The sequence below is a fragment of the Photinus pyralis genome, unplaced genomic scaffold (assembly GCF_008802855.1).
Source record: "Photinus pyralis isolate 1611_PpyrPB1 unplaced genomic scaffold, Ppyr1.3 Ppyr1.4_LG1, whole genome shotgun sequence".
Classification (NCBI taxonomy): Eukaryota; Metazoa; Arthropoda; class Insecta; order Coleoptera; family Lampyridae; genus Photinus; species Photinus pyralis.
The window spans coordinates 58,595,148-58,703,482 of record NW_022170249.1 but is presented as its reverse complement, the minus strand read 5'-3'; the positions used below and the strand labels follow the sequence as shown (position 1 = coordinate 58,703,482).

The window sequence follows — 108,335 nt, the reverse complement described above, 5'->3', positions numbered from 1 at the left end:
AGCATACCTACGCGTACAAGAAAAAGTGTCCCTCCTTACATTCAATTGTACTACTTTAGTCCGGCAGATTTCAGTAAGAATGGCGCATTAGATGAAGAAAGCATGAAACTCACAGGTATTGATCAGGGTATAGTCCTGATGATTTTAATATCGGGAGGCCTACAAAAAGTTATCAAAAAACAAAATGGCGGCCATTCAAAGATTAGGCCTTACTTAATATGGGGAGTGCCTTATTCTGCAGGAACTATGAGTTTTTATGGAAACATGCTTCTGATCTTTTTTATAGCTCTTAAAAATACCTTTACAGCGATATATTACACGACTACTTCCTACTTCCGGTTACCGGAAATGACGTAAAAATCCGAGGTTTTCGTATTCATGCAGTTGCGTACTTTGGTTATAATTCAATAACCCCTGGTTTTAAGAAAACCACGCTTCTAGCCTTTCTTATAGCTCTTAAAAATTATTGTACAAAATCCTAGTTTTTAGTATTTTAACTCCGCTAAACGCGAAAGAAACGGATACGGCCCAAAACGTGTCAGCTCCGTTACGTGTGTAACGTTCATTGCCACATATATTTTTTCTTTTGTTTACAGATAAAGGGAGTAGGGGAAGGTGTTGTACCTTGGGACGCATGTACCTTGGGACAAAATGCCTACTAGAGCCATCTATGGTCACATTGATGTTAATGTTGTAGTATGTTATAGAGGAACACTGTTGTGTTTAAGGAATTCTATATTTTCAGTAACATTTGTCATAGAACGTGCACAGGGCGACAGGTTACGTTTTGCAAATCACTAATTTAGTTTTTGTGTATTGGTTAACCGCGCGTTACGTGTTGAAGACATAGAATTTTGAAATTTTCTGGATTCCAGCGTGTACTTCATTCAATTCCATTTGTAGTGTCACATACAGACAAAGGTAAATTTATTAGACATAAATAATTGTCATGCAATTTAGATTTCAATGTCAAACGTGTACTTTGGGACACATATGTGCGTGTACCTTGGGACAGTCCCAAGGTACCTACATGCATTCTATTTATTTTTAGTACATGCATTTTATTCATTTTTAATTTTTGATTTCTGGTTGCTTAGTCGCATTTTCTTCTATCAGATTATTATGCCGCGCAGTAGAACCGGTAAAGCAAGGGACCCCATCAACATAGCAAATCTTCAAGCAGCAGTAAGTGACGTTTTGACTCAAAATACCAGTCTAAGGGATGCTGCGCGACTACATGGTGTAAGTAAGTCCACACTAGCAAAAATTTGTCAAGAACGAAGAAGTTTATGATCTCCCTTGTTCAGACGTTGTTAAAAAATTGCCCACACCAAAAACAGTTGGGGGGTCTGAACGCCGTATGGAGCAATTTTTGTTTCCCGTGGATTTTTCATGTTATCATATCAATTAATTATCTACTATTAATAAATAAATGAATACTAGATCTGTTACTAGCGTGAAAAAACCCGTCCCAAGGTACAATTATTTCAGTCCCAAGGTACACGATGTTATTGTACCATGGGACAGAGAGCATGTGTTACTTTAGTCCATAATATGAATGTGAAAATAAGTAACAACAAATCTTCAAATTGTTATTTAGGGTAGCTAAAAATATGTTACTTTTATTGATATTTAAAAACAGAACAAATTTTTAAAATTGCCGCTGTAACAAAATAAATTAAAAAAATTGTCCCATGGTACAACACCTTCCCCTACAGTTAATTTAAGTCGGATAAAGAAAAGTAAGAATAAGTATGGAGAAGAATAGGACAAGACAAGAATAAGGATAAGAAAATAATAGAAAAGAAGGGAGAGAAGGATAGAAGGAATATGGATTGTAACGCACTTATCGCGTCAGTTATGGACTGGGAAAAATGTGCCCTTTGTCAATGTGTTTCATCCGAAAAACTAATTGACCCGGGAAAGAGCAAAGGTCTGACTCCCGAAGACTCCTACAAGATCCTGTACGGGAAGAAAGCGTCCGGTAGGAAGGAAGGGTTTCTTCACACGATAGAGAAGGTAGCACATCGACCATTTAGGACCATTCCCGAAATCGAAACGCGGAAATGAATATCTTTTCAGGGTGGTGGATGGGCTTATGAAGGCAGTGACATTGTGGCGACCAGGTAGTCCGCTACTAATGATCCTGGTTTCTAGGACGACGAAATAATAGGGGATAAAAATCGATGAGAATGAAAGTAGTTGTCAATGTGATTAAAATAAAAGTTTATTAGCAGTTTTAAATCGTTATTTATCGTTGGGAGTTAAATATAAAGAACACACAACGCAACATCTACGGTCACCCGCCATGTGATCATTGCACTACTGGAGGTGTTCAATTCGTACGGGGTTCCCCTCGAATCATTAGCGATCAAGGTTCCAGGTTCACGTCTAAGGGCTTTAAGCAATTCTGTGAAGACCATGGCATCCGAAGCCATCCTTAACGCTGTGTCCACACCTAGGGCCAATGGGCAGAACGAACCCTTCAACCGGACGATTTTAAGCGCACTATTGACATCCACGCTAGAAGAAGACACATGTGACTTGAATGTTCAACACATCCACTATGCCATTAACAGTATGGTCAACAAGACCCCATTTGAGCTGCTGCATGGCTATCGGCCTAGGCCGCGAGAGTCCCTAGAATTAGCGGATGCGCTTAATCTCGTTCCGGAAGTAATTGAGGACCTCGTCTCAATGAGAGAACACGCCGCCGAGAGGATCAAGGACGTGCAGCAGACTCAAAAGAGGCAGTTTGATAAGAAGAGGAAAGCTCCTCATGTGTACCACAAGTGTGATATGGTACTGGTCGAGAAGCATGAAGCATCTACTGGTACGAGTAGAAAGTTGCTTCCAAGGTACAGTGGACCAATGGTAGTGAAGGAGGTACTACCAAACGACCGGTACGTAATCATGGATATGGAGGGTTCCCCTAGAACTCAAAAACGTTCGACGTATGAGCGAGTGGTGGCCGTCGATAAACTGAAACGATGGGTTCCACCCGGCGCTTTGTCAGATGCAACTGATAGTGATAGCGGCAGCGATGGAGTGCCGTGCGATTCCAGTGGTTCGGAAGACGATCACCACTTCGAGGGCGAAGTGAGCGACAGGATGGCCGAGTGTAATACGTAGTTTTTTTTTCTTGTGTTTTACAAAATGTAATTTGATCAATAGAGCCCTTGTTCGCCTTAGTGCCACACGTGTTTCATTTCCCACACTTGCATGTCCAATAATTTACCTAGAAACCAATAAAACTGCCAACCGAAAGCGGACTTAAGAGGGTAAGTTAATCATGCGCATCGGACCGACAATTGAGGGTGGCGATACTTATTAGTACTTCGAATACGAATTCCAAGGGGGAGATTTGGTCAGTATTGTTTCGTGCTTCGACCATAATCGTATTCAAGAGTTCTAAGTGTTGTGACGTGCACTTGTTAATTGGATTAATTCGAATTACCAAAGTGAGTGAGTACCTCTGCTTGTATGAATGTAATTCGTTGTACATATGATTTACGTATGAGATTACGAGTTATTAGTAGATAATTAATTACCGAAGGTACCTTCTTGAGTAGGAGTATGTTGATAATTAGTAAATTAGACTTAGGGGTGTCGAATGCAATGCCCGCAGAATGTGCATTTGTGCGTGCAGTTAATTACTGCTTGTCCTTAATTGGGATAGACTAGTTTGCCTGACCACGTTGGAAGGTCTCTGATGGTCTCATTGGAGGTATGTCGGGCATGGGTCCAGGTCCACATGCCTGTATCAATTTGGCCCGGCGTTGAGTAAAGCTTTCCTTCACTTATCGGGAGCTACGTCCGGTTCGACCAGCGTTGGAAAGGTTCCTTAGCGCATGGGGATACGTGGTAGCTAGGTATGGTCGCGGTCTCGGTCTTTGGACCGGGCCGGTCCTCGGTCCGGTCCCTAGATTCAACTTATCGGTCCGGTTTTAGGTCCGGTCCCTAACATTTTCGAGCCGGTCCGGTCCTTCAACCGCGGAGCGGACCGACAAAAACGGTCTTTTCGGTCCAGACCGTAATGAAACATTTCCTTTAATAGCTTATCATCGAGCACAATTGGGCAATGTAGGTACACTATATAAAAATTAATTGATGTAAATTTTTTTAAAAGGTATATTATGTCATATTAATATTTATACTTATCACGTCGTCTCATCTAGGGCGCAAAATTTTAAATGAGGAACCTTCCTTTCCTTTACCAACCGTTTTTTGCATGTTTATGAATCATTGATAAAATCAAGGAAAGAATCGACAAGAGATAAAAGTCCCGGAATATTTTTTCGAGATTTTTTTATGGAGTTTTAGGTAATTTTACTGTTATATATTTACCTCCTATGCAAACGCATACTAGGTATATGGATTTTGGTTGTCTTTTTTCAGAGCGTAAGGTCCATTTGGCAACTTTTCATGTGTTTGATGTCTTTACATCACTGCTTAAATAAATAAACACGAATTTCCAATAAAGAAATTATTTTTACACGTATTTTTAAAGGTGTCACTTGACGTTTGCTACCACCCCAACCAGAGGATTACCTCTTCTCTGCGGAACATGCCTTCTTAGAATTCTAGTGCCTGGCGGACGGCGGTATTTATAATGTTATGCTTACCCTTAAAACAGAAAAGGAAATATCTTTAGAGATTAGCCAAGAATCGTTTTACCACTTCCTTTGTTGATTTTGGGAATATGCTAAACGTAAAGGTAGGTACGGCAATCGCCAATACGTTGTTATTGTATTGTATTGTATTATTGCGTTACTTCACCTATGCTCGATCGGTCGGTTAAACTGCTTGGTAAGGGATGTTGCGTATTAATATGCAGGGACACCACCTGCCTGTTGCCATTGATATTACATAATATGTCTATAATCGATGTGATTGATTTACTGATTTAGTATGAAACCTTAATCATCCCGCTTCCTGATTTGTGCAATGTCGGCAAGGGTCGAAAAGTATTGAAATTTGAGAAAGGGATTAGGTAAAGCTCGAGGTAAAGTTATTTAAGTTAAAGATTATAGGTACTGTAACCCGCACTGGTCGTCCAAACGTCATAACTAAAACATAAGTTGACACTTTAGGAAGGGATTTATTCCATCGTAACGCAAATGAATTAGTGCTGACTAACGTCTCTTATTTGTTAATTGGAAATAGTCGTGAAAACAGTCCAGTACCTAACTTACAAAAGTGCGAATGGTGCTAATGCTAACGTTACATAATAATTTATTAATCAAAACAGTGACGCGAATAGTCTACAGTTACAGTTACAGTCTTTATTCCAAATTACAACCTTTGAGCTGAGCGTTCTTACTTTTAAAAATGGATTTTGACAGTGACGATAGTGTGAAAAACCCAAATTATGAATGCAGTGACGATAGCCGTGGCAGCGAGGGAAGTGGAGTTGTTCTTGATAAAGACAAAGTTCCAGAAGAAGGCGTGCAAGTGTCGAAGAAAAGCAAATTCAATAAATTTTCAAAATTATTTCAAAAAATGCGAAACTTGCGACATGTGTGTTGTGCAAGGCAAAAAAAATCAAAGCGGAATATAAAATCACAGGAGGCGGAACCAGTACAATTTCAAGGCATCTGAAATCAAAGCACAAGAAGGAGTATACTATGCTATTTCCGGATACACAGCTGATTTCCCATGAAGGGCAGTCATCGGGAGCGGGAAGCAGTAGAACTTGTCAAACAACGTTATTAACCGAGATGTTTCAGTTTAAGGTAAGAAGTAGGTTTGTTTCATCTTACCCGCTTTTAAACTTCATAAGAAGTCCTTATTTAATCTTATTGTCGCTAAACCATTCAATAATATTTACCATGCGCTAGGTAGGTTGCCCAAGTACACAACGACTGACCCATCCTCATGAGGGTTGTGACACTTACTTAGGGTGTTTTTTAAGAAGATGGAACTTTACACTTTGATAAATACTATAAGCAAGAATAAACTTGTAACAAATATAGGAAACTAGCTCCTGGGTAACTGAAAATTTAATCAGTTCTTCATTGAATGATGATTCGAAACCGCTCGTAAGTTATCGTGTACACGGACGGACGGCCAGAAAATCTAAAATCATGAACTCGCTAGAACCTCGTTAATAAATACAGAAGTTGACATTGCACACTCTGCGCATGCGCACATTAATCATAAAAATTTTTCTTGGTTCAGCTACCAGACTATAGGTTACCAAATTTAAAAAAAATCTAAATCTATTGAGAATTGTGAAAGTAGCTAAAGCCTCGCACGGACGGCCGACAGTCATACCCAGCTTCATTAGGAATTACGCTAAAAAATCGTGTGTTATTGGAAAGCCGATGGCGTTATTTAGAAATTATTAAGGTATATGACTACTTAAAAAACACACTTTACTATTGGACCAAAGCTGATAAATATGCGAATCAATTACATGGCGTTTCACAGAAGTCTTTGATCAGTCAACGCCTTGACCAAATTTTTTATGTAACCCTCTTCCAATAAAGGTTTAGTTTAGTAATTACTAACTATAACTACTACAATGTCACTAATGCAATGCCCTCTTCTGAAAGAGTCGTATCGTATGTTTCAGACTCCATTCCAACAGAAAATGACAAGCAATTCAATCGTTGACTGGGTCTCAGCAAAATATCTTCCGTTTACATTTTTTGACGACGATGCAACTAAACATTTTTTCAAGCTTTGTAATCCTTCCCTGAAGTTGCCTGGTAGAAAAACTCAATTGCAGAATAATGTTATGCAATTATTACAAAAAAATAAATCCAAAATTTCATTTACTATAGACGGGTGGACTGCTATAAATGGGAAATCCTATTATGGGATTACTGCGCACTTTATTGATGACAATTGGGATCTCAAATCAATGGTAATCGATTTTGTTCCTTCGAATGGGAATCTTACCGGAAAGGACATAGCCAAAATATTTTCCGAAACAGTTCGAACTTATAAAATCGACCATAAGATACAAGGAATAACTGTAGACAACGCCGCTGCTAATACTGCATTCATGCGAGAATTAGAGGATATATTGCCAGGATTCGACAGTGAAAACCAACATTTTAGGTGTATGGCTCACGTTCTAAATCTAGCTGTTGAAGATTTACTTAAGACATTAAATCTTGACAAACATGAATACCAAGAATTATATGAAGACGAAGATGACTCGGGGGAGGAAGTTTCAGTGAGTGATGAAGAGGAAGAGATAATTAACAATACCGAAGAGAACTCAGAGGAACATAACTGTGTTGCAAAAGTGAGGGAAATAGCTAAGAGAGTGAGAAGATCGGAACAACTACGAAATAGGTTCAAAAGTGCATGTGAAACAGCAGGCGCACCAACTGGCAGGTGTCTCATTCTGGACGTTCCAACTCGTTGGAATTCCACCCAAGAAATGTTAGCTGTCGCATTGAAGTTAAAAGAGGGAGTCAACTGCTTATGTGCTAGCGATAAAGATTTGAAACACTTAAGATTGAGTGAAGATGAATGGTGTCTGTTGGAAAATGTAGAGAAATTTTTACGAATGGTCAGAAAAGTGTCAGACAAACTAGGTGGTGACAAGTATGCCACGCTGCCATCTGTAGTGGTTAGCGTAAACATGTTATTAGACAAAATGGAAACAACAATGAACATGTTAGACGAAGAAAGAGAAACTAATAGAACAGACACAAAAGACCGATTTTTGCTAGCTCTTCGAAGTGCCAGAGACAAAATTATTAAACATTATCAACTTACAAACTGGTTATACTGTGCGGTATTAATTTTAGATCCAAGGCATAAATTAGAAGCATTCGACCTTACAAGTTGGGGTAGAGATCTGAAGAACAAGTCTTTTTCTGTATTTAAAGAATTATTTAATAAATATCAAAGTGCAAGAGCAGCTGAAGAGTCTATGTTACCTACACAACTATCGGCATCGGAAAGCGATGATGAAGACGACTTCGACCTTAACTTTCTATATACATCCAAAAGAATGAAAATGGACAATGAATCCGAGTTACAAAATTACTTAGCTCTCCCAAGATGTGATGGTCATATTGATATCTTAGCCTGGTGGAAAATTAATGAAAGTAGATATCCTGTACTTAGTGCCATGGCTCGGGATTTATTTAGCGTAACAGCAACCAGTGTGCCCGCCGAGAGACTATTCTCAAAAGCTGGTCTCGTAATACGGAAGCAAAGAAGCAGGTTAAGTCATGAATCAGCTAAGAGTCTTTTGTGCCTTCAGTCCTGGCTACAAGCAAACATTTAGTGATGGCATTTTTTGTTGTTGCTTTATTTATATTGTGAAAAGTTTTTTTTATACTTATCTTTACTTAAAATAAAACTACACGAACGTGGCTAAGTATAAATTATTTATTAGTGAAGTTTTATAAGCTTCGCATTAATCCTTTCGTTTTCGTAGCAAAGCAAAAAAACATTTTAAATTTTTAAATTTCTTACTAGACTTTATTTTTTAGCTTTTTTTGAAAATTAAAAGAAGAATGATTAACTCGTTCATAGTGTCATCCGTTTCACATATTGATAGTTCTTCTGTACCGGTCCGGTCCCCACTGATTTTTTGCGGTCGGAGCTTCGGTCCGATCTGGATCATTTCAGATTACGGTCCGGTTCAGAAGACCGGACCGGACCGATTCCATCCCTAGTGGTAGCGCCAGGTTGCTAGTCTTTATTGTGCCTGAGATGGCGTCTGGACACGTGTAAAAGGCCAACCATATTTATCTCACTTGGAGTTACGTTACGGTCGTAAGAGCTCTGGGCCAATTTAAGGGCGCGTAGGGCCGTCTGGTCGGTGGCTGTGCTCGGCACCTAAGGAATGGTTCGGCCCAGCACATTGGAGGAAACGCTCACCATCTGGATCCGTCCTGCCCATCGCGCTGCGATTCCGCAGAAATTACTTCTCACATAATGGCCTCAGTTTTGGTAATGTCCCCTCGAATTAGTTCCAATATTAAATGTCTGCATATCCATCAGGAAGTAATTTTGGTAATCTTCAAAGTGATGATTCCTCAATTTGTGATGTATCTACACCTGGCGTATTCCGAACAGTTTATGAACTTAAAGGGTAAAAAAGGTACTCATGCAATGCTCGCCAGCATGGATGTTATGCAAATCATCAGATAGCTACATGCTTCATATCCTTAGGTGTGCTGCACAGTTATACTTCTGGGAAAATTCATTGCAACCATTTATTGAATCTTTGAATTTAACAAAGTACGGATACTACAAAGGTACAAACAACAAATTTAGGCCATTGCTAATGACACTACCTGCCACACCAGTTTCATAAGTTCAGTCCTGCAAATGCAAAAACTGCTCCAAAAAACATGTAACTGTTTATCAAATAATTCTCATTTTTTCATAATCCTCATTTTTATTTTAAGGTGACCAGAGCTAGGAAAGGAAGGGGTAATATTCCACACAACAGAGGCGATTTTGTAATTCCAATGGAACTCAGAAGTACGTTAACTGAACCACCCGAAGACTTTTTGTGTTTCGACAGTGGCGAAGATGATGACAATAGAATAATTATTTTTTCTTCTCGCACGGACCAAATTCGACTTAGTAGTTGCAGCGTTTGGTTAACAGATGGAACATTTAAAGTTTCCCCCAAAATATTTTATCAAGTTTGGGTTATTCATGGGTTGTACCGGAACAGAGTATTGCCGTTCGTTTACTGTTTACTTCCATCTAAAACAGAACAACATTATACGTTAGCTCTTAATATGTTTCTAAGTAAAATGGATGAAAATGTTGCTGAAGCAGCTTTACGCAGACCAACGCATTGCATCATTGATTTTGAAAAAGCGGAAGAAAATGCATTTCGTGATTGCATTCCTGGAATTCATATACATGGATGTTTGTTCCATTTTGCTCAAAGTATATGGAGAAATATTCAAAGGCTTGGAATGCAAGTCCGCTATGCTAATGATGCCGAATATAATAGTATCCTTAGACAATTTACTGCATTATCTTTTTGTCAACCGGAGGACGTGTTAGCTCGATTTGAAAACTTGGCTCGCGTATTTTTGGGAACATTTGGTAATACGGATACCCACCAAGACTTCTTGGAATATTTTGAGAATACGTGGGTGGGAAGAGCGCATAGAAATCCACGGTTTCAAATAGATATGTGGAATTGTATGAATGTGACCGAAATTTCATTGATCTTTGTATTTTGCTTAAGGTGTATGAACTGTCTTTAAGCCATACCGGACCCTCCCACCAAATGTTGTTATTCAAGATTTCTTCTGGGCTTAATCCTCGCGATATTATATCAGCGGGGTTGTCCTCTGACCTGACGTGGTACACTGAGAGAAAAGAAGGCATTTATTATTAACATAGTAACATTTCGACCCAAAAAGCCTGTAGCATTTGACTCTAAATAATAACAATTGAATAATTGTAATAAGACAATATATATAATAATAACCCAATGACAAAAAATTATATAATTGACTCAAATACTGCTTACGGTAATAAGTGCATGGTGCCATTTTTTAAAAACAACCTACAATCAACTTATATGTATATTTCACAACGCTATACTGCAAGGCGTAATGTCTTGGAGCTATTCCATTGCGTTCTTGTTTGTACTTGGAACATTTACACCTAATACACCACGAATTAGATGTAAATTTAAATTACTGGAGGCCATATCTTAATATATTAAGGATCAATATGTTTTTCTTCGTACAAACAAATGATGCCTTTATTTCAAATGCGCTTTTCAAATGTAATAGATATACCTATCTTTGATAAATTTTAAAGCATGTTTATTAATTATGAGATCTGTTAGTGCTATTCAAGTATACTGAATGTGCACAGAAAGCAAACGTCTTCCTGGTAAGAACAATTAGGTTTTGTTAAATATAGTGACATAGTTGTCACTTTGCCTTTGCCATTCCAATTCATTATACGTGCTTTACAACTTGTGCAGCTTGGTCGACGTGTTTTGGAATCATCAATTGAAACACTATTAAACGCGTGGCGTTATGGTACCTATATAGGTATATTCCCACATTTCAGGGTAAGTATCTAAACCTAAATCATATAGGTATAATTTATACGCTCCTAAACGAAACTTACTTTCACATATCCTTGAGCAATGTGTAGGTATAGCAGCCATGTTGATCTTGGTATAGGTACTGTTTATAAGATCTCTGCAATACTTACTTACTTTCAAATAATATCAAACAAATCAATAAACGTTTTATTACGATGTTACAGTACTGGACATTTCTTACATTTTATATTTTTTACTTAATAGTATGGTCTACTATATAATAATCGATTCAATTGATGTTATGCTGATAGGCAAATTATTATCATAGATATAGGATATACCTACCTAGCTAGGTATTTTGTATTATAAGAATAGGTATTGTTTCTGTTCTGTTTAGTATTTTGTAATTAAGATATAAAATAAATTGATATTTTACAAGGGATATAATTTATTTTAATCGTCGTACACGCTACCCAACAAGATCAAGATATGCATTAGATGAAAGCACAGTTCACTTGATTTTAAAAACAACTGTGTTTAAATTGAAGTAAGATAAGAAGTCATTCGGTAGTAAGTATTTCATAATGCATAATGTGTAAGGACTGAACATTTCATGTAAAACAATATATCATATGTGATAGATCATGTTTGTAGTGTTAAATATAAGTTACACTTAACATAAGATATCGAAGAGTTCCAAATACTTCAAACATATTACCAGTAAAAAATCTACATTTAGTTGTAATCGAAGTATATTTATTATTAACCCATTAGAGTTACATATAGAAGAAGTAACCTTTCACTTAGGTACTAAACATTTCTTTATATCTCAAATGCGTTACAACTACAACTTCAACGTTTGCCCATAAATAAGGTGCATTAATTGTTACCTATTGCAGAGTTTCATACAAAAAAGATATTTCACTATTAATGGTGGGTTTATGCAACGTTATTTAACTTAACTTTAATTTAATTTACTAGTTGAACCTACAATTTCATGTGACTCTGTTTATGCACGTATTTAACTTAACTTAACAACTTAATTTAATTTAAGAGTTCGTCAACTTTTATCTCTTAAGATAAATTTTTAGGTGAAAATCGTAGTGCGCATACGCGTACTGATTCGTAAATGCGATTCATACCGGGAATTTAAATAATGTTCCCGCGCCGCTAAATTTAAATACTGGCGTTTACCGCGTTTTTATTTTGTTTAGTATATTTTGCGTGACCTTCAAAGCAGAGGGTAGGTATTATATATTTGCAGACACCATAAAATGTGCACTTGTTATTTTTCCAACATTTGGCTAATAGACATGGAGGACGCCACTTTAATTGAACTTGTAGAACAATTTGAAGTGTTGTACAACAGGCGGCATAAAGACTTTAAAAATAAGCTGGTGAGGGAGAATGCCTGGAAATCCATCGCGGCGATATTTAATGATACACGTAAGTACAATCATTGAACCTTTTCCATTTATTTAATTTATTGTATTTAACAGCCGAGAATGTCGAAAACAGATGGAATAGTTTGCGTAACCGATATGCAGCAGAATTGCGGAAGACAAAAACAATTCCATCTGGTTCGGGGGCTCAAACAGTGTGGATACACATGTCTGCAATGAATTTCATAAACGCACACATAGTGCCACGAAGGAGCACTGTTTCCAATGTGAAAGCGACATGCTCTGGAACCATTTCCGGTACGGAAACAGGCCCATCGTGTTCCAGAGCATCAAATGTCTGGGACACGATGAGTGTATTAACGGAAAAGCCAGAGGACGAGGGGGCCGAATCAGGTGTGTCAGAGTCGTCGGTGTATTCGACACAGGATGATCCACCGGCTGATGAACTGGCTACCCAGGTTACCGAACCTGTAGCTGTTTCACATAAACGCAAAGCTGGCCAGCTACGACAAAGGGTGTCAAAAAAAGTACACAGTGATGTGGATGATATCCTCGTAGAGACCATACAAAAAGCAAATGTCATATTAGATACTCAAAAAAGTGAAGAGGAGTTATTTTGTGAAAGCCTTACAAAATCTTTACAACAAATTCAATGTCCACGAAAGAAAATGAGAGCAAAAATACTTATAAGAATTTACAATGTTAAGATATTTAGTTAAGTTTTTAATTGTTACTTTTTTTGTATTTTTTCTGTCTACCTTTTTATAAATAAAAACATAATATTCAACAAAAATTTTAATGAGCTTATTCTAGTGAATAATAATAAGATACGCCTTGAAACTGAAAGTTTGGAGATTAATTGGTAAAGAATGATGAGAAGAAATGAAACAAATAAATAGTTTGAAATGGCGGAGTAGAAAATTTGTAGTGAATACATTCTGTAGTTAAATTTCTAGTTTAGATATTTTTGGCATTGAGTATCATAGGAATACATATATATATATATATATAGGAAACACGTTCAAGTGGCACCAATAATGAGCATATATAGACGTTGTGGCACCCATATATGCGTAGTGGCACCAATTTAAGGTGCCACAACGTTTTCGACTATATTTACGTTCAGGCACCCTATGGGACTCTAAAAACGAAGTATGGCGAGGGTGCCACTTTGACCATATACCTATAGAATCGCGATTTTGGTTACACGCGTATGTCTTAAGGCGGCGCTGCTGTCGGAAATATTTACAAATTGTCTAACTGGCACCATTTACGTTGTGGCACCGTGAAATTTTAGCATGCATTGAAGGCAAGGTCAACCGCTTCTCACCGATTATAGCTCCCCTTTTATGACCCCAGTTGTCTACCTACGTACTTCTATTTTGTCGACGAGTTGCTAGGAATTATATTTTTCGTTTAAAGGACATCGCTTATCGTCTTTGTTAACAAACGCAATTTTCCCTAAAATGAATCGATTACAAGCTTTCGCATTGCAATGCGCACTTCATATAAAAGGTTATTTTGCTAATATTCCTAAGGTTACTTTATAATTACAAAGAGTCGAACACTACTGAACTTTTTAGCGGCGTTTGTAAGGAAGATCGATCTAACATTGACCGTTAGAAAAAATTTGTTAGGTAACCTTTGAGTATACGTGTTTGCATATTTACCCTTTTAAATTTATAGAACATGATCAACTCCCTACTGCAGTTAGATTTTGCGCGTCATTTTAATTACGCTGATCGTTAATTGGATTTGTTTATAAGGTGACATTATTGCATGCTTTCAAACGACTCCTAAAATTAAAAGTAAGTTTGGCCACATTGTACACTGTAAGATTATTTTTTTATTCGTAATTTTGGTATTTGAAACCCAATTTATGAATTACACGTGTAAGGATTAAGGATGTTGATTGATAGCAAAGTCAAAATCGATTATGTTGATTTCTATTACTGATATGAATTTGATGATGTACATTTATTTTGGAAATTGTATAGCATAACGGCCAATTCTCGCCACAATTTAAAAAATAGCAGTCAAGGAAGTTTTAATTAGTTAATGGTGGTAGATCTATACAATAATATAAGTTGGACCATGGTAGTCGATTAATCCACATCATTATACTGGTACAAATTACCGAAACATTAACTTCCAGACTACAGTATATTATTAGAAACCTAACTGGTTTTAATAAATCGCCAAAAACTTATCACCAGGCACTTCGAAAACTGTTAGATGGTTATCGAGACCACATTATCAGGAACCAAGAGACATGCTTGTGCAAATAGATACAACCTGTTCAGTTTTGCAATTCTGCATAATTCAATTTTCATAGTTTACCATTTTTTGAAAATTTGGGCCATGGTAATCGATTAATCCCAAACATAAAGCTGGCACAAATTGCCTAAACGTTTCTTTCTAGACTACAGAATATTATTAGAAATCTACTGGTTCTAATAAATCGCCAAATACTTATCACGACGCTCCTCGTGAAACTGCTGGACCGTTATCGGGGACCACAGTATCAGAATCTGAAAGACTTGCTTATTCTAAATGGACACAACCTTTTGAGTTATACAACTCTTCATAATTCAATTTTCATAATTACCCATTTTTTGAAAAGTTGGGCCATGGTAGTCGTTTAATCCAAAAAATTAAGCTGGTATAAATTACCTAAACATTCATTTCCAGACTACAGAATATCATTAGAAACCTATTGATTTTAATAAATCCCCAAAAACTGATTACCAGGCACCACGTGAAACTGGTTATCGACGACTACAGTATCAGAATCCAAAAGACTTGCTTGTTCTAAATAGATGCAACCTGTTGAGGTATACAAATCTGTATAATTCAATTTTCATAATTTACCATTTTTTGAAAAGCTGGGCCATGGTAGTCGTTTAATCCAAAACTGTAAACTGGTACAAATTACGTAAACAATCATTTCCAGATTACAGAATATCATTAGAAACTCACTTGCTTCGTTAAATCACCAAACACTTTGCACTGGGCACTTCGTGGAGCTGGTGCATAGCTATCGGTGACCACATTACAAGGAACCAGAAGGCTTGCTTATTCTAAATAGATACAACCTGTTAAGTTATACAAATCTGTATAATTCAATTTTCATAGTTTACCTTTTTTTTTAAGTTGGGCCATGGTAGTCGATTAATCCAAAACATTAAGCTGGTACAAACTACCCAAACATTCATTACCAGGCTACAGAATATCAATAGAAAGCTACTGATTCTAATGAATCGCCAGAAGCTTATTACTAGACCCCTCGTGAAACTGCTGAATGGTCATCGGCGACCACAGTACAAGGAACCAAAAGACTTGCTTATTCTAAATAGATGCAACCTATTGAGTTATACAACTCTGTATAATTCAATTTTCATAGTTTACCATTTTTTTAAAGTTGGGCCATGGTAGTCGTTTAATCCAAAACATTAAACTGGTACGAATTACGTAAACAATCATTTCCAGACTACCGAATATCATTGGTTACAATAAATCGCCAAAAACTTACCACCACCCTTCTCGTGAAACTGGTGGCTGGTTATCGGTGACCACATTATCGAAAACCAAAAGACTTGCAGTAAGTGTATAGGTTCAGGAACGCCAAAGAAGTTTTCCTCAGGAATTAGTATATTATATACCACGGGACGAAAGTGCTTATTTTAATCCTGAAGTTGACGGCAGCAAGCAACACTCCCAAAAATAGCCCCGTTGGAAATGAAATAGGCCCTTTTTGCGTGTTTTTAGATTTTCTACAGCACCTGAAGCATTTGGGGTGATAGGTACGTTTTAAAAGAGACGTGTACGTAGTAGAAACCGTAATTCAACGTAGTAGGTATTTAAGAAGTTTGAAAATTTTGCACAAAGGTGTAAATGTGCGAAGCTATCAACTGATTAATTAAAACGTGCGGACGACGAAAGGCATTTTTCATACGTGGGTTAATTTCTTGCCCCTGCCTATTGCGGTAACGCTTTTTTGCTGCGTTTTTAACAAAATTTACCAAGACTAAGTTAGTTATTGTGCATTAGGTCAATACATTTTTCAGTTTCTGCGACAAAACTAATGAATAAAGGAAGATTTTTCTCTACTAACTTAAATAAAGGGGGAGTATGACAAAAAGATCACAAAATCTAGTTCCTGTGCATTAAGTCAATATGTTTTGACGATATTTTTTATGTACGTCTCCATTTGTCGATAAACGTTTATGAGTAGAGTAAAATATAACATCGAAGTTGAATAACGTTTATTATAATTTGACGATTCCTCTACGAAATTTGGACAAAGTTGGACATCATCCCGAAGTGATTAAGAAAAAATCATTTCTTTCCTCACTAATACGGGGCCTACAAAGGAGACATAAACGGCTTTTACACTACTTCCCATAGTTGAGATCTCGTCCCTCACACGACGGACGTAATAATCCATTTTTCAAAAATGCGGTAAAAATTTAAAAACTTACGCTCTCTGAACACCAACAACAGTAGATATCCATCTTCTTCAAAGTTCAAAACTATTTCATATAGGTACAAGTACAACACATTACGTGGTCAAACAGCAGATTAAAAAAAAATTTAAAAAACACTACTATACTCATTAACCAAAAAACAAAATCCGTATTCCCGCCAAAGTATAAGAAAAGAGCACCAAACGTTTCAAGAAACAAACAAATAAACGTTCAGTTGAGAGGGCATTAGAACACTAATCAGTGTTTAATACCTTTCATTAATTCGGAGGGAACATATTTCAAATTATACAAAAGAATGCCAATTATCAAACATTTAAATCTCATTAAATTAGTCTGCTTTGTAACATAATAGATAGGGTAGATTTTTGTTTGTATTGAAATAATCCAACGGATGTCATTACCTTTCTATATAATATCTTTTTTGGATATCAAAGGATTTCTTAATTTACCTTTAATTGCTCAACATTATCTTAATTACATATTCATATTTTAGATAATATTGGCAGGCATTCATCTATCATTTTATTTGGAGGAATTTGTTGCCAGAAATAAAATTAAAGAAAATGAATTTTAAGATTTTTTGAGCGTTTAATTACAAAAGATAGCTTAATAACTTTTTACAATTTTTTTAAATTTGAGCCCACTGTACGGATTATCTTCGGAGTCGAATCTTTCGAGATTGAATATTCCAGGGTTGGAGACGAGTTTTTTTGGCGTAGGATTTCGATAAGGTTTAAGAGCGAAAAACAATGGTAGAAAAAACGGAGATAACAATAATTGCGTTGCAATCTATTTTTGCTTTCCAAAATTTGATGTTCAGTAAAGATTCAACAAGAGCTTTTTAAAAGGCATTTTTTTCTCGAATTTTATTAAGTCAATACGTTTTTCCACATTACCCATTTTGCTTTATTTAGCGGGGTCGTATAACACATAATCCAAAAAAAATGGATTTAACTTACTAAAACACAGTGAGTTCAGTCATTTTTCAGATCTTTTCGTGCTTGGTGTTTCTTATATGTGATTAGAGAAGGAATTAGATGATTTTAAATCAAAAATGCCGTCTCTATAGTTTGAACCAATATGGACAACCAAGGTAACTTTCTTCAAAAAGGAACTTTTTGTAAATTTTATTTATAAATATCGAACAACCTTTTAGGTTACATATAATAATCAGCAAATATCTTTTAGAGTTCTTATGATTGCTTTTAACCATAGAGATCATCCGTGTACTGGAAGATGGATAAGCAAGGTTGTTTGCTGACGATCTCTTTAAACTTGTTTATCAGATGTGATTGGAGGATGAATTAGATGATTTAAATCAAAAAGGCCGTCTCGATAGTTTGAACCTATATTGACAACCAAGGCCACTTCCTTCAAAAAAGCAACTTTTCGCAAATTTTATTATGAATTATCAAACAACCTGTTAGGTAACATATGATCCTCAGCAAACAATTTTAGAGTTCTTATGATTGATTTTATCCAAAGAGATAACATCCATGTACTGGAAGACGGATAAGCAAAGCTGTTTGCTTACGATCTCTTTGAACTTGTTGCTTATCAGATGTGATTCAAGGAGAGATGATTTCAATCAAAATGCCGTCTCAATAGTTTGAACCAATATGGACAACCAAGGCAACTTTCTTCAAACAGGAACTTTTTGCAAATTTTACTCTAAAACAATTCTCCTAAACGTAGTTCAAAACCGCAGAACTGGGTCCGGACGGACGGACGAAAGAAGAGATAACAGTTGCCCTTTTTAATATTTAAAAAATAAGGGATACCATTAATCATTGATGTGCAACTAGCTTTTTTCCAGAATATATGGGGTTTGTTAAATGGGAAAAATATTTTCAATGTGATAGTGTGCTTAACGCAATTTATAATTTGCCATCAGAATGGCGGAGGTAATTTTTCCTACGATGCGATGGTCAATTTTATTTTTTTAGTTATTCAAATACAGAATTATTTTCTAGTTAATACAAAAGTACTATGGCTACTAAAGTTATTTAGTTTTCAAAAGAGTGTTTTGGAAACGGATCACGGGCGTGAATTACCTACTTATAATATAACATATAAACCAATATGTGGAAAACCGGCTTGGAATGATTATTATTAATTAAGCTGTAAAAATGAATCTAATTAAATGATAATTAGTTAAATTTAGAACATATCACGCTTTATTTTATTTGAATAAATTATCCTGGTAAAAGAAAATCTTAGTAGGTGGTAATGACAATAATAAAAAGCAATCTTTATTGAAAAATTCCAAATTGCAAAATGACCATCGTGAGAAAAAGAAATTATATACCATTCTGCGGTGAAACTGAAGGTTACGTTAAAAATATCGTATTCAAGTTCCTATTAAAAGATATTTTAATAATTTTATCAAATTAATGCAGCGGCCCCAATAAATTGAACTAGGTAATGTATCTAAAATAAAGTAAATACACGGTTATTCATCGGGTGGGTATTTCTCGAAAACAGAAGCATGTATTTTAATCTCAAACTGAAAGTATGCTTAGTAAACTAAATAACGTCCAAAAGTGTTTTTAATATGTGGGTAAGTACAGGTAGGGGTCCCCTATTGTTAGAACCGCATTCCACTAAACAAAGGGTCTGCGCGGTCGGAAATCGACTGTACAGTTGACCTTCATATATAGGTGGTGCCACATCGCATATATGATTCTGCTCATATATAGGTGTCTGAACGTAGCTTTATCTCATTCAAAAGCCGGGTGCCGGTACGTCGATTTGTATTTGGGTGCGTCAACGTCGATTTACCAATATATATATATATATATATATATATATATATATATATATATATAGTGAATATAAAACCTACGTAATTATAACTATCCCATAAAATTAACTACATATAAAAAATTTTGGTTTATGGTAGCGAATCACGTAATATGTGATTCCATTGCCATGGAACTGCACCAGCATCAGAAACAAAATACTGTGCCAACAAATTCCTATTTTGTTGCACATTGACTGATGCAACATTAGCTCCAATACGGCCCACAGATTGCAGTTGGAATGGATCTTGGCGCCATATTCCTGGTGTAACATCACCATCTTTCTCCTGGTCTGCTAATCCAGTTGGGCAATATCGTTGCTTGTGCACCGGCAAGTCAGATTCTTCTGCTTGTAGATAATTGTGCAGTACCACAACTGCTTGCACAATTTTTGTACAAGTAGATATATCACCCACTATAGGCTTTCTAAGGATCCACCACCTTTGAACCAAAATTCCAAAGGTATTTTCGATTGTCCTTCTAGCTCTCGAAAGCCTATAATTAAAAATATTTTTTTCTTCTCCTAGTCTTTGCCCAGGATATGGACGCATTATACGTTTATGCAACGGGAAGGCTTGATCAGCCACCAGAAAATATGGCAGGACAATGTTCGAGTTCGGTAACACCTTTGCCTGTGGCAATCGATCTTCGAATTCATTGCTTAAAAAGGCCCTACCGAAGTTAGATTGTCTGAAAATGTAGCTGTCATGCAATGATCCTGGAGCCGCAATATCCACATATATAAATTTATAATACGAATCACAAGCCACCATCAATACCAAACTGAAAAAAAAGTTTAGTCATCAACATCTTAATATATGTATATTGAGTATATTTACCTAAAGCTTTTCTTATAAGAAAAATATTCCGAGCCAGAGTGATAAGGTGCTTGGATGGAAACATGCTTTCCATCCAAAGCACCTAAGCAATTCGGCATATTCCAACGCCTATAAAATCCTTTACTGACTTCAACCATTCTTTCAATAGTAGGCTCAGGAATGTATATGTCCTTCAGCACATCCCATAAAACAGTACAGATCTCCCTGATAATTACATGTGCTGTGGCCTTTCCTATGTAATAATTGCGTGAAATTTCTTTCATTGAGCACCCCTCTGCTAAATAGCTACAGACACAAAAGATGTGTGGTAAATTGCAGCTGCTTCTTTATCGAGATACTTACTGTAAAGTAAGGCATAAACGAAATGATGGGCACAATGCATTCTTCCTACTTGGATGCTTACGGACCTTAGGTTCTACTAGCATTAAGAGATGGTCAAACATAGCAGGGGTCATCCTCGTATAGGAAAAGAATTCTTTTTCGTCATTGGTTTTGATATACTTCACCATCGTCTCATACTGTCCGTGCAATTTCCGCAGTTTGTTAAACGGTCTAACACCATACCGACGAATTCTTGTTCGGTATCTCCTTTTGCGGGCAATTGCAACCAACATTAAACTTAAAACAACTATCATACGCAACCGTGACATATTTGGTTGTTGCACAAGTTACAAGTATGAACAAAACTTATTCTGTGCAAAAAGCGTGACATATTTGGTTGTTGCACAAGTTACAAGTATGAACAAAACTTATTCTGTGCAAAAAGCAAGGTTATGTTTTATTTATTTACTAAATTAAGTGTACCAACTCCTCGTTGATACCAACGTTCATACAACAAAGTTATAATTAAGTAACTTAAAATAGCTGCATAAACCGTCGTCAGATAAAATAAGTTAAATTAAATTAAAGTTAAGTTAACTAACGTTGCATAAACCCACCATAAGAAATTGTTTTAGTTTCATTAATAATTCGGATGTATAACGCTAAGAAATTGTTTGTACCTTAAGAAACATTACTTAGAATCGCCTGTGAGTTCGGCAGAATACGAAGTTACCTTAGGATAAATGTAACCGTAAACGGGTACTTACAAGTAATTCTTTCTCTCAGTGTACCAGTGATTCGCATCACTTAATTGTTGAATTTCGTTTGTTCGGTTTGCAACAAATATTTGTAAATTCGCGGGCTGCGATTGTATCCACGACAAAACAATCGTAGAATCGCACCAATAACAGATTCGTTTAAAAGTCGCGTTAAAGGAGTTAATTACCTTATGCATAAGATTTGCCAATAAAACTGCACCGCATAATTCGAGTCTCGGTATGGTGATCGTTTTCAGGGGGGCCACTCTGGATTTGGCACATAACAAATTGTATTTTACGTTTCCCTCATCGTCTTTTCTGCGGATGTACACGCAGCAGGCCTAAACACTCTGACGCGTCGCAGAAACCGTGTAGTTCTAATTCTACATAATTTTGAATAGAGACCTGCCTAGGTAATCGTATACGTTCTATAAAATTTAAACTGCATAAGACCCGTTTTCATTCGCTGTATATGTGTAAAGGTAGCGATTCGTCCCAATTTAATTTTTCTTGCCACAATCGCTGTAATATTATTTTTATTTTAATAGTAATCGGACCGATTAGACCTAGCGGATCAAAAATTTGTGCGGCAACTGACAATATTGTGCGTTTTGTTACTAGAATCTAGTGCCGTGTGTGTTAACTAGAAAGGGCGTATCTGCAATTTTAGCATAAATCGACTTCGACGTATGTACATGTTGGCAAACCAGTACCCTACTGTTTTGTTAAGACCGAAAGTCGTAATCTCCCACTGTATGATCGTACTGAGCTTAAAAAGAAAGGGCGTATCTACAAAATCGATTAGTGTGTTAATAAGAATAGACGTATCTCTTTGTATTAAGCTATTTGGACGTATCTACATAGTTTGTTAAACTAGACGGGCGTAACTGTATTGCTCTCGAACAGATACGCCTGTCTTTCTTAACATGCGCAGCTTTGCTATTTGAGGTTAAGTCATTCTAATTTTCGTGTAGCATTTAATTTGCGTTTCTAGTAAATGTGAGTGTTTTAAAATGAACCGGTGCCAGAAACTAGTATATTTAGCCCTTAATAAGCAACAAAGAAATAAAATAGATGAACTGAAGGTGACCAAATCAGAGCAGATTAAGCGTAATATTGAAGACCCCGATTTTACACCCAATTCTGATGACGAAAGCAGTATCAGTGGAAGTGATTCCGAAAAATTAGCTTCAGCGTCAACTAATAATGATACGGTTTGCTTGAAATCCAGCACTTCCCGTACTGATGCTAAGATCAATATCCTCAGCAACGTACAACTAGTTGGACCAGATCTAGTGGAACCTAGCACCAGCGAGCTGATTCCAAATTCTAATAGCGATGAACTTGTTGTGGGTCAAGTTATTGAAAAACTTTTGACCGATGTTGAAAAACTCGTAGACCTTTCACTTTGGACTAAAGATGGGAGACCCAGAAAACGCAGAAGATTTTCGAAATCTGTAGAAGAAAGAAAACGCTTGAATAAGAATCGAATTGCCGATGCGCATAAAATAATTAATAGTTGTGGAAATGATTGCGTTAAAAAATGCCAAAAAACATTTTCTTATTCTCATCGCACCTTAATTAATAATGAATTTTGGAATATGAACCACAACGAACAAAAAACTTTCATATTCCATAATGTTTCGCGATCACCTACCAAAAGAACAACAGTACATTCAGCAACTTCATCTCGACGCTTAAATACATTGCAGTATGCCTTCAAAAATGAAAGTGGTCGTAGGGTGGCAGTGTGTAAAACATTCTTTCTTACAACCCTTGGTTTAAAAAAATCTAACGATAAAATGGTGAGAACAGTGTTCGGCAACTTTAATGAAACTGTCATTACTCCTAAACGTGATGGCCGTGGCAAGAATCCAAAAAAGAAGTTTGATAGAGACGTAATCATTAAACATATTGAATCTTTTAACCCAACAATCGCGCATTATCGCCGTGAGCATGCTCCATTGCGTAAGTACTTGCCCAGTGACATAACAATTAAATCTATGTATGATGATTTTATTGAAAAACATCCATCTATAACTTTTTCTTATTATCTTTATCGAGAAGTCGTGGATAGTCTGAACATATCGTTCACTAAACTTGGACACGAAGAATGTTTCACGTGTGAAGTATTTATGCATCATTCAAAAGCGAGTGGACACAAAAAAGAAGATATTTCTGTAACTTGCAAAGACTGTGAAGCGTGGAACACTCACCATACGAACTATACAGCGGCAAGAATGCAATACCAAAAAGACTGCAAAGAAAACGATGTCGTCGTTACAGTTGACTTACAAAAGGTAGAGCTGTAAATTATTGCTTTTTGTGATTTTATTAAATCTTTCCCATTTCCAGGTTATCATGTTGCCGCGATGTGACACTTTTAAAGAAGTGATTTTTGTACCCCGACTTGTGGCGTACAACGAAAGTTTTATCTCAGCTGGACCGAAATCGAAACACTTTGCTGCAGTATGGCATGAAGCTATTCAAGGAAGAAATAAAGAAGACATAGTTAGCTCATTTTACAAATACTTTTTGCACATGCGAGACGCAAAACATGTAATACTATGGCTTGATAACTGCACCGCACAGAACAAGAATTGGTGTCTGTATAGTTTCTTTATATACATTGTTAACTGCGCCGAAGTTGCTGTACAAAAGTTGGAAGTCAAGTACTTCGAATCAGGCCATACTTTTATGGCAGCCGATTCGTTTCACCACGCAGTCGAGAACTCTTTGAGAAAAGCAGGAAAAGTCTACGATTTTAATGATTACGTCACAGCTGTTAAAAATGCATGTAAAGGAGTTTATGTTGAGGAAATGGATGAAAATTCATTTTTTCTGTGGGAGGATCACACATCTCAATACAAACTCAATAAGATAACACCACGACCATATTTAAACGAAATGTCTCATGTAGTTTTTCGAAGAGGCGATCGAACACTCTCATATTCACGTTTTTTTGAAGGAGAGTTCATAAATTTGAATTTTTTGAACCACAAATCCTTTAAAACAGGAATTTCTTTACCTCTACTAAAAGGAGAACCAAGAGGCATATCAAAAATAAGAAAGCAGACTATAATATCTAAACTTGGAGCAATATTTCCTAAAACGAGGTTGGTGTTTTGGGAAAATTTGCCAATCGAAAAAGAACATTCTTCCAAGAACCAAGATGTTGACACTGATTAAGCTTATTTTGTTAAAATGTTATTCTTATGTACTTAATATGCAAATTAATAACACCTGAATAAATTTTTTGAAACTCTTGGAAACAATTTATTTGGCGTAACTACAGAATTTGCTATAACATCTTTAAAGAGAATAGGCGTAAGTATCAAAAGCCATATTCAGGAATGATATATCTGGTACAACATTATAGGAACTGACAGTAGAATATATATGTGTATGATTGACATCATCAACTCCTGCGCAGTTTGAAATACTGCGATGGCATGGAGCCAAATCTTAATACCTCGTTTTCTCACTTTAGTGAAAAACGCAGATACGCCCCTTCTAATTAACAGGGCAGAGATCTTTACCAAAATGAGATAGTGAGTACCCGATCGTATCCGTTTCCGCATTCCACATTAATCCTAAGGTTTTCGTTGCTTTACTGTCTGAAATATAATAATTTCGCGCTTAAATTCAGTTTCGCTGAAAATTGATTTATGGTTGGACGCCCATTGTCTCAATTGAAAACCTGCACCCTCCATGATACACACATAAAAATCATTCATTATCACGTTACTAGCTTCGGGTAAAATGGGTAAGTTCTCTAGACCTAAGTAGTTGTTTTAAGCACCGCATCGCTAAAAAGGACGCTGGGGCGGTACCATAAGTGATCGTATTTAACTGGTAATGTTTTAGTGGTTTTGATGGGTCATCTCGCCAGACAATGCGTTGTAGATCCCGTTGATCGTCCACTACATTGATTTGACGGTACATTTTTTCGATATCTGCGGTAAAAATAACGTTGTGCTTTCGAAATCGAGTAATTATTGAAAAGAGGTCGTCTTGTATGTGCGGTCCTACGCATAATTTGTCGTTTAATGAGTAGCCTGACGTAGATTTGGAGGAAGCGTCGAATAATTTTGTGGTCGCGCTTGATTCCTTAAACACCCCATGGTGAGGTAGATAAACTATAGAACCGTTGTTCTCTTTAATTGGAGGTACTTCGGTCATGTGGTCCAGAGTTTCGTATTCTTTAATAAATTCTTTATAGGACTGCTTAAACTTGTCATCGTGTGCAAATCGCCTTTCCAATGATATAAATCTGCGCGCAGCGTTGTCTAATGAGTTTTTAAAAGTGAAGGATTCATCTCGCATGGGCAAGCGTACTTCGAAACGTCCCGTTGGGTTCCGTCTAAAATGTGCAATAAAATGATTCTCACAAAACAATTCGTTTTTAGTAAGATCGCGTTGATTTTAGCATCCCTCGATCTCCCAGAACCATTCTAATTGTTCCTGTACGCGTTGATCGATTGAATGCAATACGGTAGTTTCCGATTGCGCTTGAGCTACTGAACCCGCAAAAATCCACCCTAACCGCGTTTTCTGAAAGATTACATTATCGTGATTGCTGATTTTTATTTGGCCTATACATAAAAGATTCCAAAATATCCCAGCACCTAATAACGCATCGACCTTAGTCGATATATTAAATTCCGAGTCGGCAAGATCCACAATATTGGGAATTTTCATGTTACAAATGTCAATATTATTGGCCGCGACATTGCCAGTTATATCCCTTAATACTAAGAATGATAGTTCCTGATTATAGCTGTTATGCGTCGAGCCTATTTTCGTGGTAATTTGCGTTGTGAGTTTGGTTGACGAATTGCTGGTTCCCGCTACTCTTGGAATTTGTGTTTTGATTTGATTAATTAATTAAAAATTGGTGTTTGATTTCTGGGAATTTCCTCTGATTAATTTGATTCGCGGCTCGATTAATTTAATTCGCGTTCCAATTAATTTAATTCGCGGCCTTAAACTGCTCTCATTATGACATTTGACGCTTTTTTGACAATTTTGTGTGAAACGTCCCGCTGAATCTTTCGTACCATACTTCACGCTGTTTACACTAACCTAGCTTTTAACCTTGGAGTTTCTTTGTGTTTATACCGGTCCATGCGTTTAAAATTTTTATTAACCCTATTATAATCGTTTGTGTATCATTAAAATTAGTGTTTATTGTGTATATTAAGTAGTTTGTAGTATATTTAGTGCATAGTGAAAGTTAAAATGAACAAGGGGCAAAATACTAGATTACGTTTCAGACGAATTGGTTTTTTTTAAGAGAATTCATTAACGTAAATCCCACCGTTAATCCTGGTGGATGGGAAATAATACAGCAGCACGTGGCCATAACTACCGGAAAAAACTTTTTAATCAAAACTTTAAAAAAACATTTATTATTACTATTGGAGATATTTCTGAGGAACATAGAAGTAAACGAAGTTCGGTAAGTAGTATACTTTGTTACTTACTGAAAGCTAATGAAAAGTAGCTGTTAATAGTTAATAAGGATTACACGAGTTATTATTAAACAATTTTATTTATGCTTAGATCTGGAATTGAAGAACCACCATGTGAAAGAAATGCGTTGCTACATGAAATCAACAGTATCTGCGAAGAAAATAATTATAATTTAAGAGAAACCGGAAAGCGAACTCCATCGAAGGGAGCACAGTTAACGGAGTTAGCCAAAAAAATAAGAGATGAATGTGCAGCATCATTTAGTGCAGAAAACCAAGTTTTTCAATGTGGAGAGGATGTACTCGCTTCCAACGATCAACTGCCTTTCGTGGATCATAATTATGGTAATGATGTGTGATGGAATGTTGTATAGTCCCCGATCATTTATTGATTTATGAAATGGCTTTTAAAAATATTGAACACCTTTTTAAATATGTTTGTTACCTAAAGCCAGGTATTCATTGACATGCTTAATTGTAACACTGTTGGTTAACATAACTAAAATTCATTGATGTGGATTCATATGGAATTCCGCCCAAGATAGTACCTAGAGCGATCTGATACTTTTCGGTTTTTACCTGAAATACAAAGATATTTGCAGTTGGTGTTTGATGAGAACGTGGGTACCTATACGTTTATACTGAAAAGTGTTACATTAACCGTTGCGGTTACAGTGCGACTTACCATTTAATACCCGGCTTTAACTAACACTTAGAGCCGGTTTTACAATTACACTTTTACTCAGAATAAGATATTCTTGGAATAACTGTCATAGCAACATGTGTTCCATTGGTTGACACAATGGTAACCAACGCAACCGTCGACATTTATTCGAGGTATAGCTTATTCTCGGTATATACCTGCATTGTAGAATCGGCCCTTAATCTTAATGGTAATTATTGGGCGACAAAAAAAGAGCTAAGATCAAGTCGCTCTTGGTAGTTCAAGTTAAAAATGATTTCCCATGTTAATAAACAAAAATTTCAAGGATGAATCGATTCTTTTTTGATCGCATAGTACTTGTACACAGCTTACATCAAATTTGATTTTAATCTAGGAACTGTGGCCCAAACCATTACAATTGCGGGTGATGATTTACAAGAAATTGATGAAAATATTCCACCCAACAGTGAGGCAATGGAAAAACCACAATCACTACGAGGAACGGCACAGACTTCGAACCAGGAAACATCATCAGTTTCAAAAAATAAACAAATTATAGGTAAGTAACTGAAAAATGACCACCTGTATAACTTAAACCTGATTTATTTTAATTTAAGGACCTACTAGAAGAAGATTGAACAAAGCCCAACCTTTACGAAAAAATGCCTTGGGGTATCTCACAGAAAAAAACGAAAAGGAGTATATTTTAAAAACAAAAGAATTGGAATTGCAGCACCGAAAAATTGCTGTAGAGGAGCGCAAAGTGGCAGTGGAAGAAAGAAAGCTGGAGATCGAAGAACGAAAAATTCTATTGGAAAATAAAAGGCTGGACTTCGATCACCAGGAACGCATGGAAAGGCTGGAAATAGAAAAAAATAACTATAAAATAGAGTTAGAACAAAAAAAAATTACGAATCAATTACTTGTATCTCAACAAAATCTTATTGATAATCTCTTAAAGAAATAAAGCAAAAGTGTTTTAATTAATATTTTAATTTGGTATACCAAAGTACTCATTAAGAGTCGGTGGTACAGTTTGAAAATAAATCGCAGTTTGACTACCATACAAACATGTATGGCAGTTAGTAAGCAATACTGCTACTTTTACATAGCTGTGGAATCATGGGCACGCTACACTCCCCGAATGCTGCAGCAAAAAAAATAAGAAATTAATAACTAAAAAGAAGCTTGCACCAAAGGATGCCGAGGCAAGAACATTATATTTACTTAAACAGCAATATTTTGACCAGAAATTGACAAACTTAAAAAATGCAGATAGTAGAAAAGAGGAAGAACACCAGAAAAAAATTGAACTTCTCAATTTAGAAATATTACACAAAACTCAAAGAATAGAATAATTTACTTTTATGTTTACCTACTACTACTAATTTTTTACTTTGTTCTTTTTTTAATAAAACTTATAAATTAAAATTCTCATTTATAAAAAGTAAGCGAGCGTTTCTGTCAATAATGTTATCATGCTCATTTGGATTGGGCAATATCTGAACATTGTCCTCCACTACTGCGTCTAGTGGTTTTTCATCGATTGGTTCGTTCATTTCAACTGCCATGTTGTGGAGGACTGCTGTTGCAATAATGATTGACATTGCAGTATCCGAAGCGACCAAATGTGCCATTCTCAAAATCTCGTTTTAGTCTACTGTTGTTGAATATTGTCTGATCGTGGCAACTTCCAGGCCACCGAGCCACTATATTGCGAATTTTTAGAAATGCATCAGATACTGTTTGAACATTCAGTGAGAAGTAACCTTTACGATTACGAAACACCTCTGCGTCATCACCCCCTAAAAGAATTGCATTATTCTATCAAATAAAATTATTGCCTGGAGATAAGATTCGAATATGTGTGCAATCTATGGAACCACAGCATCTAGGGAATCGAGAAATTCTATAAAAATTCCGTGCAGTAGCTTCTAAGTCTTGTCGAGCCACTGGCATTTGTATAAATTCTTATTTTAAGGATGCAATGGCATGAGTGACAGTTTTAACTATCCTGCTAGCTGATGCTACGGAAATGCCCACAAAATCTCCCACCGATTGTAATATATTCCCTGTTGCATAGAATCTTAGTGTTAATAATAATTTCGTTTCTCCGTTAATGGCCCCTCCTCTGCAATTTGTACATTTACAATTACGAATGTACAATATGAATATTACATACCTATTAGATGGCGATTCTATTGCCTCTCTAATATAATTCAATAAATGACTGGCAACGGCTTTGCTTAATCTAAATCTAAAATGTGAAAGTTTATAGTAACTTTCATTCATAAAAAGTGAAGTAAACTTATATAGGTAAGCTTACAGATACAAATGACCGACCAAGTGATATATAAGTTTCCTAGAAACAATTAACGATAAGTTCACATCTGGCTATTTTATTTGATTTTTTGTATCATTGGTATTAAATTACTTGAAGCGCGATTTTAGGGGAAAATTTTACATAGGCGATAGCAACTTACGTAGAATGTTGAAAGAATGTGTTGGTGCGACGATCGTCGCACACGTAAGGGTAGTTTGTGCTCTGAGCTGTGCGTCGGGGGCCAAACTTTTCGGCAGCTGAAAAGAAAAATCAAATTTGGAGCCAATCAAAATTCAAAATGGTCCATTGCCATTGAAAATTATATTATATTATAATCATGATCGGTTGCAATGATATTTTTAAAGGAGGAAAGGCGGAAAAAATGTTACGAGAATTGAAGTGGCTGGTACGAATGCTTCATAAACGGCGTGCAAAAAAACCTCTGCAAAGTTTGTATTCAAGAATTCGAATAAAAAAAAATTAGGCTTATTGCTTTGCGCATTAGATGGCGTGTAAGGTGCCTGATAGGAATCAATTATAAATGACTGGCACCGATGGTATATACTTGCAATATTTTTTGACAAACTGCTCAAATTTGTCTAATTTATTAGTATATTGATAAGAAATAAGTTAACGGTTGGACTATAATTTTTCGTCGACAACATGTGACCAAGAAGTACAATAAGTTTCTATATTGCGAATTTTTAGAAAATCAGATACTGTTTGAACATTCGTATTCACATCTGTCATTAAGATTCGATTCTTTCTAGGGAATCGAGAAATTCTATAAGTTTCTAAGTCTTTCGAAATTTGTTAAATTCTTGCAATGGCATGAGTGACAGTTTTAACTATAGCTGATGCTACGGAAATGGGAAATTTTTACATGTACAATATGAATTATATATTGCCAACTTAAACGTTCATTGAGAATGTGAGGTTGCGTTTTCTAAACGTAACAGCGTGTGTTCTCTGTGCGTCTGTTAACTCGGCAGCTGGAACAAATTTGGAGCCAATCATTATTCAAAATGAAAAATTGCCATTGAAAATTATATTATATTATAATCATGATCGGTTGCAATGATATTTTTAAAGGAGGAAAGGCGGAAAAAATGTTACGAGAATTGAAGTGGCTGGTACGAATGCTTCATAAACGGCGTGCAAAAAAACCTTTTAGTCCAAGAGCCCAGTAGGAAAGTATACCTTGAACGCCCGGACGATTCTAATAATTTTCATAGGATTCGCCATAAAAAGTTGCATTAGAATCGACAACGGTGCCGGCGAAAATCCTGCCGAAAGCAGTTAAAAAAAAATTAAATTCGCCCCTTATTTTTGAAAAATATACTTTATTGTCCCGGATGTTCAGGAAGAGTACTAAAGAGTGCATATGGATGAGTTTTATCGGAAAAAGTCACGGTGCCGGGGCGCAACTTGCCGCAACCCTTGGCACCGCGACTACAAATGGGGTGGTAAATCGTACTAAACTACCTTTTTCTCCCGGACCAAAATGACCTATATGAAATATGTAGCTTGCGATTATACGAATATAAAAAACCAACGGTGCCGACTCTCAGGATGCCGGAAGTCCTGGGCACCGTCGACCGAATCCGAGCGCGCGCGAGCTTATTGACAGTGCGAAAATTGAAAAATTGCAAGAATTCACGTCACTTACCTATGCATTCGGTGAAAAAATGTAACACCGTGGATACCGCGAGATCAAATATATTCCACAAAATTTTCTCGACGAGAAAAGATTCTGAGAAACTCGTTAAGAAAATCAGAGGATTTGATTCGTGTACGATTCCGCCTTGTTTCAAATCATTAAAACAAAAGATTCTCCGAACGATTTTTGTTACTGCTATATGGAAAAATGCGGCAGAAAACGAAATGAGGCTGGGAAATGAAAGATATTTTAGAACCCTTTTGGTTCGAGGGCGATTCTACTTCTTTGAGCGTCGATTCTGATTCTGATTGAATTACAATAAAATGATTTCAAAAAAGCATTTGTGACACAAGAATCATTGCGAGTCAACTTCGATCATTTCTACCTTTTTTGGGTTGCTTTTAGGCATAAACACACAAGTCAAGTGTTTTACTTTTCAAAAAATTAATGTTTAAGAATTAAAAACGATTTTGCCGGTTCTTTTTTTGTTTTTTTTTTAACAAAAAAGTGGTTCAGCCTATAAAAGAATGATTCTCTAAGTGATCGAAATAACGGCATAAGTCTGTTTGTAATGATTCGAATCTGTCTCGTCAAAAGTTTGAGAAAATGGACATAAAATCGTTTTTCTCGCAGTCACAAAAGTGATCAGATACGAAAAGAAGGCTCTTGCGCGCCCCCGGATTTCTTATAATTTGTCTACTCTTAAGCTACATTTTTCATTAAGGACTTTTTGGTCCGGAAAAACAAGCTGGATTATTACAATTTACCGCCTCTTTTATTGGCGCAGTGCCAATAGGCTCGCGCGCGCCCGGATTCCATCGACGGTGCCGAGGACTTCCGGCATCCTGAGAGTCGGCACCGTTGGTTTTTTATATTCGTATAATCGCAAGCTACATATTTCATATAGGTAATTTTGGTCCGGAGAAAAAGGTAGTTTAGTACGATTTACCACCCCATTTGTAGTCGCGGTGCCAAGGGTTGCGGCAAGTTGCGCCCCGGCACCGTGACTTTTTTCGATAAAACTCATCCATATGCACCCTTCAGTACTCTTCCTGAACGTCCGGGATAATAAAGTACATTTTCCAAAAATAAGGGGCGAATTTAATTTTTTTTAAACTGCTTTCGGCAGGATTTTCGCCGGCACCGTTGTCAATTCTAATGGGCGCGAATTCAAGGTATACTTTTTTTTTTTACTGCTTTCGGCAGGATTTTCGCCGGCACCGTTGTCGATTCTAATGCAACTTTTTATGGCGAATCCTATGAAAATTATTAGAATCGTCCGGGCGTTCAAGGTATACTTTCCTACTGGGCTCTTGGACTATTTTTTTATTTGCACTTGGCCGCCGATTGTCAGGGCCAATGAAAGGCAACGACATTCAATTAAATTTATTTAAGCAGGGTATTGTCGACATGTGTGGTGATAATCCTGGCGAAATAAATTTAATTGATGTCAATGCACACTTTCGTGGCCTTTTAGGAGAACGAGTATACGAACGGTAGGTACACACTGCTTTTATTGATTAATTTATATAGGTTTCTTTTTGCAGAGATAATTTACATCCTAATTTGCTGAGGTTAAAAATTATTTATAATTTAATAAAGGCCAAATTCCATTAAAACGTGTAAGTTGTTTTATTTCTTTACATGGCATTAAAATCGTCGATGTGCCTTTGAAATTGACTAATATACACATTTGAAGCGTATTTGTTTAATAGATTCGGAGTACACAAAAAGAATTTAAAATTAATTCAATGGTAGGTATTATTAATATTTAGGTACTAGGACGGTACGTATAGTGGAAAACGATTCTTCGATTGTAATCTAGAAGACGTGTGTTCCAACTAGGGTTCGAACCCTTCGAGCGGGCGTTTCTTTTTAATTATTAGATCCCGACAAAGAGAGGGTAGTGAAAGATTGTAAAGAGAGAGAGAGAGGGAGAAACAGTCGCTTCTGTCGGCACTCGGCACTTACCAAGAGCTATTTTCGAATTATTTTTAAACAAAGTAATCCAAAAGATAGCGTATGTTGTATCTACATTATGTAAGAAAGGGTCACTTTACTTTTGTGTGTTTGATTTATAAATAAAACACCCCTTTATTTATGTTTGATTATAGCTTGAAGTGTGTCTAGATAGGTAAGTCAGTCTCTAGCCTATTTTTTATTTACTGTTAAATTTATTTTACGTGAAATCAGTGGAAGTTTGCGGTAAACAATTGTAACTTAGCATGTTTAGTAGGTTATATTTTAAATATATAGCATTACAAGAGATACTTTGTATATTACTTGATTTTGTAACCTTTTAGTAAAGTTGAAAATGTAAATCAGCAGATAATAGCTATCAAAAGTTTCAAAAACCGTTCTAGTGTGAATAATATTTAAATTTTTTGTAACTTTGTAGCAACCTATAACTTTTCAATGGTAACTTGCAGGATAGTTGGGATTGTCAGCTTTACAAATGAAATTTAAATGAGCAGATTCGCTATTTACAGCCAAGTTGCAGAACATTTGCTGCAATTTTGCTTTGCTTAGTGGGTATGTACCTCCCGTTAAGAAGGGAGACTCTAGGGATAACAAAGCAGGCGTAGCCCGCGGAAAACTCGTAGACAAATTTCGAAATAAGCCACATTTTTACGTGAAGCCGGGGTGTTGCCCACGAAAACTCAGAAAAATGAAAAAGAAAATATAGAACCGACAAATTCAAATTTAGGTAACATATATTTCTGTTGTTTATCTATTTATTTCTGTAATTTATAGATGAGACAGTGCAGAACAGCCTTCTATGGCTCGAACATAATAGACATCCTTTGGAGGAGGTGTACAAAAATTGGGACATAACATTTACTTATCGATGACAACAGACTCTAACAAAAGGAATTAACAGCAAGGAATTTTTGACGCGATATCCTATTTTAAAACTGCCACTATGTTGTACGCTAGTAAGTATTATTTGCACAGTTGATTTTGCAATGTTCCGAATTTATTTTTATCAATAAATATTTAATGATGTATTTTATTTAGATGGACGGAGATTTTGAGAGAATTTACCCTAATGTGCAGGATATTTTCAAATTGGAATACCGTTATAACCAACATAATAAAATTAATAAGGAACCTTGTAACGACAGACAGTGACAGGATTTTAATAGAGCTTTTGGAATCACAAAATTCAAGCGAAAATCTTAACAAAGGTGTTATGGACAAAACCCCACCATCCTATTTATAATGCTAATAGAGGGTAGTTCTTGACACAGTTCTAGAGAACATGTGTGACAAGTGTCCGTTCACGACACACATGTTGTAAATATGTGTACATTGTGTAATCCATTATAGTGTAATAAATAAAATATTGTAACGTTATTTATAAATTCGGGTTCGATTTATATCAATATTTATTAAACAAAATTAAAACACTATAAAATCCGTACAATTTATATCGATTATTTATATCACTCACACTTCGCAATTTATATTTCCACGCTCGATGTTTACGTACTCGTTCGGTAGTAGACTGCCGCGATGTTCGGTCCGCAACCATTTATACACGCAAGCAATGTAAGTCCAGTACATTCTCGAATAGTCCTACAGAATCCCACAATCGCGCGCGTAGAAAATTCCAGAGCGCCAAAGGCGACGTCATGTCTGGAGCATTTCCGTTACAATATTATAAAACTACAGCCCACTAATTTAGAAGAGCAGAACCGCAACATTTGGTCATTCGATCTACCGGATTAAGAAAGGAAGCATTTACGTATTTACGTGTTACATTAGACGGGGACGCCGAAAATTTACCTACGTGTAGAGCGATTCGAGTTAAGGGCATCGCAGTCAGTCAATCAATTATTGTTTTGGAGGCCTGTCACTGCACGCAGTACAAGACAACTTTACTGGTCGACTACATTCCAGAAAGTGAGTTCCCATTTATTTTATACTACTTCCTTTCAAATTACCATCTGTTGGCAATATTATCCATTAAACAAAAATGGATCCTAAACAGTTGAAATTGTTAAAAGACAAAAGACACCAATCAAAACTGTATTTGAGTAGAATAGAAACCTTTAGTGTAGAAAGTCAAAATGTGGAAATTACGGATCTTGTTTACGAACAATTTTTAGCGCGTAAAGATGTTAGAAACTCATTTTGAAAAGTACATAAAGCTTATTAAATTTCCTAAAACTTTACTTATTATCAATTTAAGCCTGTTTCTAACAGTTTAAGAAATATTCGCTGTCAAAGATCTCTTTTTTTGTAAAACGTTATTTTACACCATGTATTTCGACAAACTTTGTCTTGTAACACCTAAGGTATAGTGTTTATGGCTTAACAATCCTAAATAAAAGTTATAGAGCATTAAAAAAAACGTGTATTATTGTTATTTTAGATACCTAATGATGCAGGTAGGTAGTTTAATGCATATGTGGCAGGTTGCAGGTTCTGGGTAGGATTTGTGCTAGTCACAGCAAATTTGTTTATACTCCTTTTAATCAGGAGACAGTATAAAACAGTCACTGAACATAAACTTTACCACGACTCCATCATCAGTGTCAAACAAGATCATTTTCTCGCATCAATTGAATCAAATAAATCTCGCATGATTTCCATTCTAGCATCTTAAAATCACACGCTTTGTGCGGTTTTTCAAACTTCACATGCTTACTTCAATTTATGACTTCCGTGTTCTTTATGTTTTCGCTTGTCACCCTAATTTTTAAGTTATATGATACGTGACTAGGCAAAGGAGCCGCTTGCATGCGGTCCTTTGCGCTAATATTGCAGCCCATATGGTTGCAATAAATGTTCTTAGTTTTAGGGTGTTAATTAGTCCAATTTTAAGTTCTCAAGCAGTCACATTTCGTCTACAATCGAAGTAGGTCGACTCAAAACAGTAGTGCTCAATTTGTATTAAAGGGTGTTGTAAATAATGTATATATTTGTGAATTAAATAGTACCTGTAAGGTTCTGTGTAAATGAATATATACAACAAAAGTTTTAGCTCGCGAACCAGCTACCAGAGCTATCGATTCCAAGTTCCTATCGGAACTTTTCATTTATCCAAAATAAATGCTATTAATTGAAAATAGGTTAGCTGCGTCGGCTTACAGGAAGATCAATGCAAACAATTTAATGGAAATAGGAGATCGGGAACCTAGCACTTTATATAGTAGCACTGTATTAAGGAAAGCAAAATATGAACATCGGAAACAAAAACGGCTTGCCGACTACGAACTGCAGGCTGCATACAAACTGAAGTATCGAAGCCCGTTTAATAATTACTAATGTTAGGCCCCCTCGCACCCACACACAAACACGTGGTACGCCAAGTGCGCCACCCCACGCCAAACGTAGCAACCCCGCTAAAGTAACAGGTGCACGCGCACCTGTTCCTACCCCATCTACAGGCGCCCCCGCACGCGCTACAAGAAGCGGCCGACAGGGAGCACTGTAAGGAACGCCGACCCTTACAACACTAGCCACCCCAGTATAACCGTCATCGAGAAACTTCTCATCGGCAAGAAGAGCAACGGGTTACTACTCCTTAACTAACACCCGGGTCTCTGCCTTCATAAGCCGTCGACGTTGTACATCTTTCCGTAAGATTGCCACGGTAACGATTGGTAGCAAGGGAGAGACTGCCTCCTCAGACGTGATCGCGGTATCGTGTGCTTCTTTGTGTTTTCCGAACTTGTAAACTTCTTTAGTGTTATAAGGTGTATATGTATATTTCATTAGTGTTAAGTAGTGTTACGTGTATACAGGGTGACAATTTGAAAACTTACCACCCCTCATATCTTAGTAAATAAACGAGATATTTAAAAAAATCAAAATCCGTTTCGGTAATTCGGAGGGGGAATAACAATGACATAGTTGGCGACGCACCCCCTCCAACCCCCTGCGCCCCAGCCACCCCAACTTTTAAATCTTAAATAGTGACCCCCCATGTGTGATACGTCGTTGGAAAGCTCTGAAAAATGCTTTCCAACCATACCAAATAGCATTACATTTAGGTTAGTAATTATCGTGCAAATCAAAAAATAAACATGGAAAATCGTATTTAACTTGAACTTCCAAAGCCGACTCGACAGCAACTCATTTTTGATCGCCAGTTATAATCTATTCTCAAACTCTTGTCGAACCTTTCCAATGTTGGTTTTGCAATATTTCGACATTCTTGAATTATTCTCTGTCTTAGTTCGTCTATGTTCGCCGGTTGCGTTTTAAATACGACAGATTTCAAATGTATCATATTAGTTTATTTTTTGATTTGCACGATAATTACTAACCTAAATGTAATGCTATTTGGTATGGTTGGAAAGCATTTTTTCAGAGCTTTCCAACAACGTATCACACATGGGGGGTCACTATTTAAGATTTAAAAGTTGGGGTGGCTGGGGCGCAGGGGGTTGGAGGGGGTGCGTCGCCAACTATGTCATTGTGATTCCCCCTCCAAATTACCGAAACGGATTTTGATTTTTTTAAATATCTCGTTTATTTACTAAGATATGGGGGGTGGTAAGTTTTCAAATTGTCACCCTGTATAATAAAACTCTAACCGCTAGCCTAATACGAATCATCAACCACCAACCCAACCCCACCAACACTTAAAAGATATCGGACTGGACCGATTCTTTGTCCATTACTGGTCCACAACCCAAATCCATGTCTACAATAAATATACAGAATTAACTTTACTCAAAATTAAGTATAGATGTCACAGGAAAGTTAGTACGGCCAATTATGAATCCGAATGGTCAAAAATCAAGAACACACTGAGCGAAAGGTATTGTTTAAATTTAACAAATCAATTTGTTTAGGCCGCATTTATTTATCGTTACCTACCGTTTTTAATTTTTAAGATCTATTTTCTATTATATTATCGTTTATTAAACAATAAGATAGCAATTCTTTATTATATAGAAAATCATATAGTATCTGTCTGTATTTTAGATATTAATATACTGGCATAGTATTAAACAAGTCACCTTTAGCATTACCGCTTACAAGTCTAAAGTGGCATGACACTTTCTAACAATAAAGATTGCTGAACTTATTACTTTACACTTATAAAGTAGGTACTGCATACAGCAAAGTTGAGGTGTTGACATCTTGTCTTATTTTTCATTTTGATTTCGAGCGTACTGCGTAGCTACCTCATTGAATTAGTCATTAGTGCGGCTACAGGGGTGATATTATAAAACAGTAAAGTGCAGTGTGAATGTGATTACATTTGTTTCCCGAAATCCAACAAATCACATCTGTACTGTTTCAATTTTACGTTAGAAATATGGACAGGAATCTAGCCAAAATTATTGAGGCGGGTTTAGCGCAAGTGTTTGTAGGTAAGTGAGTACCCATATTATAGTTCCTAAAGTAGTGTAGTAGTACTTTTTTGCATCGGATTGATTAATAATAATTAATAATGATGGTACCTACGCCATCATTCCTACCAGAAAACACAAACATGTATTCCTCATGAAATACATACTCTGAATTAATGGATTTTTGGATGGGTCACATTTTAAATGATTGTTTTGTCCTTTCAGCTCATGGGATAACATCAGATATTCTTCCAGAATTATTGAAGAGAGAAAATATAAAATAAATCATTCTGGACGAGATTCCGAAGTCAGGGCTTTGATTATACAGTTAGTGTGTATAATCAATGGTTAGGGGAAAGGATTATTTTTAGTCGAAAGTTAAAGCAATAGTTGCAACGAAATAAACCACCCAGTAACATTGAGCAAGTTGAAATTTAACCTTTCCCTTTAGTAACGAGCTTTTAGAGAGTTCATAATTTTGTGGTGTCCGTCTGTCTATCCGTTAGCACGTAATCTCGAAAACGAATGGGCCAATTCGATACAATTTTGCAGGTGGACTCTTTTTAACAAATTTTTAGATCTAAGTTCGTGAATTGGTAGTATAGGCCAAAAAATAAGGAAAGGTCTTTTGACATCTCCGTTAGTTATGAACCATGAAATTCAAAATAAGCATAGCTTTAGCCATACTTAGGAGCTACTTTGCTATATTGTTTTAATTCTTTACGTTTTGGTTTGCCAAAAAACAGTTTTTGGTTGTTTAACTTGGGAAATAAATAGGCAAATTTTGTTTTTGGTAGTTAATGTTGTCTTGGTATACGAGTTCATTGAAAATTACATCCTCATTTTATTTTTATAAATTGGGAAAACAAAAAACACAATGGATGAAACCCATAGAATTTTATTAAAAGATCGCGTACCGAATTGAGCATCCCTTTTTGAAGTTGAGTCGTTTAAATTTAATGGAGTGAATTTCACAATTGGTTCCGCGTTGATACTTCCAGAGGATGACAGTGAATTACCTGTATAGTTGGGATTGTAAAGTATATTTTCTACAGAAGATAAAGGTGTGTTTTTATTTTGTAATGTTATTACTGATATTACTATACATCTGATAGGTGTGGTTATATATTGAACACGTTCTCCAATAACTTTAAATTTTAACGTTCAACATACATTTGGTTGCTGGTGGGTAATATGTGTTATTAAAGTAGAATAAATGATTATTTTTCTTTTTATTAGTAGTAAAATAACAAGTAGTTAATTATCGTTTATTAACGCAGTTACGTATTTTTAGCACATTTAAGATTATCTACAGGATTTTTAAAAAATAAAGTTATTGATTTGGATTCTTTGTTGTTAATATTATTTAATTTACATCCCGTTTAATCCCATCAAATATTTATTAAAATTTAATAAATATTTTGTACCCATGAAGTGCATAATATTTAAATCACTTCGTGATTAGTAAAGAAATTGTGGTAAGTATCATTTATACCGGAATCAATACAAAACGTTTCTTAATAATAAAATACCTTTAGATCTCTATTATCAACATATTCCATTATCATTATTAAACAAAATTTAATACCAATTTTACCTTCTTTAATAGCTAGTAAATATCAAATTTATAGTTATTATACCACATTAGTATCAAACAGTTTGAGACTTAGGCTATAACAATTGTATGTTAACAGTTATATAGCGTAAGTGGCATAGGGGTTTTCTGCAGGTGTTCATACAAAGACGTCTATTGATTCCCAGAAATTGTCATCTGTCGTTCTCTCACTTATTAACACGTTTCGTCCTTAGTTTCTCGCTAACGACATCGAGACTTCTTTAATATATAGGTTCAAATTTGTCCCGTAATTATTAGTTAACGTCAAGCGCGCACATAATGATGCCATCACGCTCAAAACTTTCTATTAAAAAAAATCGGGTCGCGAGCTTAAAATCAACATTTTAAACCAAACTTGTATTAAACCACCACCACCAATGTACAATAACTTCAAGGTGGAACCGGGGAAAACAAACGTGGTAAACAAAGCGGTGGTGAATTCGTGCCAAATGGATTCGGCTTCCCAAATATTGATCGACGACACTTTAAGTGTCATCACAATCAATTCTGATGATCTAACGATTGCGTAAGTATACAAAAAATTTTATATTTGATATTTTTGTGTATGTACGTTAAAAAAGTAATTGTTTTTCTTTGTTTTTTTACAGAACAGGAAATTTGGGTGACAATTTTGAGCTAGACACGCTCATGGCACAGCTGGAAGGGAATCCTGCTGCAGACTTTCTTTTTGCTTCAGCTCGGTGAGTATGTTATCTTACAATTTAAAAAAAATGAACTAATGTTTCATGCGATAGCTGTAATTTTTTTCTTCGCCCTTTTTCAGGATAATCTCAACACCCCAACTATCTGAGCCGATGCGATCCCCTACACCGCCGCCACCACCAATAGAACCATCAATCGAAACAATGGAGCCCTCAGTCATAAATAAAAAAGGCCAAAAATGACCGTAAGTTTTTACCAACAAAAAACGAATTTCACATAGTAACATTCTATCGATTACAGACATGGCTACGACAAAGCAGGGATGGCTCAGGGAGTGGCCACAAAAAATCTCAATCTTATTCAGATTGACCTGGGAGAAAGGGAATTCCGCCCGGAAAGAGGCTGGAGAAAGAGGTGCAATTCATTGAAGGTTTCTTAAAATTTGTAAAAAAAAATAACAGGTACTTGTATTTGTCAATGAATAAAGAGATAATCTGTTTATTTGTTGTGTGTGTGTGTAAACGACGTTAGCCAGGTAAATAGTTGGGGGAGTGGAAAACAACCAAAAACAAACTGTGCAGCCGCCAAAAAATGGACGGATGCATGTTCTAATCAAAAGGTCCTTATAGTAGTGCGTACTAAGTTGCATATCAAGAACGTACGTGAATGAAAACACAATGAAGTTAATATAAGGGAGATTTTTCAGGCTAAGTTTTTTTTATAAGCACGGGCGTTGAGTGTTCGTTATTCAATGGGCACGGCTCATTGTCTTACGGCAATGCGTACTAAGTTGCATATAAGGAAGATTTTCGGTCCTTTTTTTAGTACGCCAAAGTGCGTTTATTGGCAATAGGCAACAAAACATAATAAGATCAACATGAAGATATCTTTTATTCCTTTTTACGGTATGCCTACAATAATACAAATTAAGTACGCATAGAACATATACGAGCATTTGCGTGTGAGCGAGAAAATTTAATTGCAGATTTTTCTTTGTATGTAGTCGTAGTCTACTTAATTTGCGCTGCACTTCAAACACCTCCAGGACCCACTTGAATTTTTTAATTCTCCTTAACAAATCGTCTATGCGTATTTTTCTTCGATGGATCTTCTGCAATCATCATTACTTTTGTCATTTTCTCTGATGCCGGTATAGAAATGACTTGTAAAACGTTCACTCGTGTCCTTTATACTTGACTTTAGTGAAGAAATGAACCCACGAATTAGCAACACTCATGACCATCAGGAAACGGTTCAATCACATACAAAACTCGGACACAAACCAACGCAAGTTTAAAAGGAAGCAGTTTAGTTCAGAAACACACCCCTAGCAATGATTCTAACCTCTTACAAATCTAGTGACCGTAGTTACCGTGACCCCGAAATCGATAATCAATCAATAACACAAGAGCATGAGGTGAATAACCTTTAGCGATGAGTAACCGAAATCGATAATCAATCAACACGAACAATACCCATGAGGCGAATCCACTATATGAGAATAGCAGAGTTTCAAACCTAGTTACCTTCGCACATCTAGTGATTTTTTGAGTTTGAATCGGTTCTATATCACTAGCAGAGTTTCAAACCTCTCTAGTGACGCAGAGTTTCAAACCTAGTAGTTACTTTTCTAGTGACTGTTAGCAGAGTTTTAAACCTCTAGTGACCGTGGAGTGGCAGAGTGTCAAGCCTAGTTACCTTTCTAGTGACTTCTTTTCACATCTAGTTACTTTTGAGTTAGAATCAGCCTTATATCACTATTGTGAACACTCAAAAAACCGCTAAACAGTTTTTAATGGAATTTTATTTTAGGCTTTTAATAACTAGGTACAATTCAACTTGAAGTGCTGGCCATTCCGTGTTCGGATGCGATGTTAAAAAGTTATGCCATCATCACGAAATTTTTAAGAGCACATATTTTTTTACTTAGAGTAAGTATCTTCTACTTAACTTAAGAGCATTACTTTATAATTGGAAATTACCGTTCGCGTATGTTAGCTGGACCTGCGAAAACAAAAAAAATATGGAAAACACTCTTAAATAAGTAATCGCTCATTTAAGCCCAGAGCACTAATATGTGACCAAGCCCCGGACAACCGACCAACATTCGTAAAAATGAGCAGCACAAGAGAAAGTCCTTTTTTTATGTCTGCAGTAACAAAATTTTTACATATTTTCATACACCCCATTTCATAAAATGCCTACGAAGCAAGTTTATCAATCCCAAACCATTTTTTGTTAATAACAACAAAATGACATGACAAAGCGTTGTAATCGCTTATCATGAAGATCAAAAACGTGTTACTACTTGAACGATGACAAAAATAACATCATTCCACATAAAAGAAAGGGGCGGCCTTTCGAGAGGATAAGAGTTGGGTACAGCACCCACATATTTAGTCGAATCTGTAGCCACTTTGTATTCAAACCATGAATACGATCAACTATAGGGGTAGCCTAATTTAGCGAAATAATAGTAAATATTTAGGTGATTCTAATTTAAACGGAGGCCCATTTCTATTTACAATCATGCGCCAATACAAAATGTCACATGTGGTAAAGAATTGTTTCAAAACATATGTAAGTGTCTTTGAAGAAGAGAGGAAAACATATACCGCATTGAACGTTTCCAGACAGGACAGGATTGAAGATTGAAACCACATCGATTTTTGGAAAAATGTAAAAATTTCTGTATGAAAGTGTTTATTATCGTGGAACACACCAGGATACCGATTCCCGAACTCATGAGAAAGGAAGGGCTCTCTTAATAGAACAGGAACAATCACATTCATTCTCCTACCCAATAAAATTCATATTCACGAACTTGAATTGTTCTCATCCTATGTTGCCATACTGCAAGAGTTCATTTTGACTACTTTACGGGTAGGTAGGCACAGTAGTTTGATATATGTTGCAGGAAAAAGGTTATGTTAGGTTATTTCTTACTCCAGTGTTATTTAATTGTTTTGCGTTCTTTTTATATAAATAATAAAATATGGAAAATCGTTGTTCAGCTCCTTTTAATAAACTCCAAAATCAGAATGAAGCAAACCCCATTGTTAGCTCCACATATAAAGAGAAAGTTACTTTTTACTTAAGCAATAACAGCCTAAATAACCCCAAATTAAACTAACGAATGAAAAAGTAACAGCTTACTTGAGAAGGTATGGCTCAGGAACTCAACTTATACCTACTTGAAAACTTGACCCGTATAAAATGTACAAAACTTCGTCCTTTTTCATTGTTATATATTTTCAAAAAAAATAGTGCATTAATAGGCAGCCAACGATATGGATATGAATGTGAATACGTAATGGATGCTGCGCCCTACACTTCAGAGGCATTTTGCATCAATCTATTGTAGAGGGGGGGGGGGGCATAAATTTCATTTATTGTGGAATCCATTTAACTGGTCAACAAAACGGTGGGAGTGTCACTTAATGCTTTAAATAAACAGACCGTTGTTTCTGTATTTAATGTTCTATATAAAATAAATCCTAATACAATACAATGTAAATAAATAATTAATTATACTTACGACTGATGTAACATTTATTTGGCTTGGTGTCACATTTACAAATCAGTACATTTTATACAAATATAACTTTTCAACAATGAATGTGGTTTTTATAAATACGTACTTGCAACAAAAAATTATTTGGTAACATATATTCTCTTCAACATTTAACCATAAAGCTAAGGTTAGGCACATATATACATTAAAAATAGTATTGGAATGTAAGATATATTTTTAATCGTTTACTCTCTAAATATTCTCTACATTTATAAACATTTTTCTTAATTCGTTGTAGTAAAATAAAATACGAAATTACTTACAGTCCAATACTAGCAAAAGGGAAATGGACGTATTCTCATTAAGCTTAAAGCACTTAGACTTTAACTTTTTTTTAACCAAACGCATTCATGATCATAATCACTTCCAATTGAATTAAATATTTCATAACGGGTATATATCATGCACAAGGAAGTTACTCACTCAACAACATTACTGTCTACGTTTTAAAAAATTTATATGAAATATTTAATTCAATTTAATTTTTAAAAAACGCAACAGTTTCTCTAACAGTTATTGTATAAAAAATCCTGTTCCATCATCCCAGTCGTCTAAACTGGGACCAAAGGAATCGTTAAAGAATTGATCGATTTCCTTGTACATATGGATCTGAGATTTTCGACTAAACGTATGCTTTTCGTCTGGATAAATCTGCAACAAAATAGTCACAGTTTAATGGAAATGACTTCGATTTTCCTATATCCTTTCTTGCATGCACGTTTGCAACCTGTATGACACTATGTAAGTTCTTGTCCAAGAAATTGTATCAAACGCGACACGTGATTGGTGGAGATTGTATGTGGCAACCTGTATCACGCACTACAAACATTGAGTTGGTAGTACTGTCGCGTAATTGAAGGAATAGCTGATTATGTAAGTTATAATCGTTGTTATTTTTCTACTTATTCTGAATTGTTATTTATTTATTTATCATTATTGTAAATTTCGTGGACAAGGGATCAAGTGTTGATGTTAGTGGCGGTTTATAGGGGACATGACAACTTGTATAATATTGACTCTGCAATAAATAAACATAAGCACGTCATGTAATGTTATTTTGAAGCAGTCGAAAAAGAACTGTCTGGCTTCAGAATTAGCAAAAAAGTTTAATTCTTTGAGGGAAACGTATTTGGCTGAAGTAAAAAAGGTTGTTGCTACCCACAACAGTGGCCCCCTGGTGCCGACGATGTAAGTATTATATTAACATACACAGACAATAAAAGAGCAACCTGTTCTTTCTTGTTCTGGTACCAGTGTAATCCAAGCAAGAATTAATCCAGATGGAAATATAGAAATTTTAGAGAACGAAGGAGCTTCTGAATCGCCAATACTTTCGCCACAATATGTAACTAGAATACATACAATGATTACTTTTTTTATATACATTTAGAAGTAGACATAGGGATTTCCTATTTCTAGTTTTAAATGACAAAAATGCGATTCACATAAGCCATCGTAATCAACTTTCAATTTTAACGGAGGTTATGAAACTGAAAGTTTTAATTTTTGTGGAAAAGAATCTCATAAGAAACTTAAGGGAAATAACGACCGAATTTAATATTTCTTCATCATAACCTTACAGTCGTTTTTATTAAAAAATCTAGAATGACAATACAAAATGCGTGCGTAGGTTATTCCGGTTGTATAAAATTAGGCGTCATTCAGAAGGATTTTTGTCATTTAAAAGTACTTCTAAATGAATAGCACTGTATAGAATAGTCATTGAAAATACTAAGTAATAAAGAGCAATTCGTTTTAGAGCATTTCTGAGCACATTGTCTATCACGCATATTATTCGTGCCCAACTACAAGCCTGGAGGGCACACCGCAAAGCTCTTCTCGCATCCCAAAAAGAAAGGAAAAAGTGTCGAAACTATAAATGAAAGATTCGATTCAATGCCAGATGGTATAACGATCCTAATACAAACCTACAAAAATAGCAAAGAAGTATCTCAAGAGTCCAAGTCAGATGCTTTTGATAATTTCTTTAAATATTGTGTTTTGAAGATGGGAAAAAAATTTATAAATCAAACCAGAGCAAGACATGGTTTAGAACTTTTCTTCAAGGACATCCACAATTAACCGTGAAGCAAGCCGAGTATATCAATAAGGCCAGAGCTAGCATTACACTTGAGAAAATTCGGAATTTAAAAGATCCAACAAGGATCTTTAATATGGGATGAAAGATCTTTTTTTAAAATTTGTTTTAGCAGAACATGGAAAACACGTATATGGTACATCTGCTAACAGCGATAAGGAAAATGTTACTACATAAATCACCGTGAACGCTAAAGGAGAATTCGCCCCACCTTTAACCCCTATAAATTTGACAGACTTCCGGCCAATTACGGAGAATACGTAGCCCCTCTACAAGTGATTTACACAGTATCGGGAGTATATTGAGAAAAATACAACCTCAGCTCGTCTGGAGAAGGTGGAAAAATATCATAAAAGATACAGATCAAGGTCGGACCACGATCGCGTCGGATTTCTGCTTCTCCAACATTCACGGCGTGGGATGACGTCATCTCCTGTGCGCGCTTACCTTCTTTTGTTGAAAGTGCGTTTTTACCAGATTCTGATAGTAAATAATAAAAAAAATTTTAGTACGAGAAAACGAGTTTATTACATGGCGATCCTGCCAATGCTGCCAAACGTTCCAAAAGTACGAAATATCTAGTGTAATAAAATGCAAACATGGGAAATTCCGAAACAAAAAACATTGATTCGACGGGTTAAACGACCGAGCAAACAACGGCTGTAGTAAACTAGTTTTTATGATGTGTGCGCTACTAACGGTCAAGATCTTCGAATTCGCATTGAACAAACGGTACCTACAGCCCAGCAGTCAGCGTGAAAATCAGCATCACCACATGCCATCCCACAGGCTCTCTACACGGCAACCCTCAACTTCCACCTTCAGACGCTCCCGTAACCGGCTCCAGAAAGAACGGCGCTTGATGTCTTCGACGTAATTAACAAGATATGTTAGCTACACTTGAGCCAAGCGAACATTCAGGATACTTAGATTTAGGCAATTGTAATAGTTTAGGTACTTTAGATTTTAGAAACGATGTCGATAGAATTTGAATTAAAAACAGCTACCGCACTGTTACCATTAATGGAAGGTACCGAAAGTTGTACACGCCAATTAATTGATTCTACCAAATTATACAGCGACATGCTCACAAAAAATGGAAATTCATTGTTGGTAAATTACATTTTAAAAACGCCAAAATGCGATTACAGACATCGTACAATACCATTGATTTGCTAATTGAGGACATGATCAAACATTTACTTACTAAAAAAATCCGCGGCATCCCTTTCCAGCGAATTACAGAGGGTTAACCAAAACAGAAAGTCAATAGAGGAATTTGGTAGAAGTGTAGAAGAATTAGTGTTAAATCTTACCATCGCTCAAGCAGGCGTAAATGACGATTCACTTAAGGCTTTATCTAAAGTAATGCTATTAACGCATTTTCAAACGGTTTAAAAGATCCTAATTTAAAAACTATTATTAAGGCTAGAAATTACGAAACTTTAAAAGATGCAATTAGCGGGGCGAAAGATGAGGAATTGAACGACAAAATCGTAAACGCACATGCGACCTCATATCAAATAAGAGGTAACTTTAGACAAAATCGTAGGCCATGTTACCGAGGGCGTCAATACAACGGTAGATACAATGTAGGGAAAAATAAAAATTCATTCGACAACCAGCAAATAGTAGATTCTTATGGACCTATTATCGCCACCTACACGCAACTGCCGTAAACAACCACAAGCACTTAAGTTAAGCAAGACGGACAACAATTTCAACATCATTTTCGCATTGACGTTAATGTGTTTGAGGTGTTGTTACAAAAAATCCACCTTATGCATCAGAAGAGACACATCATATGCTCAGGTCGGCCTGCAATTAGCCTCGAAAAAGGATGGATGGTCATGATATGGTACTTGACCAATATGGAAAGTATAAGGTATACCCATATACATTTCATAATCAGCAGTTCTTAATAGGAGCTTTTGTACTTCAGATCTGTTGCTAGTCGCTTCGCAATAAGTAATTTGACTTGCTGGTTGGTCCTGTACAAAATGTGTGAAATGCTTGTACAGTTAAATTTGGAGCATGGTCTGATCGAGTGGCCATCGCAAAATGCTGCCCAAATCATATCCAATAACTTTCAAAGAAGGTTTGGTATGACAGGTTAGTAATGTTTCAAGAAAGATGCAAATGAATGCTCATTGATTTTAAGGTGTAATTGGTGCCATTGATGGTAGCCATGTTCGGATAAATGCACCAAAGGATCATCATACGTCTTACATTAACAGGAAGGGTCACCACTCTGTATTGCGACAAGGTCTATAGTAGTAAGGTAGGGCCGATTCTAAATATGACCTTGAGCTGTGAAGGTCATTGAGCGTTATGGGTCATTAACCTTATTGTTCGGGGGAATGACCTTTTCTATTTAAAGGTCGTTCACCTTCAAGCCCCTGACCTTTTGATAAAAGGTTATTGACCTCGTTGTCTGTGCTTAAACCCTTTAGCTTAATGGTTTTGATCTCCGCTAATGGAATAGTGGGGCGCAGTAATTATATAGCCCGCTTGTCGTGTATATCAAATAATCATGGCATGGCTAGCGTATGCTGAGCAATCGTGGAGCAAGGCGAGAGATTTTGTAACAGCGGTAGAACGGCTTAAGCAAAAATTTTCGGCGTTAGTATTTGACGCCGAACATGAAGCAATATATGGTAATGGTGAATATAGTGAGCAGGAGTGTCTGGCCATCGCCAAAAAATATGAGTTGGGCGAAGAGATATGTGAGAGTTATTTAAACAGTAAAATATGTGAGAAATGTGTAGTACGTAGATTGATAGAGGCCCAGTTAGAACAATTTATTAGTGAGTTAAGTGACTGGACTGAAAATGAAGAAGAGAGTTACAATTGACGAATCACGGAATGAAGTGTACATAATGGTAGCGTGGTCGTTTGCTTACGGTAAAGCACGAAGAGGTTCGTGGGAAACAGACGCGCTCGATAGATTTCGTTTCCGAAATAAAATCGAACAACTTAGTCGAGTTTTGTCTTCGGTATTAGAGAAAAGGCATCGGGACAAAGTCTATCGTGAACGATTCGCCTCCCCTCCACAACGTCAGCAATATAAGTGTAACTGCAGTAGTGCTTAAAATCATTCCGACACCGTACGCGAACTGGTTAAAATGGATCTTGATACACTGAACAATACCACTTTCTGTAAGCCGTTCAAAAATGTAAAAGACCTGGAGGTGGGGGAGAAATATCGAATCATCGGCATCGACACAATCAACACAAAATATGGTGACCGGGTAGTCGTGGAGACTGGAAACTTTAAATCTGTGCTTCCCTTACGTTTCTACAACTACTTTAAGGAGGATAATCGTTTACAAACATTCAAAGACTCCTTAGCCAATAAAGAGGTTTATATAACAAGTGCTGGATCTGCAGGGCAAACGACTAACTTAAAGTTTATGATGTAAATAAAAGATTTGTGTATTAGAAATGTAAATAAACATGATATATAAAATGGTTTTCATTTCATAAATATACTGTCCATCATAAAAAATACCTCAGTTTCATCGTGATCCTCAAGGTGTGCTGTTCCTATGGACATGGATTCTAAAAATAGCTGCAATAATAACTACCTTACGTGTTCGTTCGTATCAAAGGTCATTCCCCCGGACAATAAAGTTAATGACCTTCACAGCTCAAGGTCATATTTAGAATCGGCCCTACCTTACTACTGTCTATGTACTGCCGATGTGTACACCGGATTTCCTGGATCAGTACATGATTCAACATTTTGGCTAAACCATTTAATGGTATAAGTATTGAAATAAACTCTCCCTTGTTCAGTGAACTAGAAACTTTTTTTGTTAAAATTTACGGCGGGGAAACAAAAAAATTGAACCAGCTTAGAAAGGAGATATTTTGCCACCGGAACCATAACCCAGAGATCATACCTCCCACGCAGAATGCTCTACTGCTACACTACAAAAGGGCTGTGTATCAAACAAGCATATGGGCTTCTGCGAAAAATCCTTTGATTCATGCTCCAGACCCTTCTGATTTTGGCTGGGTGAAATCTCCCGAGGGCAAACTTAGTCCAAAGTGAATATCAATCCCACAAGTTAGTAAAGCGTGCGAAGAGCTTATCAAATGTAACTGTAAGAAGGGTTGCCTTAAAGCATGTAGTTGTAAAAAAGAGAATCTTCCCTGTACTTTGTTATGTAAATGCGTTTGTTTAAAATCTTGATATATCTACATTCTACACAGTAAATTCTTTGGTATATTTTTAATCTGTGTTGTTTTTTTTATATTATGTATTTTATTTGCCTTTTTGATATTTCTTATATTCAAGAGTGTACCAGAGTACATAGGTATTAGGGAATTAGCAATGTTTCACCTGTTGAAAATTGAATAAAGTGTCGGAAATTATACTCGTAGAGCCAATGTATTTTTGCAATATTTGTGGGGTTATTTTACAATTTTTGTTGAAGATAAACATGTTATATACCAATCGATAGGAAATTTTATTTTCTTTAAATTAGGGCTCTTGACATTTTTCCGAAAAAATATTTTCTGAGAAAATTGAGAAAAACTAAAAAATGCACCTTTGGGGATGGTTTTGAGGTAGTTTTTTAAAAGGGATCCCCGGGCCTTCACCCTATCTTTATTTCTAGTTCCCCAATAGTCTTTTTGGGCAAAGGCCAAACTTTAACACGCACGGTAACTCACATTATAGGATTCATACCTACTAAGTGGCCTAAACCAGCTGACGAAAAATGGGTACCAGGCTGAAGAAATCGTAAAAAAAATTTCTGCACCAATTGCTCAGAATGCTAGGGGGATATTTGTTGTTAATATGTAAGTTTATGTAGGCAGTTTGCAAGTTTTTTTATATGTACAGTACGTAGTTTAAAGATCTTGTAATATTTTTACGAAATAAATAACAGTGCGTTCATTCACTAGAATTTGTGACTATTTTGGAATTTTTGCATTTTTTGCGAAAATATAAGGCAAATTTTGTATTTTTTTTAAATAGTCTACTAATTTTTAAATGTTATTTGTTTATAACAATACAAACGTAAGAAAATTTAAAAAAAAATTAAAGCGTGAGGTCCACCCAAACTTAAAATTTGTCTTAACTGTTCATTCATTGGTCGAATGACCCTATGTCGCCTTCAGCTGTTTGTAATGCAGGGTAAAGTGATTCTTGAATTTGGTGTTATTTGCTTTCAATGTAAAGGTTATTCCTATTTTGATTTGTTTGAGATTGACCAGTTATTAATTTTCATTTGATTGTTTTAACTTATGCGTGCCTTTTTTGAGTGTAATTAGCCTTTTCGCCCTTGCAGAGGTATATGCCGAAGTGATAAATATACTAGCGGCATTTATCTCGAACTACAAGTCTAAGGTTACCGTATCCAAGACCTATTGATACATACCGGATTGGAGGAGGTGCGGCTAATTAACGATATATATTTTATGTACTTTGTAAGAAACTTCAGACACTTTCAGACACCTGAGAAAGGATTGAAGCTGCTTTTAAATCTATTTGTGATGGCCATTCTTTAACTTATCAAGTTTTGTTTTGCATTAACGTCAGATTCAATTCATTGTTAATTAATGTACTACATTTCGATTTGCAATTTTTTTGTTTATCAATGTAACATGGAATCTTACGTTTTTCGAGTAATTAAAGTGTACATTTTTATAAATTGCTCAAAAAATTGTACATAATGATTTAAACAAAATTTTCGGATTCGAGTTTTTTTGGTTTTTTTTTGCATTTTCTGAGAAAACTTACCACAGTAATGTATATTTTTTGACACCACCAGAATGTAAATATTTCAATAAACAAAAAGCCAACCGTTCAGTTATAAAATTTAGGCTTTGATAATGGCTGTAAAAATTATAGAGCCGAAACATATACATATGTCAGCCGTAAATAAAAAACTTTTTTGGGAAAGACAGGAGCGATAATCTGAGTATTTATAGGATTCTGTGGCTGCAACCTATAGCCTACACGGACAAAAAAAGAAGGGCTTTATAACAACAAAGCTTATAGTATAAGGTAAATAGGAGGAAAAACCCCTTTTTCCTTTCCCAACTGAAATATTGGAAAATTGTGCGCATTAATAGACTTCAAAAACTACGTGATTTTACAAAAGAATTGTAATCACACATGTTTGCCTTTAAAAAAATCAGTATAACTTTCTTTAAAAAATTTAAATTGTGTGGGAAGATATATTTAAAACAAAAAATCAAGCAGCGTGGCGGTCATTTTTAAATATGGCGAACAAACGACCATGTCACCAATATTTTTTTATACATACATACATACCATTTATACATATATACATACCAAATGCCTAAACAGCACGCCTTGATCTATTAACGCCCTCGCAAATAAAATGGAATGTTGAGGTTTAACTGTGGTATCTGCTGTCCCATGTATCAACATGAAATGTCGATCTCTTAAATTACCCGCCCTTTTAGTTAAATCTGCATTTTCGTAATTGATTAAGTGATCAGAGGGGAGTCCCAAATACTTTTCAGTAAAAAACGAATCTAGAAAGAAAATATTTGAAAACCCTGTTAGCCTGACACATAAGCTTACTGTAATATTGCCAATTTGTAATTGGTGATATGCTGACCGAACAGTTGATTATGTGTTGGAAGTCTTGCATCAGTAGCATTGCTGCAACATATCCACCATAACCTTTACCGACGACACACACTCTAGACCTGTCGATAAATTTAAAGGTATCTTCCAGGTAAGTAAGAACAGCTAATTGATCTTCGACCTCGATTGTGCCAAATCTTTAAGAACGTAGGCGTTAATAATGGCATTTACAAGTTACTTTACGGGTACCTGTGCTGAATCTCCCGTCTCATTCTCTCCCCTTGGTAACCCGATCCTCTCACATCAATTTGAGCAACAACGTAATTTTTTGTACTTGCCAGGTACCAAGGCCAGGACAGCTCCCACTTTTCGGATACAGTCTGCGACCCCGGTTTACAATTTCTAAAAGCTTGAAATGCACCACCAACTTTTCGTATTTAAATGTACATACACAATCAATATCATTGGAAACGCAACCTCCTCATACTCCCTTAAAATCGGCGGAAATATAAGCCGAACTTGAGCTTTGTATCCGGCCTCGATTTCCACTTGAAACTTTTTTATTTGTGGAACAGACAAATCTTTTACTTTATTCCGTAAGCTATGCCCTGAGTCTAGTACTGCTAACCTAATATTTGTGGCAGTTTCAACTAAAAACACTACAGGAATATCTGGTCCCAAACATTCTTGAATATAGTATCCATTTGAATGACTGAATATCACATTATTATATTCACAAACATAACCTACTAACATAGTATTATTAAAAATAGTTTCGTTTAAATTTTCAGATTCTACGTATGACGAATTGAAATCTACGGTTGGGCGACAGGTTAAACAAGTCCATGGCTGAGACGAGTTAGTGTCGCCAATTTTAAAAAGGTGTCGCACACCTGGACTATTTTCGTTTGTTGCGATAGCGAATCTAAAATTAAATGAGTTATCCGAGTGGAAGGATGGTGTTATGATTTACATCAAGTGGTTCTCTTCGTCCCACGATAAAATTTGGGTGAGTTCGAATGCTCCGTGCGTGAGAGGTATAACATAACTGGGTTGTACCTGACACGCGTGCATGTAATTTCCATTGTCACCGTCATTTACTGGTAATCTAATGAGCGCTTGGCCTCCACTTGTCGAAAAAACCGGATGAAATATTGGTTCCGTCCAACCATTAGATTCTTTCTCAATATGAAACTGAAAAAAACGATTACATAAGCGCATACAACAAATAAACTTCATTACATTTGTGCAATTATAGTTGTTATGGGATTTGCACGTTACTATCACCGATGTGTTCTGCTGTCGATTGAGCCATACGATTGACACTTGGTGATCACCAAAAAAGTTGACGCTAGTGATGTATCCACCTGGAAAAACGCTGTTTGTTGGTCGAATTTCGAGTGGAAATAGATATTTTGGTGTACTTAAATTAACTATCCACACTTTGACGTCGGGATTTGGAAGCTCCACCTACAATAACAAATCTTAATTAGGAAAAATCACATATTTAGATAATAAACAATCGATCAGCGCTTTAAGATACCTTGGTAGGTGTTTTAATCGATACATCGAATTTTTTAATCATTTAATGACCGAATTAATTCCAAATAACAAAATATCGACTCAAACCGTTAATCTTTTGTTTTTGCGACATTGTCAACCAACACATGCGAAATTATGGCTTACTAGTAGGCTTGGGACACTTCGCGACCCGAAGGACCAACATTCAAATGAGTATAACTTTTGTTTGAAAAGTTATTTTAAAAAACTGTTCGACAGTTTTGTTCCTTAACTCGTTTAGTATGTACACAACAAATTTCGTGGAATTATCTCTATTTTCGTTGTCCCGCCAAGAATTGCAGTGGAACTTTTTTTTTCGAATTTTCAAAAACTAATTTCAGATTCGTGATTTTCATGTTAAAAAACCCCCAGATACCAAATTTCGTCGAAATCAGAATTTTTTTTGCACCCTAGTTTAGGGGTGCGCCCTTTAGGGGTAGGAATTTTGAAAAAAAAATTGCAAAATCGGAAAGAGCATACCCAAAAACCTATTCAAAGACATGCCACCCGACTTTGTAACTCTTATGGTTGCTGAGAAAAAAATTAAAGAAGAAATGCAGATTTCAACACTCTTTGGGGGGTGGCTCCCAAACGAAACACGTTGGACCCTCGGTTTATTTGGAAAAAGTGCTTGTTTTGATGCCCTCTACAACCCGATTTTTTTTTTTCGAACGGTCGTGTAACACCCTGTATAAACAGGGTGTTTAATTTAAAAACAATAATAATAATGCCTTTATTACATGGGCGAAAAAAAATATGCAATTTGAAATGGTGTAATGAGACGAAGTTCAGTTTCCATCGGACACCTTGTACATGCCAAGTTGAAAAATATTGCTGTGCCCCTTATATTCGGACGCATAAAAAATAAATGTTATGCCCCACGTTGGGCGCCAAAAAGTATTGCTGTATCCCCTTTTTCGGGCGCACAAAAAAATAAATTCTGTGCCCCACGTTGAGCGCCACAAATTATTGCTGTGTGCAATGGTATTACGCCAATCAAATAACACTTACTAGCTCAAAATTACACAAATTAAACCTTGTAACAAACTCCCATCTTCAAATAAACTGTATTTTTAATAACTAAAGAAAAATTGAATATCAGGGTCCAGATAGGTTCTGACATGCTTGAAAAATCTCAACACGGACGTATAAACATCTTCAAGTTCCGCAAATCAGTAGTTCATAAGAAACAACACTATTAAATGTTTACTTATACTGGAAATGACCTAAGAGAAACAAGAGAAATTTTCATGGAACAACAAAAACAAACTTTATCTGGATTTTCTTTACTTTTACTGGAATTCAACTCGACACATAATTTTCTCAGATCGCATACAAAAATAAAATCAACATTTCTACAAAGTTGTCCTGTCAACCGCTGTCAGTCGATCGGTGATGGCAAAGACCAACACATAAATATTGCATACATACCAACAGACATTACCTACAGACATACACCAGTCATTGTAAGTGTTCTCCGTGTTTGGTTTGTTACCTAAATAAATGTTAATTGGTTATCTCTTCCTCACATTCCCACGCTTTATTGAAACATTTTACCCCGTTATAATTTTTTTTAAACCAGCCTGTACAGATGCGATAAACGACAAAAACAAACACTTCTCACAGAATTATTTTAAAATAGAGCACAACCTTGTACACAAACTTGCTTCCTTTTTGTTTAATTGCCAACACTGGTTCCTATTAAAACGACAACGACGTTTACTTGTTGCGAGTTCACAAGGAAGTAATCGCACATTTTATTAACACCAGTACATCAGTTTAAGTACATCGGACAGATGTCGCTGCATAAACCACAGATATAATCTAACACCCCCACTATATCGAAGGTTTCATTTATCTTAAACCTAAATCATTTACAAATTTAACATGCGAAGTAACATTTAAACTTTTTGTAAAAATATCGGCAGTCATATCATGAGTTGGCAAGAAAGTAAGATACACATCTCCGTTTTCCGATCTAAAAACCTTAATTTTATTGTTGGTTTGATTTTCCACCATGCCTTTAAATTCTTTGAATTTCTCCGACTTAGCTTTAAGAAAGTATACAAACGACATTCTGCTGTAGTCATTTTCAAATACTAAAAAATATCTTGATCCACCTATAGATTTGACCTCCATCGGACCACAGACATCAGAATGGATTAAGGTAAACGTACCAGTTATTGGCACTATTAAGAGCATGTAATACTGCACATAATTGTTACTAATCAACATGAAGTTTATGTTCTTCGTGATATTGACCATTGGGTAGCTTTAAGTTTACTATCCTTTTATCAACTTTTGATTAGGCAATTTAAATTGGTATATAAATCGATATTTATTATTTTTTTTAAAAGGCTAAAATTCTAGTTATTGGCACGTAATCACTAGTCCTTGACACCGCAGTAATTGGCATGCCTCATTTAAATGCCTATTATTGGCACCCCCCAGTGACTGGCACGGCAATTTGAAACTTGTAACTCAAAAACGTTATTACGCTTGTATACATTATAAGAAGTAGTTGAAAAGGTAAACATTATTTGACAGGTACTCATCTACTTTTAAACAGCTTGTTTTGTACATGGAATGCACATATAAACCTCATTACTATCATTATAATTATCACTTTTTATTAAACATTTAATATGATATTGCCTTAAACAGTTTATGCATTTTAATGCCACATTTTTTGTAGTGACATTGAAAGTACACGAGTAGCAGACTCCTCGAGTTACCACATATTTATGTTTAATCTCTACTGGAATTTCAGCTTCATCTGGTGAGGTTTGATGCTTCATTTCCAAAATCTCATTATTATCAGTTTTCCTCTCTCGTTGCTCTGATAGTTCTTGTTGCTTAACGTCAGGAGTTTTTAATATTTCTTTATCAGTCTTCTTCTCACTCTTGTCTAGTATTTCACATCGCTTATCCTCTAGAGTTGTAAATAGTTCTTCCTTATCAGTCTTCTTCTCTCGTTTGTCGAATAATCCTTGGTGGCTGGTCTCTTGATTTTTTAATACTTCTTTAATCCCATCTTTAATATCGCTTTTATCTAATACTTCTTGATCTTTGGTTCCTGCAGTTTTTGGTATTTTCATCTCATCTATCTTTTTCTTACTTTTGTCTGATAAAACTGGAATTGCGCCAGTAAAAAGTCGTCTAGCGTATGGTTTTGATTCTTTGCTGCCATTATTGATAGCAATGTTCGAAATTATATTTATCTTAGAAGACTTATTTAAATTTTTGTTCTGTTTTTTTGTTGGATTTTTTGCCTTTGGTTTTGTGTTTTCTTTCTTAGCTAGTCTTTCTTCTTTCCTTTTTTCTTTTTCGGCTTCAAGCTGATCTTTCTCTTTCTTTTGATTTTCAAAAATTTGCTTCCATCCACTGGATGTAATAACATAAGGTAGCTTTGTTTTAGTCTGGTTTTTATTCTTCTTTTTCGGTGTTTCTGGATATGTCAAGAAATTTTTTAGATTCATCCCTCCAATCTCGCTACGCTTGTGGGATACTTCAGAGTTTGTGTTTAAAGAACTAGTGGCCGACTCGCTTTTCTCAAAATTTGCTTGGTCAAGTACCTCAACTATTACATTATTATCCGCACAAAATTGTTGTTCAGGATAAAATATTACCGGTATGTCCGAAATGTTGAATTCAGAGATATTATCCTCATTACATCCGTTTAAACCAGCCGTATTGTAAAGGTAGTTATAAGATTCATTAAAAGTGGTATTATGAACAGAATTTACAGAAGTATTAAAATCATCATCTACATTTAATTCCGGCGTATTAATAAAATTGCGTTCAATGGACGCAGACGTGTTAGAAACAAAATTGGTAGAAAAATCGAAATTTTCTTCTTCATTTGTATTCTGAATAAGATCACCAGAATTGGTCATGGCGGTGTTATAATTCAGGTTTTCACAAACACGAACACACAAATGTTCCTGTACAGTTTCATTTACATTGTCACCACTGTGAGGTTTTTCATTTTCTGTCACGTTGTGTTTAGTTTGGAATGATTTGTATAGTTCATATCTACAACGCTTTCCTTTCTTCTGTCAAATTTTCTTTTCCATCCTGTATAACTGTATAACGTTGATCAGAGACAATAAATTATTACTATTATTATTATATTTTTAAAATCTGTTAACAATTTGCTTCCGATTATTTGAGAAAACTTTTGATAACATATTCCGGTGTTGACTTGATCATTATTAATTAATTCTGGTACATGATCTTCACACTTTGATTTTCCCAGACACTTCCTTTTATCAATGGCGTCTACATTCCATGGATGTAAACCACAAGCTTTAAATCCATTTCTAATTATGTTGGGATTTATTCTATCTACAACCTTCTTTAGAATTGGCGCAAAGTCGAATTTACCAAACTGCTTCATAGGATTGAATCTCCTCTAGCAAAGCATCTTTCCAAGCGCTTTTCACTGGTCTAAATGCTGTTACGTCTGCTGGTTGTAAAATTCTGGTAGCATTGGGGTACAATGCTATTAGTATGATCCCTAATCTAGTACACAATTAGCCCAGGCATTTTAGGTTTTGACCCTACGAAAAATAACGTAAATCTGAAAGTTGGCACAGTTGTTCTATTTGATGCCCTGAACAACATATAAAAAGTCCCAAGAGTTCCCATGTCGGCTTCCTTGAAGTTCGGGCTTTCGAAAGTCCGAACTCTTGAAATCTGCACGACGCCACTATAATTATAGCCTAGCGGACGAACGGAACAAGTCCCAGAGTCGCGGGAGGGCTTAAATTAAAGGTTAGTAACCAGGCTATCTTTTGATATTTTTTGCAAGTGCCAGTGACAACTTCCGGCCAGACAGGAAGTGGAAAAAGACCGCGAAACTTGACAAAAAAATCGGTTTTTGTTTTTTGTTTGGACATAGGTGCGATTTAGCGTCCGATATCGGAAAAATGACCAAAACAAATGTTGTAGAGCGTAGTTTTAACTTTAAAACCGTACCCTTTGCGTTGAAATCCGACCAATAGGAGGGGAGCTACAAACCGTTAAGTGCGATCCCACGCGCCGCTCGCCGTTGCGCGACTTGCCTGAGAGGTGCACCAGATCGACCAGATACGGTTGGCTTAATAGCGGCGCATCTCTGACTTATTTGTATTTCGACTGTGAGCGTTTTAGACTTTTGGAAAGTGTTTAGCGCGTAAATTTTGAGGGAAACTGTACAGTATTTTTTTCTAAACAAAACAATCCATATTAAAAATTGTTGAGTAAACTTCGTCGTAAAACAAAGACAGGTTCGCTGTTTTAATTCGATGTTCCTTCTCCATCGGATTCTTCGTCTTCGGACTGGGGTTCGGGAACATTATTACAGCTCCTGCCTCTACAATGGGCGCATGTAGTTTGGCAGAGCCGCACGAACAGCGGTTAAAACAACCTTGCTGGCAAGCGCAAGAAATCAAATGTAGATGTTCGTCTGGTGCTGGTGGCAAACTTGTCGGATTTGGAACAAGTGTGGGACCCATTTTTTTTTAGCCCCGTTGGCAAAAGACTGTTCGATAGCCATTCTTGAACCTAAAATAAGGAAAATAGGAAATAGAATTAACTAAATCATTCTAAAAACTACTGTACAATCAGATTCCATATAAACCTCTCGCCAGGAAAGATTGCCGGTCACAGAAGACCTGATCTCGGTCTACAACCTGTCTTTTTCTAAAGATATGAGCGACTTCCAGGATAGGATCGTGCCAATCTTGAACGAAAAGTCTTTTCGTTCAACATTGGCACGATCCTATTCCGGAAGTCGCTCGCATCTTAAAAAAACATATATTGTAATTTGACACAAGGTGCGCTGTGACCGGCAATCTTTCCTGGCGAGAGTTATACCGTCTTATTTACTGCCGTAGAGATGAACAATACATTTTTCACCAGCTGATACGATGGATTCTTTTGATGTGCGCGGTTTGTTGAACGTGAACGCAAGATTTTGTAGGTGTGGGTTTTCTAAAAGCTTCCATGCCTTCTTTTTTCCTTGGTTGTACAGCGCCGATGTAGTATCGCAGCCCGTTATCGCATGAAGGAATAGGCGCGAAGAAAGACTGCCTACTATTCCTTCATGCGATAAAGGGCTGCGATACTACATCGGCGCTGTACAACCCAGGAAAAAAGAAGGCATGGAAGCTTTTAGAAAACCCACACCTACAAAATCTTGCATTCATGTTCAACAAACCGGGCACACCAAAAGAATCCATCGTATCAGCTGGTGAAAAATGTATTGTCCATCTCTACGGCAGTAAAGAAGACAATCAAAGCCTGGACGATCTCCAAATTCACGTCTATGCTCGCGCAGTAGCAAAGCAAAGCAAAGCTACGTTTGATCTAGCTACATTGCCGCCAACAACCGCCGCTGCCGAGCAGCACAGTTTGCGGACGTACTTGCAAGTGAGATATGGAATCTGATTGTACAGTAGTTTTTAGAAAGATTTAGTTAATTCTATTTCTTATTTTCCTTGCTTTAGGTTCACGAATGGCCATCGAACAGTCTCTTGCCAACGGATTGGGGCTGGAAAAAAATGGGGCCCACACTTGTTCCAAATCCGACAAGTCTGCCACCAGCACCAGACGAACATCTACATCTGATTTCTTGCGCTTGCCAGCAAGGTTGTTTTAACCGCTGTTCGTGCCGCTCTGCCAACCTACACTGCACTTTAATGTGCGCGCATTGTAGAGGCAGGAGCTGTAATAATGTTATAATGTTATATATAATAATGTTCCCGAACCCCCTTTGTTTTACGACGAAGTTTACTCAAAAATTTTTATTTGGATTGTTTTGTTTAGAAAAAAATACAGTACAGTTTCCCTCAAAATTTACGCACTAAACACATTCCAAAAGTCTAAAACGCTCACAGTCAAAATACAAATAAGTCAGAGATGCGCCGCTATTAAGCCAACCGTATCTGGTCGATCTGGTGCACCTCTCAGGCAAGTCGCGCAACGGCGAGCGGCGCGTGGGATCGCACTTAACGGTTTGTAGCTCCCCTCCTATTGGTCGGATTTCAACGCAAAGGGTACGGTTTTAAAGTTAAAACTACGCTCTACAACATTTGTTTTGGTCATTTTTCCGATATCGGACGCTAAATCGCACCTATGTCCAAACAAAAAACAAAAACCGATTTTTTTGTCAAGTTTCGCGGTCTTTTTCCACTTCCTGTCTGGCCGGAAGTTGTCACTGGCACTTGCAAAAAATATCAAAAGATAGCCTGGTTACTAACCTTTAATTTAAGCCCTCCCGCGACTCTGGGACTTGTTCCGTTCGTCCGCTAGGCTATAATTATAGTGGCGTCGTGCAGATTTCAAGAGTTCGGACTTTCGAAAGCCCGAACTTCAAGGAAGCCGACATGGGAATTCTTGGGACTTTTTATATGTTGTTCAGGGCATCAAATAGAACAACTGTGCCAACTTTCAGATTTACGTTATTTTTCGTAGGGTTGACCCCATTTCTGATCTAAAATGCCTGGGCTAAATGCACTTAATTGGAAGTTAAGGTGTGTTTTATGTTCATCCACAAACAAAATTATTGGAAATATCACATTCATTTCCACCACACTTTTATAAAACACATTACCAATGTACTCATAAAAAACTTCGGACTTCATCCATCCATTGTCGCCATTACCGATGCCCCAACCTTTCGGAACAGTATCGACGATTGACTTTGGCATCCTTTTATATGGATAAATGATCATTGGAGGAGTTACTCTGCCGTCAGCACAAAAAGAAAACATTACAGTCAGATTTGATTTGGAACTAGCAGCGTCAACTTCATAGACATCCTTCGACCTCTTCTGGGCGACCACCTTTCCTTGTTTTGGGCAAAACATGAAAACGGTTTCATCGCCATTAAATATGCGACTGGGATCTTCCAAAATGTCGTCATATCCTTTTGATTTAAGGTATTCTCCAACTTGAGTGAACCAACCCTTTATGTCAGTGAAAGCAATTTGGCTACTAGCATATGTCGCCCAAGAAAAGCTTGAAACCATTTCTTTCCCGGCATATTTTGTTTGAAAAGTGGCACCGTTGTACCAAGGTTGTCTAAGTAATGTTTAAAAGATAATTGAATATCAGTTTTGCGCCTCGGAAAACCTTTCCTTTGGCACTCCAGAATCCATTTTACCAAGCTTTCTTCTGCATCAGCCGATAAAACTTCTTCGGTATAATTTTTCACGTATTTTTGCGTGTTCTTTACTTTCGGCATACTAATGAATATTTATCTGAAAGGAATTAATAATTGCAATACTTCTACCCCGCAAATTAATTAAATCTACAGTTAAGTAGCAAATAAAAACAAAGTGCCAATAACTAAATACAACAGAAATCTCCAAGTATCGACATTCAAATCTGTGCTAGTAGTTGGCACCAATAAAATTCGCTGAAAAAGTTGTGTTTTGATGTTAAAACAGAATAAAATTGTTAGAATATATCATAACTCATAATGAAAATTTAATATTAAACCTAGTTTACCGAAATTAAAGCAGTAATGATGGATAATCGAAATCACTTACCCTTAAGAAAACACTAAGAAAATCACTATACCTACAACAACATTACTTTCTCGAATAATGCTTTGACTAACTGAAATGCTACATGGAAATGGCTTGCGCAGTCGTAATAAGTATAGAAATAAGTATAATTTTCGCGGTTAATTTAAATTAAAATCGTCATTTTAACTTAGATATAGGCTGAAATAAATGAAGGTGCCAATAACTGATGGGGGTGCCAACAACTGGCAGGTTTACCCTACTTGCAACAGGGATGTGGCTCTTGTCCCTACATGTTTGAATGGTCGCCTCGTTTGTTTTCCTTCGCAACACGTCACACACTTGTTTGCTGTGTCGACAATCTTGTCGCCATCAATTCCTTCTACGGCACCATTCTTCATCTTCATTAAATCTCGAAAATTAAGATGTCCAAACCTGCGATGCCAGATATCGCTGTTGGCTGCCGAGGACGAGGCCAGCAAACATCCTTGTGGTTTTACGTTTAGTCGATATACGTTGTTAACCAAATCTGCCGTTGCTACTAACGTACCCGTTTTGTTGTATACTTTACAAACGTCTGCCTCAAACAGGACACATGCCGCTTTAGTAATCGTGATCTTATGTTCCTTACCTTCAGCCATAGTTGTAATATTGACGTTCCCTGTGCAGGTAACACGAAGCTTATCATTATTAGCTAATGTAATTTCCTTTACTTCATTGTCCCCAGTAACGTCACTAAGTCAATCTGATCTCGCCGTTAAATGGTTGCTCGCACCCGAATCCACATACCAGTCACTACTATTAAATTGTCCACTTAAAAATACTGCACTGAAAGCGTTCGTAGGATTTTCATTGCCCTTGGGACATTTGTTTTTATAATGTCCTACCTGCCTGCACTTGAAGCATTTCACCCCAAATTTATTTTTGGAAGAGTTACCTGTATTACCGGCAGCGTAATGTTTGTTTACGTTTTTGGTTTTACTGGTACTTGCAATAGCATTCCCTGCACTATCGACACTACAAAATGGCTCCATATCCATAAGCTTGGTTTTGATTTTATCTGCCGTCATGTCGATCCCACTGTGCTCGATTGCCATTATCATCGGTGCGTACTTGTCCGGTAACCCCGCAAGAAGTAACGATCCCATCCATTTATCATCCACTACGAAGCCTGTGCCTTTCAATTTTTGCGCCGTGTCGATCATCTGATTGACGTAGCTCTCCATGGATTCACAATCGTCCCGCCGAATGGAAATGAGCGTTCGAAGCAGCCCAATTTTTTCTTGAAAATCCCGAATCATCGAACAATTCTTTTAACTTATCCCACACTTCCTTTGCCGTCTTAGCTTCTTTAATGTGTACGTAAAGCGATGCGTCGATAGATAACACTAACTTCGCCTTAGCTTTCGCGATTTTCGTCACGTCTTCGCACTTGCCATCTATGCACCCTTCCAAAGCGTCTAGCACTAGGAAATTACTTACTGCGAAAGTCCAATCGCTGTAATTTTCTCTCCCTTTCAATTTTGGCACACTAGATAAAATACTGAACGACGACATATTTAGAAACACACAACAAACACGCGAATTACTGGTCAATGGCGGCCTGGGCCCATAACCTATTAAAACGACAACGACGTTTACTTGTTGCGAGTTCACAAGGAAGTAATCGCACATTTTGGGTCTATTCCGAGTCGCACATATGCGCATGTATGCGTGTATATGCGCGAGAGAAATGTTTCGAATGGAACAAATGTGGCATTTTTAATGCGTCATCTATTGGGACTCAAAACTTCTTTCCCGTGCATTCACTACATCACAAGTTTGCTAGTGTGGCTAATGCGAGTGTGCGCAATGTTTGTTTTTCGTGCTATTTGCTATACCGCCATGACTAATACATAACCTTTATTTGATTGATCTCTATTTTTAACGTCCTTGATTTCTATCCTTCAAATTTCGATTTAAAAAACTTATAAACATGGATAATGAACTAGTGGAATTACCAGTTCTTGTTGGAGAAGAAGTCATTACATTAGTTGTAACGTCTGATGAATATACCCAAGCTGTAAATGGTAAGTAATTATAAATGGTACATCGACTTTATGGCTTTAATTCTCCAGATGAGACTTATTTAAAAGAACTTGTTAGCAAGTCTTGTTTATCTCTAGAACCTGTCCAGAAAACAATAGAGAAAGTTGGTGCTCCAAATCCTACAGTTAGCAAGTCGCGTTCACCTCTTGCGCTAGTCCAGGAAAAAATAGAGGAAATTGGTGCTCCAGAGCCTATAGTTAACAAGTCTAGTTTAACTCCTGCACCCGTCCAGGAAATAATAGAGGAAGTTGGTGCTCCAGGACCTAGTACAAAGGGTTCAAATAGTTCCGGTAAATAAACCTTATTTTGATTTTGTCTAGCTACAATAGTGTTTGTAGAAAAAGAAAACATAGTATGGCGTGACACAAATGTGCTAATGTTTCTTGACGTGTACAGGAATTTTGAATCTCAGTTTGAAGCAGCTGGGAAGAAAAATAGCAATGTTTGGGGTCGTATTACTGAAATAATTTCTAAGCCAGGTTTTGCTGTAACTGGGCTACAGTGTAGTGTAAAAATGGCCGGTTTAAAAAGGACATATAAAACCATCAAAGATGCCAATAGTACTTCAGGAAATTCACGTACAACATGGCAATATTTCAATGTATGTAAAACATGTGACAAGTCTAAAACTGTTTATAAATATTAATTGTAGATTATGGATGAAATATTTGGAAAAAAAGGATACATGTCTCCACCAGCCATAGCCAGTTCCGATGGGCCATCAGAGCCCTCAGAAGAAACTTTAGCAACAGGTAGTTCAGTGGTTACATTATTTCATATTTCTGATAAAATTGAATTTTCAGAAACTAAAAAAAGGAAAAAAAATTTTTCGCAGTTAATTTACGAGGATATTCAAAAACAAAAAAAAGTTAAAGAAACAAAGGAAGAAGAAAAGCAGCGAGAAAGCTTACGTAGGCATAATGAAAAAATACAAGTTGCAAAAGACCTTGTTACCACTCTTAAAGAATACTTAAATAAGTAGTTACCTGGTTATATGCCTTTAGAAAATTATTTTTTTTATATTTCAAGTTTATTTCTTAATCTGAAATTTGAAGAAATGTGATATTATATTTTATCAGGTTGTTCGGAAAGTCATTTCGTTTTTCTTCAACAGAGAACCTAATTGTATTGTTTCACAGCCAACTTTACACTTAAGCCGCATAAACATTAAAATTTTGACAGCTGACATAGTAATGCTTGTATGTTAAAAGTTTTGTTTGATTCTTTGCAATAGTTTTTGTTTGGTGCCTTATCAAAGATGGAAAATCAAAATCAGCATTTTCGGCATATTTTACTCTTTTACTATCGAAAAGGTAAAAATGCAGTTCATGCAAGGCGGAAATTATGCGATGTGTATGGAGAAGATGTACGGACTGAACGACAATGCCAAAATTGGTTTGCAAAATTTCGGTCCGGCAATTTCGATCTTGAACATGCACCACGTTCTGGAAGACCCGTTGAAGCCGATGGAGACCAAATAAAGGCATTGGTAGATGCAAACCGTCAAATAACAACTCGTGAGATTGCTGAGAGGTTACATTTATCGAATTCGACCGTTCATCATCACGTGAAACGTCTTGGTTTTATTTCAAAACTTAACATATGGGTTCCACATGTTCTTACAGGGCGAAATTTGCTTCGGCGCATTAACGACTGTGATTTGCTTCTCAAACGTATCAAGCGTATCATTACTGGCGACGAGAAATGGGTTGTTTACAAAAATGTTAAGCGGAAGAGATCATGGAGTAAAAAAGGTGAACCAGCTCAAACCACTGCGAAGGCCGATATTCACCAAAAAAAGGTTATGCTATCTGTTTGGTGGGATTTCAAAGGGATAGTTTTTTTTTAGCTTCTACCGGACAATACCACGATTAATTCTGAAGTGTACTGTGGTCAACCGGACAAATTGAACGATTCACTTAAACAGAAAAGGCCAGAATTGGTCAATAGAAAACGTGTAGTGTTCCACCACGATAGTGCGAGACCTCACACAAGTTTGGTAACCCGCCAAAAGCTTTTACAGCTTGAATGGGATGTACTACCACACCCACCATATTCTCCAGATTTGGCACCTTCAGACTACTACTTGTTCCGGTCTCTGCAAAATTTTTTGGACGGGAAGACCTTCACCTCAAATCAAGACGTCAAATTTCACTTGGACCAGTATTTTGCCAGCAAAAACCAGAAGTTTTATGAGCGTGGAATCAATCTCCTGCCCGAAAGATGGCAAAAGGTATTGGACCAAAATGGAGAATATATAATTTAATAAAATGTTTTTGCACTTTAAAAAAATCGTCTTTCATTTTCACCACACAAAACGAAATGACTTTCCGAACAACCCCAATAGTTACTTTGTTTATTAGGAATATCTTCTTTAGACAGTTTATTGTGAGTTTTTATATAAGATTTTTTGTTTGAAATTTGAAAAAATGTGATGTTTTAGTTATTTTGTTTATTAGGTATATCTTCTGTAGACATTTTATTGTGAGTTTTTATATTTAGATTTTTTTGTTTGAAATTTGAAGAAATGTGATGTTTTAGTTACTTTATTAGGAATAAATCTACATAAGTATCTATACAACAAACTCATTTTTTATGCCTATTCTAAGTTGTTCATAATATCATTTCTTTTAGCATTTCCCAAAACACTCGATTGAAGCAAACCCTTTTCTGTTTATGTAAGATGGGCCATCAATATTAGGCGTCCTTATTTTTATGCGAGTCCCATCTATGGCTCCAATTATGCCAGGAAAGCCTTGCTTTGCTTGGAATTGGTTGATTGTATTCATAGCCTTGTCGCCTGTGGGCCAAACAATAAACCTAGGAGCCAGACAATGTAGAGCATAAGTGACTCTTCGCACTGCTCGAAATGCAGTTGCACTACCAACATTGAAACGTTGACAAACTGATCTACAAATTTTTGAAATTTAAGTAAAGTGCAAAATAGTGAGAAGAAAGGAATAATACCTATTAACAATTAACAATTGCTTTGACGCAGGTATTGGTTTTTTTCCAGATATCTTTGAAGTTGTAGAAATAGCTGGTCCAATCACTGATAACACAAATTCAAATGTTTCTGGATGCATTCTGGAATTTATATAAACATTTAAAATATTGCTTAAATGAGAGATTTTTAAAACACACCTGTAATTTTTCTTAAAATTATTTCTTGATAAATCTAAAGCTACATAATCTGGTGCTGGTGGTTTATGTTCTTTTTTTGCCAAATTAGTATATATGTATGCCCTTTCCCTTTCAAAGTCACTTTCTTCACTACTAGAACAAGAGTCTAGTAAGTTTTCAACAAAATTTTGTAACACAACACTGACCATTGCTTTTTTTTTATTTGTGCCAATTTCCATCTCTGCTATAGCTATTGTTTAAATACGTCTAGAATTGGGAATAATTAAATTGTACAAATGTGAGGTTATGTTGAATGTTTATAAAACTCTGAACGCATATGAACCACATAAAAGCGTTTCTAGTGAAAACCGTTGCATTTAAAAGAATGCGTAAATGCTGAAATGAAACGTGTACAAATGTTTTAATGCTAAATGCGTCATATGCGTCACTCGGAATAGACCCTTTATTAACACCAGTACATCAGTTTAAATACATCGGACAGATGTCGCTGCATAAACCACAGATATAATCTAACAGTTCCATGACGATTTTATTATTGAATTGGCAGCTCGGATACAAGCTTTAATTTTAATGACGACACAACTTCAAAATTGACGAATCTCCTCCTCTTGAATAACTTGAAACTAATAATAAATAATAATAATAAATATGCTTTATTATGCAGTATATATGCAGCATAATCTCAGGGCGAGGTTCAGCATCGCTGTTCTTCCACCTAAACCCTGAATTAAATAACAAATAACAACAAAAATGTTGCTTATTACTAACTAAACCTATCATTCTGTGATTCTAAATAATATTTTACTATGCATCCAAACCAAAACAAAAATCTAATTATAAAATTAATACAAAAAAAAAAAAGTGAACAGGGTTTACGAAATTATAACAACTTAAGCATTAGAATTAGTTTCAAATATAAATATGCTCAAATAAGAATATGCTCGTCCATTAACATATTACGAATTTTGACTTTAAACGTGTTAGGAGAACTATTTACTAACTCGGTTGACAAACAGTTGTAATAACGATACACATTATATCAAAATGACCTTTGAAATAAAGCAGTAGAATGGAGGGGAGGAGAAATTTTTCCACGAAATCTTGTATCAATGTTGTGCACGTCAGTTCTAAATGTAATGGTATTGTATAAGTATGGAGGGCTTTTATAAATAATAATTTTATGAAAAAGACAGAACAGTTGCAGTTCCCTACGGTGATGCATAGAAAGCCAGTTGGCATCTTTTAACTTATGGCTAATATGTTCGTATTTACGTATTCCATAGATAAAACGTAGACATGAATTTTGTACTCTCTGTATTCTAGTAGAGGTAAGTTTATCTATGGATGGGTGATAAACAGGAACACAATAATTAAACTGAGACAACACAATTGCTTCACAAAGTCTTATTCTAGTTTTAATGGTGAGAAAAGATCTTTGCCCGTAAAGTATCCGCAAAATCCGTGAACACTAACTTAGGACAGCAATCGGAAAACTATTCCTGTTCACTTTTTCTTAATTTAATTGTGTAACTTAAGACTTCGAAACACCGGCCGACTACCGGAAAAATGCGTATTTCAATTTACACGCAACTGACTGTTACGTACGCTCCCTAATTTTCAGAGAACGAGACCGTCCCGTTAAATCGGCGCGCCAACTATTAGATAGACCAAGAGCTCGCGTATAAAAAACCGCATGGTTTGACTAATGAAAGGGATAGTGCGTAAGATAGTAAAATAATAACCGCTCGTCTGCCGTTGGTAAGTGGTCACCCGTATGCCCTACTATGAGATGAATTTTGAAAAAATCGACACACAATCTCGTTATTAGTACCAAGTTGAAATATGTGTTAAAACATGCGGAAACATCATTAGTTAACGAAACCAAATTGGCAGACGCGTTAGTTGGTAGCATTTTTGAGGCAGACGCAACTAAAGACGTCGAAAATCACTCAAAATCGTGTGATAGAGTATCAGTTTAAAAGTTGTGTTAAAATGTGTGAAAAAATGTCCTTAATCGATATGTGAAGTAAAAAATTTGAAAAGACGGTAGCATTTTCGTAGCAGACGAAGTAAACATTTTCATGCCATCTCGTGCGGCACGTATATTGTAACGCGGTAGAGTGAGACGCTTGCGCTGTGGCGATCTTAATACATCATATAGGCACAGCTTACAATAAAAAAGTGATATAGGTACGTAAAGCGCAGTATTCGTTTTATTGTAAGAATATGGATGATGAACCGTGTTCGTCTGCAAGTGTGCGACAATGTTGCATCCATATTTCAAATTCAACCTCCGCAGAAGTCAAGACATTTACTGTGGAAACATTAAAAAAATGTCGAATTGCATTAGCTGGAAGAATAAAATTTAAATTGAGCCACTGGTATGTGTATTTGCCGGTGTCCCATGAGTCGTTGGCTTTCGGCTACCATACGGGTTGCTATAGAAAATTTACCGCTTTGAAAAATTGTCATACTGAACAAATTACTGAACCTGAAATAAGCGATTTGATTCAACAAGAAACTATAGAAAAAGCATCTGAATCTAAAAAGTGCCGTTTAGTTCAATGTGACGAACGCTCTACCAGATCAAAACAAAATATTTTAAAAAATACAAAAACTGGAATTTTAAAAACGACTTGTATATTTTGTGATAAATGTTTCATATATGTTAAAAGGAAAAGGAAAAGCTCGGTGCTTGCCAAACTACTATATTTGAACAAAACATTATGCACAAGCGTTACAGGACAATAAGCTCCTATGTAAAATTAAAGATATCGATTTTGTTGCAAAGGAGGTATAATACTATCACAGATTGTGCCGTTCAAAATTTACAAAGCGGTATATGAAATGTGCACACAAAAATAAAAGACGTACTAAGTGGCATACAATTCGATCGTATCATAAAAACGCAGTTAAAAATTGACAAATTTTATACAGTTACATATTTTGGAAAAGGAGGATTCTTTCTACATGCTTGATTTATACAAAGTATATCTTCAATGTTGCTTTGAAGAAGCCGGTTGTGCTTCCTATGAAACGGGAAAAACATACACGCAGTCATTTGCAACAAAAATTTCAAATTTTGTTTGGAAGAGCATAATGTGGCAAGATGCGTGTCAAGTCGGAAGTGCCGAACCTGTGATGCCAAGCATCACTCTTTGCAACACTTTTCGCCGCGGCCTTCTACTCCAGTCGCTCACCCTGTCGCATCGAGCTCCTCTTCGAATCAGTTGACACAGTCTACACTCATGGCTTCCAATTCAGATCGTCCTCCCGTTTTGCTCGATACCATAGTTTTAGAAATTAGAGATCGTTTCGGTAGTTACCATATCGTTCGGGCCTTACTGGATCCTGGCAGTCAAGCGTCCTATCTTTGTTCGAGCTTAGCAAACAAACTTCGTTTGCCTAAGGAAACTAATGCAGTGCCCATCTGTGCTTTAGGGAAAATCGCAACCAAATCGTCGTTTATAGTTACTGGAGAAATTCGTCCCAGTGATCGTACTGATCCCACATTTAAAGTAGATTTTTTAGTTTTGGATAAAATTTGTGGCAACTTGCCAAATGATAATGTCAGTTCTGATATCCCCATGCCTGATAGAATTAGATTGGCGGATTATGAATGGCACAGGTCTCGTTCAGTTCAGATGTTACTGGGCGCAGACATCTACCCTCAAATCGCTAGCCCTGGTCTAGATAGGAGATGTAGACATTTGGAACACCCTTTCTTGTTGGGTACAATATTTGGTCATGTAGTGTTAGGTCCGGTCAATGGCGCCAGGCCTCAACAAACCGTTACTTCGTTGTTTTCGTCGCTTAGTTCGCCTTCTTCCGTTCACTCGCCTTTGTCGTCCCTAGATAAAGTCGTCGAGCAATTTTGGAACGTCGAGGAAGTTCCGCCTGCACCAGCTGCAATCACTCCTGAGGAGGAACGCGCGAAATCCATTTTTAGAAATTCCTTGTATAGGGAACCATCTGGTCGTTTTGGTGTTGCGCTCCCATTCAAGGCTTCAGATCCCGATTTCGAGGGTTTTTTAGCTATCGCCGATCGTCGGCTACGTTCGTTAGAAATTCGTCTCGCCTCAAAACCAATAGCCAAGTCGCTGTACGTGGATTTCATGAGAGACTATCTGGATTCTGGTCACATGACTCCATTGTCTTCTGAGCCTATTGGTAATAATTGCTATTACATTCCGCATCATGGTGTCTTCAAGTCGGGAGAAGAAAATTCAAATATTCGGGTTGCGTTTAATGCCTCGGCGAAGATATCAACTCGGAAATCACGTAATGATACCCTTCTCGTTGGGCCAAAACTGCAAAACAATATTGTACAATTGCTGCTGCAATTCAGAGTACATTCGGTTGTCTTCACCTGCGACGTTCGCTAAATGTATGGTCAAATCCTTATCCGCCTCGAGGATCGTAAATATCAACTCATTCGGTGGCGATTCTCACCTACGCGACCCATAGCGACATACCAGTTGAACACTGTCACCTATGGTGTTCCTTCTGCACCCTTTTTAGCCATTCGAACCTTGGTTAGAACTCGCAGCAACATTTCCCTTTGGCCGCTCAAGGCATTCGCACTATGTATGTGGATGAAGCTAAAAACTTCGTTGTAGAGTTGGTAAATCTTTTCGCTCTGGGTTGTTTTGAACTTCGTAAATGGACATGTAATCGTATGGAAGTGCTAGATTCCGTTCCTTTAGAACATCGGCAATTTCAAACTTATTTGTTCGAAGGTGACTCTGACAGTACCAACAAGATCCTTGGGCTTCAGTGGAATTCGACCTCTGATACCTTTTCGTTCATGGTAAATCCACGTGAGACGCCTTGTTCTAAACGCTCATTCTTGTCGCAGTTAGCTCGAATTTATGACCCTCTTGGCTGCACGGTCATTTCCCCGCCGACAAAATCCCGCCGGTGAACTGCCAGCCGGTGAAATGCCCGCCTGGTAAAAATCCCGCGCGGTAAATTTCCCGCTGAGAAAATGCCCGCCGTGACAAATCCCCGACGGTCAATTCCCCGGCGGTCAATTGACAAAAGACTTCCTGCGAGCAATCAGTAGGCAAGTTAACCACTATGTAATAATTTTAATATGACTAATAAATAATTCAATAATATAATTATGTCGATTTTAAAAAAATTATAAGATTTAAGATACCAATAGGTAGATTATTCCTCAGATATGCTAAAATTGCAATAGAAAGTTCCCTCCTGCGCTAATTAAAAAAATATTAAGAATATTGCTATTATAATATTATAAGGCATATTACTCAGATATGTCCTAATGTGCTGAAATTAAAATAGAAAGTTTTCTCCCCCGATGATTAGAGCATTAGCTTTAAGACTAATGGCCTAATTATTATAAATAGGTAATTTTAAAATGGTCTGGATTTAATTATTCTTTTGCTTTGTGCGTGTGTGTGTTATTTGTAATAGATATGGCGTTACAGTTTTTAAAAAGTCAAAGAGGTAAGAGTTACTATTATTTATTTAATTCCTGCTGCATTCGTTATTATTTTTTATGGTTACTATTTTTGTTGTTTGGAGGAGTGTAAAGAAAGGTACAAACGAGGGGAAAACCACTTTGAATTTTTGTGTACATTTAGTTGAATTTTTTTTTAATTTGCGTGAATTTTCTTGATTTGATTTTGAATTCTTCTTATGAAGTGCTCCATGAAACGTGTCCTGATTATTAAGTATATTACGTAGGTATATTGCCTATAAGAACACGTTTAATAGTTTATTATATTTTCTTTGGATTTAATGTTACAACATCTGAGATATACATGTTTTTAGCTCGGCCTGATGATGATTCGTTATAATCGAAATCGATAGCCAAAGAAAATATAATAAAGTATTAAACGTGTTCGTATAGTCAATATACCTACGTAATATACTTGATTTTGAATATTCTTGATTTCCATATAACTTGATGAATTTTGACAATGTCTGAATTTTTTGTATTTTATCTCGGAATTTTTGCTTATTTCATTTGAATTTTCAGGAATTATTTCGGAATTTTACAAATTTATCCTGATATTTTTTGTTTTAATTTTCGTAAAATCCTGTAATGTATGAGTGTAAGTCCCGGTATTATTGAATTGTAAAATTGGAAATACCTATGAAATAACCCAACTACGTATATTGTATTTTTTTTATTGCACCTACCAATTCAAAATTTAATTTAGAACCCGTCCAAAACCTAACAAAAAATTAATAGTATGAAATCCCTATAAATTTTTTGAATTTATCCGAATTGTTTCGAGTTTTTTTGAATTTCAATTTTTGTGTGCCTACACCTAATTGTATAGTTGTTTCCCCCTCGAGTACAAAATTTCTTTAGAGTGTAATCACAATTGATTTGTTTTTAGGTAAAGATATGCTCGTACTAGAAGGATATTTATTTGAGAAAGATAAAATGGCGGACGATGGTCGTATATTTTGGAAGTGTGTAGAAGCAAAGAAAGGGAAATGTTCAGCTAGACGGCATACTCTAAACGATGCAGTAGTTAAGTCATTGCTGGACCACAATCACGTTCCAGATATTGCTGCAATAGAAGCGAGGAAAGCAATTAATTCTATTAAAGAGCGCGCAAAGACAACAAGAGATGCCGGCTACGCTGTTATTGTTGTGGAATCCTCACAGTTACTCGAACCTGTTCAAGCTAAGTTACCGAATGTGGAATGCATCAAACGAACTATTAGGCGGCAACGACAACTTCAAGGGAACTATCCTGCAAATCCAAATTCACTGCGAGAATTGAACATTCCAGATGACATGCGTCTTATATGTGTGAATGGTCAGCAAGAACCATTTCTTTTGTTCGACAATGGGCCAGACACTGAACACCGAATATTAATCTTCAGTACCCAACGAAATTTGGAACTACTGGAAAGGTAAACCCTATGACCTCTTAGTTTATACGATAATCATGAATTTCTCATTTTCAGATGTGAACATTGGTATGCAGATGGTACCTTCAAAACCACGCCACCGCTCTTTACCCAAGTGTATACGATACACGGTGTGAGATTTAATACTTGTATACCATCAGTTTTCGTCTTACTGCCTGGTAAAAGTAAAGTTCTTTATCAAGAGATGATACAAGCACTAAAAGGACTTAGACCAAATTTAAAACCGTCTACCATAATGATAGACTTTGAACGTGCTGCAATTGAAGCGTTCCAAACGGAGTTCCCAGAAATATTGGTTAGAGGTGAGACTTATTGAAACAAAAAAAATTTCGTAAACCATTTTTTTTTTCAAATAGGGTGCTTCTTCCACTTGGGTCAGTGTATATGGAGGAAGGTACAAGAACACGGGAAAGCAGTACGTTACGCGAATGATGTTGAATTTGCTGTTCAAGTTAAGATGTTAACTGCAATATCGTTTTTACCTTTACATGATGTGGTTTTGGGATTCGAAGAACTCATGGACACAGAATATTACAGAAACGAAATCGACCTCCACCCTATATGCGACTACTTTGAAGATGTCTGGATTGGACGCCCACATAGAAATATCCGTAGACCGCCGTTATTTCAATATAATTTATGGAATTTCTATGACGCTACAAACAATGACCTTCCGAGAACTAACAACTCTGTTGAAGGTTGGCATCGTCGTTTTACAGAACTCATATCTGCTCAGCATCCAAGTATCTGGAGGTTTATTGCTGCAATAAAGGAAGAGCAACATATGAATGAAATCGCCATTTCCCACTATATCCAAGGACGAGACGGACCTCGACAGAAAAAAAAATATCGAGATTTAAATATTAGAATTAAAAATTGTGTAGCAAGGTACGACGCCAATGAAAAGGTAGCGTTTCTAAGAGGGCTAGCCCATAATTTAAATTTAAATGTTTGACGATGAAGATTATTATAATATTAAGTTATCTATAAGTAATTTCAATTAATTAATAAATTTTGTATTAGCAATCATTTTTAGTTTTTGTATCCATCAAAGAAGATAGAGAAAAAGGAAAAGTTTGTATAATAACATTCTAACAATGGCAAAGACGGGCAATTAGTTTACGCGGGCTATTTTTACGGCGGCCAAATGACCAAGGGGAATTTCTCCGGTCGGGAATATTACCGTGCGGGGAAATTACCGGCGGGGAAATGACCGGCGGGATGATTGATTCGGGAAAATCACCGGACACGCCTCGCGCCTATTAGTTTTTTCGCTAAATGTCTCATCCAACAGATTTGGCTATTAGGTCTTGGATGGGATGCTACTCCTCCTCTTGAGATTATTTCACAGTGGAATCAGTTTAAGTCTGAATTACCTGCCCTTGCATCGTTGCAAATCCCTCGCAATGTAACTCCAGATGGCTTCTCTTCGTGTGTCTTGCATGGGTTTTGCGACGCCTCGGAGCGTGGTTACGCTGCCGTCGTTTACCTTTGCTTCTCGTTCTCCGATGGAACGTTCGTTACTCGTCTCGTCATTTCCAAATCAAAGGTTGCGCCAGTGAAACAATTATCGATCCCCCGCCTCGAACTGTGTGCAGCTGCTCTTTTGGCAAAATTGGTAAAATTCGTGTTGAAAACTTATCATAATCTCATTGTCATAGATAACATCTTCGCGTGGTCCGACTCCACAATCGTTCTTACTTGGACACGTGCGTTACCAAGACAATGGAAGGTATTTGTGAGATCGTGTAGCTTACATTCACGAGCGTATCTCGCCTGGATGCTGGCACTATATCCCTTCGCAGCAAAATCCTGCTGATCTCGCGTCTCGTGGGCTGCTCCCTAGTGAGATTGTGTCTCATTCCATGTGGTGGTCAGGACCCACATTTCTGTGTAACTCACTTAGTTCCTGGCCTTCACAGCCAATTGATAATTCGCCTCGTTTGGAAGAATTGGAACAAAAGCACTCGAGTATCGTTTCTTGTTTCGCTCAAAATTTCATTGGATCTTCAGACCATTTTGTTCATGATCTTTTAACTCGAGTTTCCTCGTTGAAAAGGATACAAATCATTGTAGCTTACATTTTAAGATTTTGCCATAACCTTGGACATCCATCAGATAAGTACATAGGTCCCTTGTCTTCCAAGGAGTGCCATAATGCGTTGTTGTTCATAACTAAAGTGATCCAGGAAGATGTAGACGTTAAAGATGTGGTGGGAGGATTGAGACTTATATAAGCTTCTGTGTGTTCGTTACAAGGTATACATGTATTAAAAATGTCGTGGATGGCTTATGCTGAAGAATCATGGAGCAAAGCTGTCGATTTCATGACGGCAGTGAGACGCCTGAAGCAGCATTTTTCGGCATTAGCATTTGATGCAGAGCACGAGGCGATATATGGAAAAGGTGAATATAGCCCAGAGGAGTGCCAAGCTATTGCCAAAAAGTATGAGTTAGGTGAAGCAATATGTGACAGTTACTTAAGCTATAAAATATGTGACGAGTGTATTATCCGGAAACTAAGGGATACAAAGTTGGAGCAGTTTAGTCAAGAGTTACAAAAGCGTGGAAGAATGAAGAATCATCAGCATCTTCTTCCGGTGAAGAGTGTTAGATTCGATTAATCGATAATAGAACGTACATAATGGTGGCATGGCATTTTGCTTATTGGGCAGCAAGGAAAGGACCATGGGAAACAAGGTCACCATTTGCGCAAGACTGTAAGCAACTAGTAGGTGTTCAAACGCTGACAATGCAGTTATTTGATTCCGGAAATCATACGATGTGTTGTTCTCACTTATTAAATAAACTATCCCTTAAAACACCGGTACCAGCTAACATTTTACAGAACATGTTAGAAAGCACAGTAGTACTTACACCGATAATAATCTATTCCCCCACTCGCCGAAAAAAGTGTTACCGGGTAACAATAAACCATTCCCGGCACCGTTGGTGGATGGTGACCAATGTAGTGTCATTACCATCCATTCGGATAACACAACAGTCCAGTATCATTACTTTTGCCTTTGATTTTATGTAGCAATGATAATTTGTTATAGAACTCCTGCCAACCTGTGGGAGAATTTTGATGTGGAGTTAGTAATGGCGCAATTAGACGGTGACGCTGCGGACCATTTATACTCCAGCGAACGGTTAGTATAAAAGTTTATGTTTAATGGGATATAATAGATAGCGTCACAAGCGCACCAACTCCTGTAAAAATGCTGCAGAAGTATGCAAATCAACTGCAAGAAACGCAGGAAAAAACATCTCAATTGGAACGTCAAGTGGAGGCGTCCCGGATGGAGGAAAGAAAAATTGAAGGAGACATGCGGTTACATTTTAAGTTTTGTAAATTTTTGTGGTAAAAAATAATGTATATAGGTAGTTTTAATAAATAAAAGGTTGTAAGATAGTTTTAATAAATAAAAAGTTGTAAGATAATTGTCGTTTACATTGAACAAAAAAATTGTTCACATTACTTACTAATCAAGAACAATAACTTCGAAAATTTTGCGCTCCTGGAATTTTTAAATTTGTCGTGGGTTCTATGCAGTTTAAAAATTTTTCTCAAGGGCAAATGCATTTTATAAGAAGTGTTTTATCTATTGGAAGTATAATTTTCCAAAAATTTCAATGCACGAATAACGGTAAACGCAGCTGACCAAAGAATGAACTTCGTTCCCGCGCGCCGGATACGCAGTTGCGGGTTGAATATTTTTTTTTCTACAATAGATATCCAAAGTAGGCATTTGCGCTCGTATTTGACAACGCAAACGTCATCTTTTTCGAGGAATGTCACTTTGTCGCTTATAAGCGACAAAATAGAAAAAAACGCTCGCTCTCCCAATTATTAACTATAAATCAAATATGCATTGCTCAGAGTATCCAATGACAACGAGTAAATGACATCTTTCATTTGGGCATAACATTAAAATGATTTGAGTGAAAAATTGAAATATTTGGAAATATGTGAACTGCTCGATTGTAGAAAAAACCTTGTGTGTAATTCGAGCGCAAATTGATTGTAGATTTCAAGAGATTGCCGCGCTCCTTCGTCGCGCGTCAACTGTCTCTTTCAATCAACAATATATCATTTTGCGCTCTTAATACACAAATAGCTATTATCGCGCGTTTAAATTCCGTGCGATGCACTTTTTCTATGCATAATCTTTTCTAGGTACGATGTTATAGAAATTAGGTCGAACAAATACGTGTGCATGAGACAATTTCACGCTTAATATTTTTTTAGGGAAAACGCAACATGAAAAATTGCACATATTTGACTCGGGTGCATTTACAATAACGTCGCCGCATTTTTTCGTTATGTATATATTTAATTATATTCGCGCTCCGCCCTCTATGATCTAAGACATGTAGTAGGCTTCCTGCGTACAAACCATCACATTTTAAAGAAACTAAATCCTCCCAAGCGCCTCCGTTGTCGGTAGGGAAGAACTCATTGTGCTTTTTTGTGTAACAAACGCCACATTGTTTTTAGTTTTCGTAAATCATCTGATTTCATCCGGATTTTCTACGGTTTTAATTATATTTTTACACCGTTTTCATTAACGTTGTTGGTGTGAATTTTAAGTGTTTAAGTTATTTATGATGGATCACGAGGATGACTCCTCTTCTTCTGCTTCACGTGATCGTGAAAATTTTAGCGAGCGTGATTTACTCTCACGTATCAAGCGACTGGAAAAGAAGCTAAAAAGGAAAAAACGTCGGCGCAATAGACGTTCACGGTCTCGCTCCAGGTCTTTACATCACTCATCGAGACAACGTAGAACATCTTCGGTTGAGATGGGTTCACCTGTTGAATTTGAAAGCCGTCCTGCTTCTAGCCTTGATACTCCACAGATTGCTTCTGTTTCTAATATGGGTAAATGTAATTTTTTTTTACATTTTGTTTTAGATACTGTTTGCGGTGCTTACAAAATTTTACACTTAAGCTATAAGCTTCATGGAGCATTCAATTATGTTATAAACATAATTTCCAACAGCATAGTTGTTGGTTCCTTTTGTCTTGTCAAGGGCCGTTACTGGGTCCTGTTAGCTATAAGCTTTTAAATAAATTGTGCTATAAGCATAATTTCCAACGACATAGTTGTTGGTTATTCACATTAAAGTCGATATTTGGTCCTAATTGAGACACTTTTCAGGGTCTCTTAATGACATACTGCCATTGCCACAGCCTGAAATGACTGAGAAACAGGAATCTCTTTCGGAGAATATTCTTGCCTTATTAGGTGAAACATCTTCAGCTACAAATATTGGAACTGCGATTCATCCAGAAGTTGCAGTGAGGTGGAATCGAATTTTGAAGGATGGATTATCAGATGATGTTCGTAAAGGACTCCTTCAGAAATACCCACCATTAGCGAATGTGACTAATGTACCAAAATTGAATCTCGAGGTACGAGGTGCTCTTTCGGAAGCAGCAGTACAGAGAGATGAAAGACTTATTTTAAAACAGCAGCAAATTTCAAGTTGCATAGCAGCACTGGGTCCCCTCGTCTCTCATTTTTTGGAGGGAATTGACACAAACAACTCGCTTCTGGAAACAGCAAGTGATGCAGGTCGACTGCTAGCTGATCTGTTTCATTCAGAATCCATGTCGAGAAAAATTTTGTCGTCATCGGGACTGAACAATAAGCTACGTAATACGGTTCTCTCTGGCTCAAATGACGAGTGGTTGTTTGGTACCGATCTTGGAGAGCGGATTAAATCTGCAAAAGTATTGGAAAGGTCTTCCGCCGAACTAAAAACTAAGACTCCATCGGCCAAACCGTCTACCAGCTATAATTTAAACTCCAAACGTCCGTCCTTTTTTCCACCTCGTCGAATTCAGAAAGTTCCCTTCAAACAGGACGGACGACGACAAGCCTCACAGAAGGGACATCTTCCTCGGTCGTCAGGAAGGAATTACAGACGCCCTTACAAGAAAGACGATGCGAAGAAATATTGAATACGACAGTCAGCAATGTAAGTAAAAATACTACACATGCTGGTCGTTTAGCCCTTTTTGTTGCGGAGTGGTCTAAAATTACATCAGACCCTATTCTTTTGAGTTGGATCAGAGGGTATCGCATTCCATTTACTCAAAAGATACTTTCATGCCCTAGCCCTGCTGAAAAATCGTGGACATCAACAGAAATATTAGAAATCAATACAGCTTTGTCACATCTATTAGAAATTGGAGCAATTCGTAGGTGTTCTCCATGTAAACAACAATTTCTGTCTTCTATTTTCTTAGTACCTAAGCCAGACGGTTCAAAACGTCTTATTTTAAATTTAAAAAAGTTAAATAGTTTTATACGTGTGCAACATTTCAAAATGGAAGATAGAAATGCAGCTAGCAAGCTACTTCACTCTGGATTTTTCATGGCAACTTTAGATCTCAAAGAAGCTTATTTTCTTATACCCATATGTACTGCTCATAGAAAGTTTATTAGATTTCAATTTATGAAAGAATTATATGAATTTCAATGTATACCTTTTGGCTTGTGTACAGCCCCCTATGTATTTACTAAATTGTTAAAACCTATTGTCGCTTACCTGCGATTACTAGGTTTTTCATCGGTAGTTTATTTAGACGATTTTTTGTTAATTGGACGATCTAAAGAGCACTGTACAGAGAATGTTGTTAATACTGTATCCCTTTTAGAATCTCTGGGATTTGTGATAAATTTCGAAAAGAGTAAACTTCAACCCTCTCAGCAGTGTCGGTTTCTAGGTTTTAATTTTGATACTAATTCTTTAACGCTAAGCATTCCTGATGACAAAAGTTTTAAAATTATTTTATTTATTAAGGATGTACTAGCAAAAAAATATGTGTTCTGTTCGTAAGTTTGCACGTTTATTAGGAATGCTTGTGGCAATTTGCCCTGCAGTGCCGTATGGGTGGCTGTATACAAAAAGGTTGGAAAGGGAAAAATTTTTAGGTCTAAGAGGATCCAATAATTACAATCGTCGTTTGACGTTTTCAAATAATTGTCGAAACGATCTGATATGGTGGAAAGATCACATGTCTGAAGCTAGACAATCCCTTTTACCAAAGCGTTACTGTTTAGAAATTTTTAGCGATGCCAGTAATTCAGGTTAGGGTGCAACTTGTAATAAAGAGAAAACCTATGGGTTTTGGACACTGAAAGAACGGTCATATCATATTAATCATTTAGAATTGCTAGCAGCATATTTTGCTTTAAAATGCTTTGCTAGTGACAAATCAAATTGCAGTGTCTTATTAAGAATAGATAATACTACAGCAATCTCCTATATTAATCGTATGGGAGGAGTCCAATACCCTAGGCTCTCTGATATTGCTCGTGAAATCTGGCAGTGGTGCGAATCGCGAAAAATATTTATTTTTGCATCTTACATACCATCTTCTGAAAATATTGAAGCAGATAGAGAATCACGTCATGTGGTCCCTGAAACAGAATGGGAACTAGGTAGTTCTGCATTTGATCAACTTGTAAAAATGTTTGGTTACCCAGACATTGATCTATTTGCAAATAGAATTAACTCAAAATGTAAAACTTTTGTTTCATGGCATAGAGATCCCGATGCCCTTACTGTTGACGCGTTTACAATCTCTTGGTCAAATTTAAAATTTTATGCCTTCCCACCTTTTTCATTAATACTCAGAACTCTGCAAAAAATTATTGCAGACCGAGCTACAGGTATTATTATTGTTCCTCTGTGGAAGACACAGCCATGGTTCCCTACTTTTGTTAGCTTATTAGTTGAGAAACCCTTAGTGTTTTCTCCAGATAGTAATTTATTATGTTCTCCCTTTAGGTGTCTACATCCGCTTGCAAAGACGCTTTCCCTGGTGGCAGGACGTATATCAGGAACACACTCCTCAAGAGAGGAATCCCAATACAAGCTGTAGACGTCATGCTATCATCGGTTACAACTTCTACTATGCGACAGTATTCTACAGGATTGAAACGCTGGTGGTGTTTCTGCGCATCAAGAAACATGGATAATACTGTGCGTGATTTTTCACGCGTATTACTATTTTTATCAGAAGAATTTCAAAGAGGGGCCTCTTATGGAACTCTTAACTCCTACCGATCAGCGCTAGCATTTCTTCTCTCTCCAGCAGTTGCTGTTGACCCAGATATTAAAAGGTTTTTCAAAGGCATCCAATTGTTAAGACCTACTATGCCTCGCTATGAAGCTTCTTGGGACCCTCAAGTGGTGTTAAAGTATTTGTCTAGCCTTGACTCAAATAATATTCCATTGCCTATATTATCTCAAAAGTTAACTACTTTAATAGCCTTAGCCACGGCACAGAGACTGCAAACCTTATCTGTGATTGATGTCCGAAATATAATAGAGCTTCCTAGTGGCATAGAAATAAATATTCCAGACCGACTAAAAACATCTCGACACTCTACTTTCCAACCAATTTTGTTTTTTCCACACTTTAGAGATAACCCTCAAATCTGTGTAGTACGTAATATTAAAATTTATTTAGAAAAAACGACGTTGCTGAGAGGCTCTTCTAATCATCGCCTTTTATTAACATTAAAAAGACCTTTTCGAGCCGCAACCGCTCAGACCTTGAGTAGGTGGATAAAATGCATTTTACAAAAAAGTGGAATTGAAACTACAGTGTTTACGGCCCACTCTACTCGTCATGCGAGTACGTCAGCAGCAGCACGGAAGGGAGTGCCTTTAGACGTTATTCATAAAACGGCGGGATGGTCTACCACGTCAGCAGTGTTTGCCAAACACTACAATAGACCACTTATTAATAGGAGTGCGTTTGCAACTGCGGTTTTATCGTGATATACGATAGTTTATATAGTAATTTAGTTTAGTTATTTTAATAGTTAGTTGTCAGGTTAATGTAATAAATTCATTAATCAACAATGAGTTTGTGTGTGTCGCTCAAGCTTTAAACATCTACATGTCTTAGATCATAGAGGGCGGAGCGCGAATATAATTATATGATCAAACGAACTTACCTGTTGTGAAGTTCGATCATAATTATATGAAGCGCTCCGCCTGAGATGATCTAACCCTCCCAACCCAGAATGTTAACATTGACTTATACCCAGATCATCTCTGAGCGACACCTAGCTTTAAATAAATGAGTTCTTCCCTACCGACAACGGAGGCGCTTGGGAGGATTTAGTTTCTTTAAAATGTGATGGTTTGTACGCAGGAAGCCTACTACATGTCTTAGATCATCTCAGGCGGAGCGCTTCATATAATTATGATCGAACTTCACAACAGGTAAGTTCGTTTGATCATATAATAATAACGATTATCATAGATGTGTTAATGCCAAAAACATTGCATTCGTAGGTAATTCGAAGTTTTAAGAGTAGCTAATTAGTTGTAAGTGCAAATTAATGCGCACCATTGGAAGTGCAGTAGATACGCGTTTTTATTCATTTTGCTTTACGAGAAGTTCCTAGAGCTAAAATTAATAATTTCCATTGAGTGTAAAATGCCTATTATTTGCGTTTTATGTTTATTTAAGTGTAGGTACGCCTCACCTACACGATTAATTAGGATGTCATAAAGGTTTTTGGTATAAAATTTTATAATCGACCAATTTCAACGCATAATCAAACAAATAATTAGGAATTATGATTTGCATTCGAATGCATAAGAAACTGGCCTTTGCATTTAATATTTTTGTTATTTGCTAGGGTAAATGGGCCAGTTCACTTGTCAATTAAAATAAGAAATACAATGTATACAAATCTTTATTTTCCTCTATCAATAAGTACGTCAAGTACGAGGTACATTTAGGTTCATTTAAGCGAGGCGTCGTAATTCATAATTCTTGCTTATTAGCTACACACTTAATTTTTTAGGCATTCTCCTGTATTGGACTTCTTGGCTTTAGTTGTATTTTATTCAATTTTCGCTGTACATCTAGCACTTCTAAATTCCACTTCAACTTTTTAATTTTATTTAGTAAATCGTCTATTCCCTGCTCACTTTCGCAGTTATCCTATTTACTTTTGACATGCTTACTGGTACCTATTCTTTATGAATATGACTTCTACGGTGTTCTGCTAAACCCTTTATACGCACCATTACCCAACAAATAAACCACGATCGAGTTACAACCTTCAATGAGCATAGTTCAGAACCACTTTAGTTTTCACAATCGACCTGTTACCTAGAACGCAATGATCACAACTACTCAAGGTTCCGCTTGACCCAAGTTCAGAACCATTTGACCTTGACGTTAACTCATAACCACTTTAGTTCAGGCAAGAACGTTTGACCTTTCAGTGACATTGATTTTTTAGCAGAGTTTCAAACCCACGTCCACGTTGCACCTTCAGTGACATTGATTTAGCAGATTTTCAAACACACGTCTACGTTTGACCTTCCAGTGACATTGATTTTGAATCGGCTATACTATACTACTAATTAGAAGAAGCGTCACATAAAATTGCAGTTGCAGATCACCGTCACACCGCGTGGTGTTTGTTTTGGTTTTTTAAGTGCATATGTTGTTGTTTTCATACTCTCAGTGCTCACAAGGGATTAGTGCCAGTGTGGTGATTTATCGATCTGCATGTTCACTATACAGTAAGTAAATATTTTTTATGATAAATTCAACTTCAAAAGTAGAAAATTTGACAGAAGACATCAAATTAAATCCGTGTACAATGATTTTTTAGGTTTTTAGGATCATCTCAGGGAATTGGTCTTAAGAGTACCAAAAGACAAGCACCTCTTGACAGATTCTGATCTCAAAAGTGAAGACAACATGAATTTTGCATCCGCAGAAAAAATGTGCAGTTTTAAAGTAATTGGACAACTGAAAAGGGAAATTCCACAAAGTGAGGGTAGTGTAGCAAGCTTATGCACAATTCCAACACTCAGTTGCATACCAGACTATCGGATCTGGTATGTATTTTTTACTAGAATCTGGAGAGCCTGGATTAAAGGAAAAAAAGAATATAAAATAACAGACAACTTTTTGTCCAGTAATTGTTACCTATGCATCGAGATGAACGCTCAGGCTTTGATTATACTAATACTGAATCTTAAAAGCGGCAAGTTAAAACCAGAGATGTTCAGTATCACTATTTTTGGTAGCCAAGCATGTGAATCCTTATTTCGGGCTGCAAGGTCCATGACCTCTACGTACTCAACAATAATCAATGTTAGTATAAAGGATATGCTAAACAGAATTGACAGAATTAAGACAACAGTTGATACTATAAACGATCTGAGGTGGACGTTTACATTTCCAAGGGAAGACAAAAAATTGAAAAACAGACTGATGAAAGAAAATTTACCACATGAGGAAGAAATTAGCAATTTGGATATCAAAGCTACTGTTGAAGAAGCTCTACAAAATGTCATAGAGGACATAACATTTTTTGGAATCACGATGGAAGACGATTGGAAATATATGCAGGTGCCCTTAATAAGACGGAAAGAAAATACCGAAGTTACACAGGAGGACGAAAATATCGACCAAGACGACATTGGAGTTGACGAAAACCCAGAAAAAAATGAAATTGACCAAGATGTGTCAAAAACAGACAATCTTAGTTATGATGACGATATAGTTATGGAGTTAATTTCGAATGACATTTCTAATGAAGATCCAGAATGTGATACTTTGGAAACGAATTGTATTAGTTTAAAAGACTTTTCTGAAAAAGTACATATAATATATAATAGTGTATCAGAAATATCGCCGTATATAAAAATCACCGTCGGTTCTTCGATTATTAAAGTCATCGTACTGCTGGCTTTTAGATCAGTCTAACGACGGAGTGAGTACTGACCGCTTAAAAAGATTTATAGGCAGTACAATGAGAACACCTTCCAAACATTCCCAACGAATGTTGACTCTGAAAAAGCCTATAAACAGAAGCTACCTATGGATCAAGCTGGTGACACAAGCAAGCGTTTTCAAATGTGATGCAGTGTAAATCGAAAAGATTGCATTACTTTGTGAAATTGGCAAAAGGGACATTTTCATATTGCGATATTGCTAAAAAAATGTCGTGTGGCCGAACAAAAAGTACTGCCATCTGCGAAAATGTACTTGCACCGCTTTCGCTACAAGAAGTAATAACAGAGCTGGACAATGGTTATTTTTTGATTGCTAGTGATGCCTCAAACAAAGGCAATCGGAAAATGTTTCCTTTGTGCGTTCGATATGCGTTTCCATAAAGGATAATTCCGATTTATTAAGGGCAGCTAGATCGAATCAAAAATATAAAAGGAAATTTGTAAAATAGTTCTGCAGTTATTAAAAAAAAATTAAATAAAATGTGTGTACAATCTGAAACTTATTAGGTTAGGTACCCATTTTTCCCAACAAGTCTGTATGTCGAATATCAACGGGTAGTGTTTAAAATATTGAAATGCTGCATTTAATGGTCTAGTCTATACATTGTTGTGCCGTCTGAGAAAGACGTAAATGAGTGTAAAATCACGTATAAAACTACTAAAATTTCCCGGGGGAGGTCCCCCCCTTCTCCTGGCGAGTATTCTAGCAGCGCCCCCCCCTCCCCCGTGAAACACACCGGGACCACCGAGTTACATAACATTCATAGTGAATCATACAAAACCTTTTTATATGTATCTCCTACCATCGATCGATTATGTTCGGGATTTCGGAAATCAAAAAGTAGCATCCCTATTTGGAGCAGAGATTGAAATTATTCAGGGATTTAGCTGTGTCCTGGGAAAATTGTAATGAGAGAGCTAGCTAGGTTTAAGGTGTTGTGTGTATCGTTCATTTTGACTGGGCTATTGCACACAGCGATATGGACATACTATTTTCACCAAAAAATATCATTAGGAATGATAAATCAATTGAAACAATTACTCAAAGAATAGTACCATTTGTATTTCTGCCTACGATCTCAATTGAAAAACATAATTTTTGTCGTAGTATTGGCACACAGTTCGCAAAATAGGACCGTTAATTGGTTTAACGACAAGCATGGGAATCTTAAGTTATAAATTAATGTGCAGACTAAAATATATAATTGATTTCTCTAGCTGATTTGTTAATTATAGTGTAGCGTGACAAAAAATTGAGTACAAGAAAAAGTTCTTTCACTGCACACTATATTAAACAAGCTTTCCATTAAGTTCAACTACAGGACTAATAACGAGCACCTTAATCAGGCAGAAAAATTTGCACGATAACGAGCATGAAAGAAATTAGTGTAATCTCGCATAGAATCAATATAAGCAACAGGTAAGGAATGTACAAAACATTTTCTACCTGTTGCACACTCCCTATTCAAACGTATTTCGTGTCACACGCAATTACAAATAGGAAAACTACTAAATGTTTCACGTATTTAACTTTTGACATTCGTTCATTATTCGTGTTTATCAATGACCGAAATACGTGACTTATTATAGCGCTTCCCTATAATATCAGGTTATTGATTTTATTTAATTAATTTATAGAGCATTACAAAAATGTCAACTTGTGCTTACCTTTGGATACCTTAACGTTCTTATAGTTGGATATAAGGCTTTGTTATTTTTACTGTCATACCACGGATAATTGTACTCTCCAACATTTGTATCGTTGAAAGATAGGTATAACAAATATTGTCCATCCGCAGAAAACCACATGGTGTGGTCAGTTTTGAGTATTTCAGATTCATATATCCAATCCGGTACTCCGTTGAATATTAAATTTGGTTGTCCAGACGTAGTTATTCTGCAAACTAAGTCCTTGTGTATTTTAGGTTTGTAATAAATGTCGTTATCGTGTATAAATGCGATACTGACGCCGTCGGGCGACCATGTTACATATTGAAGATGGGGAGCGTTTTCGTCAAGCTCCACTGGCGATAGTGGTTTTCTAAACCTAAAAACAGAAATGAGCGATATTCATTTTGTCTATTTCGATAACGTACCGGGTTGATATTTCGTAAACGTAGTACCTTGCTAACTTCGAGTATTTGTAGATATACTTTAGATCACTTATGAGAAGAACGTATTTTAAGTCACTTGATATTTTAAAATCGACCGCGTCATACTGCCTCTGCAACAAAAATGCCACATAAGAAGAGGTAATTATGCACATCGTCAAATTATGATTCGACGGAGCGTCATGACGCCTGTATTAAAAAATAACCAGAGCGTTTTATCCACTAAAACTTTTCCGCACCCATGGATGACTGGATGCTGTGCCCACAATTAACGAACGAACAGCTTAGTATTAAACATATGTCATTTGTAAATAGTCTCTTCCAAGCCGCCGTTTTCGAGAATTGACATTTGAAGTTTTAACACCGCTGACGGATGCGTCTCGTCGACATCTATCATTTTCGCTTTGTGAGTACTCTCTTCTGACAATCCGTTTTGTGAAATATTTGCATTTGAAGTTTTCAGTCCTCCAACGGATGCGCTTTCTCGACATCTATCGCTTTCGCTTTCAAAGTAACCTTTTTCATAACGCACCCGACTATTGACATGTTTGTCGCTAGGAATCGACTTGCTTTTAATCGCTCCACAAATAAGAAAGATGATTCACTAAATTGTCTTTTCCCAAAAAGTTCGCATGAAATTTAACTTTTGTACATCAAGGCAATGTGTTCAGCAGTTCCCACGATGAAATTGATGCATAAATAGAATTTACTCTACAAACTTAACCAAAAAGGGAGTATGACAGCAATACTAGAAAATCTAGTTCGTGTGCATCGAGCCAATTTGTTTTGCCGTTTTCCGGATGAAATTGGTGAATAATTGGAAATTTTGCTCCAAGTTTAAGCATCATCATGAAGTGTTTAGAAAAGACATTTCTTGCTGCAATAACCGGAGCCGTATATCTACCACAGAGATGTCAAGGAGCTTTGTACAACTTTTCATTGCCGAGATTTCGTCCCTCATACGGAGGGGCGGACGTAATAGCGCAGTTTATTTTTTGAAAAATGCCCTTCAGACACGACATAATAAAAAGAAAATCCGCACAGGAGTAAAGTCAAAGCATTCACTCAAATTACTTAATACAGTTACTTACGAATGTGGAATTTGTCATTAAAATTTTTGTTGTCAAGTTATCCGCATTGTAAAGTGTGATTCCACCATACGAGTCCCGGTAAACGAATTCGGAATCTGAAACAAACGAAACAAAAATTAGGAGTCATTCAAAGTGATTCCATTTGAAAAATCAACCGAAGTTACTTAGTCATGGTACAATGAAAAAAACCATTGAAACATTTACTTGGTTTCAGTTGGGTTTCTAACAGTCGTCTAAAATAACTTGAGTAATGTAATGTATCTGGATCAACTTTCAGGAATAAATCAACCCAGTTCTGCAATTGGCGCATTAAAATAAATTTGAAAGGGAATATTTCCGAGAATGTCATGTTGACATTTTTCTTTGGAAAGGTATGAGTGATTAGAATGTGATTAGTATGTTTCGGGCATTCTGTCGGCTACTCCGAAATAGGTTTTCCTAATTTGTAAGGTAAATACCAAAGTAGTATAGAACAACTTAAGACTTTCTGCAGGGGCACCTCTAAAAAGCATTATGCGGGTCACTCTGTTATTGGGCACAAACCTGTCGAGGACCCAGAAGAAGAGAGGGACAATACATAAATAAGATAAAGAAAAATGCCGATTTAGGCCCATTTCACAAAGGACCGATGATCAGGCGAATTTAAATTGTTTTTCAAGAAAGAGTATCATATCAGTCGGTAAACATGTATTTGAGAAGAAACGCACTATATCGAAACCGCTGATACGCATACGCTACGAGCAGAATAGATGCCCGTGATAATTCATTGCTCGACCGTACGTGTTATTGGTCCTAGGCTCGTGTCACAAAGGATCGTTTTAATTTTTGGATATTCTTATCCGAATATAATGTGTTGTTTGCAACGCCATCGTTGCCTCCATGGCATAGCCGAATTTTATAAAAGTAAAGCGGTGGTTTACAGGGGATCTCTTGCCTTTTGCATCTTCACAAGTTACATTTGTAAATACCAAAATGTTGAACTTTTCCGTAAATTTATTTTGCGTTCATACCGTTTAATTTTTGCTTTTAAATTAAGTTTACCGCACTATATCTACAGCTTTTCATTTTTCTTGCACAGTAATGTTTACCGCTGGGTTTAATTACAAGATAAGCGTTTTGTTACTTTTTTCATTAATTATAAGAGGGTATATTGTTTCGCTTTCCTGCATTTGCTTTCCCGTAGATACCGCTACCGAATCCGATTATTTGGTGTGCGCTTTAATTTTGCTTTAGCATTCGCCAATAGCCGACCTCCGCTTGCTCTTTAGGGTTCCTGAAGCCGCCATTTATTTAAGTTCACCGACTGCGTGCGAACTGCCGAAGTTCGTCGCATCGCGTGCTGCCAACTGTAATGAATTTATATGGGCAGAGTCGTCCTTAGGGTGGGGCGAGTGGAGCGGCCGCGATATAATAATGTACAGATATACGTTCCTAAAATATCTATTTGATTACCCGTCCAATATGTTAAATTAAAAAACCTACGAACTAGATTCTCATTAGTACGAAATAGTCATCAGTCTCGAACAAAATATTGCAAATGCAAAATATCGTTTGATAGCGGCGGTGGTGTAATGGAGCCTCGCGCCTGCCTATAAGTGAAGTGAGCCATGCTTGCATGATCTCCTCCCCTTCCTTTTGCCGAGTTGCAGTCAGTATCAATGCACGATGCACCCGACCCATGATACTACAACTTAACAAGATATGATCACGCGCACGATCTGTTCTGTCTCCGTTCCTCCGCTGACGTCAACGCGTGACAAACTTTGAGTGCGCTTATTAGTACAATGCTTGAATGTTCGCATTTCATTTGGTTTATTTCGATTTAATTTATGAAATTTTGTGATTGCATTTTACTGTACGATTTATTTTAAATACATTCTACAATGGTCTACTGTGCAGTTGTGAGTTGTACCAATAATAATAACAAAAAAAATAAAACTTTTCGTCGAGCTTCCGATATTTTAGTTTTCCAAATGATAATGAAATTTGCAAATTATGGGTGCAAAACTGTTATCAAAAGCAGGATTTTAATATTAAGAATGCTAGGATATGTTCGAATCATGTTTCGGATGACGATTATTGTATCAAAGAGAAACTTTTGCAACTGCCCAGAAATAAGTGGAAGAAGATGCTGTACCTTCAATTAATCTGGCAAAATCTGCTAAACTTAAAACATCTGAGCAGATAGCCCGAGATGAAAGAACGAAACAAAGGGATTTAATTAAAAATATACTTACATCATGAAAACGCAAAATACAACTCTGACAAAAATGGAAAGGTCCTGTATTTTACTGTTTGATGAAATGAAAATACAGAGTATTTATGATTATGACAAAAAAATGACACTATTGTGGCTCCAACTAAATATGTACAAGTGATAATGGCTCGGGGGATATGTGCAAACTGGAAGCAACCAATATTCTATGATTATGGTCGCAAAATGACAAAAAATTTAATTTTTAAAATAATTACAAAACTGGAGAATATTGGCTATTCTGTATATGCCCTTAATTATGACTTGGGTGGAAGCAACAGGGGACTTTGGAATTCTCTCAATATCTCTGAAGAAAATACTAGCTTTGAGAATCCAGTCAGCCACAAAGCAGTTCATGTATTCGCAGACACACCACACATGATAAACTTTTAAGGAATCATTTCCTTGATAGTGGCTACTTTTTGAATGGAAAAACAATTAATTCTAAACCAATTGTGGATTTATTGCAGAACACCCAAAATTTAGATTTAAATATCGCTCATAAGCTTAGTGCAGATTTATTGACTGTAAAAGGTAAGGTTGAGTAGAGAATCTTACAAAATATTCGAAGGTACATATATTTACGTTTTAGGTGCGCAACGGCAGAAAGTTAAAAACGCTACAAACTATTTTCCCATACAATTTCAAACGCCATTTCTAGATTGGGTATGCTTGGTATTTACGAAACAGAAAACAACTGGTCTGAGTGCTCCGAGTTTTTAAAAACTGTGAATGACTGGTTTGACGTGTTTAACAGTCAAGTCCCATATCTAGATTCAAGGGATCGAGTTAAAGGTTTGAGAAATTGTCGTATGCTTAACTAATACTGTGTGGCGCTACTGACTTGGCTTTCGGCGCCACTGGCTACTAGCGATTGCCGCGCCATCTACGACAGTATAAAGACGAACCGCGCACAACAAACGAGGTCTTATTTCCTCCGGTTCGATTCTGAATACTGTGTAAGTAAACTTTCTAAACTACATTACTGGTGTTTTCTTTATCCTTCGGATTCGTGCAATAAAATGTAGTGCGATAGACAGATAAATGGACATATGCACTACAACTGAAATAAATATTGGTATCCACTCTGGTGTATGAATCCAAAGGCATTTTACATGCCCTGCCCTAGCCATAGCCTTAACCTCTTAATTTATGACGCTGCAACATGTTTCCCTAAAGCTATGACGTTTTTTTGGTGTTGTCCAGAGAATTTATCCACTTTTTTCCGCGTCAACAATGCGGTGGGAAATTTTAGTGAAACATGTACCGAATCTGACTGTAAAAAGGTCCTGTGATACTCGATGGAACAGTAAATTGGAAAGCGTAAAAGCACTTCGATATCAAATTAAGGAAGTTTATACTGCATTAGTTGAACTAGTTGAGGTCACTGAGGATCAAAAAGCCAATAGTGAAGCACGATCAGTTATGAATGAAATAAGTAGCCATGACTTCTTACTAGCCCTATCTATATGGTATGATGTCCTGTTTGCAGTAAACAGTGTTAGCAAAAGTTTACAGGCTCAAAAAATGCACCTTGGAATTGCGTCGCAATTACTTCAATGGCTAGTTCAGTTTTTTCAGAAATTTAGAGTTGAAGGGTTTGTGGCGGCAACATTGGTAACAAGAGAACTTAGTGAAACTCTGGGTGTAGCCAAAATTCAAGGAAGTAAGGCAGAGAAAGAAAAGAAGAATGTTTGAGTACGAGGGAGAAGATGAGCCTACAATGTTAGAATCTGTTTTTTTTTATAAACCAACAAGAAGTATAATTTTGCACAAATTCCCGGACCCCCCTCTTCCCCGGTAATCATTGTTAAAAAAGGCCCCGCAAAAATGTTTTGCTCCAGGCCTCGCATTTACTAAGGACGGCTCTGTATATGGGAATATATTATAGTTAACTTATCAGCAGGACCATTATCACATGGTTATTCACATTTTAGTGATGGTTTATTTATAATGAAAAAGAAAATCAGCTCTCCACTGATAAAATCGCAAAATATGAGTGACTATATAGGTAAATAATTTCGGATTCTTTTATCTTCTCTTGGAAATGCCATAATGTGGCTATCGAATTGTGAAGTGAAGTGGTGGATAATTGGTAGCTGGCGTGATTGGTAGTATTGTTGAAAATCCTAAAGAAGGGCGATTCTTTTATAGTAGAAGTGGTGTTCTCTTGAAAACTGGAAACGACGTAAAAACGATGCTGCTGCTACTGCTAACTGCGAGTTTCCGCGACTGTAAAGCCTGTATTAGACGGTAACTTTTTTTACAGCAGATTTGTTACAAAAAATTATTCACAAAAATCTGTTTACAATAAAAAGGAAGCAAATTGCCGACCTGTATTACATGAAATTATTTCTGTGAACAAAAATATTACGTGAGACGGCGCAGTAACGATTTTCAGGTAGTTGGTATGAATAAAAACACTACAAAATCATGTAGTTACTTTTGCTTCTCAAAGTTTGAAGTGTGAGATTGTACATAACCTATAGGTATTAATTGTTTTAAATTCAACAATTTATTATGAATTTTGCCAATGCCAAAAAAATAGGAGTGTTATCGGCTGCAGCTGGAGTAATATGCGTTTTACTAATGAAGCAGCTGAAACAAAAAACTAAAAAAAAAGAAGAATATGGTCTGAAAAGTGGCTTTTAAAGCGGCAAGATGGAAGAGGTGTTCTACATATGTTAGAACAAGAATTGCGAACGAAGGATGCAGAATCTTATCGCCAATTTATTAGAATGTGTGGACAACATTTTGATGAACTTCTTGAATGTATACGAAGTGATATTGTGAAACAAACCACTAACATGAGAGAGAGTATTTCTGCTGAAGCAAGGTTTGAGATATAAAAAAGTTAATTCAAATTTAATTGAGTTTTACAGGTTAGCATTAACTCTAAGATTCCTTGCAACAGGAGAAACTTATCGATCTCTAATGTTTGCCACCCGAATACATGAAAGCACCATTAGCTTGATAATTCCTGACGTTTGTAATGCAATCTGTGAAAAATTAAAATCTGTATATTTACAGGTACATCATTACTATGTCCATATTTGTGTACTACTGATTTTGCTTTAGATGCCAACTACAGAATTGGAGTGGAGAGTTATTGCCTCCGAGTTTCAAAAACATTGGAATTTTCCATTATGTCTAGGTGCCATTGACGGAAAACATATAAATTTTAGGCCTCCACGAAGTTCAGGATCATACTACTTTAACTATAAAGGGGATCACAGTATTGTGCTTCTTGCAGTTGCAGATGCATCTTACAAATTTCTGTACGTTGATATTGGTGTCAATGGTAGAGTAAGCGATGGAGGAGTTTATAGAGAATCCTCCTTAAAATGGGCAATAGATCATAATACATTAAACTTTCCTCCCCATGAATGCTTACCTGGTCAAAATACACAATTGCCTTATACATTTGTAGCTGATGATGCATTCCCTCTGTCAACGAGAATCATGAAACCGTATCACAGTCGTGGATTGACAAATGAGCGAAGAATATTTAATTACCGATTGTCACGGGCAAGACGAGTAATTGAAAATTCGTTTGGCATCTTGGCCAATAGGTTCAGGATTTTATTAAATACAATAAATTTGAATCCTGATAAAGTTGAACTAATTACCTTAACTTGTTGTATTTTACACAACTTTTTATTAGAAAAAAATCCGAGATATTTAGAACCATCTGAAAATACCGAGGATAATATAGGTAAATTGAAAAAGTTGACAGATATGCAAGGTGGCAATAGAGCTGCCAGTGAAGCTTTAGAAGCACGAAATTTATTTTCAAGATTTTTTGTTACGAATGGGGCAGTACCATGGCAGAACGATGTTTTGTAATGACAGTGGTTATTTTGAAATTAATATAAACCAAAAATAGTATTGTTTCTTTCATTTAACACTTGTTTACATATTTACAAATCATTCGGCTTCTTCAATTTCGGCATTAAAAATCAGGGTCTCAATGTGATGCTGTAGTTTCAATTTCCTTTTTCTGCTTTGAATTGCACCGATCCGTGAACATATATATTTTGCGTATACTTCATCGGGATCTTCTGTGGAAGTCCCAAGTACCGATGACACTGCGGTAGTTAACTTATCTAATGCTTTCGAAGCTTTTTCGGTAACGTCGACATTATGATTTCTGTCGTCTTTTTTGTATTTTTTCCGAGCAGATCTACAAGTTGCAGTTTCTCCCACATATACATTATCATCGTTGGGAACTGGACTACCGCTTCGTATAAGGTGTAATTCACCTTGAGGTTGCAACTCATATTCGCCCTCTAACAGACTAGTTGGAGAATCAGTTAAATAGTTTTCGCTTTCTTCTGTAGCGTACGATGAAACAGACTTTCTTATATTTAAATGTTCGTTTAGAAATACCAGCTTTTCGTAATACCACAGCGATGGTATGTAGATCTGAAATGATACCTAATTTATATTTTCTGTACATAACTAACAGTTTTAACTCACGTCTTCTGACCCAGCCCCACTACGAGAGCTTGCAATGGATTTCCTTCGTTCACTGGCATATGTATTTCTAATACCATTCCATTTCTTCTGGATTTCATGTATGGAAGTATTTGGACGTATTTGATTCATTTTTTCGCAAATTTGTTGTAACGCAGCATTTCTTCGGTTTTTATTATGATAATCGCGATGTTGAACAAAGTATAAACACTCGTGCTGTTGGTATTGCTCAATCAGCAATGAAACCTGATCATTTGACCACGACATCGCGACATAAAAGAGTTCTTGGCGGTTGATACAATGTCAAAATGTGTTTTGTAAAATATTTACATATAGGTTATGAGCAAGGTCGATATCCACTGAAGTTAGTTCTTGAACAGCTGACTGTTTATTAAAGCAATACGCATGCTCACATCTGAAATATTACCAAAATTTGTATGGGAATAGAACAAGTTCTATTTTTCATCACATTTTGTATACATTTTGATATGAAAGCTATTAATTTCTGTTTTAGACGGTCATAATTCATTTGTTTATAAATTTGGTAACAAATATATTGTAAGAAATGTTACCGTCTAATACAGGCTTAAAGCTATTTATTGGGTGAAAATGCGGTGCCTGCAGTTATTGTGTATTTTCGTAACATATGGCACCACAGAAGTGTGATCTTATAATCATGATTGCTAAAATCGTGAACAAACTGAACATAAAAGTTTTATGATCACGAATACCTAACCTATAAATGCAAGGATATTTTCGCTCAAATGTTAGGTTAGTCAATATTTGTAACTGAAGAGGAGCATAATGGTGCAAGTACTTCCACTTGTATTTAAATTATTTTCATAATCCAAACAAAAAATACGTAATTCGAATGCAAATTAATGTGTACTACGTAAACTTAACCATACTTTGATTTAAATTCGCGCGTTCTTTCGTAAAACGTGATCCTACGAATCACGATCTTGGCATCGATCGCGAAGTAGCCGAAAGAAAGCGCCTATCGAATAATAATTTATGATTTGGCAACGCTGAATTTGAAAGGTGTTTGAAAGTAGTAATTCATTCACGTAATTCAAAGGTGTTTTTTTAAATATTTTTGGTAAGTAATTACCTTTTTCTTCCATTTAAAAAAGAAACGTAAGTATTTCACGGAAGTTAAGAAAAGGGCTAACAACTTCCACTGAGCATTAGATTTTGTATGATTACTGAATTACCATTTGAAGGATGACAAAGTTTGTACCTAATGTTCCAAGATCAGAGGTTACCTACTTTTTAACTTTAATATTATGTTATACGTCGCGTCGTCTAGTGAAAAAACAGTCGCAGGTAGCCACCCACTTGCGCCTCTAACTCGATTCCTTTACTCAATGTTACAAGTATGCATATTATGTACCTACGTAGTAGACGAGACACTAAATAAACCTACTCTTATTCAACAAATTCTGTTACTCAGAAAGTAATGTTTGGTTGCCTTGTATTGTATTATGTTTAATACCAAAATAGATTTTTAACACACTTATTTATAACATTCTTTGTTGTTAGATATGGATGGAGATGATCACACGTTACTCATTAAAATCGAACCAAAACAAGAAGAAGAAATCCATTCCTTTCTTCAGGGACACACTGCAGTAAGCAACGAAGTTTTGGTGACAATAAAGGACGAAATTACCAATCTTGCACAGTGTTCTAAATCTCTTTATAATGAAGAACTACAGCAACACACCGACTTTCAACATCACGATTTAACGCAGTGCGAAACAGTGTCTGAAGATTTTAAATGTACTGATTATGAGACACAGAACAAAACAAGCACGAAAACAAGTTATAAAAGCAACATTAAGCAACATTTTTTAAAAGATAAAGTTTGTAAGGGTTTTAAATGTGCTTATTGTGATTATGAGACAATTTATAAATGCGATGTTAAAAGGCACCTTTTAAAACATAAAATTTCGATAGATTTTAAATGTGCTGATTGTGATTATTGGACAGATCTTAAACACGTCTTCAAACGACATCTTTTAACACATAAAGTTTCGAAGGATTTTAAATGTGCTGATTGTGATTATCGGACAAATGATAAATCCAACTTGAAACAACATTTTTTAAAACATAAAGTTTTGAAGGAATTTAAATGTGTTGAATGTGATTATGCGACAAATGATAAACACGTCTTCAAACGACATCTTTTACAACATAAAGTTTTGAAGGATTTTAAATGTACTAATTGTGATTATGGAACAAATGATAAACACAACTTCAAAGAACATCTTTTAAGACACAAAGTTTTGAAGGATTTTAAATGTGCTGATTGTAATTATGGCACAAATGACAAACGCAACTTCAAACGACATCTTTTAAATCATAAAGTTTGGAAGGAATTTAAATGTGCTGAATGTGATTATGAGACAAATGATAAACACATCTTCAAACAACATCTTTTAATACATAAGGTTTCTAAAGATTATAAATGTGCTGATTGTGATTATGGGACAAATGATAAACGCAACTTCAAACGACATCTTTTAATACATAAAATTTCGAGGGATTTTAAATGTGCCGATTGTGACTATGGGACCAATGATAAACACGTCTTCAAACGACATCTTTTAATACATAAAGTTGCTAAAGATTTTAAATGTCCTAATTGTGATTATGGGACAAATGATAAACGCAGTTTCACACAACATCTTTTAAGATACAAAATTTCGATTGATTTTAAATGTGCTGATTGTGATTATGGGACAAATGATAGACGCAACTTCAAACGACATCTTTTAAAACACAAAGTTCCTAAAGATTTTAAATGTGCTGATTGCGATTATGGGACAAATGATAAATACAGTTTCAAAAAACATCTGTTAAGACACAAAGTTTCGAAAGATTTTAAATGTGCTGATTGTGATTATGGGACAAATGATAAACGCAACTTCAAACGACATCTTTTAAAACATAAAAGAGGCTAATGTTTTAAATGTATAATTATGATTATGACATAAATAATAGATTGGACTGAGCAACACCTTTGGCGACCTTTATTTTCAAATCACTGGTGCTTTTGAGCATACTAATTTGCAAGGCACAAATACGGACTGGGAGCCGTCAAGGATTAGACCTTTGTGGTGTGATGCAGATATTTGTGTTGTGGCATAGTTTTTTTTTAATTAATTACAAACGAAGATTTGTCATTTGCTTTTGCACAAATACATGATTTCTACAATAATTGTTAAAGTCGAATCTGAACAAGAGCATGAACTAAATGCACTCATTGAGTTTTTCTTACTAACGATGTCTCAGAAACAATAAAACAGGAATCAGATGAAATGATAAGTGGAAATTATTCTACTAACTTTTCTCATTTGGTAGATCAAAAAGTGCTTCAGGAAGGTGAATTTAAGGCGGCCAACTTTTAAAATAGCAATGCGGGCCAAAATCAGGTTTCAAGTCTCGTCTCTAACATCTGAAAAGACACAATTTCTCTAACTCATAGGTTCCACCCTGTATATACAACCTACGACGGTCCACATATTTTTGAGATCTGGCAACCACGCAATTTTTAGGAGGGGAAAGCTGTCTGCGCCATCTTAAGAGCACCAACGCGGATTACGTAATGCTGCATTTCTATTCGTCGTAAACTTGTATTTTAATGAAAATCTGTATCAAAATGACTATCATTTAAGTACAGGTGGCAAATGTTTAATATATCAATTAAAGTATAGGAATAGAAAAAAAAACCTTCTTGTATTTACGAAATTGTCGCAATCTTGAAACAATTTTATTTCAATTCGCATTGGTGGATATGGATGTATGTCAAATTTCAAGTTTATTATTCCATCGCTGGCTTAGTAAACGGATCTGGACATTGAAAATGCTGTGAAGAAACAGTAAAGGATTAGCATCGAAAATTAGTTTTTAGTCCCACAAAATGAAATTAAGAAAACGCATTTTTCTACCACTTCCAATAAAATTACAATATTGTTATGTAGTTATAATTTTATTTCGCTGTTATTCACGGTGTTACAAATAGGTTATACATGAATAAATATACAATCATTGTTTTACATTTTCAATTAAATTGTTAACAACAGTTACAGTCATGTATAACTTAACAATAATCGTTGATTAGTTTTTTTTGTAACATATAACTACAAGTCTCAAATACTCGGACATTTCCCACAGTGCAATCGAGTAAAGGAAGGAAAGTGATAAACGGGATAGACAATAGAAAATAATCGATTTTCATCCACCCCGCCATCTTGCCATAACTGGCCAATGAATTAGCGTACAAAAATTAATAAGAAAATGGAATGATTAGTGAAGCCATTTGGAGGTAGAAGATAGATAATGCCTATATAAATGAATAATTAAATCTAACGATAAATTTCTTCTCTTAAAATAATATAATACAAAAACGAGGTCCCTAATAATGTTTCCAAGAAACGGCTCTCTGTAGTTTTAAATTGCGCCTATGTACACGTCGTGCGCAATCATAAATATATGTCTTCTATAACTTTCTTTGGTATTTTGGACTATATTCCATAACCATTTCGCGAATTTTACAAAACAAGGAACATACAAACTACCTACTTACTAATAATTTGTTATTCTATTATATCTCATTAATCAGGTAAGTAGAAAAATAAAAAATAAACATCACCCAATATGTTTCATTTACCCTTGCAATCGTCGCAAATCACAAAATTTATTCCACAACGCGCGCGCTTTTCGTTTGTTTTTAGACTATGAAAATTTCGCCGTGATGTTGAAGAAGGAACTGCGTAAACATATTGATAGGACCTATCGCTGATAGGGACATCGTTACGTTCTCTGACCATACTAGGTTCGGTCCGAATACTACGGCTAAATTTTGGGCAGTCATTTTATTTAGATCGGCTCTCTCCATTACCCTGGACAGGAAGGTAATTATGTACTTTAGCACTTTGTAGTTGTCTTCCGGTAGTTTCTCCATGACGAGAATCGATACCTGACGCAATTGTTCATCTCGATTCCAGCCTGTAAATAAAGCAATTTTTTTAATCAACTGCACTGTACAGTTAGAAGTTGAATCTCCAATGAATCCGAACATGATTCAAGCACTCATAGTACATGGTTGCCAACTGTTACTGATCTGCCTGAAATAAAGTCAGAAAAATAAAAAGGAATTTCGACCTCCATTAGAAATTAGGACAGATCTAGCGCTAGATTTTGGCACAACTGATTAGTAAATATGACCCACACAAAAAATACAGAATTTCAGAGACTTAAAACATAAATGAGACTGTCACTCAAAATGACCCAATAACCAGATTAAACAAATTTAATTGCTTTATTTTCACCAACACCTTTTCAATTTTTTGTTTTACAAATAAACACTTGGCTTGCTCAAATTGCAAGAGACTCAAAATTTACTGGGTTCATAAACATGTGACAAAATTGTTTTAAAATAAACAAATCTCCCCCAAAACAAATGTTCATACAATACAACAGACAAAGGAGTTGCAGAAAAAGAATTGTAACACTTACTTTGAAATTGCATAACTTCATCATAGAGATCATAAGTTAATAACGGCTCTTTTAATTCTCTCAAGAGAGTTTTTAAAAGAACCGCAGCTTCGTGAGGATCTTCGAACGCTAGGGTCTCGCCTCGATTGGCGACATCTTTCAACTGCTTCACCTTCATTACACTAGCCGACCTCCTAAACAATCCCTCGGTTTCCAGCGCTATAAAAATCCTCTTTCATCACCGTCATCCGGCTAAGGCGCACTCACCATCAGGTTTATCCAAAAATTCGACGCACTGCCTAACGACGGGCGGTATCACGACCTTATAGTGTTGCTTAATAAACTGGAGAGTTACGCCGAACTGTTGGGTGGGATACTCGGGCCGCGAGTCGGCAACCGTAATGTTATTCGATCCTCCTAACACCCGATCGTGCCTACAAATGTATAATATTAGTTGTTTTTTATCGCGGAAACGCGCACTTACTCCTTAACCTGTTCTGGAATGGACAACTGCTCGAGTCGTATGTGCTCGCTAAGCTCCTTCAACGAGTTGATGTAGTTAATTTTACGGCCGAACTTAACGCTGATTACCGGCCGAAATACTTTCGATATGATTCTCAAGAAATTCGTCGGGTGAACCAGGTATAGCGCTTGCAGGTTTTTCTTATACTTGCGATCGAACGCTTTGTACGCCTGCCACAGCCACGCTATCGATGGTTTATTTTTACTCGTTAGTCCATAATGAAAGTATACTAAACTATAATCTTGCTCTACATATTTGTCTAATGTGTGAATTAAGTACCTGAAAATTTAATGCAAATGCAATTGTTTGCTTTGAAGCCACTATGTATGGAATATAGATTGCAGCATTCAGTTTTTATTTCAGAAAAACAAATGAAAAACGAAAAAAAAAGAAAAAAAATTTCTATCAAATGAGTCTAAAAAAATCAATTGTTTTTCGTTAGTAATTTGTCTTCTGAAATAAAAACAACTGAACGCTGTGTTACTATGGGAAATAAAATATCAAACAACTTTTATATAAAAATTTTTGTATGCAGTCTGACGACATTTACTGAGTCATATACTAAATTCCATACATAATGGGCACCCTGTATAAAGTTACATATTGTATATAGAGCGCAAGCACATTCAAACATATTGTTGTATTGTAATTATTATGATTATAGCTTTCATCATTAATGTTTGTGTTTTATTTGTTCTTCAGTAAACAAGAAAGCGGTTAAGTTGGGAAATCAAAAATTTTCAGTTTTTGAGCGTATTTTTTAAGAAACTGTTTCTTCTTGCAATTAAAAATGAGAAAAATCTCAAAAATATGTTTTCAATTATGTTTATTTTGACAACAACTAAAAAACAACTTTTTCGTTATTGTATTGTAATATAACTTGATTTTTTTAATCAAATTGCTAACATAGCGCTAACAGAAACATTGTACTTAGTTATTTTTCATCGTTTTGTTTTTCATAGCATACTGTCACCTTACACCGAAATAAAGACAGAATGCCAACTTCAAATCGAGTGCATTCCAAGAAATGGTATCTGTTGTCTTGGATGCGAATGGAAGTTTCACAGAAGTCTTGATGCTATAGTCTCAAGAATGCTGCACTTAATTGCTCCTGTAACCTTATAGTTTGAAGGTTCGCCACACGGCCGTCTTAAAATTTTTTATCTATAGAAGAATGTCAACATTTTGAGGGCCGTGCACAAAACGCTTTCAATCATCAATCAACTGTAATACAGATCAGTAATCATTTCTCATTTAGGTTATCAACCTAACCTAATTTTTTAAACAGAACACCCTGTATACTTTTTAATCACTTGAATCTTTTTTTAATATCATCTCTGGTGTTAAATTTTTGAAAAGAAAATATGCCATTTTTAAAGGTTTTTTTTCAAAACTTTCTCTATAATGATTGAACAATCTACTATTTTCAAAATAAGCTACGGGGTCAGGTAAAAAGGTTATCGAACCTAACCTATTTTCTTTAAATAGCACATCCTGTATATTTTAATCTAAAAAGATTACGTAAGATATAAGATTAAAGCAATTTAAGCTAAAAAATCAAAATTTGAAAATATTCGCTCGCTTAAGAGATACGGGGGAGATTGACCCTATACTTTACTAGTTAAAAGAGGCACAGAAAAATATTTATTACAAAATTTCTTTATGATTGTTGAATAATCTGCCGTTTTCAAAATACATAAGTTGTTTTTTTTTATTTTTATTTATTGTCCCTCTTGTTCTAGGCCCTCAACATGCTTACGCCCAATTACAGAGTGACCCGCATAATGCTTTTTAGAGGTGCCCTAACCACATTTTTTTAAATAGAAGACCCTGTATACTTAATTTAAAAAATAGCATATTAAATTTTCTTTTTAAAGCTAAAGAAGTTCAATATTCATTCAAACAGATTTTGAATTTTCTTTTTTTATTATTTTAATCTTTCGAACTTTTATTTAAATTTTTAAAAATCTTTTTTAATATTTTCGAATCCTTTCTTAATTTTTTTTGTCACTTGAATCTTTTCTGAACATCATCCCTGGTATGTTAAATTTTTGAAAATAGAATATGCTATTTTAGAGGGGTGCTTATTTCAAAACTTTCTTTATAATGATTTTGAATAATGTTTATTAGTTAACAGTAGGGATCGACCAATACCGATATTAATATTGGCATATCGGCTCAATTCAAAGAAGTTTTGCTTTTAGGGCAACAGCATTTGGTTTGATCTTTTTATTCAGTTGTAAAATGTTCATTGCTACATACACACGCGTGGGGTAAAATATTCATTGGTGATTATTGTGAAGGAAATCAAAGATTGCTATGAAGGAAACTTGGAAACCAAAAATAAACAAAGTCAGAGGATGCCGGGCAAAAAAATTGTAGAAGGTCCCAGGTCCCTACATAATAAACATGGGAAATATTTGACTGTGTTTCTCGCTAAACTAACTAAAACGAAATCTTCAAAATATTCCAATATTGCTACATCTGGCGAGCGTTCAAATTTTTTTTTTGATCATTAAATTTTAGCCAACGTGTGTAGCACAGTAGTGTGGAAACTCGACCGCGGTACTAGAGTCCCTGGGTCGAATCCGGATTTGCGCATGGGTATTTGTAAATGAATAGGGTCTTTGGCTAAAACCCGCCTATTTAAAAATAAAGACCAAACATAAAATTATAAATGGCTGATACGCCGGTATTTTATCGGTATCAACCAAAAATGCTGTATCGTGTCCCTAGTTGTTGAATAATCTCCCGTTTTCAAAATAAGTACACAGGATTCAGGTAAAAAGGTTATCAGAACTAACCAATTTTTTTTTAAAAGAACACCCTGTATACTTTGATTAATAAAATAGCATATAAAATTCTATTTTTAACGCTAAATACATTCAATATTCATTCAAAAAGGATCAAGGAAAGTTTGTTTTTGAATTTTCTTTTTGATTTTTTTAATCATTCGAACTTTAATTTTTTTTAATACTTTTTTATTTTTTGGAAACACTTGAACCTTTTCCCCTGGTGTAGTAAATTTGTGACAAGAGGATTTAATATGCTATTTTTCAGGTTAAAATATACAGGGTGTTCTATTTAAAAAAATGTCCAATAACTCTTCTATCTGACCCTGTACACTTACTTTGAAAACGGCAGATTATTCAACAATCTTTATAAAAAACTATTATAATAAACACCCCTATAAAAATAGCATTTTATATTCTTTTTTTTTTAATTTAACACACCGCCCGAATGATATTCAAAAAAGATTTAAATAATTAAAAAAAGGTCAATAATTTAAAAAATCAAAAAAAATTTTTTTTAATCTTTCCCGTAGACCTAGAGAAGTGAATGTAGGGCATTCTCTAGCTTGCTCTACACTGTAAATTAGAAAAAAATACTCTAACCCTACAAATAACCTAAAATGTCAAAAGATCCATGTCTTGTTAACAGTGACATTCCAACGCACAGTTTGCTTGATTATTTATGTTTCCAAATAAAATCACAATAATAAATGTACCAAAATTCACAGTACTTAGCGAATATGGACAAGATGCGTACCGTAAAAATCTTCCGTGGTCGATATCCTTAACCAAAGGCAACTTGCACGCATACACTACGATAACCTTCCGCCCCAACGCGTCGTCCCCCTTCACGTCGACGATACCGTGCTTCGCCACATCCAAAAACTTATCCGAAGTATCGCCCACCTCGGGATACGACGTGTAAATTAAACTATCTAAACCTTCCTCGTACGCCTCGGCCAATTGCTCCTCGAAATTCTCGTCGGTGAAATCGGACACAGGCGAACCCATTCCATTCGTTTCGATCTCTTGCATTAAATCGACCGTATTGGCAATGGCGTCGGGCGATTGGTGCAGTTCCGTATCGTCGAATTCTAGATTAGGCTCGTAATCATGGAAGTCTGAGAGGCTCGGGTATGGTTCTTCGGTTGTGTCCGCCAGACACCCACCTGAAAGTGTTTTCCAATCATTATGCTTTCGAGCAGTAGGTTTTACCTTGGAATGTCTTTATATTGGGACCCATTTTATTTGTATCCATTTTATTTAATTTTCTAAAATAAAGAAAATTAAGTCATGTCTTACAGCGAAAGTGATTAACACTTCGAAGCTTCCTTCACTTTTTAAATGCGTGAAAAAAGAATGTTAAGCAATTAATATAAAAATAATTAAAGTGAAACTTATGTAAATGTTTGTTTTTAGACATAAAATGTATTTAATTAATTTGTAATTAACGGGAAGATGTGTGTGATGACAGTTACAAACAGCTGACTTACAACCAGTGGCGCAACACCGATTACACCATTCTATGGTCACACACAATTAATTTCCGTTAATTAAGCCCGCTTGACATGGAGCAATAAAAATTGCAATTGCATGCAAGTTGCAAGAAAAATTGCGAAAGGCATGCGCAGTTCAAAGCCAGTTGATCAATTGCTGCAAGAGACTTGCATGCAATTTTTATAGGACCGGTGCTATTTTTCTTGCATGAATCGTGCAATTCTAGGGATAAATCTAGTTGTTTTTGTGGCACCAACCTAGTAAAATACAGCGGCGGCAACTGTGATGCTGAGAGACGCACTCATTACTTGTTTTTACTAATCTTATTTATTCTTGTAATTTTCATGTTTCTTCAAGCAATGAAAATTTAATTTTCATTTGAGGTTAACAACTTTGTTGACAAATCCATATGTTTCTTCTGTTGGCAGACATGTGGCAATTGAAATAGAATTGCACCATGTCAAATGCCATGCAATTCTTATTGCATGCAAGGAT

The 108,335-nt window shown here is 36.2% G+C and overlaps 11 protein-coding genes and 3 long non-coding RNA genes across 14 annotated transcripts; 11 read left to right on the top strand and 3 right to left on the bottom strand.

Annotated features, from left to right (window-relative positions):
- The first annotated feature begins 769 nt into the window (after positions 1 to 769).
- Positions 770 to 1,442, top strand: LOC116159480. The gene is made up of 2 exons (XR_004142991.1): positions 770 to 921; positions 1,117 to 1,442. It is a non-coding gene; the product is annotated as an uncharacterized LOC116159480 (long non-coding RNA).
- A 10,747-nt stretch (positions 1,443 to 12,189) lies between these two features.
- LOC116164157 lies at positions 12,190 to 13,130 on the top strand. The gene is made up of 2 exons (XM_031478297.1): positions 12,190 to 12,454; positions 12,508 to 13,130. Exons 1-2 carry the CDS (start codon positions 12,283 to 12,285, stop codon positions 13,128 to 13,130), a joined length of 795 nt encoding a protein of 264 aa, XP_031334157.1. The 5' UTR covers positions 12,190 to 12,282.
- A 9,500-nt stretch (positions 13,131 to 22,630) lies between these two features.
- LOC116164147 lies at positions 22,631 to 24,806 on the top strand. The gene is made up of 3 exons (XM_031478286.1): positions 22,631 to 23,011; positions 23,330 to 23,917; positions 23,973 to 24,806. Exons 1-3 carry the CDS (start codon positions 22,631 to 22,633, stop codon positions 24,804 to 24,806), a joined length of 1,803 nt encoding a protein of 600 aa, XP_031334146.1.
- Positions 24,807 to 27,022: 2,216 nt separating this feature from the next.
- LOC116166912 lies at positions 27,023 to 28,777 on the top strand. The gene is made up of 3 exons (XM_031482119.1): positions 27,023 to 27,436; positions 28,150 to 28,314; positions 28,373 to 28,777. The coding sequence occupies exons 1-3, from the start codon at positions 27,175 to 27,177 to the stop codon at positions 28,720 to 28,722; spliced, it is 777 nt and encodes a 258-aa protein (XP_031337979.1). The 5' UTR covers positions 27,023 to 27,174; the 3' UTR covers positions 28,723 to 28,777.
- Positions 28,778 to 34,154: 5,377 nt separating this feature from the next.
- Positions 34,155 to 34,920, top strand: LOC116170532. The gene is made up of 3 exons (XR_004145282.1): positions 34,155 to 34,445; positions 34,493 to 34,674; positions 34,757 to 34,920. It is a non-coding gene; the product is annotated as an uncharacterized LOC116170532 (long non-coding RNA).
- A 5,794-nt stretch (positions 34,921 to 40,714) lies between these two features.
- On the top strand, positions 40,715 to 41,758 carry LOC116166718. Its single transcript, XR_004144394.1, has 3 exons — positions 40,715 to 41,367; positions 41,451 to 41,573; positions 41,630 to 41,758. It is a non-coding gene; the product is annotated as an uncharacterized LOC116166718 (long non-coding RNA).
- Positions 41,759 to 44,886: 3,128 nt separating this feature from the next.
- On the bottom strand, positions 44,887 to 90,898 carry LOC116164137 (inactive dipeptidyl peptidase 10; the record flags this gene model as incomplete). Its single annotated transcript, XM_031478276.1, has 10 exons — positions 44,887 to 45,554; positions 53,312 to 53,517; positions 53,567 to 53,769; positions 53,822 to 53,974; positions 54,024 to 54,497; positions 54,546 to 54,766; positions 54,815 to 55,042; positions 89,263 to 89,641; positions 89,691 to 89,818; positions 90,797 to 90,898. Coding segments are annotated over 10 exons (2,232 nt in total), but the record flags the coding sequence as incomplete, so codon positions are not given.
- Positions 65,588 to 66,716, top strand: LOC116158975. Its single transcript, XM_031471855.1, has 4 exons — positions 65,588 to 65,714; positions 65,763 to 66,023; positions 66,072 to 66,334; positions 66,386 to 66,716. Exons 1-4 carry the CDS (start codon positions 65,621 to 65,623, stop codon positions 66,713 to 66,715), a joined length of 948 nt encoding a protein of 315 aa, XP_031327715.1. The 5' UTR covers positions 65,588 to 65,620; the 3' UTR covers position 66,716.
- LOC116158974 lies at positions 75,545 to 76,956 on the top strand. Its single transcript, XM_031471854.1, has 4 exons — positions 75,545 to 75,777; positions 75,832 to 76,097; positions 76,152 to 76,702; positions 76,832 to 76,956. The coding sequence occupies exons 1-4, from the start codon at positions 75,659 to 75,661 to the stop codon at positions 76,877 to 76,879; spliced, it is 984 nt and encodes a 327-aa protein (XP_031327714.1). The 5' UTR covers positions 75,545 to 75,658; the 3' UTR covers positions 76,880 to 76,956.
- Positions 80,283 to 84,925, top strand: LOC116158973. Its single transcript, XM_031471853.1, has 3 exons — positions 80,283 to 80,680; positions 80,961 to 81,783; positions 83,602 to 84,925. The coding sequence occupies exons 1-2, from the start codon at positions 80,404 to 80,406 to the stop codon at positions 81,764 to 81,766; spliced, it is 1,083 nt and encodes a 360-aa protein (XP_031327713.1). The 5' UTR covers positions 80,283 to 80,403; the 3' UTR covers positions 81,767 to 81,783; positions 83,602 to 84,925.
- A 4,810-nt stretch (positions 90,899 to 95,708) lies between the features above and the next one.
- LOC116159643 lies at positions 95,709 to 96,938 on the top strand. Its single transcript, XM_031472666.1, has 3 exons — positions 95,709 to 95,886; positions 95,933 to 96,080; positions 96,129 to 96,938. Exons 1-3 carry the CDS (start codon positions 95,732 to 95,734, stop codon positions 96,894 to 96,896), a joined length of 1,071 nt encoding a protein of 356 aa, XP_031328526.1. The 5' UTR covers positions 95,709 to 95,731; the 3' UTR covers positions 96,897 to 96,938.
- Positions 96,939 to 96,946: 8 nt separating this feature from the next.
- LOC116159644 lies at positions 96,947 to 98,034 on the bottom strand. Its single transcript, XM_031472667.1, has 2 exons — positions 97,530 to 98,034; positions 96,947 to 97,475 (listed from the first exon to the last, which is right to left on the bottom strand). Exons 1-2 carry the CDS (start codon positions 97,791 to 97,793, stop codon positions 96,978 to 96,980), a joined length of 762 nt encoding a protein of 253 aa, XP_031328527.1. The 5' UTR covers positions 97,794 to 98,034; the 3' UTR covers positions 96,947 to 96,977.
- A 603-nt stretch (positions 98,035 to 98,637) lies between these two features.
- Positions 98,638 to 101,507, top strand: LOC116180402 (gastrula zinc finger protein XlCGF46.1-like). Its single transcript, XM_031500374.1, has 2 exons — positions 98,638 to 98,663; positions 99,069 to 101,507. The coding sequence occupies exon 2, from the start codon at positions 99,071 to 99,073 to the stop codon at positions 100,490 to 100,492; it is 1,422 nt and encodes a 473-aa protein (XP_031356234.1). The 5' UTR covers positions 98,638 to 98,663; positions 99,069 to 99,070; the 3' UTR covers positions 100,493 to 101,507.
- Positions 101,505 to 107,847, bottom strand: LOC116180412 (rho GTPase-activating protein 1-like). The gene is made up of 6 exons (XM_031500386.1): positions 107,559 to 107,847; positions 107,101 to 107,512; positions 103,513 to 103,830; positions 103,296 to 103,462; positions 103,050 to 103,247; positions 101,505 to 102,539 (listed from the first exon to the last, which is right to left on the bottom strand). The coding sequence occupies exons 1-6, from the start codon at positions 107,599 to 107,601 to the stop codon at positions 102,262 to 102,264; spliced, it is 1,416 nt and encodes a 471-aa protein (XP_031356246.1). The 5' UTR covers positions 107,602 to 107,847; the 3' UTR covers positions 101,505 to 102,261.
- Between the last annotated feature and the right edge of the window lie 488 nt (positions 107,848 to 108,335).

What these genes read in the sequence shown, in the direction of transcription:
- LOC116158974 (XM_031471854.1), top strand. Translation starts at nt 75,659, where the DNA reads ATGCGTCTTATATGTGTGAATGGTCAGCAAGAACCATTTCTTTTGTTC. An exon ending in AATTTGGAACTACTGGAAAG is followed by an intron (nt 75,778 to 75,831) that starts GTAAACCCTATG and finishes TCTCATTTTCAG; the next exon opens with ATGTGAACATTGGTATGCAG. An exon ending in GGTACGACGCCAATGAAAAG is followed by an intron (nt 76,703 to 76,831) that starts GTAGCGTTTCTA and finishes AATCATTTTTAG; the next exon opens with TTTTTGTATCCATCAAAGAA.
- LOC116164157 (XM_031478297.1), top strand. Translation starts at nt 12,283, where the DNA reads ATGTGCACTTGTTATTTTTCCAACATTTGGCTAATAGACATGGAGGAC. An exon ending in GGCGATATTTAATGATACAC is followed by an intron (nt 12,455 to 12,507) that starts GTAAGTACAATC and finishes TGTATTTAACAG; the next exon opens with CCGAGAATGTCGAAAACAGA.
- LOC116159644 (XM_031472667.1), bottom strand. Translation starts at nt 97,793, where the DNA reads ATGTCGTGGTCAAATGATCAGGTTTCATTGCTGATTGAGCAATACCAA. An exon ending in GTGGGGCTGGGTCAGAAGAC is followed by an intron (nt 97,476 to 97,529) that starts GTGAGTTAAAAC and finishes GTATCATTTCAG; the next exon opens with ATCTACATACCATCGCTGTG.
- LOC116180412 (XM_031500386.1), bottom strand. Translation starts at nt 107,601, where the DNA reads ATGGATACAAATAAAATGGGTCCCAATATAAAGACATTCCAAG. An exon ending in GACCACGGAAGATTTTTACG is followed by an intron (nt 103,831 to 107,100) that starts GTACGCATCTTG and finishes TTAAATTTTCAG; the next exon opens with GTACTTAATTCACACATTAG. An exon ending in ATTTTTGGATAAACCTGATG is followed by an intron (nt 103,248 to 103,295) that starts GTGAGTGCGCCT and finishes GGATTTTTATAG; the next exon opens with CGCTGGAAACCGAGGGATTG.
- LOC116164147 (XM_031478286.1), top strand. Translation starts at nt 22,631, where the DNA reads ATGAACCGGTGCCAGAAACTAGTATATTTAGCCCTTAATAAGCAACAA. An exon ending in TGACCGATGTTGAAAAACTC is followed by an intron (nt 23,012 to 23,329) that starts GTAGACCTTTCA and finishes AATACATTGCAG; the next exon opens with TATGCCTTCAAAAATGAAAG. An exon ending in TTACAGTTGACTTACAAAAG is followed by an intron (nt 23,918 to 23,972) that starts GTAGAGCTGTAA and finishes TCCCATTTCCAG; the next exon opens with GTTATCATGTTGCCGCGATG.
- LOC116158975 (XM_031471855.1), top strand. Translation starts at nt 65,621, where the DNA reads ATGGATAATGAACTAGTGGAATTACCAGTTCTTGTTGGAGAAGAAGTC. An exon ending in ATATACCCAAGCTGTAAATG is followed by an intron (nt 65,715 to 65,762) that starts GTAAGTAATTAT and finishes TTAATTCTCCAG; the next exon opens with ATGAGACTTATTTAAAAGAA. An exon ending in AAAGGGTTCAAATAGTTCCG is followed by an intron (nt 66,024 to 66,071) that starts GTAAATAAACCT and finishes TAGTGTTTGTAG; the next exon opens with AAAAAGAAAACATAGTATGG.
- LOC116158973 (XM_031471853.1), top strand. Translation starts at nt 80,404, where the DNA reads ATGATGGATCACGAGGATGACTCCTCTTCTTCTGCTTCACGTGATCGT. An exon ending in TGCTTCTGTTTCTAATATGG is followed by an intron (nt 80,681 to 80,960) that starts GTAAATGTAATT and finishes GACACTTTTCAG; the next exon opens with GGTCTCTTAATGACATACTG.
- LOC116166912 (XM_031482119.1), top strand. Translation starts at nt 27,175, where the DNA reads ATGCTTAGATCTGGAATTGAAGAACCACCATGTGAAAGAAATGCGTTG. An exon ending in TTTCGTGGATCATAATTATG is followed by an intron (nt 27,437 to 28,149) that starts GTAATGATGTGT and finishes ATTTTAATCTAG; the next exon opens with GAACTGTGGCCCAAACCATT. An exon ending in AAAAAATAAACAAATTATAG is followed by an intron (nt 28,315 to 28,372) that starts GTAAGTAACTGA and finishes TTTTAATTTAAG; the next exon opens with GACCTACTAGAAGAAGATTG.
- LOC116159643 (XM_031472666.1), top strand. Translation starts at nt 95,732, where the DNA reads ATGTTAGAACAAGAATTGCGAACGAAGGATGCAGAATCTTATCGCCAA. An exon ending in AGTATTTCTGCTGAAGCAAG is followed by an intron (nt 95,887 to 95,932) that starts GTTTGAGATATA and finishes TGAGTTTTACAG; the next exon opens with GTTAGCATTAACTCTAAGAT. An exon ending in TAAAATCTGTATATTTACAG is followed by an intron (nt 96,081 to 96,128) that starts GTACATCATTAC and finishes ATTTTGCTTTAG; the next exon opens with ATGCCAACTACAGAATTGGA.
- LOC116180402 (XM_031500374.1), top strand. Translation starts at nt 99,071, where the DNA reads ATGGATGGAGATGATCACACGTTACTCATTAAAATCGAACCAAAACAA.